Source organism: Danio rerio, chromosome 1 (assembly GCF_049306965.1).
Source record: "Danio rerio strain Tuebingen ecotype United States chromosome 1, GRCz12tu, whole genome shotgun sequence".
Lineage (NCBI taxonomy): Eukaryota > Metazoa > Chordata > Actinopteri > Cypriniformes > Danionidae > Danio > Danio rerio.
Window position 1 is genome coordinate 34,185,552 of NC_133176.1, and position 133,100 is coordinate 34,318,651.

General features: G+C 36.7%; 1 protein-coding gene and 1 long non-coding RNA gene across 4 annotated transcripts; one reads left to right on the forward strand and one right to left on the reverse strand.

Moving 5' to 3' along the window:
• Nucleotides 1-1,927: 1,927 nt before the first annotated feature.
• Nucleotides 1,928-105,006, reverse strand: dachc (dachshund c). 3 transcript variants are annotated; one of them, NM_001045236.2, is given in 11 exon segments: nt 1,928-2,902; nt 6,228-6,293; nt 10,731-10,874; nt 17,619-17,766; nt 17,858-18,003; nt 30,111-30,245; nt 31,105-31,240; nt 33,559-33,731; nt 50,408-50,533; nt 59,154-59,269; nt 103,179-105,006. In NM_001045236.2, coding segments are annotated over 11 exon segments (1,767 nt in total). In that variant the 5' UTR covers nt 103,718-105,006; the 3' UTR covers nt 1,928-2,864.
• Nucleotides 28,283-31,856, forward strand: LOC141385786 (uncharacterized). The gene is made up of 3 exons (XR_012406768.1): nt 28,283-28,896; nt 28,986-29,828; nt 29,877-31,856. It is a non-coding gene; the product is annotated as an uncharacterized lncRNA (long non-coding RNA).
• Nucleotides 105,007-133,100: the final 28,094 nt, after the last annotated feature.

Consider the following 133,100-nt stretch of genomic DNA (forward strand, 5'->3'; position numbering starts at 1 on the left):
ACTTGATGATAAATGCATTAATAAACATAAATGAGGTTACATAAATGAACTAATGCTGAACAAATGTGGAAAAATACACATAAACACTAATTAGTCATTGCTGATGTTACTCAACACATTAAATAATGTTAACCAATGGAACTTGTAAAGTGTTTTACCATTTTACTTTATAGTAATTAACTTTTTATTTGATTATATACATAAAGTATATGTAACCAAACGGTCCTATAGTGCCCACACAGTCTGAGCTGGGATCGAACCAGTGATTCTTTGTATGGAAGTTGGTTGCTCTAACAAGGAGGCTAAAGACCATGACCCCTATAGCGTCTGTCGCTAGAGCACATTTTAAGGTCAGAGGAATGAGGATTACCAGTGTAGCACTTCACTAGCTGTTACACACACCCCCTAAACCTCACCTCCCATCCCGGACGAGCCCCCACATGTAGCTCACCAGTCCTACTGCACCCTACCAGATCTGAGCTTTAATCGAACTGGCAATTCTATATATGTAAAGGTAAACGTAAATAAACAAGCTTTTTATTGTTTTATTTTTTTATTTGATTTTCAACACATAAATCTTTTGGTTTACTGTTTCACATATTTTTACATTTATTTATTTTATTTTACTTCAAAAAAATTAAAGACACTTTTGTTCTACATATTTATTTTATTTTTGAACTTCCAAGAGGGAGTGTCATACAGATAGACACTTTCTCTTTTCTCAAGAGCACATGTCCAAAATGTGTTGACGCAGCATTTAGCCAATCACTCAGGCTGTACTGTTTAGCAGTATATGCTCTCTCTCTTTCTTTCTTTCTCTCTGAACATAATAAGAAGCCAGGAGAGATGAATAATTGACTGATTGTTGCATTATTCAGGCCCCTATTGTGGAAAAAGCCCAGTCTCTGGCACATTCCAGGTCTCTCTGGCATATTGAATATGAGGTTAAAGTTTCAATCAACCTTGAAAGGGAGAGGCATTTTTCATCGCCTAGATAGTGTATCAAGTTTGTGCACTCAGAGTTAGTGTACAGTTCTGTGCAGACAATACTTAATCTGCAACATGTTTACAATAAAATTCAGTACACTGGACCAAAGATACATATATTAGGGAAAACAAGAACAATATTGTTATTATGATGTGGAATTATTTGTGTTTTTTATTATATATCTGTGCTTTCCACACAAACACTTTACTTGAGCGGACCGTTAACTGCTGCCCAAGTATATTTAGTGACACAATATTTAAACTATTATCATCCTTTAACACTTTTTTATATATCTGCCCAATATAACCAAACATCTGTGATTGATTAAGTAGTGGAAAGTCTTGTCTAGTTTATCTGTTTCGTAGCTACTGTGTCCGAGAGACATTTCAGCACAGAGTCTCCAAAGAGACGCGCCTTTTTGAGACTTAACAATGCGTCCGGCCGGGTTTTTTTAGTCTCCTAAAATGTATGGGATTTGTTTTTGGTTTCACTTTTTAAAGTTGTCATCAAATGTACAGTCGTGAAAAGTTAAAAATTAAAATTAATATATATGTCTCAGAAAAACTTTATTAAACAGTCCGGGAAGATGAAACTAGATCTAAATTAAGTTTTATTCCTGTAATTATTATAATTTTTTTGAGATATCTGTTCCTAATTCCTCTTTTTTATATTTTATTAATCATTTGCTGTACATTTTATTAATTTGATGACCTTAATATTTTATATATTTTATCCATCTAAAATGCTTTGGCAATACTGTACAAAATGCTCCTGAATAGCATAAAAGAAAGAGAAATAGTTGATTAAATAATGATATCAGTGGTATCATTATTATATCATAAATTATATCATAAATAATATAAAAAATACTCTTATAAACTATATAATTAAAGTCTTAGAAGTAAGATAAAAGTAAAAGAAAATACCAAATAAAATAAATTTAAAAAGCAGAATAAAACACAAGAACAATAAATATTAGAGCTTTAGATTTGACTGCACTGCTGCTGAAGCTGCAAAAGTATCGGTCAGTCAGTTTTTGAAACATCTCCCTTGTAAAGTATGTGGGAAAAAAAATCTTTATTGTTTTCCAGATGGACAGGACAGAAGTAACGACATGCCAGCATGCTCTCCATGTCGGGTAGGATAATAATATGCCAACTGAATAAAAAATAAAATAAAAATAACTTAAGATACAAGAAATCTTATTAAAAACGTTTGTATTGATTTGCTAGATCTACAGCGTACAATGCACATTAGCATGTCTACACTTTTATGTACATACTTGATGAATTTTGAGACATTTCTGCTATGATCCCATATACAATAATGACAACAACAAAAAAATCTGGACAGCTAAGCCTTCTTTTTGAAATAACAGACAGATACACAATACATATTTAAATGCAGTGTCTATATTTGATAAATAAACAAAGAAACTGAAATCGCTCTCTCTTCAGGAAATGATGATTTAAAAATGATGTCAAATGTGAAATGCAAAATGGCAAATTTGAATATTTAATAGGTCAATGTAGTCAGGCAGACTTAAAATGCATTATAAAATGTTTTTTTTCTTTTTTTTTTTACTTCTCAGTGTTGCAAAAAGTCCCCTGGAAACATGGTTTTTCAACCAGGTGTGCATTGTGATAGCATTTTCTTCATTCATCTCGGCTCACGCTTTATCTTACTAAAAGCTGACTTTCAATGGCCATAATAATCTTGTCAAGTCCTTGTGCCTCAAAAACACTGACATCAACCTATAAAACTGCCTCCTTGTCTTCCGTCAGTCCTACAGCAGAATTGCAGACGTTATTTACCAGACGATTGACTACAGGCTCTTCTGTACAGTTTGAATGCATTTACTCCTCATCTTCAATCCTCAGTACATCATTGTGGACTTTAGAAAGAGCCTTCCATCTGTGAACACACAAAAAAACTGGTATGAATGAAGTCACAAGCAGCAAATAATGAACGGACAAATCCATAATGTTCTAACATGTGGATTGAGAGGGAGATGAAAGGACTGGAAAGGGGAGAAGATGCAGTATTTGAATAAATGTCAAAGAACACAAAAAAAGAAAGAGAAAGAGAGAGAGAGAGAGAGCCTTTCCCTCCTTTTCCTCTCAAGCAAGACGAAAAGAGAAAGCAAACCCTTTGAAAGATTAATTACAACATGCAGATTATGTAAATTATGCCCATGCAAATATTTCATGAGGACAATTAAGGGACCCATTAATTACTGCTCCCCCTTTTTGTCTTTATTCTTTCTTCTCTTTTTTCACCATTTGCTTCACTGGCATTTCATTTCAGTCTCAGTGTTTCATACTCTGATAAGGGATTATATTATATTATATTATATTATATTATATTATATTATATTATATTATATTATATTATATTATATTATATTATATTATATTATATTAACCCCAACTCAGAAATTGTTGGGACATTATGGAAAATGCAAATAAAAAAGAAATTAGTGATTTCCAAATGTATTGTATTTCATTGAAGTCAATATGAACACAAAATATGTTTTGTCTGGTCAACTTCATTTAATTTGTAAATATACATCCTTTCCTGTCATTCAGACCTGCAGCACATTCCATAAAAAGTTGGGACAGGAGCAATTTAGGGCTGGTAATCCGGTAAATTGGTTAAATAAGGATCCAAGAAAACATCCAAGAAAGGTCTCACAAAAATGGGCTGAGGAATGCCGGTTTGCCAACAAATACAGTACGTGAGAAAATTATTGAAATGTAGAAAGATAGGAGGACATTTGGATATTTCACCTTAAACAGTGCATAATATAATTAAAAGATTCAAGGAATCTGAAGCAATTTTAGTGTGTAAAGGACAAGGGCGCAAGCCTAAGCTGAACTACTGTGATCTCCAATCCCTCAGGCAGCACTGCATCAAGAATCCTCATTCCTCTATAAGCAATATCACCACATGGGCTCGGGTCTACTTTTGCAAACCTGTCAAGTACCACAATACATAGTTACATCAACAAATGCCAGTTAAAACTGTACTGTGCCGAAACGTAGCCCTCGTTAATAGTGTCCAGAGGCAACTTATCTGGGCTCTGAGGCATCTGGGATGGACCATCGCAGAATGGAAACGTGTACTGTGGTTAGATGCATCAGAATTTCAGGTAATTTGGGGAGAAATGGACACTGTGTCCTCTGAACCAAAAAAGAAAAGGATCATCCAGACTGTTAACCGGAACAAGTCCAAATGCCAGGTTGTGTCATGGTATGGGGTTATTTCAGTACCCTCGGCAAAGGTAACTTGCACTTCTTGTAATGGCATCATAAATGCTAAAAGGTACATAGAGATTTTAGAGCACAATACGCTGCCTTCTTTTCCAGGGACACTCATGCATATTTCAACATGACAATGCAAAACCACATTCTACACACATTACAAAGTCCTGGCTGCGGAGGAAGAGGAAACAGATACTTGACTGGCCTGTCTGCAGTCTCGACCTGTCTCCAATAATGAATCTGTGGCACGTTTTGAATTGTAAAATCATCACCTTAGAATTATAAGATTCTATCTGCATTCCGAATGACTTTGAGATACTGAGTTTCAAAGTTTTTGCATTATATAGCAAACAGTATGTGTGTAACATTTGTTTTTTAACAAGGTCTTCAAATAAAAAAATATGTCAATAACTCAATTTTCACAAAAATGTTACACCTAAAACTCTTCATTACTTGGTGTTTTCAAACTCTAAATGTCTTGTGAGAAAGAATGCCAACAGTACAAAGTGGTAAATGCTTAACTGTTTTAACTTTTTTGAAATGTGCTGCAAGAACCAAAATTGGAATATATGTTTGTTAAATTTATTTTTTTTATAAAAAATCATGAGGAACACTGTTGTATTGTCTGCAATGAAATAAGTCAAAGTAAATTTAGAAAATTTAGAATACGAATCATTTGATGACATAAAAAAATATTTTTAAAGATCACATTGGAGCCTCAAAAAACTATTTAAACCAAAACAACCCAAAACAAACGTCCAAATCACTAGTTCATCTGTAAGAAAGAACCAATAATAATATATATTATTTAAAAAAAGTCAAATTTAGTATGATCCCCTATTCCTTTATATATTTTACCCAGTGCAAGTTGCAGGTGCAGGTACATTTTTTACACAAATGTTTTATGCTGAATGACAATAGAACATTATTTATACAATATTTTGAAAAGTTATTTTTTACAAAGAGATTTTAAAACATTAAAGCAGGCACTTTATTAAATGTTTTTATGTGTTTATGGGATCAATGTTAATCCTGTGAAAATAAATCAGTATTATGTTTGTTCTTTTTATCTTCTGCTTTAGAAATTCATAAAAAATAACATCTAATCATTTGCATTTAGTCACAGGTGCTAAACAGCTAAAATTCCATCTGACCAAAAAAAAAAAAAAAAAAAAAAGAGAGACATTTTCAACATGGTATAATAAATGATCTGCTGGTTATTTTGACCAAAAACTTTACAGACACATTCTGGAGACACAACAGATGTACTTTGCATCATGTAAGAGCAAATAGGAGCAGTTTATTGAGATAATACACAAAAAATAATAATAATAATTCTGTCATGATTAGCTCACTCTTCTCTTATTTACCTAATTAAATTTCTTTCTTCTGTTGAACACAAAACAACATACTTTGAAGAAAGCTGTTCACATTTTCTTTTATAGTATTTGTTTTTTCTACTATAGAAGGCAATGGATTCTAGTAACCAACTTTTTTCAAAATATCTTATTTTGTGTTCAACAAAAGAAAGAAATTCATAAAGGTTTAAAACCACAAAAGGGAGAACAAATAGTGAGGTAATTTTCATTTATTTTTTATTTTTTGGTAAGCCATGCTTTTAACTATTTTCTTACATTCTCTATGTACTGATGAAGTGCAACAGTTCTTTAAATCAAAACAATACAATGACTTGAATGAAATCTAATAATGTAATGAAAATGAAATTATGAAAGAAAATCTGGCCTTTTTATTTCCAATCCTGTAAATAAGGACAATACATATAGTTTCATGTTCATTCTCACTGTGGTGTGTAAAAAATGTAAATATAAAAAACTATAGATATGGTTTTCAAAGGGTGTTATTCATTTAAGCTCATGTGTTTGGGAGAAAAAACATTTCTAGATTCTGTTATGGTTATTTGTTTATGAAGACTACAGGTGAAAAACAATGACATCTAGACACATAATCAAACATACCTTGTATTGTTCTCTCAGTGTCTGTTTTGCTGGTATTATGGATTGTCTCCAATTCCTGTTGAGAGTCTGTTAAAATGAAAAGAGTTATAAATGAGGTTATGAATTATTTGTCACAAGTATCTGGTAATTACACTTTAAACAACAAATGCAACACAATCCTAATATCTATAAAGATGTCAAAATAGCAATTCTTCTAAAGATAAATTCAAAGTATAGCTAGAGATGGAGCAGATGAGGAGACCTGAGATGATTGTAATGCAAGTTGTATTAACTTAAATGTCTGTGTTTGGGCTGTTTTGTCATTTACACATTCATTTACACATTTATCTGCTAAAAGTCTTTTCTGAAATCTGCAACTTATGCCTAAAATGTGAAAATTACAGAGCCCCTATTCATTTTTTAATGACCTTCTATGCAGTGTGTAACACATATCTAAGTGAATGAAAACACCCAGCTGAGGTTAAAATATGACAGTGCACTGTGTATAAAGCTTCTCTCTCTCTCTCTCTCTCTCTCTCTCTCTCATAAGCTGTGCTTTTATACCAGTTGAGGGAAGCACTGCACTATGAATCCATTCTTTTTTATTTCAATGGTTTGAGTGCTGCGTTCAAGGTTCAAAGTAGTTCAAATTTTGCAGTTGAGTTGATTAATACTAACTGTATGTCGTTACTATTATTTGGACTTAGGATTACGAGTAGAACAGAGCAATATGCTGGTGTTTCTACATTGATTTATAAACATGTTCTTGCTTTGGGCTCACACATATACTGTTGCTTGGTTGCTTGTTGCTTTAACACAGCCTTGATAAGCACTGATGGGCGTTTCATATCCGGCATGTGCTGCACACAGTAAACCAATTACACCAGAAGTGGTCATCAGACCAACCACCACAGATTAGTGGCTGTAGAAAAATAAATCACTAGCTATGTTTCATCCAAAATGCGAATGAACTTTATGAGCAAAACTGGATTATCGCAAAAAAGATGTGCGAATAAAGCTGCATTTCCATCCAACGAGTCAGAGCGAACAAAATAGTCACTTCCTGATTAACTGGTGCCAAATATCAACAGTAAAAACTGAATTTGCTGCAGTAGGAGAAGCTGCATCAATCTTTTCTTCATCTAAAAAATGACTGCGCCTCAGAAGGCAATCCTGACAGGCAGTGAACGCACGGTGGCGTTTGAAGGTGTCATATGCAGAGCACAGACGCTCTTGATTTTGGAGGTTATTATTAATATAATAACATTAATACTGAAATGGTAAGGTGTTTTAGAATGATCAAAACAACATTTCAGATGTTTTATAATGTGCTCAGCCTGCTGGTTTATCCATTCACACACATTATTTATCATCACATGATCTCTTATAACAAAATCATATGACCTTTTTAATGCGCATGCTGGAGTTTGTGCGGTAAAAGTGTTTCCATTGTAGTTTATGCACATCTTTTCTTATCGAATAAAAAGTTTATCCTCCTCAGTATTGCGCATAAGTTTTTTTTTATTTTTCAAAGCTTATCATGGCTTTTCCATCAATCGTTTTTTTATGCACATATCCAAAATGTGCATAAAAAAGGTGGATGGAAACATAGCTTCTGTCACTGGGCATAACTAGTAGAGGTGTGAACCTATACTGGTCTCACGGTTCGGTTACGATTATCATGCTATTGATTCGGTTCAATTCGATATCTCGGTGCATCATGGTGCCTTGACCACAGTGTTTTTTTTGGGGGGAAGCTATAACAAGCTGTCTGTATAAACACACAGACACACAGCACCACACTGTCTCTCATTCACACACATACACAAACATAGACAGCACCAAACAAACAAAAACAACCAAACAAACAAACAAACAAAAACACACAAACACACACTTAAGCCATTTAGGTAATTTAAGCCTATTTAAGCATATTGCAAGGGCTTAAATAGAGCAGTGGTCGTAATGTCAAGCGGAAAAAAAAAAGAAAAAGACAGCTGTGAAACATAACCAGCTTTGTCTTTTTGTAGGAAACACACTTTAGATCTTTTTAGGGTAAGAGGTTTTTGAATTATTGCCGATATAACTAAATGTGTCAGGAATATCGAAAACAAAACCAACTTAACCGCGCTCATTTCTGGCTCATTTCTTAATCACTTAAGTGATTTTTCATTTTTATCTGTTTCTTTTTTTTGTTAAATAAAAAACAAGATATTCTAAAGAAAGTTCAGAAGAATGGAAAAGGCAGCCTTTGACATCCATATAATGAATAAAACAAATTATGGAGGAGAATTGCTTTTTCCAGCAAAAGAAAGAAACCCAAACAGCTTTGGAACAGATGGAGAATGAGTGAATTAAAGCAGAATGTCCATTTTTGACTAATTTTAACTAATTAATTCTTTTTTTAACAGAGACTTTTAATTTGGATGGTCAGCTCAAACTAGTTATTTTAAGAATAGTTTGATAGTGTTGGATTGTGGCTGGAAGGGCAGTTGCAAGTAAAACATGTGCCAGTGTAATTGATGGTTCATTCTGCTGTGGCAACCCCAGGGCCGAAAGAAAGTGAGTGAGTGAGTAAGAGAGAGAGAGAGAGAGAGAGAGAGAGAGAGAGAGAGAGAAAGTGAGTGAGTGAGTGAGTGAGTGAGTGAGTGAGTAAGTGAGTGAGTGTGTCATCAAAACAGGTGACAACACAGGCTCATTGGAAATACATACTTCAGGCTGCAGGCTACAAAAATACTTCAACATATGTTTAACAGATGTTTCTAGAAAAAATGAATGCTACAGGGCAGGATGATGCCAACAAATTTTGTTTCATTTCACACTAATCATATTTACAGGGACATATTATCCACAAATAAAGGATTCCTTTCATGCAGTTCTTTGCACAGAACCAAATCAATACCATAAAACAGCTTAATGGTGTCTATGACCTGTAATCAAACATGTTTACCTCACCTGTCTATCTCTATTTGGACTTAAAAAAAAAAAAAAAAAAGCAATTTAAAATCAAGGTAAAACTATGTGCAAACTAAATATACTTTTCTCTATTCTTAGCTTTTGAAAACATGTGGTCTATTAGATGGGTTTAGGGAGGGTTTGGGTCAGTGGTTCACTAGGTGATCTCTACAACAAGACTCACTTTCTCATTGTCTCGGAAACATATAACAAAACGCACTCTAATGGCCCGTTTCCACTGTTTGGTACATTACGGTACGGTTCAGTTTGGTAAGCCTTTATGGTCGTTTCCACTGTCAAAAAGCCTACCAAACCGAACCGTACCATACCACTTTTTCGGCACCCTTTCGAAAGAGTACCAAAGACGAAAAAGGGTCCCAAAAGGTGGAGCAACACATGCAGCTGAACACTGATGGGTTACAGAGATACGCCACAAGCTCGTAGAGCTAGACAGAATGAAAACAAAGGAACCACCATGTTCTAATACACAGCTGAGACATTACATGGAAATTCTATATGCATATAGTAACGAGCCATAGACGACCTGAGCTCAAACAAACCTTGTTGTCATCTTGATGAACAGCCACAAAGCCAAAAAGAAAAATCGTCCGTGTCCTGTTGTTGCTTTACGAGCCCGTCTAAAAGTGAGCGATTTTAGTTTTCTTTCGGTAGCTCGCAATTGCGTCTAAGTTATATTTAATATAACGAACTTCAAGAGCTGATGATAATAACGTGTGCATGGTTATCGGTGTCTCCGTCATCTGATCCATTCGGAAAGAAAACGACAAACACGAGAGTGAAGTGCGAAAAAAAGAAGAAGCCCGACAAAACACAGGATCAAAATTGTTTCAGCAAACAAACTGCCGTGATTATCTTCGCCTTTTGGACTATTATGAACTGGAAATAATAGAATTACTCTCTAACAGAGTTTACATGTGCTGGTGAAGATTACAGACACATATGAGAGGTTTGCGCTGGCTGTGGGCTATATTACTTGTGTTTTGAACTCAAATAAGGACTAAATATCTGTGGTGTGTAGTTTTTCTGTAATTGGTAATATATCTGAGACCGTAAGGGGCTGTATGTGTTCGTATTTGTTGCATTTATTTATTTATTTTATATAATTGCAGACGTTACAGTAGAGTATTTTGCACTGTCATTAATCAAATCCTGTTCATAGAAAAGTTAGCAATAAACATTTATAAACAAGTATTTATGTGTATAAAGCATGTGTTTTGTGAGAAGTGCTTCTCATATGATTTGTGAACGACCTGTACAGCTTTACTGTTGACATTAATTTGAGCAAGAATGGCGTCGACTGAAACTCTCTCTTGTACACCACGCCCAACAAAAGGGTACCCTTGTTAGTTTAAATGCAAGTCTGATAAAGGTGACCCGTACCGACCCGAGCTGTACCGTACTGTACCAGTCAGTGGAAACGAGCCATAAGTATCATATTTCAGATTCAGGAAGAGGTAGACAGCGCCCTCTGGTCATTTTGTCATCTGAAACGTGCTACAAAACTGGTAATATATTTTATTTCTTTTGTGTGTGTGTGCGCGTTCTTACCGTTGTGAATGGGTGATCTCTCACAGGAAGTTGTCCTCTGAAGCGTCTGCTCAGCATGGTCTCTTCTCTTAGACTCCACCTCCAGAGCCTCCTGCAGTTTTCTCTTGGTCTTCTTCTCCTTCTTCAGCCGCTTCTGGATGAGCGCTGAGAACAGCACAACACAAATTAATTAATAAAGATTCTGATAGGGATATACAGTACAAAAGTTTGGATTCTGTCAATTAAAAAAAAAACTTTATGCTCATCAAGTCTGTATTATTTAATAAAAAATGATGTGAAAATACTATAATTTAATATAACAGTTTTATTTTAAATTTAAATTTCAAAACGTTTAAAAGGTGGTCCACTACAATGTCAAATTTTAATCTTTAATTCATGTGTAATGTAGCTGTGTGAACATAAAGCAACATCTCTGAATGTAATATGATCAAAGTTCAATGCAAAGGTAGACATTAGCTTTAACAGAGCTAGCTTAGCAAAGTCTATAGTAAACAAAGTTTTGGGACTACAAAAAAATACATCTGGGTTAATGAGATCACAAATGCTTTATGTTACGCACATTCACCACGCGCACACACCCCGTGCAGAATTATAAAAAAATAAATAGCTAGTGACCGGACGTGATGCTTCCTGGTGACATGAAGCTGATCTGTGAATCACAGTACACTATGTTAACTGACCATTCAGAGCCTCTTGGGAGCAGGCTTTCAGAGGATCTAGAAAATATGACAGTCGTTTTTTACAAATGAAGCATGATGACAATATGTTTTTTATAAGCACAGCCAAGCCTTAAAAATACATTCTGGACCATCCTTTCAAAAGGCTGTTCCTCTGGAAGCAAAACTGAACTTTTAGCAGCCATTATTTTTTTCAGTTTGCAATTTCACATGATCTTTTAGAAATCATTATTATTTGGTGAATAGGAGCTCAAGAAACATTGCTTAGTATTAACTATGCTGAAAACAGTTGTTCACTTAAATATGAACATTTGCTTTTGATTTACTCGCTTTCAGGCTACCCAAGATGTAGTTGATTTAATTATTTATGATTTTTTTGGCTTCAGTAGAGCATTAAAATAGATTTTTAGATTTAATCATTGATCCTTGGTGAATAATAAAATCGTGATTAACAACAAAAATAAAGCGATTAATAACAACCGCAATGGCTTTGAGAGTCAAAAAAGTATATATGCAAAACACCCACAAGTATTTAATTTAAAGGCAAAACACAGACAGACAGACAGACAGACACACAGACAGACACAGACACACAGACACAGACAGACACAGACACACAGACACACAGACAGACACACACACACACACACACACACACACACACACACACACACACACACACACACATACACACACATACACACACAAACACACACACACACACACACACACACACGCACACACACACACACACGCACACACACACACACGCACACACACACACACACACACACACACACACACACACACAAGCCAAGGATAAAAAAAAGTGCTGGTAGCTGTTACATTATATGAATCTCAAATGTATGGCTTGAGGGTGAGTAAATTAAATAAATTAATAATGTTTTAAATATTTATAATATATTATAAATATATAGAAATTTAATTTTACATTATTATTATTATTATTATTATTATTATTATTATTATTATTATTATTATTATTATTACATTTTAGTAGAAACCTAAACGTTTTTTTAATCTTTGATGAATAGACAGTTCAAAAGACATTTCATAATATAATAAATTCCTTTAATATCATCTGATCAAGTTATTGATTCCTTGTTGAACATTATTTTCATGAAAACACCATAAAGCATAGCCATAAAACCTTAAACTTTGAAAAATGACTTGGAAAAACGTTAATGCTACTGGATAATTGAAAAAATAACATTAAATCTCACATCACAGCAATCAGTAATTAAAGCCAACCATGAAAAACTGTTCCACATGCCCTTTTTCAGCCTTTCACTAAATACTGTGTCTGATATAATGCACATCTAATGTGAAACTAGGCTGAAGCCCAGTGGAACATGTTAATTTTCCAGTTTGCAGTATAAGGGCTTACTTCAGTCGGCTCAGTCAGCAGAAAAAAAAACCCCTTTCTGTCCGATAGCTGAGAGCCTTTCCCCTTTGAGTGATCTAGGACCAACCTTCTTCTTAATCTTTCCCCTGACCACTGGGTATTAAAAAAATAAGAATATTGAGTCGAAGTCAGTTGGCTGGAGTATAAAGACATCTCTCACTAATGGAAGAGCAGCTGATTTGATGAATTATGCAGGAGATTCATTATCCTCATCAAATGTGATGCGCCGAATATTAACACAGCAATTCTGTTTACGCTGATAATAAATCATTCACACTAATATCATAATATGTACTTGTAATTACAAAGGGTAATTCTCTGTGTCTGAATGTGTGTGTGTGAGTGTTTGTGGCTCAAGGAAAGTGCTGAATTTGCAGTAACATGACTAGCTGGAGCACAATGCGGGCGACAGGAGAATACGAGATGAGCTGCTCTCTAATTAAACAACATTCATTAATGGTGCATGTTGCCCTGTCACCTTCTTTAATGATTCCGCCATTTTATGATTGCTGTCTAGGAGCTTTCTGATTTAAGACTGCGATTGTACATACATTGAGAGGAACACAAGATTAAGAGATTAAATCGAGTGTAAATTTATTTGTTGGTAAACGTGATGTGAAAGATCAAGTGGTGTACGGTTAGATGTGTGAACCCGTTTTGCTTGTTTCTGTAATGTGGGCAGACAACAAACTGAAGATGAGATCATTTTATAATGCAGATACAATTTTAACAGTGCTTTCTTTGCTGTTAAATTCTTATTTTGGATGCAATCACAACAGTAGCTTATCTTGCAGATTTCTGTCCTGCATGAAACTTGCTGATTGACCGTGGATATTTTGTATTTTGTATTTTTTTTTACCAGAAATGACACAGACTTCTCCTAAAAGATAATAAGACAATATAAAAGAGGCATCGTTGTGAAACAATATACATTTCTCAGCTTTTATTTAGCTTTGATCAACAAAATTGAGTGTCCAAAATTATTCATTCCCTTTTCAATAATCAATAGAAAACATTTAGTGGCCATTACAGCAATAAAATGCTTCCTATAATTGCAATTTTGCATGTCTTCACTGGTATTTTTGCTCCTACATCTTTACCGATAAGCTTTTTTATGTAGGAGAGTCTTCTTGCAAGGATGTTTTAGAGCTGCTTGGACTATTTGGAATAGTATAGAACTTTGTATTTTCCCATAGACTGTGCCAGTTTGCAAAATGATAGGAAAATCTTGGAATCGACACTTTTTTTTTCAAATGTAACTGTGCAAATGTATTTTTTTTTCACAATGCCTCTCGTTTCAGACGTGGACAATTTGGTATCGGTTCAGTAATAATCATAACCGGTTATTATGTACTGACGTCATTTATCTCCTATGCGCTCTGTCGCGAGGGAGGTGAGCGCGAGTATTTACAACACTCAGCCAACTCAGGGCAGGTCCGTGGCATAGGCACCATAGGCAAATGCTAAGGGCGCTGTATATTCAGGAGGGCGCCAGAAAGGAGCGCGGTTCAGTTGGTTTTGTTTTCGATATTCTTCACACACATTCAGTTACAGACGGCAATAACTCAAAAACCTCTTACCCTAAAAAGATCTAAAGTGTGTTTCCTACAAAAAGACAAAGCTGGTTATGTTTCACAGCTGTCTTTCTTTCTTTTCGCTCCACACTATGAGCACTGCTCCGTTTAAGCCCTCGCAATATGTGTTTAGCCGGGAGAGCTCGCGCTGAGAGGAGCTCTCAGCAAGGGACCGTTGGAAAAGTGCTTATTTTTTACGTTTTTCTGCTCCGCTCTTCGCGAGCTCTCCCTGTTGCGAGGGCTTAAGTGTGTGTGCGTGTGTGTGTGTGCGTGTGTTTGTTTATTTGGTGCTGTCTATGTTTGTGTTTGAATGAGAGACAGTGTGGTGCTGTGTCTCTGTGTGTTTATACAGACAGCTTGTTATAGCCTCTCCTCTAAAATATAACGCTGTATATGGAAAGCATCATCAATGCACCGTGAACCGAACCGTGAGACCAGTATAGGTTCACACCTCTAATATATACACACACACATATATACATATACATATATATATATATATATATATATATATATATATATATATACATATACATATATATATATATATATATATATATATATATATATATATATATATATATATATATATATATATATATATATATATATACATATACATATACATGCAGGTTGGCAAAGATCTTTTTTTTTTTATCTAGATAAACTCGGATTTACTCATTTTAATTCTGCCGAAGGCATTCAGAATATGTGTGCTACCCAAATAATACGTTTTTGAGAACGGGTGGCGCATTAGACCAGGGGTTCATCTCCTGTTTCCAAAATGCATCACAAACTGCTTGAGAATCTGTTCTACTATAATAATTGGTGATGAAATTGGTGATGAAAATAAATTGTGTTCTATAAGATGTACTTGTGTTTACTAACAGTTTATTCAGTTAAACATTAATTTTGAACTGTAGGCCTACATAAGTCCAAAACAGCAATTTTGTATGACCTTAATCCGACTAAAGTCATAACTGAACTAAACAGAAATGGAATTAAGACATGTGTAAGACATGTGTTTTTTATATTGCGCAGCACATTAACGCAGATAATGGCGATACACACACACACACACACACACACACACACACACACACACACACACACACATACATACATACATACATACATACATACATACATACATACATACATACATACATACATACATACATACATACATATATACACACGGTGGCACAGCAGGTAGTGCCTGGAAGTGCCTGGTTTGAGCCTCGGCTGGGTCAGTTGGCATTTCTGTGTGGAGTTTGCATATTCTCCCCGCGTTCACGTGGGTTTCCTCCGGATGCTCCGGTTTCCCCCACATTCCAAAGACATGCAGTACAGGTGAATTGGGTAGGCTAAATTGTCTGTAGTGTATGAGTGTGTATGGATGTTTCCCCGAGATGGATTGCAGCTGGAAGGGCATCCGCTGTGTAAAACATATGCTGGATAAGTTGGCAGTTCATTCCGCTAGGGCGATGCCAGATTAATAAATGGACTAAGCTGAAAAGAAAATGAATGAATGTATGAGTGTGTATGGATGTTTCCCAGAGATGGGCTGCAGCAGGACAGGTATCCGCTGCGTAAAACATATACTGGATAGATTGGCGGTTCATTCCGCTGTGTTGACATGTGTCCTCTGAATACAAGTTTCAAAAAATGTATCTTTGGTTTTATTATACAATATTTATTCTGATGACTTTTAATCTTGCACCTAACAATTATCCTTTTTTACAAAAAACAAAAACCTACAACTAACACTAAAACTAACAAAAACTAAAGTAAAACTAACTAAAATCGAAGACAAAAAGTGAAAACGAAATAAAAACTAAAACTAATGAAAAATCTAAAAGAATTATAACCTTGACACACAAACACACACACACACACGCACGTACACACCCGTCCAGACGCTTGGCGCAAGAGTCGTTTTGACATTTTGCGCTACGCTGTTTAAATAGCAAAGGCATTTGTGCTCATATGTGCGCCCATAGGCGTTCTGGTCTTAAAAAGCAGGCGTGTTTTGGCGCGTTGCTTTATTGAGAAACTATAATAGTCTGTTCTTTAGACCAGAACAAAGCCGGCCTATTATCCAGCGCAAAGTGCGCCTCGCTTTCACACTGCTTAATACACACAAGATGTAGAGCCATACGCAAATATCTTTACAAATGAAAAATAATTAAAATATTGAGGATATATATATATATATATATATATATATATATATAGGATGTAATAAGATATATATGATATAAATATAAAGGATTAATATATTACAAAACATATTATTTTCTAGCCTACATCAATTTAAAAACCTTTCATGCCTTCTTGTTCTCTGGAGGCTTTTTCAGTTCATTCAATTTGCTTTGTATAATGTTATCATTATTAGCAGAATTATTTATTATATCCATATTATTTATTGTTTTATTAGATACAAGCTTAGATTTGCCCACCTGTCAGGTTTCAGACCATATGGGGCACAGCATGTGTATTAGGGTACAACTCAGGTTTTTAAACACACTTGTTATTATTGTTCATTTGTTCATTTGTTGAAAATTAGAACTGAATTCAGAAATAGTTTTGAAACAAATCTCTGCGCTTAACAAACTAAATTAACTATTTATAGACTAATTGATGTCTGTGCGTACAAGGTTTCCCTATCCATGAGAGCAAAAGTGAAAGTTAATCATTTATCTCTCATTCTCATGCTGTAGATGCTCTGTTTAACTGTTTTCTTGCTAGTGAATTTCTCAGTTTTTCCACTTACAAAGTCGTCATGTAAATAGCAAATGCGCTTATGGCGCGACGCAACTGGCTCTTAAAGGGAATGGGAGATTAGACTCTGATTGGTTTATTTTTAAAACACCTATAACTCATTAAGAAAATAAACTCAACCTTTTTAGACCATGCGCCATAGCGCAAAGCAAATTTTTCCGTCCTTAAAATAGCAAAAGTGGATTCTGACACACCCTGAAAGCGTTTGCGCCCTACGCTTTGCACATGGACCGTCAAAATAGAGCCCTTTATCAATTTATCAATTGCATTAAAAAAACTACTTTATCATATCCAATAAGGATTTAATAATAAATACCTAAAAGTATTATATGCTGATTGCATATGATATCTGAGACATTTAGATATGATCTAAGGAGGAATTATTTTTAAAAACAGAGCAATGTGAGCAATGTGTGCAGCGAATCACCTCTGTTTTTCTGCTCCACACAGAGCTGTCTCTCTAGTGTCTCGCGCAGCTCTCTCTCCCTGTACAGCTCCATCTTCAGCTCTGTGCGCTCCAGCTGAACCTGCTTCTCTTGCGCTCGTGCATTATCAATAGCCACCTTTAACAAACCCTGGTGGAAACAGGAAAACAGGATGAAAATTTAATCTATACACATCACAGAGTGAATCTTTCCTGAAATATTTTGATCTGCATTTCTGGACCTGTATGTTGGTGAGAAGGGTTTCTATGGAGGACAGGCCTTCAGGAAAGAGCAATGGAGCAGGGAATCCTGGAGGTAATGTTGGCCCAGAATGAGACAATCTCTCATAGCTGTCCCGTGATGTCGGGGTGCACAGGACATTTTCTTCTGTCATAAGACAAAAAGCACAATCATAAACATTTTGAATTAAATCAAATATTTAATAACCCAATAAATACATACATGTTTGTGAATACTTTTGTTTAGCAAGGGACATTATACAAAAGTGGAAGTGAAATATGCAGACTGTTGTGAAAGCTTATATTTTTTTATGATTTTTCAAAATGTTTTCTTTATTTAAAATCATGTTTTCATTCAACATAATCTCATCATAAAATAATTAAATCCACCATATATATATATATATATATATATATATATATATATATATATATATATATATATATATATATATATATATATATGTATATATATATATATATATATATATATATATATATATATATATATATATATATATATATATATATATATATATATATATTTTTTTTTTTTTTTTTTTTTTTTTATACAACAGTTCTGTTTCCATTCTTGAATCTGATTGCCTGGTAGCTGTGCAATATTCACCCTTGTGTATTATTCCGCTCACATACAACAGCAAGCAGAGGGCACTCTACAATTTGACAAATATTGCTGCTGTTGGACAACATCATGCACTTATGAGGTTTTTTAGTGAAGTATGTATTTGTTTAGATTACAACTATGCAGTTTATTTATAAGGATAGTGCCCATTTTAAATATTTATAATTTCGGGGCATCAGATTCAGTGTATCGTCCGCCATTAGCCTGTCTGAGCAGACCCAAGAAAGTGACAGTTGACATTCCACCAAAAGATGGCGACAGAGACCACATAGCGTAAATTTCTAACGACAGCAGAACAAATCATTATAAATAAGGTAAGTGACATTTTAAGTCGTTCTCTCTTTTGTATTTTGTATTGCTGTATTTTTATGTCTTTTTGGGGGTTAATTATAGTGAAATTCCGATTGCAACAGACAAATACTGGGATGTCTCTGTAGATTGATGGCATTTCATGCCGTTCAGCCATATAATCTTAAAATGATAGCAAAAATCAAAGGCACTCGGCTGAACACCTCCCACTAGTATATACAGTCACACTGCTACTCGTGTCATAATATTGCTATATATCTTAGTGTAACTAAAAAAATTCTGCAAGGGGAAATTATTTTCTATAAATCGTTTATATATTGTAATTTCACACATCAGTGCTACTTTGTTTTCAAGCTTTTCTCTCATTGAACTTCATTCAGTTCATTTGCTGACAACCAGCAATGTCTTCAGTTAAATCATCTTAGTTTAAACAAGCCATTGCACGCTGGTTCTGGTTTAGTTTTGTAGTGTTAGGGGAAGAAGATCTGGTTCAACTTAAGCTACAGCAGATACTCACATCATCTAACGGCTCTACATCTGTTTTCAAGTTTTAGTCACAGCTGTATTAAGTTGAGTGCAGAAGGTTAAAAATAAGACTCCAAAGCAGCAGTATGTCTTTAATAATATCAATAATATATGAATATGGTTTATATTCAAGCAAGCTTTCGCCTGTGTCTCCTTTCTAAGTACAATGACAGTCATATAGGCCTAGAATGAAGACAACCAAGAGCAAAGACAAGCACTTAAAGCACAGGAGGAGGCTGAGATACAGAACATCAAGAAACGTTGTTTTTGATCAGGCCGAAAGCCTTGATCTTGTCATTGTCACTCACTTCAAAGAGTTCACTAATGTATGAGGCCTCATGCTACTATCCAGAACTAACAGTGTCTCCATCGGACAATCTTATCTTACTCCTCCTCTCCTCTCTGCCACTTCAACAATATGATCGTAATCTTTAATGCCCAACTCTAATCTTCATAAACCACTTATCATTCTAATTTTTGATCCTTATCTTAATTTGGTGGAAAATTACAGTCATATTTTCATTACTAAAGCAGTGGTTTAAACTTTGCTGTTATAATATAACATGTGGTGGTATCTACTTCTGCTAAATGCAAATAGACAACAATGCCAATTTATAGTAACTCTGCCCATTTTTCACTTAAAGGTGCTGTATGTAAGTTTTTGACTCTTCTAATGAAAAAAAAAAAAACATAATATGTTTGCAGATATTTAAGAAACATGCCAAGTGAACATTCATGTTTTTTTCTAAAAAAAAAAAAAAACAATGCTAATGTCAGATATTCTGCTTTGAAAATGTACATTCCATGCCGGAACGCCGTCTTGCCAATTATATTTCAGCACCCCGGGTTGCCTTGTTGGAAACAGCGTATATCATTCATACAGCCATAAAGGCTGTTAAAGTATGCTTCCGCAACCAAAAATGCGACCTCCAGTGGACAGTAGCAGACTGCGAAATAAGATGTGGATTCAGAGTTCGACATGAGTTATTAATTTGCAAATAATATAAATATTCTGAATGTAAACATTAAGTTAGCAGGTTACATTGTAACCCCATGTCCTAACAACATGCAACTTGACGAGAATTGCAGTGATGCACAATTTGGCTGTTTGAACTAGACGCAACATGAGACAAATTTAAATACAGCCATTCAGAAGCACAGAATATGTGCACTCACTGCACTTCAACAAAATGGCATAGGTGTATAATCTAATTAATACATATAAAGTCTTTTTAACATTATGAAATGTACATGCTAAATCATTAATATATTTGTTTGCTTTCACTAAGTCACAGTTCAAAATTTAATTTCTGATCTGAGAAATTAATCTCAGATTTTTATTAGGATTATCAAAGATCTGAGGTGACCTATCTTTAGTAACTCACAATATTAGCATTTAACACTGAATAGAGCACATGAGGTGTACCTGAGGTAAACCTTGTCAGTTTATCCTATTGTTCAGTTGCAGAAAATAGAAGCCGTTTCTCGAATAAAAAAATTGGTTGTTGGTTAGAACAAAAACTCATTTTAATATAGAAAATATTTCTTCTGTTGTTGCTTTTATTTAGAAAACAGTTTAAATCAGCCTTTAGTCTTGATAGTCAGGCACGCTCCGGTTGGTGTCGTCAATCTGGCAACCTGCACTTGCATGTGTTTTTAACCAGGACCGCAATACTTAGTTCAACCACTGAGTGTCAAATATACACACTGCACCTATGAATTGGTATAAGCTATTTTTAAAGGATCTTTTAAAATGTTGGGGTCAGTACGTAAATCTCTTATGATCACCAAAAGCTGCATAAATCTTATCAAAAATAAAGTAAACACAGTTTAAAAAATATATGAACATCACACTTTGCAGAGCATTCTCAAATCAGCTCACTGTAGGGTGCAACCCAAAGCTCAAATCACAGCTCAAACAATGACCTTAGCATGATACAGTCAAATCATGACATGTTGCTGTTTATGTTGCATAAATAATAGAGAGAAGGGCTTAATCTTAAATAAAGAAGATTTAAATCATATTGAACATAAAATTTTGTGAAAACAAATATTAGTTGTGACATGACCATAATTTACTTAGTAAAACGTGACACACTGTGACTGATATTAAAAAAATCCTAAACGATTTCATTAACAAAATATTATTAAATTGTATTTAGGTTAATTCGTTGACATTGTATACTTATGCAATATTTTTTATGCAGTGATAGCTGTGAATGCAAATGAATAAGCTGACCAAAACTTAAAATTTTAAACAAATCTATGCAGGGATTCTTAAGCAAATCATATAAAACTATTAGGCTATTTCTTTAGCCTAGGGCTCCACTATTGTACCTATCTAAGCTGTTTTAATACATTTGCACAGTGAGACCAGATGGGCTCTGTTCATTTTGTAGGGCTGTACTAAAGCATGGGGTTTATGCAGGTATCCATAGTTCTGTAGTCGTAATAACCAGCCCTGTGTATGCTAATAAAAAATGTCAGCAGGGAAGCCAGAGAAAGGTGACTTTCTGTTCTAACACAGCTGAACTATTAGCATAATACTGTACTGCCATATGGCGTTGGCATTACAATTATACACTGTAGGGTAGGACATAATATCAACATTATTGCACTGCTATAATATTTGTCTTATGATTAGCATGACTGCATCAAAAGGAATACATTCAGAATATTAGGGGTGTTCAATTAGTAGACTGACAATGAAATGAACATTCTCCACTCTAATGTGAAATGCTTGTTTGATATGTATGTGTTATGGTGTGAGGTTAAAACTTAGGTTCAAAAGTTGTGAGATTAATAATAATAATGATACATTGATCATTTGTTCTTACAATTTATTGATTTCTTAGGTCATTTTTGGTATTTTAGGTAAACTTGCCATATAACCACAAAAAAGAGGCTAAATTTAAAATACTACTACCGATAATAATAATGACAATATATATCGCAAATTGGTGAGGAATTGGTGGTTTTTTTGTTTTTGTTTTTTGTTCACGTCCTGTATAATTTCCTATTTTCTTTAAGAGGAGGGTCAATGGATGAGTTCATGCATGGCTTTTTTTAGATTATTTGATAAAATATGGATTTAGATTAAGAATATTAGGATTTGAATTTTTTATATGTGAACACTAAAGGGGACAAGCATTGCTATAAGTAATGCTATTTATATTTTTAATTACATTTATATTTATTTTTTATTATTATTTATTTTCTGTAAACTTACAGCTATAGACAACCAATTTTGTTTATGTGAATGAGTTGTGGCTAGAAAGGCATCAGCTACATAAAACATATCCCTGAGTTATTGGTCATTCATTCCACTGTGGTGATCCCTGATAAATTAGGGCTTAATCCAAATGATAATGAGTGACAATGTTATTAAAATGGAGGGTGACATGGTGGCTCAATGGTTAGCTCTGTTGTTTAGAAGGTTGCTGGTTCGAGTCCCAGTTGAACCAGTTGGCATTTCTGTGTGGAGTTTGCATGTTCTCCCCTTGTTTGCGTGGATTTCCTCCGGGTGCTCTGGTTTCCCCCACACTCCAAAGACATGTGCTATAGGGGAATTGGATGAACTAAAATTGGCCATAGTGTATGAGTGTAAATGCGAGAGTGTATGGGTGTTTCCCAGAACTGGGTTATGGCTAAAAGGGTATCTACTGCGTAAAACATATGATGGATAAGTTCTGCATTTAGTAAAATTAGTTGATTGATTTAGGCTGATATAATAATGTTTTCTTTTAGCTCACTTCTTAAACATGTGCTGCATTAGCAGAGTTTATTTCTGCCTTGTAAACATTTTTAAATTCATAATATTTCTAATAATAAATTTCTTAATCTTTATCAGAGAAGTGACTCTTTCATGACAACTGAATCAAACTGACCCTCTCATGTTTGCTGCATGTGTCACACTTTAAAGGTAAATCGGGTTAATCACAAACTTGGATTAAACCGTGAACTAATGGGGAACGTTTAAATCAAGTACTTAGCTTGATCTTTGTCAGGTTAGATAGTTTGTTTTTGTCAACCAGAAATTAACTCTGCAACCCAGAGTTTGTTCAATTCATTTTGTGCCATAGGTCTTGGGTGTAAACAAAGCCACCAAAACACTGACACTAAAAACAAAAAGGTGAAAACAGGCCCACTTATTATAGAAATAAGTATATTCGGCATGCATCTATTTCTTCTCTTTACTCCACCTTTCCTTCTACGTTCCCAACATCTAACCCTAAACTTCCAACTTCTTTTTTCCTTTGTTCTTCAAAGTCCTTGGCTTTCAAAAACGCATTAAAAAGCTCAGCACATCTCTTTGCCCATACTGTATTTAAAGCATATACACCTCAGGATCCATTTAAACAAGTAGGGGCTCAAAATCTCACCTTCCCCTGCACCTGATAAGGTCTGATTAGATTTACTCACCCCTCCCTTATCTCTGCGGATTCACTTAGCTGACCAAAGCATCTTAATCTCACACTATCTGATCTTCACATCTTGGCAGAAGAGAGATGCCTCTGTCACATTCAAGGTGTTTCAAAGAGGAAAACAATCGGTCTTGCGCTTCCGTCGGCTCTCGCTCACTGTCAGCTCCCCTCGCTGCCCGTCTCGCTCTCTTCGCCTGTCTTCCTCTCCTCTAGGCTTCCTAAAAGCATGGTGTCTGCCGGAATGTGATTAGTGTCGGCCGCCGGAGCACTCAGCGGGAGGAAGCTTGTGCCGTGCCGCTGAACTACGGTGCCCCGGAGGGACAATCAATGCTGAGTTAGCACTACTCCCCTTCTCTCTTCTCCATCTCTCCCTCTGCCTTCAAATCTGATTGATCCTCCATTGAATTATTATGGTGTGTGCACTTGCTTTCCAGAAAAGGAAAAAAAATCTGGCAGCCTGTTAGATCATAAATGTATCACCTCAACCAAGGTCACTTTTTCCCCCTCTTGTTGTGGATTCCCTGGGCTAATGAACTTGTGCGTCCACAGCTAAAGTCCTCCACAGTCAGCATAAGAGCACGAGCGGAGAGTGAATGAAGGTTGAAAAGCTGCGAGGATGATAAAGAAATCGTCTTTGAACTAGTCTGTCTTTGACAAGCCATAAAGAAGAGATACAACTTCTGATCTTCACACTTTCAGTGCTGCCCCTAAAGATTAATTTCAGGAACATGAAGGTGCAAGTTATCCTTCATTCTAGTGACTGGCAAAGGTGTCCTGACAGTGACTGAGAGTCTAGATAGAGAAAAGCTTAAGATTTTTGAAGTTTCAGAAAATCTGCATGCATAAAATTTGAGGTGAAACTTCACTTGCGCTCAGCAGGCGTGGAATTGTGCCAAGGGGCTAACTTCAAAATCAAAACTATTTAAAGGGCTGTGAGTTTTTATGACTGAGAGTTTAACTGTTCAAATTTATGCAAATGTATTATTTTTAAACATGAACGAAGACTATTTCTTGACCTGAACAATTGAGGAAAATATTTGCACAAACTTTAAAAGATATAAATGATGTACAATATGACGATAAATGAAGAGTTTGGACGCAAAACCCTCTAAATCCATTAGACCTCTTTTCTTGTAAACAAGCATTTTCTATCAGGCTCCTATAATTAGATCTAGAACTTTAATTTTATATGTAATGATAAGGTTATGAGCTGGTATATAAAATATTTCAAAATTAAAAATTAAAAAAAATACATTAATCAAATCTTAACAAACTGTTGTCATTTCTGATATTTGGGGATTAGATTTAATGTAAGTAGAGCAATGTAAATATTGTAAGCTAAACTTGGTAGATTCAAATAATGTAGTGTAAAAACATTGTGAAACATTAGTATCTGTGCATGGTCCATTAATATAAAAAGCTGATCAGATGTGTGGGTATTTAGAAGTAATACAAATAATGTATAGTTTTATACATTATATTTATATTTTAAAAATAGCTTAAATTAGCAAATAAAACACAAGGTAAGCCTACTGGGCAAAATGGGGATGCCTCTCAGACAATTTTAGAAACTGTCATTCATTCATTCTCACCATACTTAAGGTATTGGTCTTTTGTTAACCCTCATAGTATCCATGTGGGATAAAAGAAGAGAATCTTAACTCTGTCTTTCAGCAAATGGAGTTGTCGCTTAATGTACAGCAAACATTTGCCCAAAAGTTCTAAGTGAGAAAAAATGATCATATATGAATGAGTCCATATTTGATCATTCAAAAGGAAACAGCTCAGCTCCATGTGGTCAATAATAACTCATTGGATCTACAGAAAATGTACTATATATCATTATGTAAATCAGTGTTTCTCAACAACATTACTGGAGGACCACCAACATTGCATGTTTTGGATGTCTCTTTTGTCTGTCACACCCATTACAGGTAATAAGCTGATGATCAGAATCAGTTGTGTTTGGTTAAGAAGACATAGAAAATGTGCAGAGCTTGTGGTCCTCCAGGAATGTGGTTGAGAAACATTGATAAAATATAATTATTAGTTAGTAATGGGTAAAGTAACGTATTACTAAAGTTACTTTTTTTTTAAATGTATTGCAAGTTACTTTTTAGTTTAGTTAATTCACTTTGAAAAAATAAAATGCTGAATTAAAATGATTGTAGTAACACTGAATCTGGCACGCAATGAGAGAATGCAGGAGCAGACAAAAATGAAGATGGCAGACCTTACATTTCTGCAATAGAAATATTGTCATTATTTTGAACACATGGAAGAAAAGCAAAAGAGGATTATCTGAATGGACAGGGAGTTTACCTTTTTAGACAAAAAGTACAAAAGTAGCAAACACATTGCTTTAAACTTTCATTAATCTGTATATATGGCATGTACAGCTCTGGGGTCAGGACATTCTCAGTTAATATTACCCTACATTCATTTTCTGTGTTTTTTTAAAGGTAAATGAAGGTTATACTGGGGGTGCAAATTTCAGAGCTTTGCTTTTAAAAAAGGAAGTAAAAACCCTGCAAGTTCTGAATGAGATCAAGCTGCAGCCAGGTCAGAATAAGTAAAGCAAAAAGTAACGCTAAAGTAATGTAATGCATTGCTTACCATAACTAAGTAACGCAACTAGTTACTTTTTTGGGGAGTACCTCAATATTATAATGCATTACTTTCTCAACTAACTTTCCCCAACATTGGATAGGAAATTACTTATATCGCAATATATATAAATTTCACCAGATTTAATGTTGTAGCCTTATTTCACAATTATGCTTTTTCCTACTGTAGTTTTTTCTGTTCTCCTGTTTTCTTGTCCTGTATCCAGTATTATGATATCTCCTTCCCCAGTGTTTTCCTGGTCTACAGCTAGTTTAGTTTTCCTTTTGTTGTGTGTTAATGAAAAAAACAACTGTTAATAAATCTACTTCTCCTCCTCCTTCCTTAACCTGCCTATATCTTTGACACATCAGTGATAGAAACCCTTTGAAATTTGACAAATGAAATGCAGGGTTTTAGCACCTGTGTGATCTCTACGATTTCGCCAAATCCCAAAAGGCTGTGCGCAGTCACACAAAAAGCCCCCCTTTCCGATTTCGGATGTGCTGTCTTCTCTCCACGGCACAATGAGGAAATTGTGCTGACTACTCGTCCTTGCAAAGTCCTCATTAGCCTAATGAAAGCCTTCAAACGCAAAAACCAAACAAGGGTTCTGGGAGGTTATTAGGAAAATTACACCTCCAGGAGGGCCAGGGGAAGGGAGTTGCTTGGAAGGAGAGGCGGGGGTCTTGCTCATTACTTCACGGTCTGCAAATCGCTAACTAATTCAGCCCTACTACTGTGCCATTTCTAGCTCCATGGATCATTTTCACAGAATCGTGAGCAAGAGGATTCATTGATTTCTTAGAAAGCACACATCAAGACTTGCGTATAATAGAAGGGAAATATTAAATAACATATCAGCGAGATCAACAATCATTTCCTGCAGTCAATCTATGCCGTTGCTGATAAATGATCTGCTAAGCTGAGGGAAAAAATATAAGACCAGTTCAAATCTGTTTAGGAAAAATGCTTGGCTTTTCCATGACGTTTATTTCTGTTATGTAATTCAAAGCATGTTTTTATAGCATTAGAAGAAGAGCAAAAGTGCAGTCATTGCTAAACGTTTTGACCTTGGTGAACTGTACTGTAATGAACTTGTTTTTGCATCTGAGATAAGCACTTTTTTACTGTTTAAACTGTGTTGTTTACCAGTCTCAGACAGAAGGCACCTTAGTAATTATTTCCTAAAGCATCAAATCTGTATAATTAGTAAACGATGGATCAGTCATTTATTTTAAAATGAACATATTATTAACTCTTTGTTTTGTTTATTCTGAAAAAGATGAGGTAACACTTTAATCTGATTGTCCCCTTAAGACATTCTGCTGATGTCTAAAGTAACTATAACAAAATGTCAACAAGTCATTAGAATATTAGTAGACTGAGAGCTTTAAAGCTGCTAATACTTCATTATGATGCTCCCTCACTGACTACATGTACATTTGTAAGTAAGCCAACTTAATGTATTAACTGTAACAGGCCTGTAGCGAGCCTGGTGAAAGGGGTCGTTCTTTTTTCTCAATAAGTGGACCTTTTGGCAGTTGTACACCCTATTTTCTATTCAATTATAAGGGTTTAATACTGCATTTTAGTGACATTTTTAGCAGTATTTTAGGTTTTTTAGCTGGATTAGCTAGTTGGATGGTTATCATTAACACACTTTTTATTATACAATAATTGTGTAAAAATATTTCCTAAAGATTTTAAAATTATAAAAAAAAATACTTATTTTTTAAAATAAAAATTTATTACGTAAAAACATGTGCTGGATAAGTTGGTAGTTCATTCCGCTGAGGCGACCCCTGATTATTAAAAGTGACTAAGCCGAAAAGAAAATAGCCTGTGCCAAAACAATAGCCAAAATATATTCAAGTTAATTTAATCTGTTTTTAATCAAGTTAATTTAGCTGTTTTTTGTTGCTTCACACCTTTTTATTGGTCATTTTTGTTTCAAGAACAAGCTTCAAGCTTTACACTAAAAGTTACTTGTAAAATGTTTTCTTTATTTGATAATACACTAGCGAAAGATGACTTCTCTACGTCATATTATAAAATTAAAATATTTGTTAGCATTGTCCAAAACTGGCTAGTTTAAGTCATGCAGAGGGATAAGGGACAGACAACAGAAGATTCCGCTTGTTTTTTTTTTCTATTGGTTATTTTCACTATTTATGATGGCAATGCAGTCAAAATAGGACACATGAGCTCTTGTATAGGACAAATTCTAAACCTTTGTAAGTCAGGGGTGGGTCTTCCCAATCACCCAAACGCCCCCTGGCTATGGGCCTGCATAACATGACAGTCTACTACTAAACTAACATTCAGTGGTGTAAAATACAGTTTCACAGTATCAAACGTTGTTTTTGGGACACTGTAATTTTCTGTCACCATGCAGTCACTACCTCTACGTTTTTTTTTATTCTTGTCTACAATGATTGGCTAAGTAAGGGTGTTCTAGGCATGGTTGCATTGAACCGTGAAAGGGGCGCGATTGTCCCCCATTCCCCCCTCCCCCTCAGCCTGCACTCACACTGCATTTTACCTTCTGAGCCCGAGCATCTTCCTGTCATCGATGATGTGACTGATCAGTTAGAAAGCGAAGTGCTCTTTCTCAGTACACAGGACAATGCTCTATTTATATTGTTTCGTATTATTTTAAGTCATTTGGGCAACATAGGCTCATTCTAAAAAGTAGCCCTAAATACATTTCTGGAGATCACGAAATATGTAGTCTAAGCTATGTATGGCTGCATTTCGCCTTTAAAACGAACGGTATGGGGTGGTATGATACCAGTTCTTTTCTCGCTTACCAGCTGATCGTTTACCACCATATTGACAGCTATTCTGCTGTTACTAGTTTTTCCAGTAGCTTGATATAAAAGGTAAAATATTTGTTGGGTTTGCGTGAGAACAGCAGTCATGAATGGCACTCGCGAGAGACATTTGTGATCTGAAAAACCGTACACAGAGGCCTCTGGTGGATTCGCAAAAACAAAAACTGCAAAAAACGTGGCTTCTCTGACATATTTTGCTCTCTCAGAAATGCATATAGAGGTACATAATCAGAATGAGCCTGGATTGCATTTGGGATGTGGTGACTGAAGTTTTGCTGGAGGTTTGCTGAAGGTGGCAGATGACATGCAGTAAGGATTTTGTATCTTTAATAAACTATGACAGTTTGTGATCATTAAAAATGAACTCACATTACAAGTGTACTGTGCCAAAGCCTAACCAAACCGCTCTCTGACAGATGTCTTCCAACCAGGCCATGGTCGGCAAACTGAACCACACCTGAGCACGATTCAATGCACTCACACTTGTCAAACAAACCAGGAAATAGTGGTCTATCGTGCCCATGCATGTTTCGGATAGCCTAGTGTGTGTACACCATAAAATTGCATCAGATATACTGACTTCAATGTGTGGAAGCATTAAAATGGCTACTTTTTACTCATACTTGATGTAGTTTTCACAACAGATAATTTTACTCTACTTGAACTTTTTATAGACAAGTAATTGCACTTTTACTTAAGTATGATTTTTCAGTGCTCTTTCCACCATTTCTAACACTCAAATCAGAGTGTAATAGAGAGTGGCCAATATAATTTCAAAGTTTCAGGTAGTCAATGTCTAAAAGATACTGCTAAAAGATAGAATGGTTGCAAATGTAAGTATAACTGTAATTATTTACACTATTTCTTGTGCAAATGGTATTCAACATAGACCACACTATTAATGGTGTCTAACCTTTTTCTGTAGAAGCCCTCTTTGTTTCATGCACTGTGTCATGGGTTGCCAGATCCCCCTCTTTTGGTCCTGGTGGTGCACTTGGAGAAAGGCCTAACAAGGCATGGCCAAGAGACAGACCATTCTGATGTAAATCTAAAGTGAAAAGAGGGGCATAAAAACAGATTTTTACAAACAAAGGACTCTTAAAAAAACACTCACCCTTGAAGCCCACAACTTCCTTTAAAAACTCTACATCAACCCCTAACTTCTTTGTAGTTTGTGTTGTTTTAATTTAATAATGAAAGGTTCACTCATGTCCTCAATGTTCATAACAAGATATACCTAATGTTCACCTAACCGAAATCCTGAACAAAAAGTACGTAAATAACATTACAGAAGCAATTACAAAAGGCGTGCAAAAATTGTTCAAGAGTTAAACCTGTTTTGTCAAAAATAGGATTTAAAACACATATTCCACCCCTAATTATGTCATGCCACTGATATGTGATATCTCGACCAACATTTTTAATGCATCTGATGACAGAAAAACTGAAAAAAGTAGAGAGCATTATCTGTAATTGCATAGTTTTACTTACGGTTAAAGCAATGCACATGAACTGCTCTGATGGCTTTGCTTTTAGTACATTCTGTGATATCACCTTATTCTTAATTCTAAAAGCACATTTGTAAGGTTATATGTGTAGTTTCGCATTATCGTAAGAGCACAGTGCTAAGTGCTCAGGGACCAATCTCAGTGCTGCTGAAATAGCCAGAAGAGAAGATACAGAGAAATGAAAATGTACAAGAGTACAACATATCATTTTTAGAACTACCTTGACACTAATGTCAAATAAAATCTTGAATTTGTTTTGGAAGATGCTGACACTGTGTAATGTAGAGAAAGAAAGAAAGAAAGAAAGAAAGAAAGATAGAAAGAAAGAGAGAGAGAGAAAAAGAAAGGGAAAGAGAAAGAGAAAGAGAAAAAGAAAGAAAGAAAAACGTAAAGACATACGTGGCCGGTCAGAAGAGCTCTCTGTGTGGGCAGGAGAACTGGACACGCTGCTGCTCTGTCTGGAGGATAAATGGCTCCCTGACCTGCGACCGTCATCCAAAGAGGGTACAGGTGACGGACTGTCTGGAACTCGCTCCTGATAAAGAATGTGCACATTATTCATTAGGATCTATCACAATAATTCTAAATCATTTGGGAAACACTCCATGCTGGGAGATTTCATTTACAAATGTTAAAAAGTACCTTAAATTGTATGCGATAGAAAAGTAACATCATAGTTCGGGGAAATTATCAATTATGTCCAATTTCACAATTTCAAGCCAATAAGCTTTCATATCAGCTAAAATATCTTTGTTGTATAGCAGAACAAAAAAGTAATTTCCATGTCAGTCTTTATTCCCTTCAGCTCTTAAAGCTGTCAACACTTCTCAAAAGTAAAACACATTCTGTTTTAACACTGTCACTTTCATTTTTTTGATGCTCCACAATTCAAGGTTCCTTAGGTTTGAAGTCATTTCTTGTGGTTAACCAACAGCAGGACATTCACTTGAAGTCTTACCCAGTGGATCAAATTATATAGGTGGGAAGATACTTTTAAGCAGTGCTGTCTTATGAATTTCCTTAATTATTTGTTAATTTTCAAAACCAAGAGTGGTTACATACTGTGGTTTCAAATAGAAAGATCTTCACCATACAATTTTAACATGTACAGTGCTCAGCGTAATTGAGTGGTGTACTCAATTATGCTGAACATGGTATGTTAAATTAAAAATATATATATTTAATGAATATAGGCAATGTATTTTGGTGCATTTAAACAAAACAGATAACAGATAAACATATATATTTATTAAAATAATATTTTAATCACCAAACATATTTAGAAATTGAAAGATAATACAATTAAATTCAAGCAAAATATTTTAATATAAATATATATATATAAATTTTTTGCTTCCCTTGATTATTTCTTTTTTTTAATTTGTATTTAATATTTTTCTATAACATATTCATTTGGGTGTATAAGTTTTTGGACTGTTATCATAAGTTATTTTGTTAGATAAGATTTGGCCCCAGTATTTTAGACTTCTGACAAATCTAATGTAAATGCACAAATAGAATATTGTAAAGCTTCCTATTAAAAATATGAATTTAAAAGATAGATTTGTGAGGGGTGTACTTATAAATGCTGAGCACTGTAATCTCCAAAAAGCACCATACACTTCAAACAAACATCATTAAACCCAATATTACATGCTGAATGGAAAATACGTAAAAATTCACAGGTTAAAAAATTATTTGACAAACAAATAGGCTTGGTCCTGCACAAGTATAACAATTTTTTTTATTCATTTTAATTTTTTTACAATATTTAATGTGCTTTATAATGTTTATGTGAATTGATTATTTGTGAAAATAAAAATAAATTTAAATCTGTTTATTTTACAATGCAATTGTGATAAGCAGAACTAAATAGCTCAAGTCATAGCTCAATTAGTATGAATTTCATTAGCTGAAGTTTTAGTTTTAAGCGTTATTGTGGGGCAATTCATTCTAACATGGTGGCGCTTTATATGTAACAAGAATGACACACTTAACACAATAAACACAAACATCAAGTACACAAACCAAAAAAGAAAAAAAAAGAAAAAATTAAATAATAATAATAATAATTTATTCATTCATACAATAATTATCCTTCGGCTTAGTTCCTTTATTCATCACGTTTCGCCACAGCTAAATAAACTGGCAACTTATCCAGCATATGTTTTACACATATGTAAATGTTTTACACATTGCCCTTCCAGCTGTAACCCAGTACTGGGAAACATCCACACACACACACACACACACACACACACACACACACACACACACACACACACACACACACACACACACACACACACACACACACACACACACACACACACACACACACACACACACATATATACACTATGGCCAATTTAGTTTATTCAATTCACCTATAGTGCATGTGTTTGGACTGTGGGGGAAACCGGAGGACCCGAAGGAGACACACGCAAACACAGAGAGAACATGTAAAGTCCACACAGATATGCCGATTTGCCCAGCCTGGACTCAAACCATCAACCTTCTTGCTGTGACGCGACATTGCAAACTGAGCCACCATGTTGCCACATAATAACTTCTACGTATATCTAAAAAATAATAATAGTCCACCGATTATCTACATTTATTACGTAACTGAATTGCTTCAGACACTAAAGTATGTTTATAACAATTGTGGAACATCTTATTGTCCTTAGATGTCACCCAAAAGGGCATCCATTCAAAATATTTGCAATGTTTTTATAGTTTGAAACAAGTATCGGTTTCAAACAACATATAAATAAATGATAGAGAAATCAACTTAAATAATTGTTAGTGTATGTTCTTAATATATAATATATATGATTTGTGCCCTTTTACCTTTATTACTGAAGTCACCATTCTGGACGGGACACTCTGGACCTGAGCAGCAGCTGCCATGCTGGCAATAGTGCTGAGATGGTTCATCTGGTTCATTGCCATGGTGACCGACGCAGGAGGCAGACTGACTGGAATCAAGGGATGTGGCATCATCATGAATGGCAGCTCCAAACCTGTACCGAAAAGAATCGAAATACCAAAGACGTCATTCTACTTGTAAATTAACCAGCCATAACTGCAGTCTAATACACATTTTCTGTTTTATTGCAACAGAAGCAAATGATTTTGAATATAAAAAAATCTAACTCATTAAAATAACATGCTGTACCGACAGTTTGAGGATATTAAGAGACACTCATCACATTGTAAAGCAAAACATCTTGTAAGAAGCTCCACGTTATGAAATGTCATCACTTTCTGCTTTGTTTGAGCTTTCTTTAAAGATGTGCCATTATGGCCATCTACAAGTATAACTAGATCCGCTGGAGTCTGCACCTCAAACCAATTAGCTGTTTCTCAGACTGCTGCAAACGTCTTCATACATAACAACCTCATGATAAATTAGACCACACACTCTATTTGTAGCACAACAAGCTACGTGACAGCAAGACTGCAGTACATGCGCCTGCTGTGTGACTGGTGTTTTGCTTGTTTTAATGTGCTGATCCGATCCCTCGCAGCACTCTAACACTGTTATGCTTTATAGGAATGTGAGCGGATATTCTCCAGAGAGGAATAACAGCACAAAAAGGAAATGGATCCTCTCACAACTGAGCAGGTCAGGGCATAAGGTTACAGTCAGCCACTCTACGGCCGCCTGTACTCCACTGCCACTTTGAAAGCGAAGGATGAAAGAGAGAGAGGACATTTCGCCAGTTTCTCTCAAAGACTTTTTCATTTCCCATCAGCACCTTAAGAGACGCTGCTGAACTGTGTTGGCCTTGTGGTAATGGATTCACTTGGGTTGATACTCGCAGCGCTAGCAAAGCCGTGGCCTGCCGATGATGAGAAGGAAGGCCAGGAGATGATGAGCCCTTTGGAGGTGATAGTTTTCAAGACCCTCCATCTCCCTCTGCTTTTCAACCAAATACCAGGCAGCTCTGGGGGTCAGAGGTCACCTATGTGGCATGGAGACTTACAAATGAAAGTCTCCCTCCTTTTCGTCATGACATTTTTAGTTAGAGACAGACAGTGGAACGAAAAAAACAGCCCCTGATTTTCATGAAACAAATGACACGCAGATCAGTCACGGTGATCGGGCGACAGAAAAGAACTGAAAGGGAGATCAAAGAAAGGAATTGAGTGTTGAGGGGATTGATGTATGGAGGGAAGAGGATCTGAGCCAAGTAAAATCACATGCCAAGAACATGCAAGCTGCTCCGTCTTTTGCAGTAGGCCGTTACTAATATTCTTAAAGTTAAAACGACAGTGCCATCCGCGCATTCGCCTTTTCAAGTGGAATTTAAACTGCCATATTAGGCGAGAAAATGCTGATAGGAGCAATATCACATTCGGGAAAGGGCCATAGTGGCAAGGAAACACTAAACCCCCTCCCAATCCAAAAAGACACTTCTGAATGAGACTGGAACTCAGCCAAATGCATCAACATCAGTCACCCTTCATCCCTATCTCAAGGGGCCTACGTCTCTGCTTCTGCTGCAAAAAGAATAACAATGCGATCCGCTACCGTCTGCTAACGCCGCAGTGCCACTGAGGCCTGTTTCTGAAACACATGGTGGACGATATCACTCATGACGAGCTTTCAATCTTTATTTACCTAAAACAAAAGAGCCCAGGGCTAAAAGAAATTGGAGACGCGCCATTTTAAAGTATCCCCCCGCAGCAGTTGCCATTGTGCGCTTGAGCCTGAGCTATTGTGGGAGTGTAAATGATTTTGACAGGAAGTTGCAAATTGTATAAATATTTAGCGTTTAATAAAAAGGAGAAACAAAACAAGGCGAATGCTGAGGAAAAGGAAACAAAAGAAGTCTAATGACAAGGCTGGGAAGAAGCCAAGTACTCGGCTGGATAATTCCAAACACAACAGGGATCTCAGTACAAATTTGGGCACAAAACCATTGCGTAAAACGGTTTGGAGAGAAACAAAACACAACAACTGGAAAGGATTCAAATGAGTAACACATACAATGTAGCTTACTGGTAAATTGATGACTAAATAAGGACTAGATTCAAACTATGTCTTTATATTTCTTTAAAGGAGTGGTCCACTACGATGTCATATTTTAAACTTTAGTTGATGTGTAATGTAGCTGTGTGAACATAAACAACATCTCTGAATGTAATCATTCGGGTTAGTAAGATCACAAACGCTTCAGGTTGCGCATTCACCACGTGCATACATCTCGTGCAGCGAAGGGGTGTGACTAGAGGCTGTAATGTTATAGCAGAGAAAGCTAAAATGCCATCCAAATGCTGATATTTCCACAGAGCTTGTTCTGTTTCTGTATTTGGGCTTCCAAAGACACGACACAAAGAGAGAAGTGCTTACATTTTCATTTTATTATATTCCAGTGAATTATAAATATATATATATATATATATATATATATATATATATATATATATATATATATATATATATATATATATATATATATATATATATATATATATAGCTAGCATTTGACAAAGGACAGTTTCCAGTATCCAGTTCAGTACTGGATTTGTCAAAAAAAAAAAACTCCTCCAACCGACGAAGCAATGGATTGTGAGCCACAACCTGTTAGTATTTTTATTTGTTAAAATTGATTAATTACATGTGTAGTTTATGTTGTAGCAAGAAAGTAAACAAGGATGTAAACAACAGGAAATGCTGTTTAGCACTGTTAACAGTTTAGCTATAAATTCATATTTATCTGCCAAACCCTTTAAAACACCCAAAATCTTCAGCAGTGCTGCATTGTCTCTCTATGCAGCCACTTTCCCTGCTTTATACATCTCAAATAACAAACTCGCAAAAGATATATGAACAATTCATTACATGCTTATTCCGAACATATGAAAGACACTTGTCAGATTTTATTTTAGAGAGCAGACATGTCCTCTTCATTTTCTGTCTGATTCAGGCACAAACTAATACGGCTATCAGCTACTTTGACTGACAGTGTTTAAACAGTGCAAAAGCGTGTGCTTGTAGGGGCATAACGATTCCTGTTGACAAGGAGCTGATCCACAAATCACAGCACATGTTGTTCTGACCAATCAGAGCCTTTTAAGGGCAGGCCTTTCAGAGAAACTAGGAAATATGACAGTCGTTTTCATGTTAGCTAAGTAGCAGTATGTAATTAGCACATTGCTTTGTATCTTTTAAACACAAACATGGCTTAAAAATACACTCTGAATCGGCCCTTTAATAATAGCACAACACATTACACACTGGTGCCCTGTGAACTTTTTTAAAACATTAAAGGCATATACTGTATATTTATTTTGTAACACTTTATTTTGACGGCCCATTTGAGTAATAGTAGACTGTCTGCTTAATATCTGTAAATACAGACATTCAACAGGCATTTAACTGACTATAAGAAACTTTGCAAGTACATGTCAACTTATACCAACCTTAACCCCAACCGTCTACTAATAATCTAATGAGAATTAGTTGGCATGTATATGCAATGTAACATAAATTCAACAAAAGGACCATCAAAATAAAGTGTGACCATTTTTTCTATGTGCTGCTGAAGCCTTGATTCTGATTAGCTGATGAACCTTCTAGAGATTGATTCAGTATCTCTGGTTTTTCTATTTAACTGAAAAAAGTATTTGTATGTTTAGTTAAAATATTATTTACAACTTGGTTCTGGGTGGAACTTGTACATTGTGTACATTAAGTATGCATTTAACTTTATTCTGATGTTTAATTGTGGATGACCTTGCCTCTGCTTTCAAAAGTTTGTGTTTTAGTTCTTTTATACTTAAATTCAATTCAATTCAATTCAATTCAATTCATCTTTATTTGCACTTTTACAATGTAGATTGTTTCAAAGCAGCTTAACATACAAGATCTAGTAAATTGACAGTGTATCAGTCCACTATTCAGTGTTGAAATTCAGTTTAGTACAGTTCAGTGAGGTTTAATTTTTACTGCTGAAAGTCCAAACACTGAAAGGCAAATCTATCAATGCGCAGCTCCACAAATCCCATAACCAAGAGAGCCAGTGGCGAGAAACCAACTTCACCAATTAACAAAAGTGAAGAAAAAAAAAAAACTCAAGAGAAACCAGGCTCAGCTGGGCACAACCATTTCTCTTCTGACCAAATTTGCTGTGCAGGGCTGCTGTCTAGGTGCTGGACGCTGAAGAACCATGGACGTCCAATGTGGAGAAGCTGCAGGTGTGAGAAGGTCACCAGTTGGTGGAACTGTTTCCAAATAAAAACAGGGTCTTTAGCATTTTCAAAGATGCTGCAGTAGTGTGAATGCCTAGCATAAAAAATGTATGTGTTTCAAAACTAAAATGTACTAGTGTAAACAACACTAAAGAAAACACTCTAAATGCTCTGAAGGCTGATAAAGTGATTTGTAGCTGCAAAGTTATAATCAAAAGTATAAAAAGGCAACCATTGGAATATAGCATTACGTGTTTCACATGAGCAGGGCCGATTCTATCAGAGGTGAGTGTTTCAGTACTCAAGTTCATACAACACTGGACTTGAACACAAGTATCATTTCCTGTGTTTTAGCTTACACAACCTTATTCCAAAAAAACCTTTTTAAAGTTCTTTTAATTATACCCAGAAATCAGGCTTTCAACTTTGCAAGTGCCACAGGGAACCCCTTCCTCTTTATTGCTACTTTAATCTCAGTCATAAATGTTTCTGCCCATGTCATGTTCTTTAACCCCCTGCAGGTTCCACAGCAGTTCTCTTTTCCTCGGGCAAACCTCCCCTGAGACAGAGACCACCGGCAGGTGTGTAAGAGCAACAGCATTACTGGCCTGATAAGACAGATTCAAATCTACTCCACACACACTACATACAACATCTCCAATGAATTATTAACCTATGATAAGACTATTTGTTTTCCCCATTTCCCCATTAAAGGCATTTAACATGTTCCAGCCTGACAAGGGTATAACACAGTAGCGATTGACGAGCTTTATTTCCCAGACGAAGGTGCGGCTGCCAGTAAGCAGCTGTGGTCTAGGTGTTTAGTCTGTGTGTTTAGCTCTGGTCTTTGTAGTGGTTAGACATTGTGGAGTAATTTCCACATTCCCGTCAACAGGGGGTGGAGGAGGGGTTTGTGGAAAACCGGAAGTTAGTTCTCCTTAAGATAAAATTAATGATGCTTCCATGTGCTTACCGTTGAGTAACTTCCCTTATGGAAATAATCACAAAACAAGCAACAACAACCGCAGTAGGGGATGAAAAGGAGAGATGGAAAAAAGGGGGTTATATGGTGAGGCCCTAAAAGGGTTTTGGGGCCTTGTTCTGGAAAAGTTAATGAAGGTGCAGATATTTCGATACGCAGATAAAAAGAACCTGGGAGGATGTGATCTTCCGTGCAAAAAAGGAGATGGTTGTTCTTTCATGTCTGTGCCAAGAAATAAACTTGCACACAACATTCATTCCTAATACAGACTTATCAGAAAACAGTAAAGGAAGTAGTAAACGGCAGTGTGCTGAACTAGTGTTCTCCCACACTCCCACTGTTTGCCTGGTCAGAGGAACACGCAATAGAATTATTGAGTGCTCTAGACAGAGAACATCACACATACTCACGCACTCACACACACACACACACACACACATTTTGCCACCCACAGCCATACAGAAACTCAGAGAGGCAGTCGTCCTGACCAGCTGCTTGTGATTACTTGTGTTTACAGTGAGCATCAGGCATCTGCTGTGTGTAATCCAAAACACACACACATATACAGAGAGAGAGAGAGAGGCAGAGTCTGTGGAAATGCCCTACAACACGTGCACAACAACACTTAAACATTACTAAAGCACAAACACATACAGACTATTCAAATCCTTCTATTATAAACACAGACACAATTAAGGAGAGATGCCAATGTGAGTCAGTGCTATTATTTTAATCAATTACTCGGGGTGGAAGTGTTCTAATGAAATATTGCTGTTCTGAAATGGCAAGCACTAAAACAGTCCTCAAGTATGAAGAATTGAGCAACAAAAGTAGTAAAAATAATATGATGAAGCTGTATCCATTTTTCACAATTGAATAAATTACTGTATAGGTACTGTATGATTAAATTACTTCATTAAATAAAAGCAGTCCTCAAACCATTTAAAAAAAATAAACCAGTTTAAAAAATTTAACTACAGTAGTGTACACTGAAATACATCCAGCCGAATCATTGATGCTTTAGGAATGTCAGTCAAATATCCTGAATTTCTATTTTAGAAATTTTATCATTACTATTATTATTTTTATCATCATCACTGATATTTTTCATTGATTGTTTTGTTTCAGGATTCATTAATGAATCAAAAGATTCTGAGATCAGAATTTATGATTATCATCAGAAAGCTGAAATACATTCTACTCAGTGATTTCAACAATAAACCAATGTATTATTTTTAATACATTTTATTTTTGAGCAGCAAATGGAAAAAAAGCTTATTAGAATGGCTTTTGAATGATCATGTGACTGTAGTAACGATGCTAAAACTTTGAATCATGTGAACATTTTATGATATGTTCAAATGCTTGCTCGAGTCCTGGCTGGGTCAGTTGGCATTTCTAAGTGGAGTTTGCATGTTCTCCCCGTGTTGCCGTGGGTTTCCTCTAGGTGCTCCAGCTGAATTGGATCAACTAAATTTCCCATAGTGTATGAGTTTGTGTATGAATTTGAGTGTGTGTGGGTGTTTGCCAGTGCTGGCTTGTGGCTGGAAGGGCAGCCACTGTGTAAAACATATGCCGGAATAGTTGGCGAATCATTCCGCTGTGACAACCTCGGTTAAACAAGGGACTAATTTGAAGAATGAATTAATGAATGAATGTATATAAACAGATAACAGTTATAAAAATATTTAAAACTTTTACTGTTATTTCTGCACCCTTGGATGAAATAATGCAGGCTTGGTGAGCACAAAAAGCATGTCATGTTGTCAGCACTACCCATCAGCTTCATAAATAAAATGTTTTCATAATGGAAAACTATTTGACATTTCTTAGTAATTAGACAGTAATGACTCTTTTCACATATAAACTTCCAGATATATCGTCACCTTGGAATTTTAAGGTTCTATCTGCGTTCTGAATAATTTTGAGATAATGAGCTTTAAAGTTTTTGCATTCCATAGCAAACAGTATATGTGTCATTTTTGTTTTTTAAATATAAATAAAATGTAAACAACTTGTAAAAAAAAAAAACATCCCATAATGTAAATAAGTTGTCATTTAATAAGAATATGTGAATAACTCAATTTTAACAAAAATGTCAGATAGAACCTTATAACTCTAAGGTGACAATATAAACCAGTCAGTCAGTTAACCAATTCTCCATTTAAGTGGCTCAAGCTTTATTACCAGCCATTTTTTAATTAGTAATAGAGCCTTGGGATCCGAAGGGAATAAGTTAGTTCTACACAAAATTCTTACCAAAATAAACCTGACAAGAATCCTTAAATTAATTTTCTGAAAAAATATCTTAGGTGTGAAAGCCATAGTATGAGTCAAATAATTGTCTGTGAGTCATTGAATTATTAGAAAAAGTCTATTAGCACTACTGAGGTGTAAAATCAGTAAACTATTTTCAAGTAATTCAATGGATCATTTACAGTTACTCCTTCATTAATGACTTCAATTTTTGGAATGATAAATATAAAGTGCATTCATAATCTAATACTTTCCCAGGCCAAAAAAAAGCAGCATGTAAGTTAAGTATTACGTCTGAATTCACTGTAATCATAAACATACCCAAATGATGTTGTGAGACTTCTGGTAAGATTCTGAAATGTTCATACAATTTGTTCAATGTTTTAAGGTTACAGGAAAGAATTTGTAAATGGTAGAGAGGGCCACTTGACAAATGTAGTCATTCTGCATGACAAGCAAACTTAACACATTTACTTGTATGTTTAGCAGCTGCAAAGTATTTACATATAGTGTGTGATTGGATGTAACAATAGTCAGTGTTTGGTTTATGTGGGAACATGATAATAACAATTATGCTGTATTAGCTCCTCTCTTTTACTTCTCAATTTTCTTCAGGGTAGTCCAAGAAATTACAAGCACATTTCAGAAAGAGCAACTTAATTCAACTCAACAAACTTTGAAAATATTCTTCCTTTGCAGGCAAATACAGCTCTAATTATAAAAAAGTGCTCACTCAGTGTAAAACAGCAGTCTTCATGCATTGTGTTTTTCTCATGTTTCAGACCTTTTCCTAAAGGTCACAGCATACAACAGCTTTATAATGGAAAGATATCCAAATACCAACCCAGAATGCTCAAAACAAAACAAAATTGATTTTAGTAATGATGACACTACATCCCCATTCACTCTTTAGTCAAGAGAGTACTGTATCTTATCAATTTACAGTGTACATTTATACATTTTTGTTTTGTTTTTGATTTGTAAACCACGATCACACTAGGCGTTTTTAGATTTGACCACAAACTCTTTGCAATGCATTAAAGATTTACTACAACCCAAAAGTTGACATTCTCCAAACTAGCAAGGAAACAGTAACAATAACTCATTTTTTAATGTCTAGTTGGAGAAATAGTTCTTCCTATAATGGAATATTTTATCTTTCTCTTAACGTTGCAATCTGTTGTAACTTAGGGCCAGACGGAATCTGCGGACGCTTTTTTTTGCTATTTCTGCAGAGAATTTTGGTAAAAAATCCGGATTTAGTTTGGGAGTATCATAACTAAAACCTTAATATGTGAAATAAAAAAATATCTTTTAAACTTTTATTTAATGTTTAAAGTGCAAACCCAATTAGATTCCCATTATATGGTTAACAAAGCAAGTCTCTCATTTAATATATTTACTAAAAGAAAACATTACAGTACAAACTGTATTGTACATAAATCAGATGAACATTTTCATATTAGTCAATAATATTAATGTAATTAATTTAAAAACTGAAACATTCATTTACACACATTTACTTAATTAAATAAACATAATTAATGATAGGCTTAAAATATGTGGAAATCTGCAGAATTCTGCAGGCGCAGATTCTGTGTGGGCCAACTTATAACCCTCAATAATCTTTGCTAGAGTCAATCATTTAGTCTCAACACTAAATACAATGACTTCCTATGACTAAAGAGATTTAAGAGGGAAATTCACACCACTCCAGTGATGTCATCTTTTGTTGAGTGAGTCCTCTGAAGATTTTCTTTATTCATATTTCATGTCTATGCTGATTCGAAAACGATGTTACGGGAATTAAAAGGAAAAAAGGAGAAAATGTTCCACTTCATTAACTGTTCTTCTTCTTTCATCCAATTGTTTCTGATTATGTTCTGCTTGAATTCCATTTCTCTCCTATCACAATTTTTAGGGAAGTTCAGCTTATCTGTCAGTTCAATCCCATGAGAGCCAGAGAGCGATGTGCTTGTGGAACTGCAGTCTTGAAGACCACAAACTTTAGTGCTGTCTTTTTCAACCTCTTCTCCTCTGTTCTCTTCTCTTTTTATTATTTATTTTGCTTGATTAGAATAACAAAGCTAATTTGAAAACTAATTTTTTATTGATTTAGGATCAGAAGAGTTGCTCATGGAGTAGCATTGATGCTTCGTGGAGTGTCAAGTTCAAGTGTCAGCAGAACTCTGAGGACATATTCAGGTATGGGATTCCATCTAGGTGCCCACAATACTAATACATGCAGAAAAGGTGACATTTAGGTGTGCAGATGTGAGTATTTTTTTGTCCAGACTACAAAAGCAATTTTAAAAAGAAATCATGCGTCAGTGCCGATAGCCTAGTGGCAAGTGCACTGACATAAAACGCCACTGGAAGGACATTTTTTCCAACTTTGCTTACTTACTGTCCAGTCATAATAAAGGTAAACACCCAAAGTTAATCTGAAAAAATGATAAGTTGCTCTATACCAGGGGTCACCACACTTGTTCCTGGAGGGCCGGTGTCCTGCAGATTTTAGCTCCAACCTTAATCAAACACACCTGAACAAGCTAATCAAGGTCTTACTAGGTATACTTGAAACACCCAGGCAGGTGTGTTGAGGCAAGTTGGAGCTAAACCCTGCAGGGACACCAGACCTCCAGGAACAAGATTGGTGACCCCTGCTCTATACAGTAAGGAGGATAAGAGAGCTCTCAGATTTAATCTAAAATATTTTTTATTTGTTTTCCAAAGATGACAAAAGATTACATGGGATTGAAATAACAATGCGAGTAATTGAAATAATTACTAACAGAATTTTCATTTTTGGGTAAATTACACTTTAAAATAAATGATGAAAAAAATTACCAGCAAAACACCTGACTAGCTGATTCAGATCAGTGACACAACAAGTCAACGTCATAGAACAAGCAGTTACAAAGGCTGACTCAAGATTTGTTTAGGAAAATTTATTTATATTGACTATTTCTTTGTTTATATATATATATATATATATATATATATATATATATATATATATATATATATATATATATATATATACCATCTCCTGCCACTTTATTAGGTACATCTTACTAGTACCAAGGTGGAACCCTTTTTGCCTTCAGAACTGCCTTCCTTCCATCCATCCTTCCTTCCATCCTTCGTGGCATAGATTCAACAAGATACAACAAATATTCCTTTTTTTATCCATATTGACATGATAGCATCACACAGTTGCTGCAGATTTGTCAGCTGCACATCCATGATGCGAATCTCCCATTCCACCACATGCCAAAGGTGCTCTGTTGAATTGAGATCTGATGACTGTTGAGCCCATTTGAGTACAGTAAACTAATTATTAAGTTCAAGAAACCAGATGATTCTTGCTTTATGACATGGTGCGATAGCCTGCTGGAAGTAGTCATCAGAAGATGGGTACACTGTAGTCATAAAGGGATGGACATGGTCAACAACAATACTCAGGTACCTGTAGGCTGTGGCGCTGACATCATGCTCAATTGGTACTAATGGGCCCAAAGTGTGCCAAGAAAATATCCACCACACCATTACAACACCACCACCAGCAGCCTGAACTGTTGATACAAGGCAGGATGGATCCATGCTTTCATGTTGTTAACACCAAATTCATGTTGCTGACCATCCGAATGTCGCAACAGAAATCGAGACTCATCAGATCAGGCAACGTTTTTCCAATCTTCTATTGTCCAATTTTGGTGAGCCTTTGCAAATTGTAGCCTGCTGCTGTAGCCCATCCAAGGTTGGATGTGTTGTGCATTCAGAGATGCTCTTCTGCATACCTTGGTTATAACGAATGGTTATTTAAGTTACTGTTGCCTTTCTATCAGCTGGAACCAGTCTGGCCATTCTCCTCTGACCTCTGGCATCAACAAGGCATATGCGCTCACAGAACTGCCGCTGACTCGAACTCGAACATATGCGCTCACAGAACTGCTGCTCGACATTATCTCTTTTTCTGACTATTCGCTGGAAACTCTAGAGATGGTTGTGCATGAAAATCCCAGTACATCAGCAGTTTATGAAATACTCAGACCAGCCCGTCTGACACCAACACCACATTCAAAGTCCCTAAAATCACATTTCTTCCCCATTCTGATGCTGATCCTAAAAAAGTGGCCGGTGAGTATATATATTTAAAAGAAGGGCTAATTAATTATCATCATAAGGGTCATCATTCAATGACTATGTTTACATGTGCACCAACAATAATTTCCAATTTTCAGAGTAAGGTCATAATGGCAGTAAGATGTACAGTATACATGACACAAACACACACCAAATTATTCTAATTATTTGGAAAGAGGTGTCATTATTTTTAATTTTTTTTTTTTTTTTTACATACAATAAGTGCAAACTACATATTAATGTATGGTTATTCTCTGCTTTGATTATCATTTCAGTAACTCTGCTGCAGCTTAATTGTGCTATAGATTCCTTTCTTTGTATTTCATTGTTCTGGATGGGTTTACAGAGCTTAAACTTTGCAGTGACTGTAGTTTTATTAAATGTTTAGAGATTTGGAAAGCATGGAAACATCTGAATAATGTCATAAGAGCTTATTTGTGGAGTTCAACTTTGAGCAGAGTGGTAATAAATGTGAGTATGGTGCCTGTCTCTTTTGATTAAAAGTGGTGTAAGCCACATAGTTTAACCCAATTATGCTTACTACGACCATGTTATTTTGATCAAAGCATTTAAATGTTATATCATAATCACATCATGAGGGGGGATATAAACATAGGAAATATTCAAAAACGTAATGCATCTGTTGAGAATGGCATATGTTAAATAAAGAGTTTATGTTTGTGTACAATACACACAACTCTGTCTAACTAGCTGTACATTGTCTTTCACCAGCTCCAACAAGACACATTCCTCTTTGACAGGACGATGTGACTATATCCAGAGTCCTCCACTTCCTGCTCGGGGGCACAGCTGTTTTAAGAACCTCTATTTAACCAGAGATGAGCTCATATCCTGGTAATCAGGGCAAAGGGGGAGCTGCTAAAAACAGTGCCCCAGTCACCAACTGGATCAGTGCCACAGGAGTTCCGCTCTAACAACTCGTACATGCCACCCATCCCAACAGATCTCCTCAGTCTTCAAGGTTTAGGTGTATAATATTTCTCAGACTGAGATGTCAATTCTGGGAACAGTTTGTGTTTGTCAAACGTAAATAATTATATGACCATGTGGATGAGGGTTCAGATTCAAAACACAAGCATGGGAGACTGATATTTTCAGTTATGCTCATCAGACAAGCCCATCATTGTGTCAGTATTATACATACAGGCCACATGAAGCCATAGATGGAAAGAGACAGAAATTTCCAAGATGGATAAAAAGGAGTTGAAAAGACACAGAGAGCAGTTCTGCACCACTCAGCTCTCTTCAGAGATATTAATATTCTACACCAAGAGTCCACACTCAAGGTTATTCTCACTCTAAATTGCTGAAGATAAAAAAGCTCCTCCTTATTAGCATTTGTGGGTAAAACCTGGCTAATCTTATTCACACTTATCCCTCTCGCTGTGACATCCTGGCCTCTGTTTTCACTTTTTTCCCTCCAAAAGGTCACAACCTCATTTTCATGGTATTTTCTTGCTTAAATCTGCTTACAATGCACAGTTTCTGAAAAATAAGCGCCGCATAAATGCTGTTCTGGAAAAATAAGCACTGCATCATAGAATAATGGCAAATTCTCTCTGTTATTAAAGCTGCTATGTATTTGCTTTTCGGCTTGTTTGTTTCTTAGACATTCTTAAATATTTTCAAATCCAATCAAACTTTAAATCCAGTGCTAAGTAAATGTGGATATTTTTCTATGTTATTTATTACTTTTTAAATGTGTAATGTAGCACTTTATTAACTCCCATGGCTGTGTATATATATCGAAGTTGGTATTTAGCCACACCATGTTGGTGTTTCATTTATTCATTTATTCATTTTCTTTTCGGCTTCATTCATTCATTCATTTATTCATTCATTCATTCATTCGTTTTTTTGGCTTAGTCCCTTTTTTTAATCCAGGGTCGCCACAACGGAATGAACCACTAACTTATCCAGCACGTTTTTACGCAGTGGATGCCCTTCCAGCTGCAACCCATCTCTGGGAAACATCCACACACACTCAATTACACTCATATACTACGGACAATTTAGCTATTTCAATTCACCTGTACCACATGTGTTTGGACTGAGGGGGAAACCGGAGCATCCGGAGAAAACCCACACGAACACAGGGAGAACATGCAAACTCCACACAGAAATGCCAACTGACCCAGCCGAGGCTCGAACCAGCGACCTTCTTGCTGTGAGGCGAAAGCACTACCTACTGCTCCACTGCGTCACCCTTGGTGTTTCATAACATCTCATTTTTACGAGGTGGGTTGTTAGCCCAATGCTCAACCCTCAACCTGGAGGATCAAGACATACACACATACACTACGGACAATTCAGCTTAACCTATTCACCTATAGCGCATGTCTTTGGAATTGTGGGGGAAACCGGAGCAACCAAAGGAAACCCACATGAACACAGGGAGAACATGAAAATTCCACACAAAAATGCCAACTGACCCAGCCGGGACTCGAACCAGCGACCTTCTTGCTGTGAGGCGACAGCGCTGCCCACTGCACCACCATGCCACCCCAATGTAGCACTTTGTGAATGTAAAATATCTGCAGGATTTAAAGAAGATCAAATGGATGAAAGAACTGAAAGGAAACAATGTGTACTGTGGCAGAAATGACACCACTTCAGCTCCAGAACAACAACAAATAAAAGATGATGAACGAAAACTACAAAGTTCTAGAAGATCTAAAAATCAAGTGTATTACTGGCTTAATACCTTGCACATCCCATCACACTGACAGATTTATGTTTTCAAATAATTGGGCTGGTTTACACAAACAGAAACATCTATTATTATTCACTCACCATCATGCCATTACAAACCTGTACTTTCTATCTACACTACCTGACAAAAGTCTTGTCGCTTATCCAAGTTTTAGGAACAACAAATAATAACTTGACTGCTAGTTGATCATCTGGTATTAGAAGAGCCTCTAGATTGCGCTAATTTTACCAAAACAAAATATGATCATGACATGATGGTTTTTAATTATTTAATTAGGACAATAAGGTCTGATTTGCTTAGACAAAAGTCTTGTCACTTAACAGAAATAATGTACAGTATAGAATATAAAGTCATGGTGCAGTGGAAATGGGAGTGTATGACTCCCATGAGTTTGGAGGACTGCATCTATATATCTCTGCAATGGCTCAAAGAACTTATTAAAAAAGTCATCTGAAATGGCAAAGAATGTGCTCTAGCAGAACTCCCAGTCCCAGAGATCATCAAGACTCTTTAAATTCATCTTTAATGCCTTCTCTTTCATCCTACCCCAGACATGCTCAATAATCTTCATGTTTGGTGACTGGGCTGGCCAATCCTGGAGCACCTTGACCTTCTTCGCTTTCAGGAACTATAATGTGGAGGCTGAAGTATGAGAAGGAATAGTATTCTGCTGAAGAATTTGCCCTCTCCTGTGGTTTGTGATGTAATAGGCAGCACAAATGACTTGATACATCAGGCTGTTGATGATGCCATCCACTCTGCAGATCCAAATCATGATTTTTACTTCAGCAAACCTGACTGATTTCTGTGAGAATCTTGGGTTTAATTTTCTGCAGTATTTGTGATGATTGGGATGCAGTTCAACAGATGATTCTTTGGAAAAATATATTTTTTGATAAACTAGAAGTTAAGTTATTATTTGTTGCTCTTTCAACTGGGATCGACGGCAAGACTTTAGTCAGGAAAGGTATTTATATTTATATTGTAGGCATAGGACGATAACCGCTTTCAAGGTATACTATGGTTTGGAAAAGTGAAGGTTTTAAAAGTGCCAAAATATTCCGTAATATCGTTCCTAAGGTATGTGTAAGATTTTTTATCTACTTTTTTTTTGTTTGTTTGTTTTTTAGGACAACAGTATCTCCAGCAGAAAATATATCCAAATATGACATTTTAAATTATAAAGAAATCTTTGTTTAAAACTATGAAGACAGCAGAAATCAACGATTCATTTTAATTATTTAACCTAACATGTTTACTGTCCCAAAATATTTTAAATCTTTAAAAAAATAAAATATATTGTTTTCAAAGGGGAAAACACCCAGACATTTAAAAAGAATATATTTTAGAGCAGTAATCACAATACTATGATAACGTGAAAACATGATATTTTTATCCAAGGTTTTTAGAATCTTATTTTTATACGTCATTTTTGGCACATTTTTATTCACAAGCACATATTTGTCACTATATTTGAGTTTCTTACTTAACATTTTCTCACTCTCTAGCGTAGACCTGATTCTCTTCATCAGCACATCTCTGCTGGATTTCTCTGTTTCCACCTGCGCCTCTTCACCTCGTTCGTTATCTTCCGAGTTCATATATTCAAGGCCACTGCACATCTCCATAGAAGAGGCCGATGTAGATGGTTCATCCCTACTGTCACTTGACTTCTTTAATGTGCCATTTTTCAACCAGGTGTCCATTTTGATGAATATAGTAAGCGGGTAAATTACAAATGTACCATCACTTAGCGCCTAATGTGAAAGGGCGGGGCTATTGTGACGCAGACATGAAACCGTGAGTATGCATAGGTTGTAAATTACAATTTGTAATGTGATTTTTTTCTCTCTTTCTCATTTATTTTCTGCTCTAAACCCAACCATAACAGTAAATTATTTAAGAGGGGAATATCAGTTGGATAACACTAGAATTGCATAAAGCCTAAACTTAACATAAACAGCAAACATTTCCCTTAATTCTGATTAGCTGATTGGAATGTTGTTCCAGAATCAACATAGATGTTGATCAAGGATCATTTCCTACTCTGTGAAATCAAGTTAGGGGAGCTGCTACACTGTGATTCTTTGATATATCATTTAAATAAGTCATCAAATAATTCTTAAATGTTCCTGACCAAATTGTTTCTTCTGTAAATCAAGTTTGTGTCTTTTTTTGTTTGTTTTTTATTTATTTTTTTGCTCAGAAAAAAAATTTAATAAACAGAACATTCTAACATCCAAAAAAAGTGATGACTGAAAACCTCGTCAACCCCTTGACAAACAAACATTTAATGTTGAGCCAGGCTTTGTAATGTCTCAGTTGCATTTGGGATGACTTGGCTCAACATGTGTTTAAGAGGGGGAACTGACACTTACCCATGCTGGAGGTGATGTCACCATTCTCAGAATCTGCGCTGTGGTTATTATTGCCATGGTAACTGTTCATCACTTCCAATTTGATCTTCTTCTTCATGGCTTCAGCGAGTGTAGCAGCTGTTAGGCCTGTCAGTGTATCAAGCATGAGAAAAAGAAAAAGTGTTAATTCACAGTCATCCTGTTTTGCCTTTTCAAAAAAAAATTCATTACTCCAGTCGCCTAAATCTTGTGAGAATAAGTGAATATGAGAACTGTTAACAGATTTACCTTCAAAAATGTGGCTCATTTAAATGCTTTTGTGAAAGCAATTATGAATATTTCACATCCCATAATTAAATTTAACAGAAGAGCACACTGGCACGGTAACATTAGATGATAACAACAGGTCTATTATTACCAACAGCGTCATCCTAAAGCTACGCTCACACTCAAGGCTGTTCTGCTTCTGCCACGATCCTCCGTCAAACTAACATCACACACTATACTTGAAGAGCAGGTCCTGGATCAGCTGAATCTCACATCTGTAAGTTGAGATCTGCTTCCCATGCCAAACGCTGATAACTGAAGCAGCCTGCCCATTGTCACAAGTCTCCAATAACCCATGTTAACTGTGTGTGTGTGTGTGTGTGTGTGTGTGGTGTGTGCCCCCAGTGCACACATGTTATAATTCAATTAAAATTAGATTAGCTTTCCTTCATTGCACAGAGAGCTGCGTCTTGCCTCACAATTCATGTTGTTACATGTCACTTGTACATTTTCTCTTCAGCTAGCTTTAAAAAAGAACAAAATCATTCAAAACGAAGGCTTTTCAAGCATTAAAACAATAAAAAGTGTCTTCAAATGTGCCTTCAATTTAATTAAAGTTATATTTTCAGATTTAAAATCAGATAGAGCTTTATTGCCAGGTATGTTCACACATATGAGGAATTTATTTTCATGACAGAGCTTCTACAGTGCAACAGAATTACAGAGACAGGACAAAAAATTGATAATAAATATTTTTTAAAAATAGAAGAAAGTAGTGAATGCAAATATACAAATTGACAAGTGTATGTACAAGTATATTACTATATACAACGTTAAATGTGCAGCTGTTATATGCAAATTGGCAAGTAAAGTGTGTTGTTAAATAAGTGTTTATGTGTATTGAAATGTGTATAGCATGTCGGTTGCACAATTATTATCATCAAGTGTTCAAGAGATGGATTGCCTGAGGGAAGAAACTGTTTCTGTGTCGGGCTGTTCTAGTGCGCAGTGCTCTGTAGCGTTGACTAGAAGGTAACAGTTAAAAGAGGCAACGTGGGTGTGAGCGGTCTAGAGTGATTTTGGCAGCCCTTTTGCTCGCTCTGGATAAGTACAGTTCTTGGAGAGTAGAGAGGGTTGTATCAATGATTCGCTCAGCAGTCCGAACTATTCGACATAGTCTTCGAAGGTCAGATTTGGTAACTGAGCTAAACCAGACAGTTATTGACATGCAGATAACTGATTCAATGATTGAGATGTAGAGCGGTTTCAGCAGCTCCTTTGGGAGCTCAGCTGATGAAGAAAGTACAGCCTTTGTTGAGCTTTTTTGACAATGGAGTCAATGTGAGTGTCCCACTCAGGTCCTGAGAGATGGTGGTGCCCAGGAACCTAAATGACTCCACTGCTGCCACAATGCTGTCCATGATGCTCAGTGGGGAAAGAGCAGGTGGGTTTCTCCTGAAGTCCACTATCATCTCCACTGTTTTGAGTGTGTTGAGCTCCAGGTTGTTGTGACTGCACCAGACAGCCAGCTATAGACTTATATAGATTTAGATTTAATGTGACAATACTTACACAAAAGTTTACACTGAAACACTAACTCATTGTCACATTAAATCTCTAAGGACTATCCCATTAATCAATTAGCTTATAATAATATAAATGTAATTAAATATAGTCTCACAGTCATATCAGCATAACCAAAAGACTGATCTTCTACACTCTCAAAAACAAAGGTATAAAATCTGTCACTGGAACATATGTAAAAAGAAGGCTTTAGCTGTAGAAAATACACTTATTGTGCTCACCTGGCTTTTAAAGAGAATTAGCAATTTCTCCTCAACTTTTTACTTTACTTTTTACTTTTCAACCCAGTTGTGGTATTGCTCAGATGACATGTCAGACAGACACAGGTGCTCCTGCCAAATTAACACTAGTTTTTCCTCAATTTCTTGGCTACAAATAAACTGAAAATAAGTGCTTTTGACTTCTCCCCCGGCCTCCCACTGGCCTGCAGGTACCCATACTAGTGGATGCAGCTTTTTCATAGGCTGTAGGTAATCACAGGTGTTATTTTCAATCAGAAAACATTTCACACAGCATGTCTTGAATTGCAGACAGCTCCAGATATTAAACATGCCAAATATCTCATCGGTGACTCATCAGCGATTCGCTCAGATCGCATCTTTGAAAGTTCACACTGTGTGATTGTCACTCACGTAAACGAGCACTGATTTGCCTGTGACTTTAGGCCCTTGTCAGCGATTTCTCAAAACCTGTTGGCGAATCAAAATTGGGGCTGAAATCATGCAGTCTGAACTCAGCATTAGACTATAAATATGGGTTTGGTCTTGAGCTGATTGAATAATATAATGATGAAATTTGTTTACAAAACATCACATGGTTTAATTACAAAGTGAAAAAAACTAATGTAATTGTTATAATTATGCACATAGTTCATTTATTGACCATTTTATTAGTCAAGGTTTTGATTAAGGTTTTGCTCAACTTTTCATAGAAATTTAACCAATCACTTTAAAAGCCATACATTTGAAAAATACATTTTACAGTGTACATGAACCCTTTAACAAATTAACATTAATTTAACAAACCATTTGAAAAAAGTACCATCCCAGTAACAACTTGTTTAACCTTTATTTCTGATAGAGCACTTACATTGTGATTTGAAGGTTGTTATAAAGCTCTCATGTTCACTGGAAGTGTTCAAACATGAATACTCCTGTATGTCCATTCATTCATTCATTCATTCATTCATTCATTCATTCATTCATTCATTCATTCATTCATTCATTCATTTTCTTTTTGGCTTAATCTCTTTATTAATCAGGGGTCGCCACATCGGAATTAACTGCCAACTTATCAAGCATATGTTTTACACAGTGGATGCCCTTGCAGTCGCAACCCAACACTGGGAAACAACTATACACTTTCATTCACACACATACACAACAGCCAATTTAGCTATTCACCTATACCGCATGAGAAGATCGTGCTACCCACTGCACCACTGTGACATCCTCCTTTATATTTTAATTCTTGTGTGTGTGTGTGTGTGTGTGTGTGTGTGTATATACATATATATATATATATATATATATATATATATATATATATATATATATATATATATATATATGTATATATATACATATATATATATATATATATATATATATATATATATATATATATATATATATATATATATATATATATATATATACCATTTTTAGAAAATCTTAAATGCTGTTCTCTGAAAGTACTGCTTCTGATGAACTACTGTCAGGTAAGACATAATTTATTAAATAATACTGAATCAACACCGTTTTGATTTCACTCATACACAGAGAGCATTTGATCAGTTCCTGCAGTACACCATTGTATTTACAAAAGCCATACTTTTTATTAAACAACTATTGCACTTCTCAAACACCAACATCTATCTATCAAAAACCATGAAATCTCTCCTTTTAAAATCTCCGCTCTCGCCTGAGCAAACAGTTCTAGAACTTTGGCATTCGCTGGCATTTGGCTGCAATTCACAACAGTTATGTGCAAATATGAAGCGCGCTCTGGCAGTGAGCTTTAGGAGCGGGGTGTTTTTTTTCTCACTCTCTCAGTTGCTCTCCAAATGCTTTCACTAAATGTCAAGATCAGAGCATGAAAGCCAAGGTCCCTATTCAGCCTGTGAAGAGGACGATATCAAAGCATTCCCTACTCTCAGTCTGCAATCCACTCAAAGAGGGAAAAAAACGGTCCTCTCTCTCTTTCTTTCTATCTCCCTAGTGGCCTTTGAGTTCCCATCTCTGTGGCTGACATTGATAGTGTGACCTCTGCGGAAGATAAAAGAGGCCTGTGCTATTGAGCATTTTCTTTCTCCCTCCAACTCTTTCTCTCGCCGTCACCTGCTCTTTCTAATCGAGTACAAATGCGCAGGCCTTTTTTGGGGCTCTCTTTGAGAAGTCGTAACGAGCAGACTGTGCGTGCGCACGCACAAAGAGAAGGGCAGCTTAGAAGTCGGGCAGCAAATGTGTATTTAGCTTCACATACAGGGTGGACAGAAGTTGGGATGCTTTAAACGAAAGAGCTGACACCACAGAGGCTGAGGTGAACATATCTCCAGGCACAATATAATAGGGTTTAATCACAATATCACAACACAATAAAGGGCAAATTAGAGTTGGCAAGATGAGGTTGCATATACCTCAGGGCAAACTTGCATTTGGAGTGTGAAAACAATACTTGTGTTTTGTTGGCTTTGGGCTTTGCCACAGCACAGCATGAGTCAGATTGTTTATTTGCGTCACTTCAGATAAGTGCTGTTTAAAGTGACTGACACAGAAGTATAACAAGCTGCAACTGGTCTGTAAAATAAGCACCATTTCAAGCATCTGAATCAAAAAGTGAAAGAAAGCTAACCCTTTATACGAGTGAGAAGGTAGTTTTATGTTTAAATATCCTCATCCCAACTTAACATACATAATTAAGTCATTCATGGGGGTTTCTCCTCATAAAAACCTTAATATAACGCCTGTTTCACACCGCAAGCGTCAACGGCGCGTGAGCAGCGCGTGTGTTTTCGGCGTCCATGTTAACAGATTAGAGCTTTCATACCGCACGCAGCAGCAGCGCGTCAGAGCGAGGCGTGAGCGTCGCCGAAGCAGCAGTGCAGCGTTACCGTACGTTCACACCGAAAGCGGCGAGAGCGTCCAAGGTCGCTCTGGCCGCCCTGGCGACAACGCTCTCTGCCTTCAAAATCAAATTCATACAACAATGGAAGATCAAGTTGCGTGTGGCTTTGCTCTATTTATCCAATATGTGTCCATATGTCTGAAATATCCTGAAGCAGCAGTAACGTACTGTTTTGTACTGTCACATCGCGTGAGATTCCCGCTTTTTTAAGATAAATATATAACATTAATGAACATCAGTAACTCGCCAGTAACTTATTTAATGCATGTTCCTGTAGGAAAAAATTGTAAATAATTGGAAATCCGGCGACCGCAATAATCAAACCCTTGGGAACAACTGTGGTCGGAACCAAAGTTCACAGGTCTGTGTTCTCTGAACTGCTATCAAGCGATGGACGTCTTCATTCTGATTGCTTGCCGCCGAACCGCGTCATAGCTCATTACCATAAAGTTGACTTCATTTCAACTCTCCTCGACGCTCACGCCGGCGAAGACGCGCCGCGGTTATCCTCGCCGCTTATCGCCGCGTATCGCCGCCGGCTCTCATTGAAAATGAATGACTTCCGGCTACTTTGACGCTCTCGCCGCTTTCGGTGTGAACGTATGGTTAGTTTCGGCGCTGGGTCTATTTTTGACGCGCTGCTCACGCTCAATTAAAGTGACAGTGCATTGATAATGACCAAAACTCATTGAATGACAGTAAAAAGTAGCAATTTTACCCAATAAATGCGTTAATAATGTCAACTGGTTTATATATAGTCATTCAAATTAACTTAAAACGATTTAAAACGGCAACAAACATTTATTTAGGCCCGAACTACAAAACCAAATGTAAAACAATTTTAGTATCAATTTTGCTTAAGTTGCACACTAGTGTTGTAGGAGAGAGGAAATAGAATATTTTCGGGATTTGTAGTCCATGGCGAAGTGTATTGTGGGTAGTGTAGTTCGACAGGCATGCTGGATGATGTGAGCTCGCTGTGTTCTGTGCAGCTGAGCAGAGGAAGAAAGTTTTAATCGGCTTTGTTTTATGTTCACTCGAGTTATTCCTACCGGGAGCTGTTTGCACTGTGAATCGGACAACACAAAAATAAGTAAAAGAATGGCATGCATTGGTTACTTTTGTTTGTCTCATCCTCTGCACGAGCATGAATTAACGAGCTGTTTTTCTGCCGCTGGACATCACTGAAGTGGAGAAAGTAAGACTAGTTTGATCATGTATAAATATCATTATAACTATATTTTATAAATATTATTATAACTAGGTCTACAGCAACCTGATAATAAAAAACAAATGACATGATATCACAGCCGATTGTCTTCTGACTGTAGACACTTCTCATATAAGTTAGATTAAGAAGCATACAGTACTATTTGATCTATAAAGTTTGTAAAATAAACATTTGCCGGTTAAAGAAATAGCATAGGAGGGGCCTTGGTGCAGATGAAAAGTTTAAAAAGTGTATTTGTATATAGAGAGACATGTAACTAGATAGAATAGACAGAGATAGGTTGATCTCTGCAGCAGCTGCCAAAGAGCTGCACGCTGCAGACGCAGCTGGTGTGAAAGGCAAACGCCTGCGTGCTGCTTCTGCTCGACATACGCGCTGCGCACGCTCTGCTCACGCGCCGCTAAGGCTTGCGGTGTGAAACAGGCATGAGTGGGTTTCAGATACAGGTTGTTATAGAAACTTGGTCATAGGAATTAGCTACCTGCATAGGATCCATGGTAAAAAATAAATCCCTTTAGGAACTCTGAAGTGATGTAAGCTGGACAACATCAACATCATGTACGAATGTCCCTATTGGCTATACAGAGCTCAAACTAAGCATTGTTTGTTTTGAGTATACTGTCCAATCCAGGAAGCAACATTGGACAATTGTGTGGATGTGGCCAGCGCTCTCATTGTAGTCAACATTTTAGAGTATTTGAAAAAATCTAATTCAAAAACATTCTTTCAATCGTTTTCTCATTATTATCATTACAATTTTTTCACATCTATTTAGTGATGCTAGAAAGGTAGAAATTGCATACTTAAAATAATAGTGTTGTCATCATTTAGTCATCCTACACTTCCCAGCAGGCACAGGATGTCAATATGACGTGAGATTGATTTTGTACCCAAATGTCCAGGAATGTTGCGTTTTGTTTGGAAATGAAAATTGGGAAAACTCCAAACAAACATTGCATTTTGGCTACTTTCTAACACAACCTAAAAAAAAAAAAAAAAATATCAATGTCTAATGATGTTACAGCTGTTGGTACGTATGGATGCCACCAATATGACGTCTATCAAATGTTGGATTTTGGTTGCCATACCTGAAGAATTAATGTCAGTATTTGATGTCAACATCACGTTGGTTTAAGATGTTGGCTCAATGTTGAATTTTGTTCACTTTCCAACACAACCTAAAATCAACAAAATATCAACGTCGTTTCAAACTAACATTGTCCTTAGACACTGGCGACCTAAATCCAACCTAATATTAATGACTAATGACGTTGTATGTCTGCTGAAATGTTTCAAATCAGTTTAAGATTCTTTCCTCTTTTGAACACAAAACAAGATGTACTGAACATTGTTGGGAAAAAAAACCCTCTTAGATCTACTTAAAAAGGAATTTTTCATTTTTGGGTTAACTATACCTTCAAGCAGTAACCTCTCAAATAAATCCCCATATTTCCGATTTAATTTTTAAAAGTGTTTGTCCTAACTATCCTCAAATCAACATTACAACCCACACATTGTATTTTCATTATATTTTCCATGTTCATCTGTGTTTTTGTACAAACCAGTTGTGATGGTGATAAACAACGAGGGACAAGACAATCTATGTTCAAAATAGTTTTTGTTTCTGGCTGACAGCTCAATGATTATCTCAGCTAATCATTTTATTTGACTTTAAATATTATAATAAATGATTAATTTATAAATATATGACCATGGCGACGCAGTGGCGCAGTAGGTAGTGCTGTCGCCTCACAGCAAGAAGGTCGCTGGTTTAAGCCTCAGTTGGGTCAGTTGGTGTTTCTGTGTGGAGTTTGCATGTTCTCCCTGTGTTCGTGTGGGTACAGGTGAATAGGCTAAATTGTCCGTAGCATTTACCTGTACCACATGTCTTGGACTGTGGGGGAAACCGGAGCACCCGGAGGAAACCCACGCGAACACAGGGAGAACATGCAAACTCCACACAGAAACGGCAACTGAGCCGAGGCTCAAACCAGCGAACCAGCAACCTTCTTGCTGTGAGGCGACAGCACTACCTACTGCGCCACTGCTTCGCCGTATATATATATATATACATGCTGGATAAATTGGCGGGACCCTCACATGATTATGACTATATTTAAGGGTAAATGACACCCTAGAGGTTAAAAATTTGAAAACAATAACATTAAAATAAATTGACATGTCTTTTATAAGCATGTAGTTTAAATACTGTTAAAAAAAGTTTTTCTATTACTTCTCTTATGCATTTATCCATTTAGTCTGAACTTCTAGACAGCAGTGTGCTAATGGGAAGAAAGTCCACCAGCGCACTCTCCTAATTGGCTTTGATTTGTGATTAATTATGTCGCATCATATAGTCTATCCACATCTGTTTTTGAAAAGACAAATTGCTTGTCGTTGGAACACATGGCAAGTCTTTGTTTAAACAATTAATTGACTTCTACCTTTTTTTATTCTCCTTTCACTCTTAATTCTGAATCCTGTTTTGATCATCTGAAATTCTGCTACTCATTTGGGATGAGATTTGTTAGTTCTGGCAGTAACTGTGCATTATCTTACCAGTGTGAGACATTAATCCTGAAGACATGAGTCCAGAGACGGAGTGGGGTAGGACATGAGGGCTGTCGGGTGATGTCACATTCTGGGTCCTTTTAGGAGGTCTGCCAGGTCTGGAGCTGAAAGATGAACATCAGATATCAGACAAGCACTTCCTTTGGTTACATGCAACAACTCATCCAGAAGTCACTGCGCTGCTTGAACACTGTAAGTTGCAGTGTGGACGGTTTTGTTGATTATAATGGGAATGTTGTAGATTTACTGCATCACGTCACTCACTCCAAGAGTAAGACATGGCACAGAATGATTAGAAACCACCAAGTAGGCTTAAGGCTAGTTGTCAGCTAGGAAATTGCTTTCAAGACATGTCATTTTAATCAGCTAAACTACGAACGTGTTCCAAACTCATAAATGAATCACTCTCTTCATTATAATAGGTCAAACTGTTATGTAAAACAGATTTGATATATTTAGACTGTTCAGCCATTCACTGTTGTGTCAGTTGTTTGCAACAGTTTCACAAAAAGTATATATTTAAAAAAAAAAAAAAACTATTTTACCCTTTTTCAAGATTTAATGTAAATCTTTTGTGTCTCTAGAATGTGCCTGCAAAATTTCAGCTCAAAAAGACTCATCAGATTATTTAATTTACCTTTCATAACATTTGAAATTTCTGCTTTAAACACAATGTAGCTAATTTTGGTGCCTGTGCCTTTAATGCTTGTTCTCTCCACCCACTGTTCCCATGTACCTGTCAAGAGTGTGCCTCCATCTTCGCATCGCCTGCGTCAGATAAACAGCACAGTGACAGACATGAAGGAAGCCAATCTGACGTAATGTTTGTGAGAAATACAATAGAAAGAACTTTCCCAATGATTATTCGATGTACTTATTGTGGAGTTAATTCAAGCCTTTCTGCAATGATGACTTACACACAATGTCGTTACAAAGTTCACACACACACACACACACACACACACACGCACACACACACACACACACACACACACACACACACACACACACACACACAGCGAGCGTATTTAACTTTGCATTGTTTTTGCACGGCAAATGTGACAAAATACACGTTAATATCCACTACAGTATGAATATTCATTATGTTTATGTACAAAATAAACTTGATTTAACATCCACAATCCGGGATTGAAGCGTCTTTATTTATAAATGTACTGACATGCAGCTGTGGTGATAAAGTAAAGATGGTAAAATCACTGTAACTCATTACAAACATGCACTGTTTTAAAAAGGTTTTAAACTTGTAAAACTCATTTTTGGTCACATTTGATGATCACAGCGAACTGAACAGATCTTTAATCCCAGTTGCTTTGTGCAAATCTTGTTTTGTTGATATGATTTTACACGTTACTACAGAGACATGTTAATACATGGCTGTCAATTAATTCGGTGGGTGGGAAAACTGCACTCCTTTGTCACGTTACGATGACTTAACATCAGAAAATTAAAAAAGAGACTTTTATAATAACCCCAATATGACTGTGGACACACCAAACCTACACACAGTTTTGTCTATACAGCTTACAAAAGAAAACAAAAAAGAGCATTGGATGACGTGGATATTTGCGCTGTAAAAAGAAGTGGTTAGTTACTTAACTTTTTAAAAAAGTAAATAAAAAGCCATAAAAGCTATTCACTGCCTATGTTAAAGTTAATGTGGCTTAATTTGAATTTTAAAAGTTTGCAGATAGTTCATTTAATAATTTTAAGGTAATGAGTTTACTCACTTTGGCTTTATTAAAGGAAAAGAACATTTACATACAAAACAACAGTAAACATTATATACTTTTTTTACTCACTTTTTAGGTAAGTCAACTAAATGCTTTTTACAGTGTACCTACAATCCAGAATGCCTTATCTTGATTGTCAATTATGAATCAGCTCATGTATTTATGACGGTATGAAAAGTCATTTTTTGTATGAATGTCATTTTTTGTATGTCCATAATAATCCATTTGCAGAAGCCTATAAAATGATAGCATTATCCTCTGTCATATTTGCTTAAAATGTGTTCACATGTGAAGAAATATCTGTGCTAATCTTTATACTATCACTTTCCTCAAAAAAAGTACATTTCTGTATAATTTACATAAGATTCAACAATGTATTTGTGAGTTGGCTGTGTCCAAAGTCTTTAAATGACCTTGTATATCAGGGCAATTTAACATTGTTTTGAGATTTTTTATCATTTTTAAGATTTTAGGATTGCTTTGTTACGAAACAGACACTTAATTAGTATAAATGCTCTGTTTTCTTTGTTTAGTTTACTAAAAAATATATTTACATATGTGAGTCTCTCAGTGGTCAGAGTATGCCTGTTCCTCAGTGTCAGCCTTAAGAAGTGCTTGCACATCTTAAAAAGTTGCATAATTCTTAAGATGCATATTAAAATTACGCAACTTTTTAAAAGATGAACTAGCACATTGTGGTTATCAATTAGATAAGTAGCAATAACTAATGTGCTCACTTGCAGAATCAGACATTGCTGCTTTTTATGAAAGACATTTCCCTTAATATATTACGAAACCAGTGTTCCTTTGGGTCAGATTGTTTTCTCACCTTTGCTTTTAGTTGGGTTGTTCCACCTTACTTAGACTATCATAGAAAGACTATTTTGATACTGATTTGAGCATGACTGCTGTGTTCATATACAGCATAAATATATTACATAAAAACAAAAAATGTAAATATATATATATATATATATATATATATATATATATATATATATATATATATATATATATATATATATATATATATATATATATATATATCCAAAGACATGTGGTACAGGTGAATTGGATATGCTTAAACTGACCATAGTGTGTGAGTGTGTGACTGAGTGTGTGTTTCCCAGTGATGGGTGATAGGCATCAGCTGTGTAAAACATATGCTGTATAAGTTGGCAGTTCAGTGACAACCCTAGATTAATAAAGGCACTAAGCTGAAAAGAAAATGAATGAATAAATATATTTATACAACAATTCTGTCTGGTGCTTGAATCTGATTGGCGTATAGCTGTGCAATATTCTGCAAATAAAAGCACTAGAACAGCACTACAGTACGAGCACAGTGAAAATCAGAGGACACTACAGTTTGACAAATATTGCAGCTGTTGGACAACATAATGCACTTTTGAGGCTTTTTTAGTTGAGAATGTAGTTGTTTAGATTGCAACTATCTAGTTTATTTATATAGATAGTACCTGTTTTTAAATATTTATCATTTCGGAGCATCAAATTCAGTGCATTGGCTGCCATCACCCTGTCTGAGCAGACCAAAGAAAGTAATGGTTGACGTTTCGCCACAAGATGGCGACAGAGACTGCATAATAAGTTCGTAGGGGAGAAAAACAGCATTTTCTCGAGTAAATTCAAACTACAGCAGAACAAATCATTGTAAATGAGGTGACAACTAAGTCGATCTTTCTTTTTTGTATTTTGTACTGCTGTAATTATACCACAGAAACTGGTAGTGTTTGCTTTGCTCTAACTTTTCTGGGTTAAATATTGTGAAATCCCAGTTGAGAAATACTGGGAAATCTTTGTAGATTGATGGCATTTCATGCTGTTCAGCTTTGTAATTTTAAAATGTCCGTAAAATCAGCTATTTTTTTTTTTTATCAACTTAGATATTACACAAGAGAATCATTTAAATACTAGCTCTAAAGTGACTTTTTTTTGTGAGTTTTTGAGAGTCTCTGTGTTTGATTTTCTTTTATAAACCTGATTATGTCGTCTAACTGTTATATAAATGCAACATCACACAAGTAGCAGTGTGATATGGCTGCATTTCGGTGCTGGTGGGGGACACTAAGGCACTCGACCTGCAGCCTCGAGCCAATGCACGCCTCCCAACAGTGCCAATATATAGACATATCGCACTGCTACACATGTGACATTGCTCATATATATAAAATCAACATACCCCTTTGAAATAATTGTTTTATTTGTCATAGCCTAAAATCAAATACATTTTTCTGCCTTTAAATGTTTTGCAGCCTTCTCCTAACCACTCCTGAGAGGTTTCTACAACTGTTTTCCGAAGGTTTTTTGAAAGCAGCATTTTCATAGGGTATGATGATTGATGATGTATGATGTATGATGATTTCTATAGGCACTGTACTGTATATGTATACAGTTGAAGTCAGAATTATTAGCCCCCTTGAAATATTACCCCAGTTTATATTTTTCTCGAATTTCTGTTTAATGGAGGGAATATTTTTTTCAACACATTTCTAAACATAGTTTTAATAACTCATTTCTAATAAATTACTTATTTTATCTTTGCCATAATGACAGTAAATAATATTTGACTAGATATTTTTCAAGACACTTGTATACACCTCAAAGTGACATTTAAAGGCTTAACTAGGTAATTAAGTTAACTAGGCAGATTAGGGTAATTAGGAAATTTACTGTATAACGATGGTTTGTTCTGCAGACTATCGAAAAATATATAAATATATATAAAATAATATAATTTTTAATTAAAAACTGCTTTTATTCTAGTCAAAATTAAACAAATAAGACTTTCTCTTTTCTCATCCCTGATTTCATTTTGTCAGTGTTTGATTACTTTGTTTCTCCCAAAGGATTACTTTTTATTTTAATAGGCAATATTTGTTGCCATTATATGTGTTTTAATACAAAAATGAATCATAAAAGCCTCACTATGAAATGTGACAACTGACCCTATATTCTTCCATTTTCTTCACTACAGGTATGGCTTGCACACACTCATACACATTTCTCTTCAAACTAATCTACTATGCATACTAGCATGCGTCAGTAAATACTCTCAAGGACAGTCTTTTTTCTGCCATCTCTTACACCCCTCCCTTCTTCTTTTTTTCTCTTTCTCTCTCTAATTAGATCACACAGTAGACTCATCTCCCTTTTCCATAATCAGCCGATTTTTTTGCTCATGTATAATGCATGCTGCGCACCTTGTTACCTGCTCCTGCGCATTCATGTGCAATTTAAATTTGTGGAGTTTACATGCGTTAAATTCAGCCATGGCTCTCAGCAGCACACACAAATACCATCTGCATTAACTTGAAGTGTTTATCGAGACAACCAGGTTCACTTAATTAAGTCTAAATGGGAGAGGACAGAGGTTACAATCCATTTTCGACCTGCTAGATTCAACATGGTGCTATTTTACTTGAAAACTTCTATAGGTTTACACAAGTAAGTGTGTTATTTTAAGTCAACCATTAATGAAGAGCATTCACTTTCATGAACAGCAACTTTTTTTCATTTTGCTGAGTATTCCAAAAATAAAGGAAAATAATCGGTGTATTTTGCGCAGAGCCTCAGCTCTCACCTCCCCCAGTGCTTGTGAGCGCCAATCATCCTTCATAAAATATTAAACTCCCCACCGTTTGCCCTTTTAAAATCTCTCTCTCTCTCAATTCCCTAATTGTAGTGTTTCTTTATCTGTCCATTGCAGAGAGTAAATAAATGAACAAAATAGCTATTTTATCACAGCGGCTGACCTTTGAAACGGGAGAGGATTATCACAGGTTTATTTCTCACCCCATTCTCGCACACACACACACACACACACACACACACACACACACACACACACACACACACAGACATGCACTCACTCAACCACACATGCACACGCACACATGCACTCACTTAACCACACATGCACACACACAAACAACAGGAGTAAGTACTGGTCTCTGTGTGCATGTGTTTGTCTTTGACAGGGACAATGATTGATGTTATGCATTGATGCATACATATCAAAGGCTTTTTTTCATTTATTAAGTGTGGAAAAAAATTAGGGTGATACAGTTTAAACATCAATGAAAATAATAATAATAAGAAGAAGAAGAAGAAGAATTCAGTGAATTATGTTCTGAAATGTCTGTCTCAAGTTTATGTCATTATACTTGGCATTTGGTAAATGATGGACAAAGAACAGTAAAATCGATTAGCTCATTGAGGCAAAGTGGCATTTTTTTAAAACTTTTTTATTTTATTTCATTATATATTTTTCACACTGTTAAAGTCTCATATAAATAGATTAATTCTTTAAAAAAACTAAGGGTTTTAAGGTTATTATCTCCTTTAAGCTATGTTTTTTTCAATAGTCTACAGAACAAGCCATCATTTGTCAAGTGTCTTGAAAAATATTTAGTCAAATATTATTTACTGTCATCGTGACAAAGATAAAATAAAATAATTATTAGAAATGAGTGATTAAAACTATTATGTTAAGAAATGTGTTGAAAATCTTCTCTCCGTTAAACAGAAATTGGAGAAAAGAGTAAAAACAGGAGGGTTAATAATTTAGAAGGTTTAATAATTCTGAATTCAACTGTATGCGTATATATATTAACTTTAGACTTTAACTTTTTGATCACCAGCCACTGTGACTAGAACATTTTCCAACATTTATAGCCACTTGCCATTTTCATTAGCCACAATTTTGTTGTCAGGTAAATATTTTGTAGTGTGTATCAATGTTTGCCAGTTATGGGATGCAGCTGGAAGGGCATCCGCTGCGTAAAACATATGCTGGATAAGTTGGCGGTTCATTCCGCTGTGGCAACCCCAGATTAATAAAGGAACTAAGCCAAAAAGAAAATGAATGAATAAATGAATGAATGAATAAATGAATGAATGAAATAAAAAATTATATTAATAAATGTAAAAAAAAAAAACTGCCCAATATTATATTGGGCAATATCTCACAATATTATTTTGTTGTCACTTGGCTAAAGAATAAACCGATGTTGTTTAATGTCTTATTAGTCTATCTTGCCTAGTTAACCTAATTAGTTAAGTCTTTGACTTGCATTTTAAGCTAAATACTAGTGTCCTGCAAAATATACTGTCATTGACAAAGATAAAAAAAATTATCAGTTGTTAGAAATAAATTATACAGATATCCAGAGACAAGATCACAGAGGATTTTATCCTTGTCTTTATTACTGAGCTTTCCTTTCAGCCACAGTTGAACCCCATCCGGTATCATGTTTTATACAAACACACACACACATGCAAACAAAGTCATCTGTCCGGCACTCAGGGTCTGATTCAGTTTACTCTGACAGTAAGAAGTGCTAGAACACTATAGTGCTAATGACGCAGGACTGTCTTCTCTCTTCCTACAGCCCATGCTGAATGCCTAACAGGCTGACATTTTTAATAATTCCTAATGGGGCGATATTTTAATTAAACTGATACTGATGGAATCAGATTAAATGTGGTTAAGCCATGCAGCGGAAATGACTCAAGAAATTCAAAGAGAGATCAGCAGATAAGGCGCCGTTTTAACTCTCTCTCTCTCCCTTTCCTTATATGATTCATTAACTACGACCCCCTTCCGTTCGCAAAATGAAGAGTTTTTTATCACTGCAATTTTTCCAGATACTTTATTTGAGAGGACAGATGTGCACAGGAAACAAGACTTAAGATTAACATGGTAGTCTATGAAAGAGTGAGTCAGAGAGCGAAAAAGAGAGAGAGAGAAAGAGAACAAAACATGCAACGTACAACTCAGGGTGCCTTTGAGGACATTTAATTAAAATCTAATCCTGCATTCATTAAGGCTCACATAAATTAAGCTGTCATTCATAAGATTTATGGATTCTCATTTGCATACCACATACAATTCATCAATTACTAGGGTATGAAAGGGGCACAACCCCCTCTGGGCTGCCCACTGCCACACAAACAAAAGACGGGGGAACAGCAGAGAGAAATAAAGGATCGAGGGGGGGCTCGTTTTCATGTATTCCACTGACAAACATTCAGATGTACTTTTCAATTATCATAGCCAATGGAAGCCATAAATATGGTGTTCCCCTTCGGTTGGGGAACTTCAGTGCCATGAATGGGAGGATTCGGATCAGAAGCCGCTTATCTGGAGAGTATTGAACGGGCCAATGAATGAAATTAATTGGCAGCGTAAGCTTGCGCAGGTGTGCGACATCTGCAATCATCTCAGCATATAAGCACACCTGAAGCCAGCAGACGCCATCCTTTTCGCTTCAGATCCTTTCTGAGTGAGTCGATGAGGGTTCCTCTTGCTGATCAGCACTTCAGAGCGAACGAGTGTGTCTCCCGGTCCAGAGTGGGTCTTCGCGGTGGCAGACGGTCGAGCTGGGTTACTCCCTTGCCTGCGGTTCTTTGGGTCCGGTCCTCCAGAGCGGTGCGTATAGTTGCAACTTTCCTAAAAGAGCAACACAGTCGTGCAGCACGTCCTTTTCAGGATGGCGCTCCGACTGTGCGTTTCTGGATGCGGGGGTTTCCTGTCTCCGGATGATGGACACGATCACTGCATTGCATGTTTGGGGGTCCAGCATGTTAATGCGGTGCTCGCGGGCGGTTCATGTCGTCATTGCGATGCCATGACCGTTGCACAGCTAAGATCGCGGCTAACTTTCGCAAGAGAGCGAGCCACCCCAGTTGCCTCCTGTTCTAAAAAAGCAGCGGGCGCTCGGGCAGATCTGAGGGTTTCAGCGGGAGCTAATCCGCCGCCCACGGGCTCGCGGACCTCTCGCTCCTCACGGCGCTCCATCCAAGCTTCGGGTGGTGAGAGTGATCCGTCTAACCAGATGGTAGCTCTCACACTCGCTGACACCGGAGATCAGATGTCCTCCGCGGCATCGGAGGGTGGGCTTTCACTGTCCGACGAAGATCCGGACCCGCTCGCCCCCTCCGGGCAGGTGAGCGCTGTCAAATCGGATCCTGAAGCGGACATGTTAGCCGTGCTTTCCCGGGCTGCTTCGGCCGTGGGGTTGGAGATGGTTTATCCCCCAGCTCCGCGGCCGGACCGACTAGATGGGTGCTACGTAGAGGACCAGAAGGCGAAGCCTTCGAAGCCTCTCGTCCCCTTCTTCCCGGAAGTGCACAGTAGGCTCACGCAGTCCTGGAGGGCACCTTTCTCTGCCCGTGCTGCGAGTGCCTCCGCCCTCACCGCCCTTGACGGCGGAGCTGCCAGGGGGTATGAGGCGATCCCGTCAGTGGAGCGCGCTATCGCGGTCAATCTTTGTCCGCGCGGCGCCTCTACGTGGCGGGGTTTGCCCCGCCTCCCGTCCAAAGCCTGTAGGTTGTCTGCCTCCCTCGGAGCCAGAGCTTATAAGGCTGCGGGCCAGGCTGCTTCTGCTTTGCACGCGATGGCCACCTACCAGCGCTACCAAGCGCAGGCGCTGGCCGAGCTGCACGAGGGCGGGTCCAACCCAAGCTTATTACATGAGCTGCGCACCGCGACCGACTATGCTCTTCGGACTACTAAGTCCGCCGCGTGTGCGCTGGGGAGGACGATGTCCACACTTGTGGTTCAGGAACGCCACCTCTGGCTAAACCTGGCCGATATGCGCGACGTTGACAAAGTTCGCTTTCTTGACTCGCCCATATCCCAGGCTGGCCTGTTCGGCGACACCGTCGGTGAATTCACCCAGGAATTCAAGGCGGTGAAAGAGCAGTCGGATGCGATGGGCAATGTCATCTATCGGCGTGGCCGTAAGCCCGCTCCGCCCGCCGAGCCATCCACCTCCGCTGTTCCTCGCCGAGGGCGCCCGCCAACGAGTGCTGCCCCGCCCCCGCCTGCGCCTCCGGCCAAGCGGGCGCGGCGTTCACCTCGAAAGCAGGCAGCCCCTCCTGCCCAGGGCGCCGTTAAGTCCGGTAAACGGACCGCGAAGCGTCCCTGAGACAGGCCATCCGGAGAAGAGGAAACTTGCTCTTTCCCCGCTGGAGGGCGGGGCCCCGATAACAACGGTACTTTTCAGTGCCACCAAAACATCAGTAAAAGAGCACTTTTTCCCTTCCCCGGATGTGACTGCACGAGTTCTGCCAGTCCGGGACGCGCTGCCTTCCGGCTCGCAGACTCTACGTGCTTCGCCAGTGGCTCACGAGCGCTGGGGGGACGGTCTCCCTTCCCTCAGCCCTCCAGCCCCCTCTCCGGAGTCAGGGTGCGGAGCCAGAGCGAATCGCTCTCCTCCAGCTTTTCCGCGGGACCCTCGTGCTTCCCGGATCAGCACACCCACTCCGCGCTGCCCCACCGCTGGTACGTCAGCGATTGTAGCGATGACTCCATTAGCGAGGGCTCTGCCTGCCTGGTTAGCGCGGGCCAGCCCCTCGCGGTGGCTCATACGCACAATCAGACTCGGTTACGCGATTCAGTTCGCGAAACGGCCCCCCAAGTTTACGGGCGTGTATTTCTCCAGGGTCAACCCCCTGTCCGCCCCTGTCTTGCGAGAGGAGATTGCTGCCCTCCTGGCGAAGGGTGCAATCGAGCCGGTTCCTCCAGCCGAGATGGAGAGTGGGTTTTACAGCCCATACTTCATCGTACCCAAAAAGAGCGGTGGGTCACGGCCAATCCTAGATCTGCGCGTTTTGAACCGCTGTCTGCACAAGCTGCCGTTCAGAATGCTCACGCAGAGGCGCATTCTCCAATGCGTTCGTCCTCGGGATTGGTTTGCAGCCATAGACCTGAAGGACGCGTATTTCCATGTCTCCATTCTTCCACGCCACCGCCAATTTCTGCGGTTTGCGTTCGAGGGTCGAGCGTGGCAGTACAAGGTCCTCCCCTTCGGGCTCTCTCTGTCTCCGCGGGTCTTCACCAAACTCGCGGAGGGTGCCCTAGCGCCCCTTCGGCTCGCGGGCATTCGCATACTCAATTATCTCGACGACTGGCTGATTTTAGCCCACTCGCGGGAGCAATTGATTATGCACAGGGACGAGGTGCTTCGGCATCTCTGCCTACTGGGGCTTCAGGTCAACCGAGAAAAGAGCAAACTCGCCCCCGTGCAGAGGATTTCTTTTCTCGGGATGGAGCTGGACTCGATCACCATGGTAGCGCACCTCTCCGAGGAACGCGCTCGCCTGTTGCTGAACTGTCTGAGGGAGCTCGACAGCAAACTAGTGGTCCCACTGAAGTTCTTTCAGAGGCTCCTGGGGCATATGGCATCCGCAGCCGCCGTCACGCCGCTCGGGTTGCTCCATATGAGACCACTTCAGCACTGGCTTCACGATCGGGTCCCCAGACGCGCATGGCACGCGGGCACACACCGGGTCTCGGTTACTGCGCTGTGTCGCCGCGCCCTCAGCCCTTGGAACGACCCCTCGTTCCTACAGGCCGGTGTGCCTCTAGGACAGGCGTCCAGCCATGTTGTTGTTTCAACAGACGCTTCCAACACGGGTTGGGGGGCCGTGTGTCGCGGGCATGCGGCTGCGGGCCTCTGGAAGGGTGCCCAGCTGCATTGGCACATCAATCGCCTAGAGCTGTTGGCAGTGTTCCTCGCTCTCCACCGCTTTTTACCGGTGCTGGAGCGGCAACACGTGCTGGTCAGGACGGACAGTACGGCGGCGGCGGCGTATATCAACCGCATGGGGGGTATGCGCTCTCGCCGCATGTCTCAGCTCGCCCGCCGTCTGCTCCTCTGGAGTCACCCGCGGCTGAAATCGCTGCGCGCCATTCACGTCCCAGGCACGCTCAATCGTGCAGCCGATGCGCTCTCACGACAGCTGTTACGCCCTGGAGAATGGAGACTCCACCCCGAGTCTGTTCAGCTGATATGGGCGCGATTTGGGGAGGCCCAGATCGATCTGTTTGCTTCCCCCGAGAACGCTCACTGCCAGTTGTTTTTTTCCCTGACCGAGGGCTCTCTCGGCACGGATGCACTGGCCCACAGCTGGCCTCGGGGCATGCGCAAGTATGCGTTTCCCCCAGTGAGCCTGCTCGCGCAGTTTCTGTGCAAGGTCAGGGAGGACGAGGAACAGGTTCTGCTAGTTGCGCCCCTTTGGCCCAACCGGACCTGGATATCAGAGCTCTCACTCCTCGCGACGGCCCTCCCCTGGCGGATCCCTTTGAGAGAGGACCTACTCTCTCAGGGACAGGGCACCATCTGGCACCCTCGCCCCGATCTTTGGAACCTCCACGTGTGGTCCCTAGACGCGAGGAAGACTTAGGTAACCTACCGACTGCGGTGGTTAATACCATCACTCAGGCTAGAGCCCCCTCCACGAGGCGCGCCTACGCCCTGAAGTGGAGTCTATTCACTGAATGGTGCGTCTCTCGCAGAGAAGACCCCCGAAATTGCCAGATTAGTGTTGTGCTCTCTTTCCTTCAAGAGAAGTTGGACAGCAGGCTGTCGCCCTCCACTCTCAAGGTTTACGTGGCCGCCATCTCCGCTTATCATAGCGCGGTAGCTGGCGGCACCGTGGGAAAGCATAACCTGGTCATCCAGTTCCTTAGGGGTGCTAGGCGAATTAATCCATCTCGCCCCCCTCTCATGCCCTCTTGGGATCTCGCCCTCGTTCTCACGAGTCTGCGATCCGATCCCTTTGAGCCACTCGAATCAGTATCTCTAAGATTTCTGTCCCTGAAGACAGCTCTGCTGGTTGCGTTGGCCTCCATCAAGAGGGTCGGGGACCTGGAGGCATTTTCGGTCAGTGACTCGTGCCTGGAATTCGGGCCGGATTACTCTCACGTTATCCTGAGACCCCGCCCCGGTTATGTGCCCAAGGTTCCTACCACCCCCTTTAGAGATCAGGTAGTGAACCTGCAAGCGCTGCCCCCGGAGGAGGCAGACCCAGCCCTTTCTTTACTTTGTCCAGTTCGCGCTCTGCGCATTTATGTGGACCGTACTCAGAATTTTAGATCATCTGAGCAGCTCTTTGTCTGTTATGGCGGTCGGCAGCAGGGAAGTGCCGTATCGAAACAAAGATTATCCCACTGGATTGTGGATGCCATTTCACTCGCTTATTCGAGTCGAGGTCAGCCGTGTCCCCCAGGAGTACGTGCACACTCCACTCGGAGCGTTGCATCCTCTTGGGCGCATGCACGCGGCGCCTCTCTAACAGACATCTGTAGAGCTGCGGGCTGGGCGACACCCAACACATTTGCAAGGTTTTACAATCTGCGAGTGGAGCTGGTTTCCTCAAGGGTATTAGGTAACCCTTTGGTGATTGAGGAGACAACTCGGTAGGGTGTTGAAACACGCTTGCTGCGCCATTCTCCCTAACACGGAGGTACGTGCGCCTTTTTTATCTGTCAGTAAAGTTCCCCGTCAGGTGAGCCCTGCAGATTCCTCCGTGGCCCCCAGCACTGAGTCACTTGCTGGCCCACTACGTTGTAGGTCTGCCCGCTGGTCAGCCCGCGTTTTGGGTATAGGTGCCTGCTATGCGTGATCCCCACTAGGCGATCCCATATGCTTATTCCGCCACGGTTAAGTCCCCCCCTGGGCGGACCCGTGTCTTCCCTCTCCGCTAACCACTCTTTGCTATGCGTACTCCCCCTTTTTGGGCTAGTCCATAGGTAAATTCTGCCATCTATCCCCCCCTTGGGTAACGGATGGCCTCCGCAGCGTCCTCCCTATCGGGATTGCACGCTTCCCAACGTACTGTCGTATTTCCTAGAATTATCTAGATGCTCACGACTTCCCAAAAAATATATCTAAATCCGTAAAACTTCTGTTGAAGTAGGATAAATTAGGGCCAGGGACACGTTGGAGGACCGCGCCCCCCATGATGTGGGTGCGTCACGCTTGCTTGACTATCTCCTCATCGGGGGTGTTGGTAAGGTGCAGTCATTATGGCGCTTTCCATATTCTCCCATTCATGGCACTGAAGTTCCCCAACCGAAGGGGAACGTTCGAGGTTACAGAAGTAACCCTTCGTTCCCCGAGGAGGGGAACGGAAGTGCCATATTCCGTCGCCATAATGACTGTCCCTTAGCTGTTTGAAAGTCTCTTCAGCTTAAAAGGATGGCGTCTGCTGGCTTCAGGTGTGCTTATATGCTGAGATGATTGCAGATGTCGCACACCTGCGCAAGCTTACGCTGCCAATTAATTTCATTCATTGGCCCGTTCAATACTCTCCAGATAAGCGGCTTCTGATCCGAATCCTCCCATTCATGGCACTTCCGTTCCCCTCCTCGGGGAACGAAGGGTTACTTCTGTAACCTCGAACGATTTAAATGGTGCCGATCTGCATCCACAGCATAGAGACTTAAAGGGATTGTTCGACCAAAAATAGAGTGTACTATTCATTCACCAAGCACACTCAAAAATGATTTTTGCAGCTTGTTCAAACTACTTACTTAAAATGGGGACAGCTTAATTCATTTTTGTTCAATCCACTTAAATTAGTAAAAAAAAAAAAAAGTTTCTGTCAACTTTACAGATCAGCTTAAAGTTTTGTCTCATTGTTTAGTTTTGTAGTCATATAAAAAGTGGAATTATCTACACTACATCTAGACAAGCTGTTTCTACAGAATAAAATGTAAAAGTCTGCTACAAAAATAGATTACAATGTAAAGTTGCAGCAAATAAAATCAATAAATAATTGAGGATTATTTAATAATTAAGGATTGACCATAATTTGTAATATAATTTGTACCAAGAGGGCCCCAAATAAAATCCTGCTTCGGGTCCTCTGAAGTCTGGGGCTGGCCATGTTTAGACTGAAAAAGAAAGCTGTGCTGTTACAGAAGCAGGTATTAGATTATTTTTACCCTGTCCTATTTAAATTAGTTTATGCATATTTTAATAATTTGCTTATTATTGCTGAATATTTAAAACTGCTCAAAATGTATCTCTTCTTAGGTGTATCACACTGATACTTATACTAATACGTTATACTACTTTTTCACCTTTATAATCATGTTCAACTTCTTTCCTACAACATAATTAGTAGTTTTATAACCAGGTTTTTTTTTTTTTATGCCAGCGGCCAGTGCCCTGGATCAGAGGGCCTTTTGACCACCTCTGTACACACTGCTCTCTGGCTTAGGAAAGGCTTACATCGCCACAGGAGCCATCTAAGGCCTACTGTGCTTTTTTTTAGCAGTATACATTGTAAAAGTGCCTCAACTTATTCCAGAAAACACAGATATGCTGATAGTTCTTTTTAAAAATGTTAAATCCCAGCAGTCACAATTTTAGTTTAAATTAATGAGTCTTTAGTTTATATTATTCTTTTTATTTTATTTGTTTTTTAAATACCAATTTACTTATGGCAGAAAATATTTTGTTTTGCAAAAATATGTGCAGCATTTAAGAAAAAAACTAAAGGGCTAAATCTTGAATCGTGAGATTTGCATTGTGAACCTTATCGAATTGTAAGTTGTAGTGAATCGTTACATCCCTAGAAACCCAGTATTTTTTACATTGTGGTTTCAAACCTTAGTTAGTTGACTGTTAGTTGACTTAGTTAGTTAGTTAGTTAGTTAGTTAGTTAGTTAGTTAGCTAGTTAGTTAGCTAGTTAGTTAGCTAGTTAGCTAGTTTTAGTTTATTTTTCACATTTTTGTTTGTTCAATAGAAGAATCTCAAAAAGGTTTGTGACAAGTGAAGGTGAGTAAATAATGATCATTTTGGGGTGACCTATGCCTTTAAGCACACAACATACACTGTAAAAAACAATGTAAAAACTTATTGTATTATTGTTATCAATATTTTTTTCCTAATTTAAAATTTCACACTTATTTTAACATGCTGTTCTCTATTATTTTGTAATTATATGTGAAATTTACTAGCAGTTTCCGAGTAAGGATTGTTGCTTTTTTTTTTTAATGCGCTGTATTTAAGAGAAGAAACTATTTACTTTAGATCACAGAAATAGAAAAACGGTAGTAAGCGAAACAGATACCTCAATCCCTTATCTCTGAAATAACTGCCTGTTTCACGATAAAGCTGTCATTCTGGATAAGCTGAAGAAAACAAACAAATCAAAAAAAGAACAAGAAGTGTGGATGAGCATATTAATATTCAGGGTTAATGAAGCAAAAAGCAAGAGACTGCTGTGTGTTGTGTGTTGTTGTTGCCCATTAGCAAAGAAATTATCTTTATGACAGGTTGAGTTATAAACACTGAGTTTCTCAAAATATGTTAACTTGATTTCTGTCTTTTTATAACCCCTTTTGCATTATAAAAGCCATTTAGCTTGTTTATATTATAGGGATAGCTCGCCCAGTAATCAGTTCTTCTGATATGTACATGACTTTTTGGATCATAACATTGAAAATGTTTTTTATCTGAAAAAAATGTGGTCTGTGGGGATTGATATAATGTCAAGTCAAGGACAACAGGTATTCTGAGTCCAAAAAATACACCTACAAATTGGTTGGCCTGAGCAAATTTTCATTTTCTATCCCAGGCTCACTGGAAATACATGCTTTAACCTACATTTTATAATTAACTTGCAAAAACAATCACAAATATACAATTGACTGCAGTTTCTAGATAATATGAATGTTACAGTGCAGTATGATTTTGTAAAGTTCTTTGGAGAATAGCAAATAAATACTTCAAAATGAATTTTATGATTTGGCAATTAATCTATGATTTGTAATTAAATACATTTGCCTCACCTACCTATCTCTATTTGAACAACTTTTCTGGCGTGGTCAGTTTGCTAAGTAGCTCACTTTAAACAGTGTTGTACTTGTAGGGTTTGAGTCTGGTGAAACACGGTCCCACAATGGTTGAGCACATTAAAGTTTGGATTTAGGTTCACTAGGTGACAAGCCCACCCTTCTCATAGACATGTTCAAGAGGTTTGTGTGCCTGAAATATACAACAAAACATACCCTAAGGAACATATTAAAAATTTACAAAAATGTAAACAGCTCCCTCTAGGTTATTGGTCATGTACAAAAAGTGTAGTGAATTGTACACACTGCAATATTACATTTTGCAGAATAGTCTGAGGCACGTATGTCCAAATGTGCCAGGGCTGTATTTTTGGGTGAAAAAATTAAGTGTCCCTTTAAAATCACAGTGCATTTCAAGCAAAATAAAAAATACATAAATAAAAAAAAAACTAACCAATATTACCTCTTGCTATTAATACATTTAAAACTACGACTTAGTCTTGGGCTACATTTTTACAAAACCACGAATGCATGCATTATCATATGTTTGCCTGCATTTTCTGGGTGAAATGAAAGTTATAAGGCAGTACGATGACAAGTTTTGTTTTGCACTACTGACATTTACCGGGATCAAATTACAAATGTATAAATGAGTGTTGCAAACTGCTGTACATGCACCACCAGAAACATAAAACCAAAAACAACTTAAATGTGTCTGTGACCCATAATCACATGCTTTTCTCCGTTCGGGCAGCTTTTCCTGCGCAGTCAGTTTGCTCAGTAGCTCGCCCTGTATAGTGTTGGAACACAGAATAGACCATGTTTAACTCCAGCGAAGGCCAGTTCCAGAAACCAGTTAAAAAACCATTGTGAAATCATAGTATCAGTTGAGTTTAGGGAAAGGTGTGAGTCAGTCGAATCTAGGCATGACATACCAGCCGGCTTCTAACTGATGTGTATGAGAAGGACATGTAAGTTGTTTTCATTTTAAATCAGACTTCTGTGTAAATATGAAAAATATGTAAATGGATGTGACTGGATGTGATTGGAAATATTTTCTTATCACAGTAATAGTCTAAAAATAGACTCCTGAAAAGGTATTTCAAACTTATTTTTACTTATAAACAAAGAATAACAATTATTTTCCTCAATATAAATCCATTTTAGGATTTCTACATTTAAAAGATGATTTATTTTCAGGCATATTATAGATGACTGACTTTAAAGGTTGAAGATTGACTTCACTTATTTGTTCAATTGAAAATTATATTTGCAGAATAATGACATCTGACTTGTGTATTTTGCAACATGGACACAGTAAAAAACTGAACTGAATCAACACTTTTTAAAACATTTTTATCTGATTCAACACTTTTTACATTTCACTGCTAAATTCAGCACAGGCTCATTCTGAAAACGTAGCCTTATATATGTTTCTGGAGATTGCAAATTATGTAGCCAGAAGTACAAATGGATGCAATTTGTCGTTAAAATGAATGCCATGGGGCAGTATGACGCTTTTCCTTTTCACGCTTACAAGCTGAGCGATTACCTCCATGTGGATGGCTTTCCTGATGTTACCAGTTTATCCAGTTAGCTCGCCATGTAGTTTAGCGGACTTGAGATGCAGAGAGGAGCTGACCATGACAATGTGGTTTGAGTCCGGCAAAGAACAGTTTCAGAAAGCAGGTAAGAAACAACAAAAGCCAACAAATAAAATAAAGTAAATAACAGGGTCAGAATGTTTTCAAATCTGAACATGAGGGGAGTGCTTTTTCTGGATTTCTTTTTATAACTGTCGGTTGGGTTTAGGGAAGTTGGTGGGCAGTTCAATCTGTGCTTTTACAAACACTATTGGTTGGGTTTAGAGAAGGGGGATGGTGGGTCTGTTAATTAATCAGTCAGTCAGTCATTCAGTCAGTCAGTCAGTCAGTCAGTCAGTCAGTCAGTCAGTCGACAGCGGCCTCTGGTGGATTTACATGAGAACAGCAGGCGAGAATGACACTGCGAGAGGGATTTAATATCTGAAAAAGCATACACAGTGGTCTCTGGTGGATTTGCGAAAACAAAAACTGCAAAAACACATAGCTCCTGGGATGTATTTGGTGCTCTCCAGAAATGTATATAAAGGTAAATTTTTAGAATGAGCCTGGGTTGGCTGAAATTTAATTTGTTTGATAACTGGTCCAAAAATATGCGACATTAACCATGTTATTGTCCTGTTTCTTACTTTAAAATAATCTGCTGATAAACTTGATTTGAAAAACGTCACTCTTGCAAAGTATTTAGACAATATCCAACTTATAAGATGAACGGAAGACAACCTGCAACAAATGGAAAAAGAAAAAAAAAACATTCAAACAGACTTGCTCTTTGATGAAAAAAAACCCAGTTGAAAGGATAAAAGCAAACATCCTTTATTCTGGGCTCAAACAGGAAGTTCCTTCATGATGGGGCGTAATCTGAGCTCTTATCGCAATTGAAAGACTGAACCCAAATAGTCCACTGTTTGTGTTTCAATCTGCGGCTCTCTGTGATGAATGAAATGTAAATAAGTGTTGTGGCCCCTGCAGGGGGACGAAGAAAGAAGTGAAGAGAAAAAGACAGAGACTTAACATCTGTCCCATACGCACACACACAGAGTGATTGAGAGAGTGCATTTAGCATTCTTGTTCCCAAAGCATACGTGCACACACACACAAATATCCACATGCACAGGAAATAACAGTGATGGAAAAAGTCAGTATTGTAAACATTTTACAAACAGACTGCTTCCTCAAACAGTTATACACATTCACACACAAACAACCACACCAACAAACTATCCGCTAGATCAGTCACTTATAGCTGTTTGTCTTACAGTTATATTCTCTTCAGAGAACTTCAGTAAGCCAGCTGGAATTTACAAGCCTGTTTACATTATAAACCCAAACCCCAATTACACTCATAACAGATTATACTACACAACAAAATTGATCGGTCAAATTAAATTCAGTTTGCAAAGCTTCAGAACTACGAGACTCCATAATATTCTGAAACTTTAATCACTGAATCATACACATACTAATGTGTTGATAAGATTTATAAAACCTGATAAACGTAATAAACAGAGCTTAATGAAAGATTTTGAGTTGGATGTCATGTTAACAGACAGACACACAAACACACACACACACACACACACACACACACACACACACACACACACACACGGGGCAGAAGTTAATCATGAGGAAAGGAAGAGTGTAACAGGGTCATTTAGGAGTTGATGACTTGTCTTGTATGTTAGTAAATATGTGCCATATGAAGTGAACCATTACACCATCTTGTCTTTCTTTTGTGTAAGACTTTTCATACTCTAGTTTAAAAACATGTCAGGCTAAGCTGAAGTTCAACTAGTTCTGAGAGACTTCCAAATGATTACTAGGCCACTTTCCACAGGAACAAAACAGGGTGTAAATCTGTATAAAAACTAAAATATATAGTTCTAAAGTTTCAGAACAGTAAGTTATGTAGGGCTGCACGATACTGGAAAAATCTGACATTGCAATATTTTATTTGTCTGCGATATATATATAGCATTATAATGCAACAATTTCACCAAATGATTGAATAGCACTACTTGAAAAGAATGTGCAGTCACCCTTTATTTTAAGGTTTACCTCCCGCTATCAGCCAACCATTAATTATGACTTTTGCTTCTATAAACTCATAATTTGTTCCTTATTAATAGATATTCAAAAATTTGCACTTAGCTGATGATTGGTAATAGGCTTGTTTGGCATGCTGTCCCGGGAGAGAGCCCTGAGCTTATAAGATCCTCGAGCCCTGGGCTCCCTCCCATTAGAAGGGTGAGAGGGGAGTTTGAGGTCAGGTAGATCACGATGAACTCCCCAGACTTATTTCTTGCTAATGGCAGATAAAATATGCTTAAGGAGATATACAATTCGCTAGGAGCTTGACTGTGATGCCAATTTGGTATGGCTAATTTACTTAGGTTGCTAATTTTTTGGACTGTGAGAGGAAACCGGAAAACCCAGGCAAACCCCACACAAGCACGGGGAGAACAACTCCTCACAGAAATGTCAACTTGTTTAGTAGGGACTTTAATCCGAGACATTCTTGCTGTGAGGCAACAGTGCTAACCACTGGGCCACTGTGTCGCCCATTTAGAAATAAGGGGAGTAGGGGTTGGTAGGGAGGCTTCTTCAAGACGAAGATACTGAGATAAGAAACTCTGGTTATTTACAGTGAGTTAGGAATCATCTGATTGAGCAATCAAGCATTAGCTAATGAGGGACCAGCTGTGAACAATCATAAGTAATCACGTAATCAGGGCCGGAGCAAGCTGAACTGCCGCTCTAGGCAGAGGACGATCATGCCGCCCTGAACCCCAATGTGAAACCGAAAGTGACTGGTTGTGAAAATTAAGTGAGGTGTCGCGGACCTCTTTTCCAGCGCACTATGCGCGGATATAACTGAGGACGCGCGAGTGCTGAGGGAGGGAAGGAGGGAGGTGTCGCGGACACTGTGCTTTCTATTCTGCTGCCCTATGCGCGGATATAACTGAGGACACGCGGTGCTGATGGAGGTGTCGCTGACACCGCCCTCTCTATTCTGTCGTCTATAGGCAAATATATCTGAGGACGCGGGTGGTGAGTGAGGTGTCGCGGACATAACTGAGGACGCGAATGGTAAGGGAGGTGTCGCGGATGCCGCCCTCTCTATACTGCCGCCCTAGGCGGCCGCCTAGGTCGCCTCTATGGACGCGCCAGCCCTGCACGTAATGAGTAATCACGTAGCAATCACGTAATCCTCTCGAGTGTAGTTTATAAATAAACTTCACTAAAGGTAGTTTGGGTATTTGGTTAGGATTTGTAAATGTTAAAATTGCGCTGCAAAGTTTTTGCTGTATGAATAATTCAACACAATTATTATTTAATAAATTTCCAATTGGTAAAATGTATTGTGCCTGAATGCTTAAATCTCTCTCAGGCCTTGAAAAACAAATGATATAATTTCACTCCATCATGGTTAAAATCTGCAATAATTCCACAAATCTAGCGATCTGAACTGTGACTATTGCTCAAATATAATCCTAACTCTACAATGCACATCTATGCAATGTGACTATTGCAGATGCTAATTCGCTATATCTTGCAGCCCTAAAGACATGTATAATTTTTCTTTTTAAAAAAAGATGTTTCTTATACCAAGCCTAAATTAGACCAAACATAACTCATTTGAGAAATACTATTACAAAATGCTTTGAATTGGAATTTATTTTATGATCTTATTTTATTTCTATTATTTTAAGATTCAATTTATTTCTATGTCGGCAAAGCTGCATGTGTGTAATGAATTACAGCGATTAAGTTCAGCTTTACTTCATCACCACAGTCGCGGGTCAAAACAATTATGAAAGAGAACACTTCAATCGCAGTTTGTGGACGTTAAATCAGGTTTATTTTGTACATTAACATAACAGATATTCATACAGCAGTGGAGATTAGCCTGTATCCTGTCACATTTGTGTGTAAAATGAGTGCAAAGCTAAACGCGTGCTGTGTGTGTGCGTAACAACATTGTGTGTAACTCATTGTGCAACTCCACAACAAATGCATCAAATACTCATTGGTAAAGTTCTTTTTGTAGTTTTTATCACAAATGCTACGTGAGATCTTGTTCCTTTATGTCTGTCTGTTGTCTGACGCAGCCGAGGGAGGAGATTAAGGGGCGCTAAAAAGCACAAACAGTGAGCAAGGAGGACTAGCCTTAAAGGCGCAGTACAACAAACCGCTACCTGATGCTAAAAGGTATAAAATAGAATCTTATAAAAGGTATAATAAAAAAATCTGATGGGTGTTTTAAGCTGAAACTATACAGACACATTCTGGAGACACAAAAAACTTATATTAAATCTGAAAAAAAGGGGTAACCTAGGTGACCTTTAACTAACATTACTGAAACCATTATTTTAAACTATTGTTTAAAACCACTGAGCCATCATATTAAAGTGTTATCATGGATTGCATCCATAATACATCCAACAACAAAGAAATAGTAATAAAATTAATGACTTAATTAAATGAATAAAATAATAGCCAATTCTTCAAACAAAAACAATAAAAAGCAAAGTTATAAATAAATTTATTAATAGTACACTCTCAGAAATAAAGCTACGTGAGCTGTCACTGGGGTGGTACCTTTCCAAAAAGTACACGTTTGTACCTAAAAGGTCCATATTAATACCTCAAGGGTACATATTAGTACCTAAAAAGTACAAAGGTGTTTCTCTTAAATTTTTTAGGTACTAATATAATACTTTTGAGATATGGACCCTTCAAGTACAAATGTGTACTTTTTTAAAAGATACCATCCCAGTGACAGCGCACTTACCTTTATGTACAATATAAGTGAACATATGTCAATTTGATTATACAACACTTGTCTTTTAATTATTTGATATAATCAAGAAATTTAAGATCTATAAAGATTGACGGGATCTCTTTAAAACAAGGAAAGGGTAAATTTTATTGTAGTTCTATTCTATTAAAAAGACAAGCATATGAACATTTTCTGAACCAATTATAATGAACGAAAATACCTTTTCTCTATTTGATGAACGTTCAGTTCAGTTGAGCAAGTTCACAGGTCGATTTGATCATATTGTAACCAGGGAACAGTTCAATCTCATATCTGGCAGGTGTTAAAAGGTTAATTGTGAAAGTCTATTTCTCCTGTTCAGGTTCTCGCTCCTCTTTAATTTGCTGTTATTATTGTCTCTCATTACAGAAGAAGCCAACAGGGACCTGACAGGTGACATCCTATCATCTGAGGGAGGGTTATAAAGCTGCTACTTCGGATTACTAGAGGAATTTTAAGTCCCATAGAAGCCACGATTTCCTTCATGTTAATGCTTTAAGATCTTTAGGATTTACCAAGCAAAGATAACAGGGCATATTCACCAAAATTGGAAAAAAAAAAAAGTTGAATAAAAAGTGAGTTAGTAATAATTCATAACAATCTGTATGAAACGAACACACCTCATTCCTTCTCTTTCAAGAAGAGATGAGAGATTTAAGGCCTGTTTAAACTAAAAACATTAACAGTAAAGGCAATTATAAAAAGCATGATTTGCAGTTATGTTTTTTTATACATTAAATGCTTGGTTTTTTAAAGTAGGAGGCTTTTATCTCACAAAGTAATGGTTATTATCCGTTAGTTTGAATAAAATACTCTGAAATCTATTCCAGTATCGTTTCATTATTGTTAAAGGTTTGATATGTGGACTCTATTCTCTAAAATTCAGAATGACTTTATGGATTTATAGGGTAATAAAAATACATGTTATTTTATTTCTACAAAATGCGATTGTAAAATTTCATTTTATTTTGAATAATATTAAATAGGCGAGGCAGTGGCGCAGAAGGTAGTGCTGTCGCCTCATAGCAAGAAGGTTGCTGGGTCGTTGGTTCGAACCTTGTCTCAGTTGGCATTTCTGAGTGGAGTTTGCATGTTCTCCCTGTGTACGCGTGCTCCGGTTCCCCCCACAGTCCTAAGACATGCGGTACAGGTAAATTGGGTAGGTTAATTTGCACGTATTGTATGAGTGTCTGTGTGTGTGGATGTTTCCCAAAGATGGGTTGCAGCTGGAAGGGAATTTGCTGCATAAATGCGTGCTTTATAAGTTGGCAGTTCATTCAGCTGTGGCGACTCCATTAATAAAGGGACTAAGCCGACAAGAGAATGAATGAATAATAATAAATATTATTTATTATAGTTATAACATAATTTATTAAGTACCATTAATATTACTTTGCTCACTCACTCATCCTCCATCATAGACAGCAAGGTTACCAACTCTGCTGCTTATAAACCAGCCTAGTCCCTGCTTTACCACCATTATGGAATGCCTCTGGATCATGTTTTACTGGCAGACACCCTTTCTGCCACAACCCAGCACTTGGGGTTCCTTTCTCCCAAACTCTTAAAACCCCAGTGCTGAGAAGCACTCACACAAACATACACTCATATACTACATACAATTTAGCTTATCCAACACTCTCAGAAACTGCTTGTCACTGGAGCAGTACCTTTTTATGAAACAGAATTGTACCTTAAGACAAAGAATCAAATTTTGTACCTTTAAGGACATGATTTGTACCATGAGTAACCAACATGTTTCCGTGATTTCAAAAAGGTTTTTTTCTTTTTTCTTTTTCTTTTTGATGAATTCTATTCATCAAAGGTACATATGTGATGCATGAAGGTACCACTATAGTAGCAAGACACTTTGTACCTTAACACTGTCAAATGTGTTCCTGCAAGAACTATATAAAAATTGTTTGCTTATATGCATCAATTTATTTTTAATTAAATAAAAAAACATCAAATAAATTTTAAAACAACGTTTTTTAAAAAGTTTTTTTTTTCATGTAAATGCACCTTTTCCATTGACAATAAAGAATAAAAATACTTTAACATAAATCAAAAGATCTATTTTTTGCTAAATATTTCACAACAATGTTACAGAAATAAATCCTCCCATGTACAATAAAAACATTTTTCTCCAGTTTTTACACAATACCTTTGTAATCACTTAAAAGTTAATTTAATTTACTTAATTTTAAAATAGAAATAAAATTATGCAATAGTATTGTATGAGAGATGCACAATGTTTGATTAGTTTTACAACATTAAAATATATGCATGAAGGGACTTTTGCCAGCTGGAGTGCGTAGTGCAAAGCAAACGCCATAAGGTGCTGATATCAATAATGAAATGTATTTATCAGAAAATGCTTACCAATTGTTTATTAAAAATGCCTTAAATGTTTAGTTTACAATACATGTTGTTTTGTTTTAGCAGTTGTTTTTTAATATAGAACGTATTAATGTGAATGAGTTTCTTTAAACATATGCTTTTAAATGATAATGATTCATGTTTTAATATGGAAATTATTCATAAAATAACTTTGCCTTTCCAGTAATATTTATTTTCATAGATATTGTAATAAAGGAGTTGTCCAACACTTATGTACCTTTTTTATGAGAACCATTGTGTACTTTTATTTCAATTGTACGGTAAAGGTTACAAAACAGTATCATAAGAGGTCTTTTCTGAACCATATGTGGTACAACATTTACAAAGGTACAAAAAATTACATTAAGAAACATTATTTGTACCACAGTGTACTTTTCTTTTCTGAGAGTGCAATCACCTACAGCATACCATTTTAAAATGTTGTGGTGAAAATGCTTACATTTTACAGAACATGAGTTTTCTAAAACAAAAACAAAAAATCAGAAGATAAAATATTTTTAAGGTGAAATCTAAGAGCTCACTCATCCATCCACAGACATATTCACAAATACAAATTCCATATAAGTACCAGAAAACAGACCATATATGTCTTCGGTAGTTTTTGGATTCTTATCAATATACAAGTATACTTTTGTGAGCACAAAAACATTAAATAATCACTGTTATGAGCCAGGAACCGTAGGATAAAGTAGCTCTCAAATTTCAGTTTCAAGACACCTTAATTTGTATTCTAAAGACAAACAAAGTGTCTCAGGGGTTTGAAATGACACGAGGGTGAGTAATTAATAACAATTTTCATATCTGGGTGAACTAACACTTTAATTACTATGTACTTAGATATAAAGTAATAATTTGGTACAATGCACTTATTATGTACATACATGGAGGAATGTAAGTACTTAGCAGTTAAGGCCACATTATAAAGTGAGAGCTTTTTTATAGAAATTTGCAGGTCAGAGTTCAACAAACTAGAATTTTGTAATGCAGCTAAATTTGCATGAGCTTAAATTCATATCACCCCTTTCAAATAAATGCAAGTCGCTCATTTTAGAAGCCATAGTGTACTGCCTGTCAACTGTCGAGAATAACTTTAAAACCATAAACAAAATTAAGTTACAATTTTTATTTAAGCAATTGGTTTAAACGTATATGCAGTGTAGGGGGAAAGTTACTTTTGAAAGTAATGTATAACAATATTGAGTTACTTTTCAAAAAAGTAACTAGTTGCGTTGCTTAGTTACTTTTTTATGGAAAGTAATGTGTTACATTTCTTTTGAGTTACTTTTTCATACCTGCCTGAGGCATGATCTCTTTCAGAACTTGCAGGGTACAGTAGTTTTCTTTTTTTAAATAGAGGGGCTCTACATTTACACCTTCATTTACCTTTATTTTTTTTACCTTACCTTCTGACAACTTCCTGATGCTAGACATGCCGTATATACATTCATTCATTCATTTTATTGTCGGCTTGGTCCCTTTATTAATCTGGGGTCGCCATAGCAGAATGAACCGCCAACTTATCCAGCACATTTTTACGCAGCGGATACCCTTCCATCCGCAACCCATCTCTGAGAAACATCCACACACACATTCACACACACACTCATACACTACGGACAATTTAGCCAACCCAGTAAAATCACTGTTCACTGAGACAATCCCTTTTTCTTCCATGTGTGTGAATACTTCCATCACAAAAATGTAAGGCTCTGCCATCTTGGTTTTTTGTCTGTTGCTGTGGGGAGCTCATTCTCTCATTGAGTGTGATTTAAAGTAATAACACTACTTTTAATTCAGCAATTTCTTTTTTAAAAGCCAATTAATTCATCTAAAAAGTAACTTAACTTAATTTGTTAAAGTAATGCATTACTTTACTAATTACTTAGAAAAGTAACATTATTATGTATCTCGTGTTATTTGTAATGCGTTACCCTCAACACTGCTTAAATGTATATGACATAACATATTTCTTCATGTAAAACAACATAACAGAAAGTATGACGTTCTTAATTAAATGTGTTTGCGCTGAATAACAACACTGTTTTCTGAAAGAGAAATAAAAACCAATAACCATAATAATCATTTGTAGGGATAATATCTCAGTTGTGTACTCACCTCTATATAGGACATAATCTAAGCCATGTCTTCTGCATATGTAGGTCATTTAACATCCCTCTGCCTCTCAGCTCATCCTTTTGTCCTTCATACAATAAAAGTCCACAACAAAAATAGTAATTTTCACACGCTGGCGTATAAATCACTCGCTTTTCTCTCTCGCAGTAGTTTTTGGCAGATATAGGCCATGTGTATGTGTGTGTGTTAACTTTACCTACTCATAGGGACTGTTTAAAAACACTGCCACTTTCTTTTGACCCTCGGTGAGATGAAATGTGTAAAAATACGAGGGTGAAATCGACACAGCCATTACACGGGTTAATCTTTTCTGTGTTCCTTAGTATCCATTCTGTCTCTCTTTTTAGTAGTTGGTTGCTCTGTGATCTCTCCATCTCTATTTCTGTCTGTTCTCCATATTTTCGGGAGATGCAAAAATTCCTTCCTCTGTCCTCTCTGCACTAATCAGGTCACGGGCGTAAAAGAAGCTTTAGGCAAAACCTTTATGTGTTACTTCTACATTATCCTGTTCTACTTAAAGAAGTGTTACCTCTCTGAGAGTAAGAAAGAGAAAGAAAAAAAAAATGAGCAAAGTTCACAGCAACACTGAAGTGTTCAATTTCCATTCGACTTCCCACTCACTTTGTTTCAAGTTTGTTAAACTGAGCTTTTCCCAAATGCATGAATCAACAAGTGCAGAATGTTCTGGGCTTTATACAAATTAATACATAATTCATATATCAGCGTTTGTGCTGTAATGTTGATCACCAAAAAAATTATTTTGACTTCTTTACAATGTAACTGATGTAACTTCTTTACATAAAAAACACAAATAGGCACTTATAAAAATTTTATTTTAAAAGCTACAAAAAAAAATAGCCAAATACATTAGAGGGCAATCAGCACATCACATCTGCCACTGAACTGGACTACATTTCCCATAATCTTTAGCACCTCACACCTGATGAACTTTAATTACACCAGACAGCTGCAGATCATTTACACTGATTACACACACTATATATGCACTACTTTCACACACAATCTCTGTTTTAATCTTGTATTACTGTAATAGTGTGCATTATGCCGCTGTCTTTGCGTGTGATGTTTTGGATTTGGACCGTATTTGCCCGCACCTTTTTGCCTGTTTACTGGATTATGTTTTGGATTACCCCTGTAACCATTGCCTGTATGACCATTAGTTTTGGGCAAAACGAAGCTTCATAAAACACTCGAAGCAAATGTGTCGTAGCTTTAAAACGTTTTGAAACCCTGCTCTACAGTGACACCTAGTGGTAATTGTTATGTATTGCTTTGGAAGCTTCAAAGAAACAGTAAAGCAAATTGAGTTATTGAACACCACGTTGTAGAGTTGAGTTTTTAAGTGATTTAGTGAAGTGGTAAGAGTTCTTGTCTAGCATGCTGAGATAATGGGTTTGAATCCAGGGTATTGCAGCTACTGTATATAAGTTTACAATTTTGTTTTAACATTGACATCCGAATTAACACTTTGTAAATAAATTTGTGTTGTTTTGGTCCTAAAACAGTAACATTATTAAAATACAAAAAATCATAATTTTAGAGTATTTGTACAAGTCGGGATTCGAACCCAGACTATTTTAAGCAGAGTAACTTTGTGCACCCACATGGTCTACTAGGTTACATGAGACAGAGCATTTTTCAGACCCTTTCAGTGAAACAGATTTACCAGGTCTCAAAACGCTTTTGAAATGACAGATGCTTTGATACACTTTAGTCACATGACCTGGTGTTTCGAAACACTTTAGTCACATGACCTGAGTGTTTCAAATTGGTGCAGTGTTTCAAAACATTTGCTCTTCGGGATCTCGACACTGTGCGTAAACATCAGTTTCACAAGGAGAATATAATGAAGGAGTAGATTAAAATAGTTCGATCCCGCGATGGAGGTTGAGTTTAGGGATGGGTTTTGGAGGCAGCACACCTCCTTGTAAAAATCATCCCTTTTTTTCTAACAAAATGGTATGTATTCGTAAGAATTAGCCACATTTCTACAAGTACAAGAACCAACAAACTGAAGAGAAACAGTCAGACACAAGTGCGGAATACAATCAGCAGCCATAGCACATTATGACAGAAATGCTGTCAATAAGCTTAAACCGTTCATTCGACCAAAAACGTACATTTTCTCATCATTTACTTATACTGTGGTGCTTCAAAACCTTGCACAAACAAAAAATCCATAGAAACCAGGTGTTTCATCATCTAAAACTTCCATAGCCAAAACTAAAAAAATAATATGAAAGTAAATTGTTGTTTTTCTTTACAGGTGTCACTGTATCTTCCTTTGTGTTCAGAAAAATAAAGAAAGTGTGGAAATGAGTAAATGATTGTGGACTTATATGGGGGGTTCATTATCCCATGAACTATCCCTTTAAGTTGTATAGCGCCATGAATTTTTCTGCCATGAATTTTCCCCTTTTTTCTCTCTCTCTGTTGCTCTTGTTGTTGCCGTATTCTGCTTGCCGCTTAACCCACCGTGGTTTAATGAGTGTACAACTATTTAGTCTCCTGCCTACCAAGGCACTTCATAAACATCAGCATTCTACACACCACGTTTCCTAGATACCTCACAAACAAACACCGGCTCAGGTTAAGGATGTGGTGGATCATGATTGGTAGTTGTAAATGTAGCAGTGATTGACAAACCTAGATCCGGTCATAGTCATGCCACGTTCTCTCTATAGCCTGGACATCTCAATTAGTTTTTGACATTTTTGACTGAAGAATCTCATTAGTTTCAGCCAGAGGGGTGAACCTGCTTAATGGTAAAGCTTTGTAACACTTTCCAGACTTACAATCTCATTTCCTACACTAGCTCCACACCAAAGAATGACAGTTATACTCTGATAATGCTGAAACGAAAACCATGTGCGTGTCATATAATGCTTTTTCAAATATTTTAAGATTTATTAGGTAGGTCTGACATTTAAAGAAAGTGGAAAGCAGTGACTTCAAGCTACAAATCTGCCAGAGCTGTTGACATGTTTAAAGAGCTTTTTTGGCTGCTGCTCTCTACTTAAAGCTGTAGTTCTCCAACAAAAAACTCTAATGTTTTTTCAAATCTATTCATCTTTCAATCTCGATCAGAACATTCATTCATTTCATTCATTTTCCTTCGGATTGAACCAGCGGAATGAACCGCCAACTATTTCAGCACTTTTTCTACACAGCAGATGCCCTTCCAGCCACAGTCCAGTACTGGGAAACACCCATACACTCTCATTCACACACACTCATACATACAGACACACACCAAACGCACGCACTTACACACACACACACACACACACACACACACACACACACACACACACACACACACACCTACCTACTGCACCACTGCGCCGCCCCAGACTGAACATATTTTTCAGATTTTGTTTTAATGATTACTGTATTGAAGCTAAAACTTTCACACATTAAAAAGTTTAAAAAGACAAAAGAGATTAGAAATTAGTTATCAAAACTATTGTTTGAAATTGCATTGAAGAAAATATATTCTCTATTAAACAATACATTAATTTTGTAAGAAGAATTCAAATTCCACAATGGGAGTGTGTGTGTGTGTGTTTACCAGCGCTGAGGGCTAGACTCCAGGCTCATTCTGACAACCCAGGCTCATTCTGAAAATCTACCCCTATATCCATTTCTGGAGAGTGCCAAATACATGCCAGGAGCTATGCTTTGTGCAGTTTTTGTTTTTGTGCAACCAACAGAGGTAGCTGTGTACACTTTTTGAGGTCACAAATTTATCTCGCAAGTGCCACTCACACCTGCTCTACTTATGTAAGGAAGCACCAAAGGCTGCTGTTGATTGACTGACTGAATGACTGACTGACTGACTGACTGACCAACTGACTGACTGACTGACCAACTGACTGACTGACTGACCGACTGACTGACTGACCGACTGACTGACTGACCGACTGAACAACTGACCGACCGATTCTCCCACTCACCCCTTCCCTAAACCCAACCGGCAGTGTTTTCAAAAGCAATCTAGAAAAAGAAAAGCCCCATGGCAGCCTGATTTTTACCACAATTTCTGATTTTCTCACACCCTGTTATTTACTTGTTTGTTTTATTTTTTGGCTTTTGTTTCCAGTTTTTGGAACAGTTTTTTTTTTTCAAGCCCCGTCGTCATGGTCAACTTTGCTCTGCATCTCAAATCTTCTGACGTATGCGGCGAACCACAGGACAGACTGGTAACAGCATACAAGCAGTCAGCTGGTAAGCAGTCAGCTGGTAAGCGCGGAAACAAACGGCATCATACCCCCCTGTAGCGTTTGTTTTAAAGATGAAACGCAGCCATAGATTTCTCTGGCTACATAATTTGCGATCTCCAGAAATGTATATAGGGGTATGTTTTCAGAATGAGCCTATGTTAAAGTAAGGTCATCTGCTGTGTAAAACGTTAAAACATGAGAAACTGGCAGTTCATTCCACTGTGGCGATCCCTAAAAAAAGCAGGGAATAAGCTGAATATGCCTGTCTGTGTGAGTTTGTTTGTGTGTGCATCTTCACAGGACAGGAATTGCTTAATTTATATAGATTATTTTTATGTCATTTTGTACTTGATTGAGTGAAGGTTTTGATAACAGAATTTCAGTTGAAGGAAAAAATGATAAATATTAAAAACATCTTTATGTGTGTTCCAAAGAAGAACAGTAGTTTAAGTCATGGCATATTTCCTGTCATGTTGAACCTATGAACAACACACTGAATTGTGTTCTGAATGACCCTGAGATCAGGATTTCCCTGAGATCCCTCCCATCACTTCAAAATCAATGTGAAAATCTCAGGTGGAGTATAAAACTCTGACCAGTGTTTCAAAAGGGTGAACTAATGCAACATAACATGCATTTTTCATAATTGTTAACACACTGTTAATAATTTAACTTGGGTTAGTAATTAATCCTGTGGGTAAACAAAGAGATTTCACACTAAACATTTGAAATCCTTGAGATAATGTTCCTGTTTGCATATCTATGAGATTAAAAATGTGGACAGAGAAATATAGCAAGCAAGGTCACTGCTTTTATTGTATTAAATCATCTTAAAAATTATTGTAAAGATTGTTAAGTTGTAACACAAAACCTAACAATTAGTTGGGCATGAGCAGCACATATAAAACATTTAGAAATTATATAATGTGAATTCATAAATATGAAGTCTTGAGATTGCTGTTTAAAACATTTTGTCCCTCCAGTAAATTGTCCTATATTCTGGAAATAGTTTATCAACTAAATTAACGCTTCTCTGAACAACACGTTACTTTAAGTTTTTTCAACACATTTCTAAACATATTAGTTTTATTAACTCATCTCTAATAACTGATTTATTTTATCTTTGCCATGATGACAGTAAATAATATTTAACTAGATATTTTTCAAGACACTTGTATACAGCTTAAAGTGATGTTTAAAGGCTCAACTAGGTTAATTAGGTTAACCAGTCAGGTTAGGGTGATTAGGAAAGTTATTGGATAACAATGGTTTGTTCTGTAGATTATCAAGAAAAAATATATCTTAAATGGGCTAATAATTTTGGCCCTAAAATGGTGTTTAAAAAATTAAAAACTGCTTTTATTTTAGCCTAAATAAAACAAAAGACTTTCAAATCATTATCAGATGTACTGCGAAAATTTCCTTGCTTCTCCCTGAAGAAAAAAATTCGAAGGGGGCTAATAATTCTGACTTCAACTGTATTACATACATACATACATACATACATACACATATATATATATATATATATATATATATATATATATATATATATATATATATATATATATATATATATATATATATACATACATACATACATATATATATATATATATATATATATATATATATATATATATATATATTATTGTCTCTGAATTCCACTTGTACACTATAAAATATATATATATATATATATATATATATATATATATATATATATATATATATATATATATATATATATATATATATATATATATATATATATATACATAGTTTATATTAAGTGGTCTTAATTACTATTTAAGTTATTATTTAGTATAATGCATGTTTTACATTATACTTAAATTTTAAAAAGAGCTTTTAGTAATTGTATCTACAGTTACACCTGTAACTAATTTCTAAACTTTCATTTATAATTGAAACATATATCATCGGATTATCCCATTCTTAATCCTACCCATACCATAACACTTTTTCCTAGCCTTACCCATATCCCACCTCAATAGCAATTTAAGTTTGCGAAATACAACTTAAACAAAATAAGTACATAGTACTTATTTCTTTATGCAAATATACCTAGCAGTTAAGACCACTTAAAATATAAAGCTTTTATGACATAAGTGTGACAATGTTTACAGAACATCCAAAAAATGTGTTCATTAAATGCGTGCACATGTAATGGTATTTTAATCAGGTGAGAACTGGTGAAAAATTTGTCAAAATTGTAAGAAGAATTTCCCTGTGAAACACAGAAACAAACATATGCTAGAAGGTGTTTTTCCAACACCTATCAAAATAATTTCCCACTTTTGGACTTTGGTCCATGCTGTATTCATATTTCAGACAAACCACACCAGAGTTTATTTGGAAGCTGACAAAGGCTGACAGAAAAGCATTCACCCGTATTCACACGTATTCAGTCACTAGCAGAAAAACTGCACTAGAGTTTAAACCAGCCAAGTGTAAACACAGAAAGTTAGATAAATCACAGCAAGCTCTATGTGATTCAAACACCAACATTTATTTGTTTGCAAATCATGCCATATGGTAAAAGTGTTTTCACTGTCACTTGTGCACATTTCAGTTAGAAACTGCAGTGAATTGTATGTCTACTAGGGCTGCACAATACATGTGACAAAAGTCTTGTCGCTTATCCAAGTTTTAGGGAAAACAAATAATAATTTGAGTTATTTGGTATCCGAAGTGGCTTACATAAATGACAAAAGCCTCTAGATTACACTTATTTCATCAAAATAAAATATGATCATGTCTTGATTTTTAATTATTTAATTAGGACAGTGAAGTCTGACTTTGCTTAGACAAAAGTTTCATCACTTAACAGAAATAATGTACAGTATAGAATATAAAGTCATGGTGCAGTGGAAAAAAAATTAATAATGAACATGACTCCTATGAGCTTGGAGGACTGCATCCATACATCTCTGCAATGACTCAAATAACTTATTAATAAAGTCATCTGGATTGGCAAAGAAAGCGTTCTAGCAGGACTCCCAATGTTCATCAAGATTCTTTGGATTCATCCTTCATCATCTTTTGCCAGACATGCTTAATAATATTCACATCTGGTAACTGGGCTGGCCAATGCTGGAGCACCTTGGCCTTCTTTGCTTTTAGAAACTTTGATGTGGTGGCTGAAGTATGAGAAGGAGCGCTATCCTGCTGAAGAGTTTGTCCTCTTCTGTGGTTTGTAATGTAATGGGCAGCACAAATGTCTTGATACCTCAGGCTGTTGATGTTGCCATCCACTCTGCAGATTTCTCACACACCCCCATACTGAATGTAAGCCCAAACCATGATTTTTTTCTTCACCAAACCTGACAGATTTTTGTGAGAATCTTGGGTCCATGTTGCTTCCAATAGGTCTTCTGCAGTATTTGTGATGATCGGGATGTAGTTCAACAGATGATTCATCAGAAAAATCCACCTTCTGCCATTTTTCCAAATGATCAATTAGAAGTCAGGTTATTATTTGTTGCTCTCACAACTGGGATCAACGACAAGACTTTTGTCAGACAGTGTATATCATTTAAGTATAGATATCGCAATGTGTGCATCCATAATAATCAAATCAAAAGATATCTAATGTTGAGTTATGATTATAGATGACCAGAAACCACAGGTCAAAACACACAAGATATGTTTACAAACTGCACAACTGAACCATAATAGAGTAAAAGTTTATCATCTGCATGTATTTTTAAGGCCTGTGACTATGTGAGCATTTTAATGGAGTTCAGTTGTGCATAAAGAAGTTTAACAAATATTATTTTTATTGAATTACTTATATGATGAAGACTATGTAGTAGGGCTGGGCGATTTATAAAAAAATAATCTAAATCGACATTTACAACCTAAAATCGATCTAATTTTCCCAGGTCTATTTTATCGCTTATTACATTATATAAGATTTTTGAATAAAGTGTGTATTGGTTATTTTATATATATATATATATATATATATATATATATATATATATATATATATATATATATATATATATATATATATATATATATATATATATATATATATATATATATATATGATTATTTATTTATTTTAATAAAAATGATCATTTATTAATCGTAATCGAGTTTAAATGTTTGATTAATCGAGATTTTAGGCCAAATTGCCCAGCCCTACTATGTAGTGATAGAAAACAATAGTCACATCTTATTGAAAACAAAAAACACGCATTACTTCCTTCACTTCCTGTTATTTTGCATCCAGGTGTTTCTCGGAATGAAATGATCCCAAAACTCCTGTAATTCAATGTTTAAAATGTCCCATTATGAAGCAATCACATGAAACTAACGAACCATTCCTGCCCTGTCCATCATCCTTTCTCATAAGCAAGATCATCGACCATGTGTGTCTGTCTGCGAGACTTCATGATCAAACAGCCAGAACAGTGTGTTAATAATCAGACCGAGTCAAAAACATAATGGTGGCCGCGTACAAACAGAAACACACTCACACACTTTAGATTTCCATGCGCTTCAGAGGGAGCCGGAACAGAGAGACTCCCTGAGGTGGAATTAATGAAAAACCCTTTCATGGAAAACTCATCAAGCTGAGAGAGAGAGGAGGAGAGCGTTAGCGTGTGTATGAGAGAGAGAGAGCAATGGAGAAAGTAAGAAAGAGATAGCATGTCCTTGTGTGTGTAGTGAGTGGAGGGGGGGGGGGTCAGAGCGCGTGACCTCTCATTTCATACTTTAATTAAAATCTCCCCCTGACGTCCTCCTTTCCTCCATGCTGGCTCGCCTTCCCACAGAGGCCATCAGTGCCAGCGCTCACACACACACACACACATTCTTTCTTCGGCCTTCCACACACACCGGCACACCCACGTACACAAACACACACTCCATTTGAAAAGACATGTTTACTCTATCTCTAATGTCCTCCTGTGTTTCATTAGCTCGGTAACATTCTGTAAACACCAGGGGAACTTTCAGAGCATTGCTTACACCACCATTACGCTGAATACACAAGAGAACTATCAGACGCTAAAACACATCATATGCAAACTGCTAATTGATCCGAAAAATGTCTTTTTGAGCACCCGAATGAGAACTTTGTCAATTAAGGACAAACCCCTTGGTACAGTTTGTGTACAAACAGCTTTATGTGGGATTTACGCAGAGATCTGTTTCTGCTCGTGTTTTATGATTAAAGCCCCTCGAGTTCACAGACATCATATTTAACTTGTGCGCAACATTGCGAGAACAGCTGTTATCAGAGCAATCCATCATTGGTTTTACATTGTTTCACCTGCTCAGCAAATAAAAAGAAAAAACAACAAGTAAGCATCATTGTGTTCTAAAGACTAACACAATCGAGTGTGCACTAATGAAGATGTGTGTGTGTGTGCGCGCATACAATGTCAACGTTTTCATTTGTGTGTAAGTGTGTGAGTGTTATAAATAGCAGCTGGAGTTTCCCACAGATCAAACACAGAAAGGACAAGAATGAACAAAGTGCTGAAGCCCCATGATGAACTTTATGCCCAATAAAGAGGTACTTTATGCTGATATGAAGTAACTCATCCATCTCATAGCAGACCACAACCACTTCAAGACAAACTTTAAACCTCAGTTCAACTTTGATTAACTTATTAAAGTACTTGATTCAACTATCTTTGTAGTTCTTAGATATGTATCACTTGTAAGATGCTCTGTGAGTGCAGTAACATGATCTGAAACAAAAGTGTCTGTATTCATTTGCTAATCATACTGTATTCATCAGGCCCTTGGCCAGCCTGGTAAAAGGGGTGTTTTTTTATTTTCAAAAAGCAGACCTTTTTGCAATTATATGCCTCATTTTCTACTTAATTCTGAAATTTAAATACTGCATTTTAGTGACATATTAAGCACTATTCTGAATTAGCTTGTCAGATGGTCATCATAACTAGGCATGGGTCGGTATAAGATTCTGATGGTAAATAGCTAATAACCTTGGATAAAAATATAAAATATAAACTGATTACCTTGGATAAAAATATAATTTTCACGGTATTGTGGTTACTGCTTTAAAATAAATTCTTTTTAAATGTCTGAGTAAAAATCTAAAACTTTTTTTCTCCTTTTAACACAATATATTTGACTTCGAGAAACATTTAAAGTACTTTGAAGCAGTAAACTTGTCATGCTAAATAATTCAAATCAATCATTGACTTCTGCTGTCTTCATTAGTTTCTAAAACACTGATTTCTTAACTATTTAAAAATTTAAAATGGCATCTTTGGATATCTTTTCTGCTGGAGATACTGGTGTCCTAAAAAAAAAAATTAAAAAAGAAAAAATATAAATAAATAAAAAATAAAATAAAATAAATTAAAAAAACACAAAAAAAACACACAAAAAAAAAAAAAATATATATATATATATATATATTTATTTATTTATTTATTTATTTTTATTTTTTTTTTTTTTTGTGGTTTTAAAACCTTCACTTTTCCAAACCGCGGTATACCTTGAAAGCGGTTATCATCCCATACCTAATCATTTTAGTCAAAACAGTATTCAAATCAATTTTAGTATGAGCCACTTTCTGTCCGTTTTTTTTTTTTTTTTTTTTTTTTTAAATAAGGTCCAAGATTTACAATTAAAGTTACTTGGAAAATGTTTTCTCTATTTAAAATTAATGCAGTAGCGAAAGAAGACTTGTAAGTTTTCTTGCATAGCTGGCTGTTGGACAGATGAAAAATATTTGTTATCATTGGTCAAAACTGATTAGCAGAAGTCCGAACACCGAACACCGAAGCGAACGCCAGCAAAGGATTCGACTTGGTCTCAAAGCCTTGTTTAATGGGTTAGTTTCACTTATTATGATGGCAGTCAAATAGGACAGATGAGCTCATGTATTGGACGAATTCTGGACGTTTCACAGTGAGGGATGGGTCTTCTGAACCACTCAAACCCTCAATGAAGCCTGTTTATTTATTTACCCTGGGTAATGTTTTTTTGATAGGCATATTTTTCATTCATTCATTTTCTTTTTGGCTTAGTCCCTTTATTAATCTGCCGTTGCCACAGCAGAATGAACGGCCAACTTAATCAAGCATATGTTTTTATGCTGTGGATGCCCTTCCAGCTGCAACCCATCTCTGGGAAACATCTATATACACTCATTCACACTCATACACTACGGACAATTTAACCTACCCAATTCACCTGTACCGCTTGTCTTTGGACCGTGGGGGAAACCGGAGCACCCGGAGGAAACCCAAGCAAACAAGGGGAGAACATGCAAACTCCACACAGAAATGCCATCTGACCCAGCCAAGGCTCGAATCAGCGACCTTCTTGCTTTAATTTTTAAATTTGAATTGAAAATGTAAATTTATTTAATTTAGGGAAAAGCTTATTTAAAAAGGCATGTAGGCAAAATAAGTTATATTTCTTGATATTAGCTGGTAAGAATTGTATTTGACTGTCTTGTTAGTAGGCATAGGACGATAACCATGGGTCTACCACAGTTTGGAAAGTCAAGGTTTTAAAACCACCAACATTTGCTGTTATACCGTTTCTACAGTATATACAAGTTTGTTTTTTGTGTTTGTTTTTTACGTGTTTTTTATACAGGTTTTTTTTTATGTGTTTTTTACAACTATTTTATTTAGTTGGCCAGGACAACAGTATCTCCAGCAGAAAAGGACCCTCCACATCTAAAGCTACTGTTCCAAAATATTTTAAATGTTTCTTAAAATAAAATATATTGTGTTCAATGGTAGTTTCCCTGTACTGGCTTTCAGCTAGAAAGGTATGTATATATATATATATATATATATATATATATATATATATATATATATATATATATATATATATATATATATATATATATATATATATATATATATATCACACAGCGATTTTCCTTTTATTTGACAAAGAATGGATTCTTTTTTTGTCTCTAAAGTGAAATAACTGAAATAACTGAAGTCTACTTGTATAATGCAGGAAAAATCTAATCAAAAACTATGTGATATGGCATCATAAACAATCGACATTATAAGTTGTTTAATGGTGTACATTACCAAAACTCCAAAAAGTTTGTTACATTACCAAACTTGCTTACATATTCATTCATTCATTCTACTTTACATACTTACTTAATTGAGTAACAACTGCAATGATGGTGTAAGGAAAATATCTGTTATATGTATATATTTTAGGGTGATCCGATGGCTCAGTGGTTAGCACTGTCGCCTCACAGCAAGAAGGTCACAAGTTCGAGTGCCAGCTAGGCCATTAGGCATTCTGGAGTTTGCAAATTCTCCCCATGTTGACGTGGGATTCCTCCGGGTGCTCCGGTTTCCCCCACAGTCCAAACACATGCGGTATAGGTGAAATGAATAAACTAAATTGACCACACTGTATGTGTGTGAATGAGTGTGTATGGATGTTTCCCAGTACTGAGTTGCAGCTGAAAGGGCATCTGCTGTGTAAAACATGCTGGATAAGTTGGTGGTTTATTCCACTGTGGCAACCCCTGATGAATAAAGGGACTAAGACGAAGTAAAATGAATGTTTCGATTTTTGTTCTTGGAAAATATCTAAATGTATTGACTCTGACTAACTCCTTAAAACACAAATATTGTATCTCACTAAGCATTCTGTTACCTACATTCTGCTTCACTCCCTCCAAACAAACACCACACTCACAAAGGAACCCACACAGTGTGTATGTAAGGGGATATTTTCCAAACTCTCATCAATCCAGCTCATCTCCGAGCACACACAAGCCACACACACACACACACCAGCAGATGGATACATGCAAACACAATAGCACCATAAAGACATCAACAGTATTTTAAGCCCTTGTTCGCTAACACATTTCTTTTATGATTCGCAGCATGCCACTACAAAGCTATCAGCTGTCTGAGCAGCTGCATCGGCGGTTTCCAATAGAGTTACTAAAGCTTTGAGACATCTGAACACACACACACACACACACACAAAGGTATCTATTTCAACCACACATGTACAACAGCCAACCTATAAACTCCACAGCCGTAAGTAATGATTGATATTAGAGGATTAAAAATATACTGCAGCCTTGAAAGTGCGGCAATCGAAACCTTTCCTGATAATACGAGTGCAGAAAAAAAAGGTCTGGATGGATTACAGATCTGGTTCTGTGTCACACATTCACACACTCTTCTATTTTCCTTCCACTAATCCCTCGCTTCGCGCTAACACACTGTGGAAGGGCCGAATCAAACCTTGCTGACTGATAGAAGCTCGTGTTACCGCTGGATTGAACCTGAAGGTCAAGGGAAGAGAGAGAAGTGCAGAGACGTCTGTTTGAGGTTAGTTGCGTTTATGTATGTGTACAGGGGGAGAAAAACAGCGGGCGAGTGCAAGATAGCCAGGATTTTTAAACGAAGCAATCACACTGACATCAATTAATTGTGTGTGGATAATTTACTGTCTAGGGTGCCAGAGCCGCTGGTATGGGTATTTGTTTTGACTGTAATCCATGGCCTTTAAAATGTCTCCCGTTTGAAGATCAGAGAAAGAGAACACACACTGACACACTCCTCTCACACCAACTTGAACACTGTGACAAGAAAATCTTCAAAGACACAAATACCCATTTTCGCAGAGTATTCACAAAAGCTATGTCTGTCACTTGTTCTTGTAAAACACACATAGAGGCCTGCATAAGCTCCGCTTCACAGATGGAGAGTTTCTGAGAGAAAGGTCACAACACAAAGCCAATGAGTCGTGATACATCACGTCCGTTTCAGACTTTCTGGAAGTGAATGAGATTCTAGGAAAATAAATAATTCAGTAAATAAGGGTCGACTAAGTGCAGGCTAACTGTAAGAGAAGGCATTAGCATTTTTGAACTATAACAAGCCAAACACCTTCTTTGAACTTCCGTGAATCAGCCTTTAAATAATGGAAAACATTGTGTTTGTATGCAACAGAAACTGATTGCGCAGTCTGTTGAGCACTGTGAAGTGCTGCTGTAAATCAAGTCTCCGTTTTTATGCTGATCCAAGATACGTTTTGTAGCTTCCAAACATTTACTGTTAGAATTTAGTCATAAAAGGAAATGCTTGAGGTGATGAATGACTCTGTAAAGCAGACAGACCAAGTCAGCACCTATAGGGCTTTTTTTCTGTCTGCCAGAAAAAGCTCAGGGATTAGATGACGGTCAGAGAAGACATATCTTTTCAACAAAGAGAAGCACAGAGGAAGTAGTCAGATTTGATTTATTAACAGCAGCAAAGCCCCCAAAAAAGACATCAGGAGATTTTTGAGTGTGGGTGAAGGGCTGGTTTTGTTGTTTAGTTAGTGTCTTTCATCTACTCATATTTCATTAACAACCAGTTTATGGAAATGACAACTATTCGGTCATGGTGAGTCAATCTTTGACTCAGCATGAGTCATTTTTTAATCAAAAAGCCCTCCTTTCCTACATATCCAAAAGAAAATCCATAAGTAAATGTAGCCTACCTATTTAACATTTTAAATGCTATTTGTAAAAAAAAAAAAACATGATATATATTATATTAAGAAAGTTAACAGGCAAAAGAAAGTGAGCATACAACTGAAATTGTTAAAATGTCGAAATTTAGCTACAGACCACTATAGGATTGTTGGCTTGACTCAATTAAGAGTTTTCAAGTCTTTGGAGAATTCAAATGACAGAGGTCCAAGAGTTTAGCAGCCTATACTGCCTGCCTATGTTATCTGATCTCCATTCAGCTCAGCCAAAATGAAAACATTAGGAGGCCAGACATCGATTAAATAGTCATTATATAAAGATAGAAACGTTTAAAATGTATGCGTTTAAGCTTTCTGGCTAACTTGGATGTTTCCCCCAACATCTTCTTGTGACATGAGTAAATGAAAAGGCAGAAAATGTTCCTAATTTGCATAATTCAGTAATAAATATGTTGTTATGCAAACTTCGATTTAATCTTTAATAAATTTATCAATTAATCATGCGTCAAAAAGTATTTATACGATTAGGATATGTTTCAAAGTGGAGACAAATTGGGCGGGGGGACTGTTAGAGAGCGCCCTTTTAAAACTGCCGCTCTAGGCGAAATGAAAAATTAATTAATTTCTGCGGAGAATCAATTTCTATATTAGACACTGCCGGAGAGCGAGCGAGCGAGCGAGCGAGCGCGCGGGCAGGAATCAGAGATTCTAATCTCGTTCCAGTAACCTGTGTCACAAACGCTTAACATCTCCAAGCCAGTGCCAAAGGCTGCCTAAATGCTCTCTTTAATAAGCAAGCAGCCATGAGCTGGTGTCATAAATTCGCTCTCAGTCATTGAGGTTTAGATAAGCAAACCCATATTGTTCTTTTAAACAAGGCTCACATAGCTCTCCAGCGCACTCGCGCGCAAACGCATCAGTATGTTTGCCATCATTTTAAAGGTCAAACAGATGTAATTTGCGTTCTTAATATGCTATAAAGGGCCGTTGTTTTCAAAGCACGGGAACTTAGAGGGCGAACGAGTGTCAGTTTCAAAGTAGTCTATATAATGATAGCTCAGTGGAGCTTTTTATGACCTTGTCTGAACTGATAACGACTTTCAATAAGTGCTAATCAAGCCAACGTTACAAGTCACTTTAAAATCATAATTCAAAATTCAAACACGTCTGATAACACTATAATAACACCTAAAACAAACAAAAGCAGCAAGTTCAAATGACACTCGTACCTGATACCCAACCGGGACAACTGCCGATTAACCTGTGAGTTGACTTTCAGTTTAACTTGTAACAAAATAGTCTCATTAAACATTCATATAATAGACTGATACAATCTTTCACCTTCTGCCTTTTCCATATCTGTCTCCAAAAGTGTTCACGCATGATAAAGACTATAAAAGAGTTGCCTTCTGTTCTTTTCTGGATGCCTGACTGATGGTGGCACCTGTCAGTTTATCTGTGGATCTTTATTGGAGAAAACGGAATGTACTTTATCACTCGGGGATAATTGATTATTGTATAATTTATGTTGGATCATTCGTAGTTCCTCATATTTCCTCTCCCATTAGATTGCATGTTTGGTGCTGAAACTTCGTAATAAGAGAAACTTTCAAAGGCAGAGGAAGGGAGAGAAAAGAAAACACCTGTCCTGCCCATATAGCCTACTGTATATTCAACATGATGTATTTCAAGTAAACTGATATGTGCATGATAATCAAAGGCCAAACTGTTCAAACTGAAGCATAAGCAGATAATGTGCTGTGCTCAGCAAAGAGTTTTTGTAACGTCCAAAGATATAACTGATATGGTAGCTCATTGATAGAAATACAAGTGCCAGTGACTTAAAATAAAAACAGTTTGGAGCAACTTTAAAAACTTTTACAAGTATTTTAATGACTTTCTCTGCATTCAAATGTAACATTCGTGCACTGAGACGGTTAGGTTTACCTTGCGTTGGTGCAGTCGTTATACAGGACCTCGAAGTCTTTTCTCGATATAAGTTTGCAGCGATTGACTCCAGGCTGAATCGCGCCCAGTCCACGGAGGATGCGAACCTGCTCCACGTTGCACACCACGGGCGTTATCTCCAGACGTTTAAGTTTCGTGTACACGGTGTGCAGTCCGCCGACCAGGTGCTTGAGGAAGAGGTCAAACGCCTGCGGGAGACAGATGAGCTCGTTGCCGTTGACAGTGAAAGACGCCAGCTTTGCGCCACGGACCTCGACCATTTTACACTCGTTGTTTTGCGGAGTGTTTTCCACCGGAGATGGTGTGGAGTACACAGGTTTGTGCGGGAGACTGCCGATGGGGATGCCCGGGCTCGCGGAGGAGAGCAGTTCCGTTCTGAAGAGGCTCGGTCCGGCTGGGGTGACGGACGGTGAAGGCGAGAGGGTCGCCGGGGTCGATGAGTTGACAACCGCGGAGATCGACATCGGAGGCGCGTGGGCCATCGGTGTCGCGGGTAGGAGCGCAGCCGGTGTGGCCATATTCAACATGGAATAAATGTCTTCAAAGTGTTTAGACAAAAGTAAAGTCTCACGGGAGAGTTAACAACAAATCACAACAAAAACAATTCCGTTTTGAGTGATGAGTAAAATCAGCCTGGCACGGGGGGAAACCGAGATATTGTCAGTGCGTCACGACATCGATCAAAGCGTGATAGTGACAGTGGGAATAAGTGAAGAGCTGCGCTGGTGCTCGGACGAGTTGAATCTGTCACATTGTGGTCCGGAGGAGGAGCCAAGAAACAAAGAGAGTTTGGAAGAGACACAGCGCGCACGTGTGTTGCTGTTTTCAGAGCAGGTACATCTGAAACAATGAACTTTGCGAGAACTCGTGCCGTATAGCCCATGTTTTTTCATCATTTACAAAGTAGCCTTTATGTTTTCTAAAGATAAACAAACAGAACAACCGACAAGCGTTTGTTTTGGCAGTTGTTTTGCGGTGCTTGTGTTAGTTATTTTGTAGCCTAACTCCTATGGCTGTCAAAGTTTATTGATAGTAGCAAAGTTGATGACAGACATTGTATTAATTCACGCTTGAGATAAAATGACTAATAACAGCACTTCAATAGTTAATGGCGCTTTGTACATGCACATAGGCAAGTGATTAATTCGCCGCGTGAGAAATTCTGATGAAACAATATTGAAAGCAATTTAAATAAAGCTCATTTAAATGTCAATTCTCATGGTTGGGGCTTTACTATAATTGGCTATTTAATTAAAACAATTTTCACGGTCATTAATACAGCCCGAGCGTTGTAGTGCACTGACATATTTTAATTACATGGTATTAACAAAATTGATATGCCTTAGAAAGCAGGGTGAAAATTTGAATAAGAAATGATTAAAGCAATTATATATCATCCCCTTATGGATATTACAAGCATCAGCATATGACTAGTCAAAATATATGGAGAAAATAAAACAAGTCGCACTAAACATGAGCAAAGATAGTGCTGATTTTCAGATAACATATCTGTGTTTACATTGTTTGTTAAGTTGTGAGGTCAAGCATGCACATGATAGGAAGGACAGGATATAAAGCTTATACTGCCATCTATTGTGAAGGATTTAGGAGTTGAACAGAATTAAACTGAAATGTCAATGACTGTTTGTTATTTTCAAATGCATAAAGTAGTCATCACGGAGCAGGGATTCTGTGGTTTGTAAGGGTTCTCAACATTTACCACTGCTAATCTCAGAATAAACACTTATGGTGTCTCTTGAGGCGTAGTGACATTAATCTCACTTATCAAAATACACTTCTCATAGAGGCATTCTGATATCCCTGCTACAGAGGAAGTCCCTTATGTACTCAGTTTCAATAACACTCTGTGCTCTATCTTTTACAAAAAAATAAAAATAAAAAAATAAATACATTATCCAGAATAAAAGACAACAGGGTCACTTTGTGTCAACTCAACCATGAACCCGCCTAAATAGTTTGATTTTCTTATATTTTGTCCTGGAGAAAGGAATACCTACATGTTCAAAAAGCTGACACATATTTCTTACATGATGGTTTTATTAAAAAATGATAGCAATGGAAAATTAATATATTATAAAAGTTGCAGCTGGAAGAGCATCTGCCACATAAACACATGCCAGAGTAATTGGTGTTTCATTCCACCAATCATCAGGGACTAAACCAAAGGAAAGGGAGCAGTGTACACTCATACACTATGGCCAATTTGGCTTATTCAATTCACCTACAGCATGTCTTTGGGCTGTGGGCAAACCCAGAGCACCTAGAGGAAACCCATGCAAACATGAGTAGAACATGCAAACTTGCAAACTCCACACAGAAATGCCAACTGACCCAGCCGAGGCTCGAACCAGAGACCTTCTTACTGTGAGGTGATCGTGCTGCTCCCTGCAAGTCCATTACAGTTTATTTTTTTCAAAGAGGAATATTTAAAGAACACTAATTTTCCTTCAGTTTATCAGGGCAGAATGAACACTTTTTAAAGAACAAATATTGTCAAAACTAAAATTGCTACTTTTTTCAATTTTCCATCAAAATAATTTGACAAAATGTTACTTGTCCAAAATGTAGCTTTTTCCAAATTTGTATGTCTGTCACACAAGTATTACGGATAACTTAATATCCATTAGGGCATGGATCTCAAACTCTATTCCTGGAGGGCCGCAGCTCTGCATAGTTTTACTCCAACCCTAATCATGCACAGTGATTCAAAAATCAAGGACTGTTTTTCAATATGCGTTCTTCAGTAATCTTGCTCCCTCGTGTTCTTCTGTAACGTCATAATCAACTGCCAAAGTTCAGTTCCAAAACTCAAGACTGCAAGTACGGAGGACGTGTGAAAGTTCCCAGAAATGTTCTTCGAGGATGCGTTGATGCAGACTTGTCCAATGAACTTGCTCTAAAAGTCCCAGAAGTCAGCATTTTATATAGATTTATTGTTAAAGTTCAGAGATTAAGATAACTTATGTGATATAACCATGAAAATCCAAATAAAGGCGTAAACACATTAAGAATGTATTTACTGAAATGCGTATTACATTTGTTTTATTTGTATTGAGCAAAGTATATTTGTAAGGTTTTTGTGCATGTCATACATATTGAAAATAGAAAAAAACAATAATTGTATGAATACTGTAATGTTTTAATAATTTTCTGTTAAAAATGCGTGAAGGTCATTTGTTCAATTGTGAAGAACAATTTGTTCTTCCTGTTTTTCGAGATCAGTCTTCACAAGAACGCAGGTCCGTTCTCTGCGTTCTTGGAATTAAGAAACAGCCATAGTGTTCAAGACCACTAGAGACTATTAAGCAGGTGTGTAATGGAGGTGGCTGGAGATAAAATCTGCAGAGCTGTGGTCCTCCAGAAATTGAATTTGAGACCACTGTTTTAGGGGGGAATGCAACTAAAGTCAAAAGATTTTACTAACAGACCTCTAATTTCAATATAAAATCTAATAATGGTGCTGCATATTTTTACAATATAAATTTGAAATGTGCACTACAAAAAAACTTTGATATGTATCATTTAGAAGCTCACTTCTGCTTTAATTCAGATGTTGATTCCTATGCAATCTGTCACACCATCTAGCATCCTGTTCTGTTTTCTGCTGTTGTAATCTTGCTGGCTCTACACAGTAAACCATAGCTGTTAAATGAATGCCAACAGCCTTCTTAAATGATAATTTTATGCAATTCAGGAGGAATTAAATACTGATGTTTTCTATAGTTACTTTGAAGTAATTGGCAGTAACTTCCCGCATCCTTCAGTTCCACATTCCTTTATTCAATTCACTACAGTGATTACAGCAGTTCCTCATTGACTTCTCTATTAGAGCTGCGGCCAGAGTCCATTCCCTGACCTTCCCTTCATCGATCGGGCACATTTGTCGCTCCTCTGGTATAATGCAAAGAGAACATTTGTTATAATGTACAGCCAATGCCTTTGCACAACTGCGATCAATATGTTCAACTACAGATTGTACTGTAGAAAAAGAGACAACCACTGTGTAAAATAATAAACCAGTTTAAATATATTATGTTCAAGCAGGAAATTACTTATATATATATAATTATTATTATTATTATTATTATTATTATTATTATTATTGTTACATTGCATGTGGACATAATTTAAAACACAAGAAATCTCAATGGACTTGGACACAATGCTCTTATTGATTCTCCTGATGCATGTTTAAGTGAAGCTAATCTCTCAATCAATACACCTGCTACATTGATATGCAATGAGATCACCATAATCATCATCATCATCATATGCTCATAAGCCCTTACGGACATTCACTCGAGTCTCGCTTTTAAATTTACGTACCTTCAACTCGAATTCATGTTTCACTTTCTCTTATCTCCCATGTCAACCTTAACACCAATGTACAGGACACAGAATGGGAGGGAGTCAATGCCTCAATTCACACACAGCCAGCCTATTAAGACCAGCGACATCCATCAGCTAAAACTGCCACACTTTTAAATGCACTGTGCTGGGATGGTCCTTGCAAAAAGCCCTGTAATTTAATTCCCCCTGCCATGCATACACCCCGCATAGCCACGTCCCCTGATGGATTAATCATGCCATTTCCACAAAGGTCCTTCAGAAGAGAATGGAGTTTGATGCAGCCACTGACGCTTGGTGCCATAACTCAAGCTCTGCCAAAACGCCAGTGTCCTGTCTTCCTTAAGATGGATGTGGGTTTTGGGGAACTGCTTTGAATGTGTCCTTCGTTAGATTAGAATGTATGGATTTGTTCTCGGCTTCAAGGATAAAGGAGAAAAAATCTGACTGTGTAAATTTACCACACTGCAAAAATTCTGCTTTTCACCTTCAGATGAAATATTTCAACTTCACTGGAACAAAAATCAACAACAAAAAAAAAAAATTCAAACTATATTCTATAACAATTATTGTCCACAGATTAAATGCTGTTATTTAATCTAAAATCAATAAAATATATAATAAAATCATAAAAATTCTAACTTTCATATCAGACATTACAAACGATAGTATTATTAACTTGTACAGCATGACTGAGTACATCGCATATTAAAAATGTATATTTTTATCCATTTCTCAGTGAATATAGGCAATGTATTTTGGTGCATTTAAACAAAACAGATTCATTAAACAGACATATTTATTAAAATAATATTACAGTCACCAAACATATTTCGAAATTTAAAAAGAATACAATTAAATTTAAATAAATATATGTGTGTGTGTGTGTGTGTGTGTGTGTGTGTGTGTGTGTGTGTGTGTGTGTGTGTGTGTGTGTGTGTGTGTGTGTGTGTGTGTGTGTGTGTGTGTGTGTGTGTGTGCGTGTGTAATCTTGCTGCTTTTGATTTTTAAATTTGTATTTAATATTTTTCTATAAATTTAGGTGTGCTAGTTTAGACCGTTATCATAAGTTATTTTGTTAGATACTGACTAATCTACTGTATATAATATTGTATAGCTTTTAATTAAAAATATGAATTTAAAAGAGATTTGTGAGGGGTGTCCTTATATATGCTGAAATTATATTATTTGAAAAATATTATCTTCAAGTTAGTGTTATATGTGGTTTGAAAATAAGTGATTTTTCAGCCTCAGCTATCCTCCAAAGGGGCCATGGGATGATATAAAAGTAATTAGTACATTGTCATTAATATATTAAAATAAACTTTTAATCTAAATTAAAATCTTAAAAACTGATTATAAGCTAAATGATCTTTTCCCTCAGTTTTTTTTTTATTGAAGTCCATTACTGAGACACAAAATTAATCATAGATATTGTAAAATATTAAATGAATAAAACATAATTAATTAAATGTCAAAATGTTTGAAACAAGTAAAGCTTTGTCAAAATCACAGGTATATATACATATGAATATATAGCTGTGATTTTGATAAAGCTTTACTTGTTTCAAATATATATATATATATATATATATATATATATATATATATATATATATATATATATATATATATATATATATATATATATATATATATATATATATATATATATATATATAGATAACATATTATTGTACAATTAAATCAAATATCAGCAAACAATAAATAAATAAATAAATAATTGATTAAGGCATTGTAAACTATTTGTAATTTGCAGATACATTGTAGGCTACATGCATACTGCATGTTATAGAGTTTGAATTAAAGGACTTGAGAAATTTTCTACATTCAGTATTTTTCTAGTTTTTCTTTTTTAAGCACATTCATTATTCATTCAACTTGCAACTCCACCTTGCAAGTCCACTTGCTGACTTCTTTATCCGTTTTGTCATGACAATTCGCCTACTCGCCGTAGCCCCATGTGGTTGCAAATAACAGTACAATGGCGAGTGTGTCAAGTATGAAAGTCTCCACAACTCACATAAGTTATGTTAATAACTGTGATGGTTGGGTTTAGGTTTTAGGAAAGTTTAGATGTTAATAACTGTGATGGTTGGGTTTAGGTTTGGGATAGGGGTAGACATTAATAACAATGATGATTGGGTTTAGGCTTGTGGTAGGTTTAGACGTTAATAGCTGTGATGGTTGGGTATAGGTGTGGAGTAGGTGTAAAAGTTAATAAATGATGTACAACACCATCTTGCCGACAACATAGTTTTGACATGTCTCCATAACTTTGTTACGCGTCTATCGCAATTCAGGTTTCGCTCCTAAAGCCCCTTCATGTTACACCCGTGTTACAGTATGCAGACAGACCCTACTCCTGGCGAGAGAAATTTGAGGTCTCAAAAAGTGTTCACAGCAACCTCTGGTGGATCCATGAAAAATGTAGCTCCTGGGACATATTCTCTCCGAAATGTATATAGAGGTACATAATCAAAATGAGCCTGGGTTGATAATAACTCTTGGAGAAACTGACCATTTAGCTTTTTTCTTTAATAGAAACCTGTTTATTGTATTGCTATGCTTGGGCTTTGAATTGCTTCCCATATAGCTACAAATCTAACACAGCATCTATTAAATCCATCAGACTATGCATGACCTGACCTTCCCTCCTCACAGTGGGCGTGACTTAACATTTGATACACCCAATTCGTCACAGGGGCCTTGTATTGGACAGTGAACAATTACGTGTTGTCAAAGAGCATATGTTTACATGAAGAGACACACACATATCTAAGGCTAAGAAAACTTACAGCCAAGTTCCAAGACAACACCCCCAGGATATTTTTGGTATGCTAAAGAAATGCTCACCTCACATTGGAATTCACCCCATCTCCTTCTAAAACATCACTTCCATGATCAAAGTCAGGGAGGGGAAAATATCTCTAGAGTGCCAGTCATGGAGATGAGATAGAGCAGAAAAATGCCTGACAGCACTCCTCTGTCAGCGCTTCAACACTTTTTTTTCTGTTGTCTAACAAGTTTTTTTTTTTTTTTTTTTACCCAGACAAAATTAATCGTAGGGATGTGAGAGGCCTGATTTACATTCATTAAAAGTCATCTCCAGAAGTCAAGTTCAGTTCCAATCAAATTTGGGTAATTATGCAGAACAAGATATTCCCCTAAGAGCTAAAAACTCAACTTTTTTGAGCATGCCACTCTAAATGAACACGTTTAATTTGATCACAAATACATGAGCGAAAGGTAAATGGGTTATTAAAAAAATAAACTCCTTAAAATTTTCAAACACATCTTATTGCTTTATATAGTGCTTTATATAATACATATTGTTTAATGCAGCACTTCACCAAGAAATTCAGAAAACAATGATGGAAGTAATTTATCAATAACAGCGTCAAAGAAACACATGAAACAAGTTAGTTTCAGTTCAAGTCAGTTCAAAGTTGAATTCTTCCATTTTAATAGGGTATATGCACAGCTAATGTTTTCTTTCCATACCCATTAAACTTCCGGTGAACAGTTATTGTGACTTTTTTTTTCAATTTAATATGATTCTTTTTACAGCATTGATGTTGTAATGTAAACAAAGTATGATCAGTTAAATAGACTTTGGCATTCATTTAGTTGTTTAAGTGTAAAATTATATATTTTTTCTTTTAAAAAGTATTTTACACGCACGCTCCCACCAGGATTAGCAGCTAGTGCAGAAACTCCATTGAAAGTTCTAGAGTAAAATCATTTTTCACATTTAAAAAACATGGCGCGGAAACTGTAATTTACGGTGCTTCTTGAACATTCTGAGACCCACTTTATATTGTATATTAATCAAGCAGTGAAGATTGTTGATTTTTAAAGAAAACAGACCTTAAACGCGCTGATTTTGTAATGGCATACAGCATTTTGACTAAGGTCACTGAAGAATTTTAAGTCCTTCTGCACACCTCTGCATATACCCTATCCCACTGTCAATGTTGATGCAGTTTTAAAGCAGATCAACAGTTTTGTTCTCATCCAATGTGTCAGACAGCCAGTCATATACAATCCTAAAACTTTGATGATTTCAGGACCCATTAAACAAGCCAAAAGGCCACTATGGCAAATAACCCAAACCGGATTTGGGAGACAACAATGGCAAAAAGTCATCAAGCACTCAACAGTGTCTTATATGCTGCCACTCAGCTTCTGAAGAATGGCTATGTAAAAACATTTTCTGTGGTGATATTTACACCTAAAGCTAGTCATAGCTGGTTTAAGCTGGCCTTTACTTGATCTAGCTCACGGATGCCCAAACTTTTTTTGTATAATGAGCCAAAAACCAAATATTGTTGAGAGCAGTTGACCGATACAAGACAATTAAAGTTGCCACTGGTAATTTCCTAATTTATTGGAAAACGTCACTTTAAATCATATTAACTAATGCACTATAACATTTAAAATGATAATGTATTGTAATAAAAACATAAACAATCACATTTATAACACAGTGGATTCCAATGCTAAATACACTAGTCAAGCAGAATCTGCGTCTGCCTTCATTTGTCCTCTATAGGGTAACCGTAAGTAAATCTAATTAATTCACACCATTTAATTGAAACATTTAATTTCAGTTGGCTTTTAACAATAAAACAAACAAACAAAAGGTTACATCGAAATGAAAATCTCTAAATCATATCTAATCAATCTTCTGATGATGGTCTATCTGGCTACCACCATGATTCTTGGCTGCTGCCCCTCCACCCCCACCCCACCACCACTATTTATAAACATTGCGCTTTTTCACCGCTTTGTCATGGCCCTCTTTAGACATTCTTACAAGAGTGCTAGAAAATGGTGAAATATTGTTCATTTTTGGGTGAGTTGACTTTTAAACTAAATCTTCTTCATGAACTAACAGAACAGTTCATTTCTAAAAATGTCCCGTCGCATACAGTAGATGTACGATCGTCATTTTGTTTGCGCTAACCTTTGTTATTATTGAAGTAAATTAGATTGCGAGTTCAGCATGCTGAACTTTAGAACTCAGCTTTGTCCTGTGATTTTTCATCTCACCGGGTCTTTCTTCTCTTTACCGTCCATTCCAGAGGTCTGTAACCTGTTCTGGGAAACAATGCTTCCTATAAAATGTATGTAACTGAACTTTTCCACCAACAACTTCTGTGACCTCAAAACCAGTGTGATTTTTTATCCTTTCCTCCCGAGGCGGAGAGAGGGCGAGGGTTATTCATTCGTGCTTAGCTGTGTGTTGAGTTTGATGGATAAGCCTCATAAGCATTGATGCTAACACTCAGGTGCACACTCTCTTTCTCTCTCGCTCTGGTTCTTCACAGATCATAGAGCATCCTTTTCCTTACACTCACTCTCTCTCACACACACATTCTGCCCCTAAGACCCCCTGCTGAGCTCACTTTCTACGACATCCATCAAACCTAAACAAGAGGGGTCATTCAGCTGGCAAATAACCTTCACTCAACTACAGCAGTCTGCAAGCTGTGGATAAAAAGACTCACTGCTAGTGTGAGCTTGAGGAGTGAGTTAGGCCTTGGGAAGTATGCTCTTTTATGGGGATTCTGGACCAGTTACTGCTGTTAAAAGACTAATATTAATTATAATAATTTAAAATAAAATGAACTCTATGTGTACTGTTCAGATGGACCATCCTTTTATTATGTTTGTGGCTGATTTGCCAAATTGACATGTTTTGAATCCAAAGCTATGATATCAAATAATCTTGCATTCTAGATTGTTGGTTTTCCCTGTTGGGAAGGGGTAAACCTTTTCATCTTTACTGTTGATCATTAGTTGCCACCATTAACCCTTAAAGACCGAGACAGCCGCCCGCGGCTAAAAATAAGTATTGCTCTTAAATGTTTAATAACTTTTGATCCGCTGATCCGATCCATACAATTCAAAGATTGGCATAAAGAAGAGAATCTCAGCTTTCCATCGCTGTATCACATTACATTCACGGACTTTCAGAGGCTCCGGAATCAGTGTGGTTACGTCATCAAATTTTGACAACGCTGATTTGACAAAGGAACGCTCGTCACTTGTCTCTCCGGACAAACCAGACATGATATATGGATGCATTGTCCCTCCTCCATGCCCAGATTGGTTCAAACTCGCTCTATCTCAACCAATAAGCATAGGTTTCGCTTTGTGAACCAACAATCAGCTATTTGAACAACACGGAATGAGAGATAGGCTGCACATTTACGCGCGGCTAAATAAAACGCTAAAAAAAAGTTTTGCATGAAATAATTCTCATACTAAGTACTTTTGCATGCACAACAGCACAAAAACATGACAAAACAGTGACACAGCAAAGACGAAGTGCTGCTCTTGTTGTTTTCAAAGGACGCAAATAAAGGTTGGGCTGTTTGTCTGCATTGCACGCGAACCATATACATATCCGCAGACAACCATATCCATGCTGGCACATAAAACCTAAGGATGGTCCATATTGAATCTAGTTTAGTTATGTAACTATTTATAGTATAGTAAATATTTATATCTATTTTTTACTGAGGATTTGCACCATGTTTATTTGAACTTTGACGCATTATTTATTATTTTCTTATTTTATATTTGTTTATTATAAGTGGTGTTGTTTATGGTAACTAAAAATATATTATTTGGAAAAAAGTCAAATTTGCTTCAGTGTTCTGTTATTTTGTAACATTTTTTTTCTGTTCAGTTCATTCCCAGAACTTTTGGGCAAATACATTGTCAGTAAATAAATGCATTTTTTTCCCCCCATTGAAAAACGCCTTGAAATAACATTGAAATAAATTGCTATAACTTGCTCAGGGAATGGTGGATGTAGACAAAATTTATTGTGGAAGTATAAAACATCATAATATGCATTTCTAAAGAAAGAAAAACAAACTTCATAAGGTTTTGTTTATAATAACTAGAAAATGCCACTTTTTTTAAAAATCGTTTCTGGAAAATTCTGGAATATTTTCTGTCTGTTCATATGTTTTTGGACCAAAAAAAGTTTTAGACTGGACCTTTAAATGATACAGATTGAAACTTCAGGTTCTCCTGTTTAAATTAATATATGACACTTGAGTCTGACTGCTAAAATAAAAATAAAACTGCTTTAAAAAAATAATAATAATATAGGCCCATTAGGTGCCCTCAAAATACCTCTAGGTCTTTAAGGGTTAACCCTTTAGATATGCCAATGCAAATAAAGTTTATGAATTTTATATGGAGTTCTATGTAGTAAAACAGCAGATTATAGCGTGTGTGTGCGTAAATACATTTACTATGTTTACTATGTTTTGAGAGCAGAGCTGCTTAATTTTTGTTTTCTCAAATATGTGAAGTTTTTAAACTAATTTCGAGAGGAGCACGTGATATAATTGACCACAGCTGGCCGCCTATCTACACTCATTAGTTAGCCAATCAGATCTATTCCAACTTACTATAAATAGCCTAGCTAGATATTACTCCCTTACCTTCGTTTTCCGAAGAAACCCCCCATCCACCCCCTATCTCCTCCTTTCCTCCCTTTAAAAAGGGGAGCTCTCGAGAACCACCTGATCTCGTACTCCCCTTACATGCTCTATGGACCTGGCGGGAGCCCTGGGCTCAACTATCTCCGAGCTCAGGGTTCTCTCCCGGGACAGCATGCCAAACCTGCTTACAGTTGTCAAGCAATATCTAAGTGTGAACTCTTGAAACCAAGGTAAGTGCCCAACAGGGGAAATCAGCAACAATTATATATACAGTTGAAGTTAGAATTATTAGCCCCCTATTTATTTTTACCCCCAATTTTTGTTTAACGGAGAGAAGATTTTTTTCAACGCACTTCTAAACATAATAGTTTTAATAACTCATTTCTAATAACTGATTTATTTTATCTTTGCCATGATGACAGTAAATAATATTTTACTAGATATTTTTCAAGACACTTCTACACAGGTTAAATTGACATTTAAAGGCGTAACTAGGTTAATTAGGTTAACTAGACAGGTAAGGGGAATTAGGAAAGTTATTGTATAATGATGATTTGTTCTGTAGACAATCGAAAAATATAATTGTTAAAATGTTAAAATGGGTAAAAAAAAAATAGGTAAAAAAATCCTAAAATGTTTTCTTTTTTTTAAGAAAAACTGCTTTTATTCTAGCCAAAGTAAAACAAATACGACTTTCTCCAGGGAAAAAATATTAGATATACTGTGAAAATTTATTTGCCCTGTTCAACATAATTTGGGAAAAGAATAGGAAAAAAAAAATCAAAAGGGGGCTATTAATCCTGACTTCATCTGTACATGATAACATGCTGTCATTGATTTACAATCAAAAAATATCATTATAATGAAGGCAAATGGGTCAAAAAACACCCACCAACATAACGAAAGAGTAGTAAATATGCCCAGAGTGTATTGTTGATTTAAAAAAAATTCCCAAAATATGTGTCAAAATAAGATTTGCACCAAAGATCATTCCATTTGCTCTAACACAGAGAAAGTTGTGGTCAAATTAAAACTTTAAATCACCCTAGACTGGAAGAAAACAGCACATGAGGGTTAAAACAGCACTACAATAGTATTTTAAAGCATGAATTATCATACCACTAACACACACACAAAATTGTAAACCATTTTATCTGCTATGCTCATTTTAAATTAAGTTTTAACATTTTAAATGTATAGTAGCCTTTCAACTTGCTCTCATCGCAAATTGTAATGATAAAATTTAGTGGCTAAAAAAACTGTTGGATTTTTAAATAAATTTTATTATATGCCGATATAATTCCTGTGTAACCTACACAAATATGATTATGTGGAAACCAAAAAACAATGGGCTATATGCACAGCTAATGTTTTTCAGCCAATGATGAACTTCCGGTGAAAGCTTTATGTGACTATTTTCAGTTTCATAAGGTGTCTTTTACAGGATTGATGTTGTAATGTAATTCAAATATAATCAGTTAAAAAGACTTAAGCATCCATTTGGTGACGAAAACCCGTTTAACTGCAGGGGTGTCATTAGCAGCAGGCAAGCTCAGAAATACCATTAAAAATACTGGGGTACAAATAATTTTCATATTTAAAGACGTGACATGGAAAAATTAATTATTATTAAATTATTATTTAAATAAATTATTTATTTAATTATTATTAAATAAATTATTCCAGTGCTTTTTGTTTGGTCAGAAATAATGGACAGAAAAAATGGACTTTAGTATTATAGAATAATGTGTATGTAATTTACAACTAACTGGTCCTGCTTTTGCACAAACTTTTGCATTTTAGTACATCTTTGTTTATAAATGATAATTATTTTTTTTTTGATTACATCAAATGAATGTGGCAGTTGATCACATTTTGTCACCTAAAATCATTAAAAGAGCTCCTATTTTACCCATTTTACAAGATGTAAGATAAGTGCAGTAGTGGAAAGAGTGCTGAAAAATTATACTCAAAGTAAGTAAAAGTAAAAGATTTTCCTGAGAAAAACTACTTAATTAAAGTAATTTGAGCATTTGAAATGTGGCTGTAAAGTTTTAGCTCAAAATACCCATCAGATTATTTATTATACAATGCAGAACATGGCCATTTTGAGCTCAGAGAAAAATGTTTTCGTAGCCTGTGTGTTTAAATGCAAGTGAGAGGTTCCCATCCAACACAATCTCACGGCAATTCATAACTTTCTGATTAAGTGGCTAATTCGTTTAAATTTCGTACGATCTGATTCATACAATTTAGTATGATTTGCCCATCACCCAATGATGGTTGGGTTTAAGGGATGGGTTGGGCGCCACGCCTCCTTTTTAAAATCGTACCTTTTTGACGAATCAACTGGAACAAATTTGTACGAATTAGCGACTAAACTGACAAAACGTAAAATACTTCTCCTCGTTGGATCAGGCTGACCTATCCCACTTGAGTGTATTCTTCTGCTTTGTTATGTTATATAAACAGCAGTCAGTGACAGAGACAGACAAGGATGAAGCAGAAATCAAGCTCATTAGCCAAAAATACCAAGTTCGTTTATTTGATGTATTTGTGGTATCATTTATTCAAGCCTTTCTGAAATGATGAGTCTCACACAAATGTCATTAAAAAATTTGTTCACTCTTAAAAATATAGGTACGCGAGTAGGTATTGGGGTGGTACCTTTTTAAACGGTACAAATTTGTACCTAAAAGGTCCATATTATTACCTCAAGGGTACATATTAGCAACTTGTGTGTTCCTCTTTTAGGTACTGATATATACATTAAAGGTTACCAATATGTACCTATTTTCAAACATGTACCTTCTGAAAAGGTACCACCCCAATGACAGTTCATGTACCTTTATTTCTGAGAGCTTTTTAACACACACACATATTTAATTTTGCAAGGTTTTCCTCTTGTATATAGAGTGGAGGAACTATGACGTCACTTTGTAGGCTAATTGGCTGCTAGCATAAAACTGGTTCCCTCGTGAAAGTCCCTATGTGATTTTCCCATAGGCTTTTCGAAGATTGCAAATATTAAGCTCTGGGTTCAAACAATGTTCATTACACTAACAAGTTATGTCCAGCCGGATAATTGTTACACGAAAATACAACTTTGAGCACTTTTGGATCCTAAATACAAACGCAAGAATTGAAAAGCTAACATTAGGCTATAGACGGACTACAGTGCCCTCGGGGCGCTCGTCTATGACGTCAGCACTACCCTGCTACAGACAACTTATCAAGCTTATTTTTAGAAATATTGTCCATGACAAAGAGTTAACCTCTCTGTTTATTATATTATAATCCACGGTATATATTATAAACAAATAAACACGCAAAAACACATAGACCTATGTGCCTTTTGGATCGTTTTTATGTGGGAAATACATCTGTTTTGCTTTATGGTTGTTCTAAAAGTTTTAAAACTGTGTGTATAAATCTGCCTACATAGTATTATCATAAGACATATATAAATAAGTGTATCGCTCGTGTGCACACAGCCCGCTTACCTTAACAGACGACAGAAATGAGGCGTGTGGAGGAACAAGCCTATCAAATGCCTGCAGGTTCCATCATGGACACAAAGCAACATTCAATATTCCTTTTTTGTCATGAAGTACAGTGAAAAGCAGCTCATACAGTCACATATGCTATACATTTTATGGAGGAGTTTAAATTTTGCAGTTATGACCGAGTTAAATGTGTTCAGATGAAGAAAAAAAAGACGAAAAATCACTTGATCACAAAAAAATGACAGTTAACATGCATGTATTTTTACACATTTATTCACACGTTTGCATTACTGAGAGCAGGAAAGAGACAGGCTGCACTAGTAAGCAGTATCTTCATAATACTGTTTATTAAAATAAATGATCAACAAATTAATGTCTCGACAGCCTTTACAAATGAAGGCATTATCTACACACAATCTGAATTCCCAATTAGAAAAATACTACATACTATAAATTACTATTCATGAAAATAAAAGACAAATCCAAATGCCCAACACAAGCGAGCTGCGCTCCAGACCAGATCAGCTCGATGACGTATAATGTTGTCACGATTACCAGCGAGCATATCCCATGAGATCGCTGGCTTGCACTAACAATAACCATGGACTACAAATCCGCTATTTATGGACTACATTTACATACATGCACTCCGGTCACACTCACACATGCTTCCTCATCTAGACTGATTACTCGCACCACCTGAGGATTGTCAGAGACTGATTGCACACACTATTTAAGCCACACACTCACCCATTCAGTTTGCCGAGTCTTGTTCACTGTAAGTAACACTACAACTCGTTTCCCAGTCTTGTTATCCTGTGTACCGACCTTAGCCTTGTTAGCATCCTTGTCTTTGTCTGCCGCCTTTCTTTTGACCTTTCGCCTGTTACTGATTACGATTCTGGACTGCCTTCACATACCCGTTTGTACCTGTATTGACCATTGCTTGCCTGACAATGAATAAACCTGCATTGTGGATCTTACCTCAGTTGTATGTGTCATTCCCCGGTTGCAAATGTCTCCAACACCGCCTCTAGTCCCATTTAGCAACTTAATAGCAACTGTCTTTTTAAATATGCATAACAAATTTAAACATTCAAGAGTGTGCTGTAACTGATGTGTTTTATGTCATAGAACAAAACGTGAAAAATATCTTTGTGTTAGTTTGTGTTAGCCATGAACCTTTAAGCGATTTTACTGAAACCCCATTGAAAAACCCCATTGACTTTGGGACGAGGGAACTGGAACTGCTAAAATGCTAACTCGCTTCAGGGTTTTTGCATACAAATTTACGTCATAGTTCCTCTATTGTTGCTCCTCGTAATGATTTCAGCGGTTATGAAAAATCAATTACATAATGATTTTTTTTCTCCTTACTTTATTACATGCACTGTTGAAACTGATATTTTAATCCCAGTTACTTAGCAAATTCTGTTCTGTGGACATGTGGACTTATCAATCAATTTGTTGGGTGGGGAAACCTCCTACATAGCGGTGGCCCTCAAAATCTCTGGAATTGTGGATCCTATTTTTATATCAGGAAGTTTAAAAAAGAAACATGAGTTTATATCACTCCTATATGACAACCAGCACACTATATCTACACACAGTTCTGTCCAAACAGCTTCCAAAAGTTGATTTTACATCACAGGTGCCCTTATAATATAGACAAGCTTTATGCATCTCTAAAGCACAGTGTGCAGTATGAACTGATAGAAAATGACAGGTTGCTTCTGGTCCTGTCGACAACAATATATGACCCACTCAAGCCTGCAGAGAAAGAGTTTGGTAGCACATCAAATTCATGAGGCCTAAATATCATTCCATCCACTCTAATTAGACAAATAACGATGTATTAAATGCTAAAGCTCAATTGAGAAATCCCTTGAGGGAGCAGGTCGATGAGTCACAGCACACCAAGCATCAACATCATCATCATCATCATATTTCCTGTCCAAAGCAGTAGTACTTGAAGATGTCTTTTCCTTTAGCAGAGCCGGTGATTCAAATGAGCATGAGGGCAGAAAGCATTGTATGATTATTAATGGGAAAAGATTATGCGTATGGGGGTGAGGGATTAGTTTAGCGACCTTCACAACACTAATTGAAACAAGTATGGAGACTCGGCGGCACAGTAATCAACTAAAACACGGGATCATTAATCATTATAAATAGCGCTGTCACAACACAAGCATTAGTATTATCAGCCCCTTTTGTTTGTATAGTGGGAAGCTCGGCTCGGACGCGCGGTAAATGTCCGGTGCGGAGGTTAATGAGAGTCGAAGTGGCATTTAAACGGTGCCGCTGATCAAACGGGCAACGGGGTGACGCGCCTCGCACACGTTCATTTGCAGCTAATGGGAATTGATGCACTTCTGATGAAGTTACTAACCGGCTTGACATCCGGAAGAGTTCAAGTCTGTCGGACGCAGAGCTTTTTTTGACATGAGAGGGTAAAAGATATTATTGAGCATGAAAGGAAAGTGATTTTCTCTTAGAGGTCTTTTCTTTCGACAGGTGTGTTGGCTGCGTGAAGACTAATCAACGCCAGTGAGATGTTGCAATGTGTTTTGTGATGTGTGTTGAGACAAATCACCATGCTGTTACATCGAGTCCTATATGGTCTTCATAAATCACGTGTCCTGTACAAAGGCTATTTTTTCATTATAGGTACTGTAATATTTGAAATAGGATCATATTAAATATTGCAAGTTTAAAAGAACAATCAGTTTCCAGATAACATGAAACATGTTACAATGACACAAAATACAAACAAATTGTGCTGCAAAATGCATCATAGAGACATCTGATGATGAGTGAGCTTATTTAAAGGGCACATATCTTTCAAAATCAATGTTTGAAAGTTGTTTGGACAGACATGTCTGTAGATATTCATTGTGTGGGTAAATATGCACGTTTCATAAACCCCAATGTAGATGACCCTTTTAATAATCTAATTTTGTCCCCAAAGTTGGATGTCCTTTCCTAAAAAAGAAGAATGTATGTTTTAGTGATGATGTTTTAACTGTGAAATAAGTGTATAAAAGCTGTGTTAGGGTCTTTATAGAAAGGTTTTAAATAACAAAAGTGATACAACCTGGTGTTGTGTTCTTGGACTTAGTATGGAGTTTAGACCACATTGTTAAGCACTTTATAAGCCATCATTACCTAAGTGAGGTGATATTTAATGGCAATTCTTACATGTTGTGATAGCTGTAAATGCTTATATCTCTGTGATAAATCATGAGATTAGTCCTGGTTGTCATTTTTTTATACTGAAAGAGAAAAAAATATTCCATGCATTTATAAATTGTTATAGATTAAGTCCTTAATTTGATGTGTTTTTAATGAGTTTTTTTTTTTTCAATACAGATATTTATTTGTGGGTTTAACTTTGTTAGGAGTAGAGCTTCTGAGAGTCCATATAAATTTTATTTTGGGTAAATAAAAATGGCAATTAATGTGAGTATAAAAAAAAAAAAAGATTAATGGAGTAAAACTGAAAGTTTTAATAACACCATCATGGAGTTTTCTTTTATTATTTGAGCAAATACGATTGTAAAAAAGTGTTTGCTAAACTCTCCCTTTCACTGCACTTATAAGTTTTACCAACTATGATGACTTCCGCTACTGAGAAACTCGGAAATGTGAAAAGGGTCTACTATGTCTATTTTAGTGCTTCTTAATTATGCTTGATTGATTGTATAATTTTTTTATTGTTTTTTAGGTTGACAATTTTAACATTTGTCCAGGGATAATGAATGAAAAATAGCCTTCTGGCTAATTATGCATTTGCAGCAATGCTAATTAATGTACACTGTTCCTGCCAAATAAACAAATAAATACATTTGCAAGGGAAGATGAACAAAAACAACACAAACAGCTACAAATCCCTCTGACCAAAGAATTGACATTTCCAGCAGGGTATAATAATCTTATGGGTATTTGACCTGAAACTTCACAGACACATTCTGGACACACAAAAAACATATTTTACATCTTGTTAAAAGACCAAAATTGGAGCCCTTTAAATCTGGAAGATGCATGTATATGTATTCTACTGCATGTTAAATGGACATCTAGGATGTATCTTTAAAATATATATAATCTAGAGCAGGGGTGGCCAACCCTGTTCCTGGAGAGCCACCTTCCTGCAAATTTCAACCGCAACCCATATCAAACACACCTGCCTGTAATTATCACGTGGTGTTCAGGTCCTAATTAATTGGTTCAGGTGTGTTTGATATGGGTAGCAACTGAAATCTGCAGGAAGGTGGCTCTCCAGGAACAGGGTTGTCTAACCCTAATCTAGAATATTCATAAAACAGATCTTTTAATATTTCTTTGTACACAGTAGATGTTTTCCAGATTAAATGCTCTTTAAAATATGTCTTGCATATGCATGTTTGTTATCTCACTAAACACCTGAAAATAGTTGAAACAAATAAATCATCAAATAGTTTCAGCCTCAGATGTCATGCTCCCAGACCATTGGCTGAACATCTGATAGATATGACACACAAAATAAGAAACACTTCAGGTATTTTGTAGTCTTCCTTGGATTGGATAAAAGAATACATTTGAAGGCTGATTGTGTCATCACAGTACGTCAAAGGCTTTGGAAAGGGGAAAATATTTAGAAGAACCTTGTTTTTTTGTCAGACAATCAATCATCAGTTTTAACATCCCTTTCAAAAAGGTAAATTTTTCATTTGCTAGTCTATGAGATCTATCCTCTGTAAGCTAGACCTTCCCATTTCAAAATGCTCTGCTTATTCTTTAGATGCAGTATTTGAATTGAGATTGGTGCTTCTCAATACTTACCTTCCTAATTTCTTTCTCTTTTTTTGCCCTAACCCTTCAGGATGTGAGGAAAATACAAGGAAGATGAATTAAAGTTGTCAATGTCAACATTGTTGTTAATGGAGACATAATGACGGACATTCGCACCTGAATGCAGTTTTAATAAGTGAATGGTCAGAAAGGCAAGGGTCCAAATAGGAGCAAACAGTCATATACAGAAGTCTAAATTAAAATGGTGGTAAAAATTAAAACTATAGACACAGTCCAAAGAGTCAAAAACACAGACAAGACAAAAAAAAAAAAGAAATGACAGCAACGGCCAGACAATACTCAGCAGCAGACGTGTGTTTGAATGGAATATTTATAGTCCAAGTAATTAATGATAAGGTCCTTCAGCTGTGTGTAATCAAGGTGAACTTGAAAGTGATCTGTGAATGCAGGGTATGAAGGGATTTGTAGTTTGTACACCAGAGTTTTTATTTATTAATTTTTAATAAATAGCTAAATATAAATATATATATATATATATATATATATATATATATATATATATATATATATATATATATATATATATATATATATATATATATATATATATATATATATATATATTTATATTTATATATATATATACATACATACATACATATACATACATACATATATAATTTAAATATTAGTGAAAGATAACACAAGTAAACAGAAAAATAAAACATCTCAATATCAATATTTTCCAATATTGTGCTGCCCTTTTATTGCTTTTCAAATATGAAACTTTAGAAAGGCCGAATTCTGAAAAGAATGCATGCAAAAAATTACTCAAGGGGGTGTTAAATACCACCCAAGAAAATCAGTTAAAGTTTAATTAAGTTTATGAGTTAGCATCTAAAATGCAACATAATGGGTACATTTTACCTACACTTACTTACCTACACTTACCTACGCAATTTACTCACCCCCATGTAATGTGGGAATAATTACATTTGGAATGTAATTATCTGCGAACACATCTGCGCTAAGGCAATGGCTAAAAGAAAGTGCTCTAATGTTTGGGTTACATTTCACAAAGGTTCATGCGGACGCATATGGAGGACCAGAAATTACCTAAGTATAAATAAATAAATGAATAAATGCAGAAATAAATAAATGTAAAAATACATAAATTAATAAATAAATGCTAGTAGAAATACATAAATAAATAATTGTATAAATAGATAAATGTTCAAATTCAATGCTGAAATAAATAAATGTAGAAAAACATAAATTAATTTTGTGTTAAAGTGTCATTTTTAATTTAGCTTTTGGTACCATTTGTGTTATGCTACGTTTATTTCTACATTTATTTGTATTTCTATATTTATTTATTTTTACATTTATTTTTGCATTTCTACATTTATTTATTTCTGTGTCCATATGTTAATGAGGTAGGCGGTCCTAACCTCTCTCAACGCAGGATTAGTTAAACGTGATCACTATTTTTACGGCTGTAGTACTGTGAATAATACAATCATTGCTAATGAATTAACAGCGAATGCACCAAGCGACGGCCTTTTGCTTTGTTTAAAACATGCTCTCGATGATTTCGTTCAGTTCAGTGCTGAAAAATGCTTTTTTTTTCTTTTTAACAGGAGAATGAACTTGAAGGCCATACAAATCACATAATGAAATTGGTAGTGATTAAAAACCCCACAGCTGATGTGGACCCAGTGGATGTGCGTGTCGTCATAGAGGGCTGCAGAGTGCTGAACGGTTGTGGGAACATAACCAAAGCATGCACATTATTGATGGGACTTAACTATGCACTCAACCTTCAATATCCCAAAAACCTCAAGTACACTTTTGAAGTGTTCCAGAAACTGTTTTTGGAACTTGATGGAAAGCTGCTAAAAAAGATCCAAAGCCTCAGGTGTAAGCTACTGGAATGAGCTGGCTTCATCCAGTAAAGACACTGTTCTATATGTAAATTGTATTGTGTTCCAATTACAATTTTGTAAAATGTTTTATGAAGTTGTGTTGGGGGAAATTTAATGCACTTGTACCTAATAAGTGTTTTTTCAAATGTTTTTCAAAATGTTTAAGAAATTGCATGCAATGCAAGTTATATGAAGTTGTATTTTCCTAAAAATTGAATCTAAGAGCATTTTTTGTTTTGGTTTAAAATAAAAGTTGGTGAAATGTTGGCATGGCATTCTGTTGAGGTAAAGGAAATTTTTTCATTTAGTTTTTTTTTTTTGTATTTTTTTTATTCTCATTTCAGTGACTCCTTTCATTTGTGTTGCACACATATCTAAACACTGAAGTTTTAATTTTGGAATGTGTTCAGATGGGTGGAAAACATATTATGGAATGTTTAATGCTTTATTTAATGTATTTCTTTTGAAATTAATGCTAAGGTGTTTTGTACGTACTTTTTGGTAAAAATGTACCTTTTTTGTACTTGCATTTTTTATTACATTTTTTAAATGTTTTTAAAAAATGTTTTGTCAATAAAAAAGCAACTGATGCTATCTCCTGCTTCTGACAATTTTTAAGTAAATTCAAGCTTTAATAAAAAAATTATTTTTGATTATTCTTATTGGGTAATAATTAATAATAGTAAATTAGTAGATGGACTGTTGCTTACTAACATAGAGTTAATGTTACTCAATTATTATAAGTAATAATTTATGTAATCTAATGTAAAATATTAGGTAGACTGTACCTAATTTTTTGCAGTTTGTCAGAGCTGTTAAATTGAGGTATTCTTTATATAAATATATAGTTTATAATGTACCCAAACAAAGTAAGTGCAAATTCTTACCTCAGTTTTATTGAGTAGATTCTATAGGTTGTTTTTTACAGTGCAGGGTTCAAGGAACAGAACTAAATGAGAACTCTTTTTATTATTATTTTACATAAACAAATAGGTGTTCATTATAGAGTAAAATGGTGAGAGCAAACATTCCAAGGTCACAGGTTCCATTGTTTTTTTAAGGAGTTATGTTGAAAAATAATAATGGCATTCTAACCTACAATTATACGATTTAAACTTTCAATTAACCTTGCGCAAGGGTATTTTCATTTCCGTCAGCTTTATATTAATAGCAGTTGTTTATGGCGTACCTGTGGACAAAGAGCCCTGTTGCACTGTATGCATCACTTAGAAGGTTAAAACACAATTATTAAATTTACTGCTAAACTATTGATAATTACATACTTGAACACACATAATTCCCATTTAATAACAAACATTTCATTAACCTACACCAAACACAAGGGAATTTACATAAACAGTTACTGAAGGTGGATGCTATTACAGACCTTAGCATTGTTTTTTTAATTGCTTTGCTAATTAAAGCAATTAATGCATGAATTAGAGGACGGTAATATGATAATTACACATCAACCTCGGAATACTTAATTGTTATTTGGTTTCATCCTTTTTGGAAGTTCAATTAAAGTCAGCGTTACTTTGTAAACTAGCTCTAGTCTTAAATAAAAATACATTGACCTCTATGAAAATGCTGTGAAAGCTATGCTGTGTGCATTGTTTGGTGACTGATGGCCACTCAAAGAAACCTAACAAAAATTTGTTGCTGATAAGTGATGTCACTTTCACCGTGGCAACCTTTATGATAGTAATTCACTGTGAGGGATAAAGTAGCCTATGGTTGCGCATCATTAGCTGGCCTCATGAAGAGACACGCCTGGTCCGCTTTAGTTGATAACACCTGTCATTCCAACAAGCGCTCCCAATCATTCTCCACATGCTGTTTCTGTTTGTGTCTTTGTTAAAGGTGATTCAGTGGAGGGCTGAAGGTGACATGCGCTTGACCCCTTCTTCCGTATTCAGAAGAACTGTATATTCCCTAAAAATCAACCCTGTGTTTTTAGAAGTACCAGTTTTTCAGTGCCAAAGGTAGACTGATACCAATGTGGTGTTTAAATGTTAAAAATATCTATTAAGGCCCAATCCCAGTTTTATTTTTGTACCCCTACCCCTTCACCTTGGCCCTTGAAGCAAAGTGTAAAGGAGAAGGGCTTCCAAATTTTCCCTTAAGAAATGGGACAGCACTTACACAACACTTGCACATGTCATCATATGTCATCACAAGCTCGTACTTCATATGAGATCGAGGGCAGTGACTGCTGTAATGATTCCAGTTGTGTTATTTTTTTATATTTCTTTAGGAAATCATTGAAGGCAATGATATCATGTTATCATAACGATTTAATGTGGCAATAAGTTCGTTCAATAAGTAATGTGGGAATAAGTTCATAACCAGGGCCGTACACAGGGGGGTGGTCCAGTGGCTAGAGCCACTGCCCCCTGCCCTCGCCGATTGGCTGATCGACCAAACAACCAACCAACCAACCAACCAACCCCCTTCCCTTGTGTGTGTACTGCAAATGGCATTCGTTTGTCCCTCATCATTACAGAAAGGCTTGAATAAACTTCACCTCAAATACATCAAATAAATTTACTTGGTATTTATGACTAATTAGCTGTGTTTCAGCTTCATCTGTGTCTGGCTCTATCACTGGCTGCTCTTTTGATGTAATGCAGGAGAAGCAGGTGCAAGTGTGAATGGTGGGTGAGAAGCAGCTTATTTGCATTTAAAGCCATGGGCTAGCTACACTGTACTCAGACACCAAGATAGGCATATTCTGGAGGCTATACTAAATTATCTGATGGGTATTTTGAGCAGAACATTTACAGACACATTCTGGTAACACCAAAGGCTCATTGCACATCTTGTAAAAGGTGTGAAATAGGTGTGCTCAAAAGTGCTTTATTATTGAAGTGCTTTGCGAAGCATATTAATAAGTCTAAAAAACAGCAACATAAAACCACAAGGTTGTGTGGTCCAGGGTCAATATATTGTGTATGCGAGTCATGTAAATTGTACAAAATTTGGCTAATCAGTTCTTATTCTTTTTCTGTTATAATATGGATTTATTTATACAATTTCCTATTTGCAATAGTCATATGCTAATATTCCATAATTTAATGTATTCTGATAACGAACATGCACAATACTGCTATGGTGGGTACTCCAAAATATTCAGATTTTTTTTTTTAATTACACATTTAAAGTGTTTTTTTCAGTAGCATCTGGATGCAGTCTTGATGATGCAAGCTAAACTGCAAGTCTCAGACTTGCAATGTCAGACATAATGCACTCAATAGAGCTAGTGACATCACTGAGATGGGTTAAGGTTTGAGGTGGGGTTAGATGTGCAAATTAAAAAGCATTACACGCAGCTCAGATTTGCAACTACACCAGGGGCCTCATGTACGAAGACTTGCGTGGAAATCTTACTAAAACATTGCGTGCGCACAAAGCTGTAAATGTGCGTACGCAGAAAAAAATTCAGATGTATGAAACACTGCGTACGCCGAATCTCACGCATATTCTTTTGTACATCTGAATGAACGTGAAACTGAGCGCAACATGCATGAGCACAAAACCCCTCCCTGCCTCCTCCCCCGTATGAATATGCTAATGACTATGCTAATGGAAAAACCCAACGAAAAAGCAATGGAAAAAGCAAGCAAAAAGAGAAACTTTGAACAGAATGTGAATTGGAGGTGCTGCTTTCGGAGGTAGACCGGAGAAAAGCGGTGTTATTTGCAAGTTTGTTCTTCGGAATTAACAACAAAAGTAAAAAATAGAGTGGGAGAGTTTAGCTGATGCGGTCAACACAGTTGGGTCTGAACATATCGCAGTGAGTGCATTAAAAAAAAAAACAAATAGTGTGGTTTATACCTGTAAAATGTTACAGGATGCCTAGCAGTCTCAGTGGCGCGCTCGTAAGACGCTTGTGATCGTGAATTGTTACGTTCGAGCATGAACGTGGCTCGAATCCAGCGTCTAATAAACTCTTTCTTGTTTTTTCCCCCGCTACATATCAGATTTTGCCAACTATTTATCACGAGAAAGACAAGTAGGCATCATCAATAAGTTCATATCAATAAGCATCATATTTTATTTGCACATTTATTGAATGGAAATGTTTCTGATTCACGCATGCAAATTCATCTTCAGATAGTGTCTTTATAGCAATGTGCGTGCAGTAGATAGCTCAGATTACATTGGAAAAACAGGCGACTGCTGCAAATTGTGCTTTAATGTTTAGCTGGTCAAATGTATGGTATGGAAACCTTATATACCTGCTGAACCCGTCTCATACAGCTGCCATTGCAAGGCTCAGACACTTTGTAGAGAGGAATTTAACACAACTGCCTCTAGGAGTCGCCAATGGAAATAAAACAGACACGCACAAAAAATGTGCGTACGCCTGCCAGAAAGCTGCCGTGAAGCTGCGCACATTCCCACGTTCGGTTCATTGTTAGTAAATCCAAACGTGAGCGATTCTGAGCGTGAAACCTGGCGTACGCAAAGTTTTTGTGCGTACGCAGCGTTGATACATGAGGCCCCAGGTCTGCATCCAGATGCCTCTCGTTTTTATGAATATTCAGATTGCAACTGCAGTGTTTATATCAGCGCAAAATGCTTGCAAAAATTAACATTTTTTTCACATGTTAAACTGGCCTACATGCTGAAATCTGATCTTTTCTCACTGACTTTCATCTATAACTAATAATTAGTATTTTATATTAAATGACAAGCATTGTACATATACAATATATCTTCACCAAGTAATTTTTGTTATTATACTTGTTATAGTAATCTTTTTGCAGCTTTGTTTAATATTGTGATAATAACACATACTGTGATAAAAACTGAAAAATTGATACCACCAGAAGACTTTTCAATATATTATTTAGGTCTGTTTCAATATATGAAGATGTCAAATGCTAAAAATGGCTAAAGAAATTTTCTTCTAAAATGAATATTTTCAGCCTCCTGTTTAAACAAAAAAGCTCCACAATGGAGTCTCACAGAAGCACATCATTATTTTTAGCTTTAATTGTGAGTTAATTATTAGGTTGTTAAAGAAAAGATTTCCATTTATGATTTCAAAAATAGATAATGATGAAATTCAAAAGCATCATTCAACACTGTAACCTTTCTGCAATAGGGTATACTGGCAGCCACAAATACAGGTCAATCTGGAACTCTCTGATAAATGCCTCAAAATGTTCATAATTGCATTTAAATGCTCTGTCAAAGATTTTGTTTTACACCTAAAATGGGATATTCTACTATCCTACATTCATCAGGGTAGCACGGTGGTGCAGTGGGTAGCACTATCGCCTCACAGCAAGAAGGTTGCTGGTTCAAGCCATGGCTGCGTCAGTTGGTGTTTCTGTGTGGAGTTTGAATTTTCTCTGCTGGATATGCTGGATAAATGGGTGGTTCATTCTGCTGTGGCGACCCCAGATTAATAAAGGGACTAAGCCGAAAAGAAAATGAATGAACTACATTCAACAAAAATATGAAAACAACTTTTGGTTTTGCTCCCATTGTTTATTAGCTTCATCTCAAACTTTTGTGTACACAAAAGGCCTGTTTTTCCCCAAATATTGTACACACATTTTTGTAAATCTGCATTAGAGAGCACTTCTTCATTTTTGAGTTAAGCCCCCAGCTGAAATTCTATTAGACTGCGATGCAAAAAAGAGCAGGATAAACAGATAATGTGACACTCCTAAAACAAGTGATTGCTCCATATTCCAAATTTCTGGAGTCACTCATGCATTTACATGACATTAAATTGCAGGTCAGAGTTTACTGGGTTTAAACTTTGGATCACAGTGACATGTAAAACAAGTTGCACGAAATTGTGTTTTTCGGTCTGCAGCATTCACATGCATATGAATAGAAGTCAATTAGGGGAAAAGTGCAGTGAGATTGGGGCTTTAATCCATGAACCTCACAGGTGTGGTATATCAAGATGCTGATTAGACAGCATGATTATTGCACAGTTGTGCCTTAGGCTCCATAATAAAATGGCACTTTAAAAAGTGCATTTTATCACACAGCTCATGTGCCACAGATGTTGCATGATTTCAGGGAGCATGCAGTTGGCATGCTGACGGCAGGAATGTCCAGAGCTGTTGCCTGTGTGAATTTAATATTTTCTCCACCATTAGCTATCTCCGAAGGCATTTCAGAGAATTTGGCCGCACATCCAACTGGCCTTACAACTGCAGACTGTGTAACCACAACAGCCACATCCAGAATTTTACCACTAAGATCATCTGAGACCAGCAACCTGCTGGATTATCTCAGCAAAGGATAAGTGCGCACGAACCCAAATTTAGGCAAATGTGTGCATACTATTTGAGAGAAATGAGAAGTTTCTTTTTTTGTGCATGTGGAAATAGTTCTAGATTTTTGAGTTTAGCTCATGAAAAATAGAAGCAATTTTTGATGTCTCAGTCACATTTTATTCTGGTCCATATAGGTTCTGGAGTGGACATACAGTGGGGGAAATGTGTATTTAACACATCACCATTTTTCTCAGAAAAAAAAAAAAATGTCTAAAGGTGCTGTTGACTTGAACATTTCACCAGATGTTGGTAACAACTAAAGGAACCCATTTAGGCAAAGAAAATTTTTTTTATTAGTTTACAAATTAAGTTGTGTAAGAAAATGAAATAACACTGAGAAAAAGTATTGAACACATGAAGAAAGGGAGGTGTAGAAAGGCAGTGAAAGCCCAGATTGCAGCTGAAATTTCTCAGTAGTTTTTCAGCAATCCTTTGTCATTTTAAATAAATATAAGCTGCTTTAGTCCAAAGTCTAAATTTGCAGGATAATGAAGATGAAATCAGAGTGGTTATTTCAGCAAGACAATGATCCAAAGCACAGCCAAGGAAACTCTTCCAGACAAAGAAAATCAAGCTGTAGAATGACCCAGCTCACACGTGAGCAATTCATGATTTCATTCTACACACTCTCAGTAATAAAGGTATATGGGAACTGTCACTGGGGCAGTACCTTTTTAAAAGATACATATTTGTACCCAAATAGTTCACAGTGGTACCTAAAGGGTGCATGTTAGTACCCAAAATGTACCTAAAAAGTACCTTTGAGGTACCATTATGGACCCTTCAGGTACAAACATGCACCTTTTGAAAAGGTACTTCCCTAGTGACAGCTCATGTACCTTTATTTCTGAGAGTGCATGAGAGGCATCTTTAAGGTTCCATCATCAAAAAAAGCCTTTTAAGTGTTAAATACATTTTAGTAGTTCAGTATATTATCCTTGTGTCATCCTTTTGTTATTAACAATAGGATTAGCAACTAGTCTAAACAACAATGTTCTCAGATTTGTTTTGTTCAATTTTTATGTTTGTATTGTTTGAGTTTTACCAAAATCTGGTTTAATTCCAAGTCAACAGCTCCTTTAGAAATATTATTCCCAGTAAAAAACACGTGATGAATACTTCCCCCCCCCACCCGTATGAAGCTGTCTTGCTTCCTTGCACAAAATCGACGGATCGAGGGTGTCCATGTAAGCTTCGCTTGTTCACTTGATGAACCCCGCTAAGTTGTACTAAATAAACTAAGACTAAATAATTGGCCCCCTGTTGGTTGACTGCAGCATAGCACATCATGGAAACCAAAGGTATGTGAACCAAACATCAAATTTATCTAGGTAGTAATTTATACTTTTATGTAGTATTAAGCTTGAGTGTGATAAAATGTGTGTTGATCTAATAAATGTGCTTGCTGTGAAAGATAAAAACAGGTATGTTGTCCTCATGGTGTGCCTGTGATTGAGATTGAGACAGTTTAGGGGTGGAGAATTAGCCATGGTTTTATTAAAGCAAAAGT